Source organism: Taurulus bubalis, assembly GCF_910589615.1.
Source record: "Taurulus bubalis genome assembly, chromosome: 3".
Lineage (NCBI taxonomy): Eukaryota > Metazoa > Chordata > Actinopteri > Perciformes > Cottidae > Taurulus > Taurulus bubalis.
Window position 1 is genome coordinate 5,502,742 of NC_136591.1, and position 143,657 is coordinate 5,646,398.

The following is a 143,657-nucleotide window of genomic DNA, read 5'->3' on the forward strand; positions in this document are numbered from 1 at the left end:
GGTTGTCAGGCTCATCACATGAGCAGTTTTAACACACTTTAACATTAATGATTCATCAAAGCCTGTGTAATTCAGATCAGCTCCAGTGAGCTTGAGTTACGAGGGCCAATGTTCATTGAGTGTGCGCTGGTTTAAACACATGGCTGAGAGATATTAATGTGTAATCACCATGAAGAAGTAGAATGCATCAGGGAACATGGTGTATTGGAGAAGCTCCGCCGTGTGTGTGTGTGTGTGTGTGTGTGTGTGTGTGTGTGTGTGTGTGTGTGTGTGTGTGTGTGTGTGTGTGTGTGTGTCATCACACAGTAATATGAAGTTACTGTATAATCCAGTAGAACAGTGGTTTATTGTCTGTCACTTTATATTACTGCAGGAAGAGACGGAGGAAGAGACACACGTTTTGTCTTAACTTTATGTGTAGTTAATGTGTAATATTTGTTCCCTGCTGTGATTATCTCCTTTTTGGCACTGATCGTATCTTAGATTGTATTTGCAGAGCAGAGTAGCTGTAGACTACAATGTCGAAACTCCAATAGCGGGAAAGGAAAACCACTTCTGTGGCAAAAAAGATCACTGAAAGTGTTGTTATGCTTTAACAGGGTCCACAATATGTCAGAGACATGCTAGCACTCAGCGCTGACTCCTAAAAAGGACGTTCCCATACAAAGACAATGCATTGTGAATTACTTTTTGAGAGCAACATATTTTGTCGTGGATTACGTGTTTGCTTTTATTGTAAAGCAAATACATCTAAACGTAAACGAGGGTGCAGTTTGGTTGTATAGTAATGTACATGTGTAGGAGACGGGGTTGCTAAACCTATGTGGCTCTATGGATGGTCATACCAGTCTGTTGGTAGGTTGATCACCAGTCGGTCTGCCCACCACTTTGGTCCAGATTGAAACATCTCTGCAATTATTAGGTGCATTCACAAAAAACTTTGATAAGTAATACTTTTTATGACCAAAACTAATGACATCCCCATCGTCCTCACATTGTGTTTAGTGCTAATTAGCAAATGTTAGCACAATAAAGTATGGTGAACATGGCAAACGTAGTTTTGTTCTGTATTTTTTATCAAGAGTTTAACACTCATAAACTCTAATTCGATAACTAAATAAAACAACCCACCAACTGACATCCCCTTTTTTTTCTTCCTAATTGAGGTCTGCCCACTTTAAACCAGTGAGAGGAACACAGAAATCTCTCATAGAAAACAACTGAAACTGTTTAATCTGGCAGAAAATGTTATGTTTTGGTTGGACCTCAATACCCTTAGTAATAAGCCTATTTCTGAAAGGTGTTTTAAGGCCTTTCAGCATCTTTTAACATGTGTATGTTGAAACATTCTGTTTTCCCAAACTGTCCACACCGTGCATTTCATAAAATGTATCACTACAGCTGTAACGTAATAAAATCAACCTATCTGCGCCAAGACTGAGTGAGTTTTTGATATATGCCTGGACCGGAAGAAGGTTTGTAAATAAACCGGCAGACACAGACACATTTTTTAAACTATGTGTGTGTATTCTGTCCATGCTGCTATATGACAAGTTATGCCTAGAAAGCACACAATAAAAGGATGGCCTTCAGGAAACATATAAACTTTGTTTTCACATACTAAACCACTCTGACATATACATTTAATAACACAAACTCATCAGCAACCGATCCAAGCCAAGTGAGCTATAAAAATTGGCTTTGTAAACAGCTCGGCCATAAAATGAGACGTTTATGGCGGAGCAGGATGCTGTTTTCATGGGTTAGGAGGAGATGACGTAGATTAAATGGTCATAGAATTTAGGTTTACCTGTGGTTGAAAATTTCTGCCTTGGTTTTTCATAAACCGAAACTCTGAAGTGAGACATCCATCCTGCAGGACCAACAAATTACCTCACATATCACGGTACAACCACGGTTGTAAATACAAACATTCACTGATGGCTGAATTCCATTTAGTTTCTTCCGTTTCAGGTTCCTGGTATTGTGTATTGAAAATATTAAATATGGATTTTGGTTACATTTTACAACCATTTCTGTGGCACTGTGATTGATTTACAAAATGTTCCTTTGTAAACACTTCACCTCCCTTTTCCTTCCAGAGAACATGATGGGCATCTGAGGTCAGGTTTATGGCTGGTGCACTCACTGTGCGTCTATTTCTGTAGCCTCATTCTTGACCTTTATACAAACGAGTTCGCTGTTTTACAAATCTCCTCACCTCTATACACTTGAGGGCTTTTTCTGAAACGCAGGATAAGATTTATCTTAATATTATCAGTTTGCCCTGGATTTGGCAACACTGACCCATAAGCTATCAGGAGGATAATTAATGAAGACACAAACACAGAAACTACAGTGTGAACTTGGTAACTTTAGACCCTTGTCATTTGCTTTTACCTGTGACTTTTGGTCTCAGGTTAGACCAATTTCATGTTGATACCTTTCCAAATTGTTTCAAATTGGTGTGGCGTTCAGTGAGCTGGACCTTTGGTCTCAGGGCCTTGAGATTTCTTAATCACTCAATTACTTTATAATCCTATATTTAGAGTAATGTTACTCTCTGGAATGTTCCTATATTTTATTAGGGCCATTGGCTCCATGACATTAATTGCCATGCGGTTTCCAATTACTTTATGAGCTAACATTATGGAGCAACCAACGGCAGATCCATGCAGTGTCGCTAAATTACATCTAGCTTGCTAGCTAACCTTATAGCTTAGCATGCACTTAGCAAGAGTGATGCACTTAGCAAAAAACAATAGAAAACAATAGTTACACCTTTGTTTCGCGTGACATTGTTTACTGTTCGCTAAAATCCACACAGTTTGGATCACGTTAGCTGGTGGAGTTGACGTTAAAATAAAGATAGCCAGCTAGCTGTAATCTAGCTACGCTACATGGTTGCTTTAGCGTTGGTTACTTTGTGATGTTAGCTGATAAAGTAATTTGTAAACAAGAAGCTTGACACTGTTGGCGCTGCAACTAGAGGCAAGGCACCTCGGGACAGCACAATAACGTCAAATCCTTTTGGATTTTCCCGGGAAAACGTCCCAAGTCCTTGAAATAGAAATCTGTCCACAGGCTGTTATTAGGAACTGAGAAAATAGGCATCAGCGTTTGAGTTATGTTACAATCTGCTCACAGATTGGCAAGACAATGTGTTTAATACTGTTGATGTGGAAACAGGGTGACTCTTTACTTAGATGGATAAAAGAATAACTTGGTGAGCCCCAGCTGTCCTTTCTTGAATAGATATGTTTGTTACGACGCATTTCTGTTCTTGGTACAACATGCATGTAGAGACAGTCATTCCAAAAACTTAAAGTAACAGGACATTCAATCCATTCCATACACGTCATTCAGGATCACTTATTATCACACTATTTTTGCGGAAGCAAAACAATGTGTGTGTAATTCCTGATTTGGACTGTTCAAGTCAGGAATATCTACAAAGTCCTAATCTTATCTTAACCGCCAGACACCCAGAGCCTCCTCACACAAGGCACACCGAGTGTGAAGGACTCTGAGGACTTTCATGATACTAAACAGATGACAAAGAACAATTAATGCATGCATGATGCATTTAGGTGTCTACACATACAGTACCTTTAAAAAGTAGCATGTTTAATGGCGTTTCGGTATGAAACTTGGGGTAAAATGATGCAACATTTGACCAAAAATAAAAGTTTAGTAAATTGCTTATAATGTTCGGTAGTTCATCAAGGAAAACAACGAGGTGAAACACGTCAAATAAACATAAAACAGTGCAGCGTCATTAACAGTGACTGATGACCATTGGACCCTGAGAGTGAGCAGATAAACACCTGTTCAGTTTCAGGGGTGTAAAATATGAAAGAAAGAAGAGAGAGAGAGAAAGAGAGAGAGAGAGAGAGAGAGAGAGAGAGAGGGTGAAGGGAGGGGAGAAGAGGAGGGGGGAGGAGAGAAAGTCATATAAATCATTATACATATCTGTAGAGCTGGACACATCTCACAGTGGCCGAAAGACACAACACGCTCTTGCACCAAAATCAGATGTGTTGTTTTTTGTGACAATTTTTTTATTGATTTCAAAAACTGAGATCTGGATATACTTTTGTTTGACTGCTGGGCCGAGGTGGGGTCATGGATCCGATTGTGGAAGCAGTGGCTTTGGTACTGGCGTTCATTTCTTGGGTGATGGTGGGGATCACCCTGCCGAACCGTTACTGGAGGACCTCCACCGTCGACGGGAACGTCATCACCACCTCCACCATCTATGAAAACCTGTGGATGTCATGTGCGACGGACTCAACCGGGGTGCATAACTGCAGGGAGTTTCCTTCGCTGCTTGCTTTGAGTGGTACGGCGGCATAAAACATATCATGTAATCGCAATAAATCATTATAATGATAGAATTTAGAACTTTTTTTTTGTATTCTTTTGTAGAAAAAGAAGATAAATAGTGGAAAAGGTTATATTACATGATGTTGCTTTTTCAGAAACACAAATGTTAAGAACAACCCTTGAACACCCTGAACTTTTTTCAAAACAATTCTTTTGCTAATACAAACTTGTCATAATCTCATGACCCCTTTTCAAGGCAGATGATATGGAAAAAGTTGTGAAATTAACGGATGTTTTTGTCTTATTTCCAGGTTACATCCAAGCGTCTCGTGCCCTGATGATCACATCGATAGTGTTGGGCACGTGTGGACTGATTGCGGCCCTGATAGGAGTGCAGTGTTCAAAGGCAGGAGGGGAAAACTATGTTCTCAAAGGGAGGATTGCTGGCACGGCTGGAGTCCTTTTCATACTTCAAGGTAAAAAAAGATAAGAATAAATATCTGACCAGTCTGACCTCCTAATACACTATAGATAAGGGAACTTCTCCACAATGCTATACATGACAGTCATGCTTTATTGCACATCCAAATCAATCCTCCATAAATTTCCTTCATTGTTACCTGAAGACTTTGGACATTTTATGTAACTATCTGGAAGCTTCCCCCGCTGCTGTCCCAATTATTAAAGGATATTTATGTTTTCTGTCAAAAGGTGTGTGCACAATGGTCGCAATTTCCTGGTACGCCTTCAACATCACTCAGGAATTCTTTGACCCCTTCTATCCCGGGATAAGGTAAGATGATAGAAAGGCCTGACATGGCGCTCACATGGGCTGACTGACAATCTTCTGACAATCTTCTGACAATCTGCTGACAATCTGCTGACAATCTGCTATGCGTTGCAGATATGAAATAGGAGAAGGACTTTACATGGGCTGGTGCTCTGCTGTGCTCGCCATCGCTGGAGGAGCCTGTCTCACCTGCTCCTGCAAAATGGGCACAGAGGAAAAATAGTGAGTTTCAATTATACGGTTGGATCCCTCCCAGTCAGCCAAAATATGTTAATCATTAATGTGTTGATGGTGTTAATAATCGGTTGTGACATTGCTTTACAATCATTTGCAATCCTCTGTAGTTCCTCTATACACTAGATGTGAATGTGATAAAGTTACTTTTAAATGTTAGGTCGTGATATGAAAAAAAATATCTTTATTGTGATTAATTAGATTAATTACAACTAATGCATCTAAAATAACTAACACCTTGATAGACAGTTTACTTTAATTATTAATTATTATTATTATTATTATTAATTATTATTAATAATTTCATAAATATATATATCCATAGTTTAGGAAACTAAATTGATATTTATGTGTATGTCAGCTGACCAATTATTTTGACATTTGCCACATCTGTTTTAACATAAACACATTGAACACATGTGATGTTGTGGAACCTTGAAAATTGTTTAGAAAGAAATTCATGGCACTCTGGTGCCTTGTTGTTCATTCACCTGTGGGATGTTTATCACCTGAAGTAAGGACACTTTTATTTGAGCTTCATTTTTATGACCATTAACTATCATTATGCAAGATGAATGATGTTGTGACAAAGTACACCAGTGGTAATTGATTAGTTATGATCCGAAAAGGCACATCATATAAATATGCATGGGTGGAAATGAAACGGGATTGGGTGGTGGCAGTGTTTGGAGTGAGAAAAGCCTGATTATGACATGTGTAGGATTTTAAAATCGACCTCTGAAGCCCCCCAGTGGCTGGATAAATAACTACACTGGTGCAAGTGGGGAGACAAATGGGCAGAAAACATGATAACTGCATCACCCTCATGATTTTATTGTATAATAGGCTTTTTTAAATTACCACATTTCTGACATGTCACAAATAGAAAAAGCCTAAACTCCATTGAGCTACTTTAGTTTCAGGGTCATGCTACCTCATCATCAGTGACTCGTGTTTTTGTTGAACCCTCTTGTTTTGCAGCCCGTTGCCTCTTCAAAGCAGAGGAACTGTGTACTCTGGAGCAGCACCGACCAGAAGCCAGGCTGCCAGCACTTATGGACGAAATGCTTACGTTTGAACCAGATATGAAAACAGAACTTTGTCACCAGAAAAAAACAGAAGAAAGAAATCTCATCTCTTGCAAAATCCTAGAGTAAAATCTTTTCATCGCCTCAGTTTTTTTTTGCATCTAACATGTTCTGGTGTTCAGCTTTTCCAATCTTTTGCCATGTGGAAAAGCTAAAGGTCCATCATGAACATAGCACCATTGAACTGTATATAATCACATTATATAAAGTGTGTATTCTGTAAAAAGCAAAGCTTCTTATCGCCACACATGCGTGCAACGATTCTATTTATGTTTTGCACAAATACATTTACGTAGTCACTTAGTTTCAAAGGAATCTAACCATTTGATGATTCTTATACACACTTCTAGACATTTATTAAGGGGAAGGTCAAAACTGTGATAATCCAGATATTTTTGTGTTGTTTTGTACAGTTTTATAGATAGTACCTGTGAAAGAGTGTGAGGGCAAGTTATCTTTATTTTGTTTTGTTTTTTTGTACGATGGCGCACAATAAAATGTGTAATGCTAAACATTTCAGTTTGACTTTGTATTCCCGGTTAATGAAGTAATGATTGCATTCTTATTATAACAAACAGTAATAAACTTAAAGATTATATTATATCATTAATTATTGAACTAAAATATTGAACATTAAACACACATACATTTTAAAACAATACGCTATTAAACACAAATTATGGAGAAATTAAAAATTATGTCGGCCCCAGCATATATAGACATTTTGAGATCACATCATGTGCCTTAAATGTTATATTTTCATGTTTTTTTGGTTTTTACAATTACAATTGGCTATAAAAGTAAAGTTTAGTCTCTATGTATACATACAATATGTATTACATTGTGTTCTTCTTTACAATTAAGCTATATATGAGAACATGTCCCATAGCTATAAGAGTCATAATGAGCTATTTAGCAATATTGTATTGAGACCATGTCCCTTTGGGAAGTTGGTCAAATCAATATGGGATTATATTGTACACTCACAGGCATGTTAGACTAATTGTTTTTTAAAGCAGATTAGTATGCATTCATTCTTAAATTATAATATCTTAAAAATTAATACATTAAATGGAATGCAGGATTATGCTCCAGTTACACAACGATCTGATACAAATCAGGACAGTTTATCTCACAATTATGACACAATCACATCTATCAAAAACACACAACTTTAATTGGCAGTTTCTTTTCGCAGATATTCAGCAATAAGCCTCCATACCAGAGCCACAATGAGAGAGTTCACTTTCGATTTCTCGCCTCTAGGTGATCCCTGATTATTCGCACTAACCCGACGCTATTATAGCGCGTGCCGCCTGCCTGGCCCATGCAGGGATCGGCGTTAAAATAGTCTCTCCAATGAGAGCAGCCCACGTTTCCAGACAAACACGGATGTGCGACATGTGGACCAACCACGGCAGCGCTGGGCAGAGAGGGAGGAGACGACGACGACCAAGGGAGAAGGTTTCTTGTACAAAGCGTCCTGGCTGTCAGCTGTTCGTCGGCATGTTACGCGAACTAGGTTTAAGTTAAAGTAAAGTCAAGGCGGAGGGGCTGCTTGTTAAATCGTTAATTTATTTTAAAGTGGGAACCTTTCAGCGGCGTGCCTCATTTCTACACGGACTTCTGTCACACCGGGACCGTAAATACACCGTCGTAGCTTGTTCCTGTGGCCCCGGCAGAGACGGCGGTTGGGGAGGAAACGATGAAGATTTAACGGAGAACATCGCCGTGTCAATGACACGAACCGGTATTTTCCCTCGACGTGAAAGCAGAGCCGTTAAATTCGCGGGTTCCGGTGTGAAGGTGTGACTCAAACCGAGGGATGGAGTCGTGTCGGCGGACGGGACTCAGCGGGGTCCTGTGCTCCCTGTCGCTGCTGGGTGTCATCCTGGACATCCAGCTGGACGGTAAGGGCCGGCTTTACGTTCACAAAACAAGTGCTTTTTAAGAAGAAAAAAAGCCTCCGCGGACACAACTACGGGCGCTTCTATGTTTAGGCTACGTCACGTCACGTCCCGCCCCTTCGAGACCGGCTCACAATAGTCACTGGTTCATTATTTATTTAATAAGAACATTGTTTCAGGGCGTAAATTCAACATCTAACAGATGGTTAAGAGCATGTAAGACGTTGCCAGGAATTAACAGGCTTTTTCTCGGGGTCCTTTTTTTCCCTCCACCGTCACCAGGACTAAGTTACCTGTGGAAATAAAACCACACACCTTGTTCACACCCTGAGTAAAACATATTAAATATTAGGACTCCATGGTGACGTCTTCAAATAATTTATTGTGTCCAATCATCTGCCCCAGATATATTAAAATATGTCACTGTCATAAAATAATGCGTGGTATTTTCCTTGTTAAATTACTTGAATGATTAAGGTATTGTCTAAATGTAGCTGAAGATTTTTATTGTCAATTAGCAGATCATACCAGCTCTAAAAATGTTTACAAAACTATTGTATCAAGCTGTGCATTACGCCATGTTATGTCCTCTTTCCATGAGCGTGAAAACTTGTCCTGACTTGCTTTAATATTTATTTTAGACTTGGCAAATAAACTGTTATTAGGAATATAACTCGTAATGTAATCAGGTGATTATAAGCGTGGATTAATGTTTTCTTTTTTTTTGTGACTTAAGCGAAAGGAAAAGTATTTTGAGTGGTTGACTATTTGTGTGTTCTCAACACTCAAGATGTTGTACTTCCCATGGCCGTTACGTGACGTGTCAATCTTAACGTTGCCACCGTCTCTCTGTCACTGATGTATTTCTCGCGAGGCTCAAGCGCTGTTTTACGTTTCAGGTGTCTTCGGGGCGACTCATGTCGAAATCGAGCACCACTTGGAGATGGGCCGCAAACTTTTGGCTGCTGGTCAACTGGCTGAAGCGTTGTCCCATTATCACTCTGCTGTTGGTAAGGTCACTCACAAACTGACACACTTTTCTACTGGCTGACATGTTCCGCCTGTGTCGCTGCTCCAACAATTCCTGCCCCTCTTCTGTCCACTACTTACGAGAACAGTTTGATTCTGTGCGGAAAGAATGAGTACTTTGACAAACTTGTGTTTGTTGACATTTGACAGAGGGAGACTCTAAGAACTACCTCACCTACTACAAGCGCGCTGCAGTGTTTCTGGCTATGGGGAAATCCAAATCTGCCCTGCCAGACCTGGCCAAAGCCATCCAACTCAAGCCGGACTTCCTGGCTGTAAGTTCACCTGACCACGACCAGAAAAACCTGCAGCCTTAAGTCTGTCCATGGGCTCATTACCATATTTATTTCCATCTCTTGGGTCTCTCTTTTGCTCTCCTGCGTCTCCTCCTCTTATCATCCCGTTTCTTTATTTTCCTGCATTTTCAGGCTAGGTTGCAGAGAGGGAATATCCTGTTAAAGCAGGGCAGCACACAGGAGGCCAGGGAGGACTTTGAAGCAGTGGTAAGTTTAAAGTCCCAAACCGCTGTCTCTATCCTAGTGTTGCACATGAGACAGCAGTTTGACAGAACAATGCATCTGTTTGTTTTTAGCTGCAGCGCTCACCAGAGCACGAAGAAGCTCAGGACCAGCTGATGCGAGCGAACGAGCTGGAGGAGATGCAGGAGGAGGCCCATGCTGCGTACCACCAAGGGGACTATAGCGCGACCATCAACGTGCTAGAGAGAGTCATTGAGGTGTGTGTCAGCTCTGGAGGTCTTTTGACTTCTTTGAATTTTTTTTTTTTTTTAAGCCCTTTGCATGCAGTTTGTCTGTTTTCTCATGTTCATAGTTTCATTATTTACCAATATATGTCAACAATTTATTAAAAGGGTATTTTAATGCAAGTCTTCTCCACCTGTAAAGTGTCAAAAATCTTTTTGCTGACACATCTGTTACTCCAATGTTCTGGAATTTATCTGTAATAATATGCTTATGGATTAAGAGTGATCGTCATTGCCTTTACTGTTGAGGTGAATCAGTCTGCACATGTCTCTTCACTCTTTATAAAAGCTGCCATCTTTCCTCAGATCTCTCCTTGGGATCCTGAGTCTCGGGAGCTTCGTGCAGAATGTTACATCCGAATGGGAGATCCACAGAAAGCCATCCAGGATCTGACGCCAACCACGAGGCTGCGCAACGACAACCGCGCCGCCTTCCTGAAGCTCAGCACGCTGCACTACAGCCTCGGAGATCACCACGAGTCGCTCAAGTGCGTTTTCTTGTTGCTGGAATAAACAAACTACGTTGATTTAGCCGGCAGAGTCATGCAAATCGAGCTGATTTTCATCTCGGGAGCATCCTGTTCGCCGTGTTTCCCTGAGGTCAAAATGTCAATCTCGCTCGTCTGTTTCTGTGCAGTCACATCCGAGAGTGTCTGAAGCTGGACCAGGACGACAAAGAGTGTTTCAGCCACTACAAGCAGGTGAAAAAGCTCAGCAAGCAGCTGGACTCGGCAGAAGAGCTAATTGAGCAGGAGAGGTTTGTACCTTAACCCTGATCTTCTAAAGAACATGTATTTACAGGATGTGTGCTTTAAAAATGTGTGTCTGTCTGAAACAGAAAGTTATTTGAAAAAATGTTGAGGTAAAAGTTAGCAGGTGCATGTGCATCCGATGAGGCATACACCTGCAACCTAACCAACTTCAATAATGACCCCGATCTTCTTTGTACACACAATTAGGCATCAGCAAGCCATTGATAAGTATCAATCAGTGATGAAGACCGAGCCGAATGTCCCGTTCTATACCAACCTGGCCAAGGAGAGGATCTGCTTCTGCCTTGTCAAGGTAAGAGAGAGGGAGAGAGAGCACTTGCCTGTACATTTAAAGCTCTGGAGTTCTGTAGGCCTGTAATGTTTCTGTGATGAATGCTAACACATTGTCCCTGTCTCGCCATTTCTAGCTCACCTTGGCTCTGGAGGCCATAGACAAGTGTTCAGAGGCTCACCAGAGAGACCCCCGCAACGCCAACGTCCTCCGAGACCGAGCCGAGGCGTACATTCTCAACCAGGAGTACGAGAAAGGTGACTGGACTCCCTACACCCTTCAATTAATGCCTTTGACTTATAACTATACACACTTGTAAAAGACAGCTCTTGCATTTGCACGCACGGGAAAAAATAGATGTGTTTTAGCAGGTTCTTCGTGGTTTTAAGATGTCAATAATACTGTGAACCATTGGGGCAAAACACAGATTCAGAAGATTAATTAATAGTCTAATTAATAATTGTGTTGCGCAGATGCGATCGCAGCATATTTTTGGTCGACGAACGTGTTTTTTAACGTCTTTTTATCGTTTGTTTTGGTTCAGCTGTGGAGGACTACGCCGAGGCGAGAGAGTTTGACAGCGAAGGCGAACGCGTGGATCTGAAAGAAGGACTGGATCGAGCGCAGAAACTGCTCAAAATCTCTCGTAAGAGGGATTACTACAAGATCCTCGGCGTCGGCAGGTAACCAGCCCAACCAGTTTGATTAAAAAAAAAAAAAAAAAAAAAAAAAAAAACACGAGTAGATCCGTCCGTTGTCGATGACTCTCACAAACATATTTGTTTTTCTTCTCAGGAGTGCAAACAAGCAGGAGGTCATCAAGGCGTACAGGAAGCTGGCGCAGCAGTGGCATCCCGATAACTTCCAGTCCGAGTCGGAGAAGAAAGAGGCGGAAAAGAAGTTTATCGACATTGCGTCAGCTAAAGAGGTCCTCATTGACCCAGGTCAGGAGCTCAGATGGCTGTTACATCCATTTCAGGCATTTAGCAGACACTTATGTAGAGTGACTCTCAACAAATGAGCTGGTTGACATCAAGAATATTGATTCACACTACTAATAGCTAATCTAAAAAAGAATGTGCTCATTTGCTTTCTCGCTGAGATTTGGAAGAGAAGGTTGATGTGCCTCCTGTCTAATCGTCCTGAAGCTGATTAGCTTAGCATAAAGTTGAAAACGGCGAGCCCGTCTCTGTCCTAAAATCCACTTATCGGCATCTCTGAAGCTCACCAATTAAACATTAATATCTCACTTGGTTCATTTGTGCAGAAGCCCGAGTGTAAAAACGACACTTTGTGTTTTTGATCTGGGTTTAAGTACCAGACTTTTGCTTGGCTAATTGGCTGCTGGCTGGCGCTTCATATTGAACAGACATGCAAGTAGTGGAGCCTCTCATCAAACTCTCAGCAAGAAAGAGAACAAGCCCATTTCCTAAAAAGGGCAAACTATTCCTTTTAATTCACACCGTTATCGGGCGCCGAGATCGCCAATGTTTGACCGAATCCAATAGTGTGCATCATGTTAAACAATGATTTAGCTTCCCATTGTCTTAAATTTGTCCTTCCGTACTTCACGATCTTTCCAGAAATGAGGCAGAAGTTTGACGCAGGCGAGGATCCCCTGGACCCTGAAAACCAGCAGGGTGGCGGCGGAGGACAGGGCTGGCCTCACCACTTCAACCCGTTTGAGTCCGGCAGCAGCTTCCACTTCAAGTTCCACCACAACTAGAGAGGAGGACTTGACGGACACCGCGGGGGGGAGAAGAACAACATTCGGCTGATTAATGGAGAAGTCTTCCTCAGAACTTTGTCGGTTACTTGAACATTTGATTTGTACTGCAGCAGAGGCTGGAGCTGTACAGTGACTAAAACGAAGGGTCTGACTGGCTCCTGTTGAGTTAACTTGTCGCTGTGGTTGAAGGAAACAAAGTCCTTTGTCAACACTTGAGATCCTTAGGAATGGAAAGGTGTTGGGGTTGACATTGGGGGTTGTCCGCTCTTATTGTTTCTTTCTTTTGTGCCATTCTTCAAACCTTTTATCAAGGGACTTTTTCTTTTTTAATGCAGTAGCTGCTGGGACATGACATAAGAGGACTGTCGGTGTGTTGATTTCTGCTCGCAGTATTCTTTAAAGGAAGTACATGTTCGCTGATCTCGGTCTACATTTTTGACCATGTCGAACCGTCTCTGTACGAGAGAACCAAGATTTTTATACATCATGGCAGCAGGGGGTTTATGTTGTGGAGCTTCTACATTTATGGGAAATAGGTGAGTCTTCCGCACTAGTAAAGGAAACTTGTGGGTGTTAAAGCTTTGAAATCCTATGGATCTTAAATCTCCGTGATTGTTTTTGATTTTCTTTTAAATTCCCTTTTTGTTTTTCACTAGCTATCTAATTGGAATAATGTGTGAATTCTGTATTTTATTGCATCTTCAACAGGCTGAATATCCAGATCCAAACATTATGGATGTAACTTATAATTAACACTTGGCAAAAACTCACACAAACAAAAAACTAATCTGGACAAAAGTGTTGCAATTGATGACTGAGTCAAGACCGTCAGTTGTAGTATTTAGCTTCTTTCCTTTTCACTCCATTTCAAAGCAAATCTTTGAAAACTTGCACTTTTACCCTTTTGTTTGACAAACTCCACTCCTGAAATGTTACTGCAGGTTTTTGAAAAGCCTTTCGAAGACTCTTTACAAACTAAGTGTGTCTTCGATGGTTATCTGAGAGCCTCACTCATAAAAGTCACAAAGAAAAGGGCACATTGTAAAGGTTATACTGAGCTGGTACATCAGTTCCAGGTATACACATTGTGTGTAATTCATAAACAGTATATTTGTAACAGGATGCTTAACCTTTAAGTTCCAGATAAAAATCACACTTTGTGAATGAGGCTCCCGTTTTAAAACCTGGAAAGACACACAAGTTTAACCTTAAACTAAGATGGCATTCTTTTAAATATTTTACTTTTAAGTTATTTTGTCCAAAATGGCTCAAGGATACAGTGAGTCTTAACTGCTTTGAATCCTGACAACTGTCCAACTGTGTGAACCAAATGCGACCGGCTCTTTGTATTTAAATCGACTGAATGTGCAGGTTTGTTTCTGGGTTTTCTTTTTAGGGTTTTCTGCTGTTAGTGGCAGCGATTTTACTGTTGCCAAACTGAATCAGCCGACATGCTCCAGCGTATTAAAATATTGAAGCAATCTAATTTTGTCTTAATTTCATGATGCATGGCATGCAAGGTGCCGCTACAGAACAGCTCCAAGTATTTAGTTTGAGACGCTAAAGCCGGATAGATGATCGTCCTCATATTTGACCTAGAGGCCAATAAATCTTAATTTTTCCTAACTTCCATTATTGGCCTCCCATAACACCATCGGACTCACTAAGAGTTTAAAAACCAGAAATCAGATATTGTCTTTAGTTTTTTTTATTCCACACATTTCTTGTCAAAATCTGGTGCCTGGATTACCCACAATGCTGGTATCTTTACTTCTTTCTAACTCCAAACCCTGTGATTTATTTTTCATCTTGAAACTTCTAGTCTTCAGTTGTACTATTGTGTACGCAGTAGTACTCAAACACCATCAAGCCGACTTTGACGAGTAAAATCAGTGGAGTTCCCCTTTCGAAAGCATGTAGCTCCTGACACAAACTTTAAACAACTGAACACAAGCTCTCAAATGCAATGTATTTTAAAACACCATGAAACTAAGACGTTCTCTGAACACTGAAACACTGTTTCCACACACATCCATGGATCTGCTGTTTGCGTCACCATCTCACACACACATGCTGTTTAGTAAAGCTGTCGCTGCAAATGGAAGCATCTTCAAGCTTAGAGGAAATGGCTAAAATCCAGGTGTTCTGCATCTGTAGAGGTGAAGTGTCTGATAAAATCCTCCGACAAAGATGTCCACTCTCCTTTGAGCGCAGCCATACGTCTGCCTCCCTGAGAGACAGTCGCACCGAGTGTCGTCCAAACAGGAAGTGCCTTCATCAATGATTGGCCCCAAATCCTTGTGTGTCTTCAAGACTGTCTGCCTCCACCTCGATGGATACCACGTGGTGACCGGGGATCATGGCCAGGCCCAGGACTCTGGGTTCGCCCTGGGAGAATGTATCTGAGGACAAAATAAATAAATAATAAATAAAGACATCCCCCAGTTAGTTACACAAAACTTGAGTTTGCCCTGAATTTTAAATTCCCACAGTTCATTATCAAAGGTGTTGCTTGTTGTGAATCCATCTTCAGCCCTTTTAGATTTCTATTTTTCAAAGACTGGGAAAATAATATGTACTAAAAGTGCTTCATGAAAATATTCCAGGATTCAGAAAATGTGATTGTTCCACTTGAGATAAGTGTGTAGAAATGCCAATTTCATTTGTGTAAAGTTACGTTAATATCAATAATAGGTATAATGCCTTTCACTAGATCTGATTTTTGCTTCTGTTCTTTAGCAATATGTGTTTCTCATCCATGTGGATATTTAGCTTTAAAAGAGCACTGGTTGCTGGTGAAGCATCCAACAAATCATCCGGGAAAAAATACCTTTTAATATATTTCCTGCAGCTGGTAAGACATAAAAAAAAAATGTTTCACAGCTGGAAAGGAAAGGTGAACTGCTTTTCACATCCACTTTAACTGACATTTTAAGTTGTTTGACTGTCGGGTTGATAATGACAGACCGATGTCTGTGTTCTTGGCGTGATGGAATAGGCTCGTTACTGCTCGGCCAACTTCAGTCTTCACCCGTAGAATTACCTGTGGATTTGAGGAACTCCTGAGCGGATCCGAGGATGACGTTGCAGTCTCGGTCCGTGCAGAGGAAAAGCCCCACCAGAGTCCGGCCGTCCGTCATGCGGATCTTCATGTTTTTGTTCAGGAGCCCCTCTAGGTTCTGCCGGGCCTGGGAATACGGGGACACTCTAGACTGCTCCTGGACGTGAGCAGAAAGAAGACACTGAATATACTGCTGGATCAAACTGTCAATTTCTTTATTAGCTTGAAAAAAATACAGTTAATGTCTCTCTCTCTCTCTCTCTCTCACACTCTCTCTCTCTCTCTCTCTCTCTCTCTCTCTCTCTCTCTCTCTCTCTCTCTCTCACTCTCTCTCTCTCTCTCTCTCTCTCTCACTCTCACTCTCTCACTCTCTCTCTCTCTCTCTCTCTCACACTCTCTCTCTCTCTCTCTCACACTCTCTCTCTCTCTCTCTCACACTCTCTCTCTCTCTCTCTCTCTCTCTCACACTCACACTCTCTCTCACTCTCTCTCTCTCTCTTACACTCTCTCTCTCTCTCACACACTCTCTCTCACACTCTCTCTCTCTCTCACACACTCACTCACTCACTCACACACTCTCACACACACACACACACACACACACACACACACACACACACACACACACACACACACACACACACACACACACACACGTATGAAGAGTGACAGTGGCAGTTGTCAATACAGATAGATGCTAAGGTTAAAAAGCATTTTGCATCCACATATTATCTGGTAAATAATATGGCTTGACGTCACACAGTTTAACCTCACGGGTGACAGTTGTTTTAGCTAATTCGTTAGCTGCCGGCTAACGTTACCTCCAACCTGATATTAAGTGGAAATGTTTCATGTGGACTGTTTTTCTCTCCGTAATAACCCGTCAAACAACGTGAACAATAATGTAAAATATTTAAGTTAAAGTAAATACATAAAGCAAGATATACATACATGGGTCGAAGGACCATTTTCCTCAATCATTGTTGCCATAACCCTTCTTGTTGCCTGACATTTGTTTTACGGAGCAATTTGTCTGACGGACCAGCAGCTTAACCGGAAACGTCATATCCGGTGTTTTTTTAAAGGGAACGACACCCGATACTGAAGGAGCATTATGTAATCTAGCATTGAGGTTTAGGATGACAGAAATAAGTGAACCATTAATTTATGACAAAAGAGGAAGCGCAAACAAGGGAAAGAATCCACTGCTAAAGTTTCACACCTGACCTTTGAATGAACTTTTGAAAGATATTTCAAATCTGCAGAAATACAGAATATGATATTTTAAAGCAAAACTGTGTAAATGTTCAAGGATAATGGCACATTGAATTCCCCTTCTCCCAGGACTCTCCTGAGCTAGTTACTTTAAAGACATCAGCTTACATCTTGTTTTATTTGTCCTGATAATTATAATAATTAGCTTAACTCCATATATTAACTCTGTCTGTATGAACAGTTACAGGTGTCAAGCGATACAGGTGTCAACTGATAGCTATCAAGCTATCTAGCTAACAAAATCACTGGTAATACCAGACTAGTTAGGCCATAGCTACAAACTCCTTCAGTGTATAAAACCAACTATGCTAAAAATGCATTTTATGGCTCATCAATACAACTTGTCATTTGTAAGAGAGAAAGATTGTTGCTATTTCTTCTTTTAAAAAAGTTCCATAGTCTCACTGGGACACAATGAGGGCCCAGACGTCACCAATTGTTGTATACCTGGTACATTTGTAATATGTGAAGACTTTATTATGGTTGTACGACTACAAAAGGTGAGTCTCGATTACAAAAATAATTAATTCTGTTACTTTCTTTCTCCAACTTCCCTTTAAACTCGAAAACAGGTGTATACTACTATTACTACTATACTATATACTATATCCTAAAATATGTATAATTTAATTTATGGGAGTATTGATGGGTCAAATGGAGCAATCAATTCATATCTCCTCGCTATTTTCCTGATATACCCATGCATTTTTAACACTTTGTTTTATGGGGACTCCGAACCACTGACGTTTTCTGCACATGTCCCCCTCCCTGCCCTCACGCTGACTGGGCCAATGGTGTTGGAGAGGCCGTGGTGAAGGGATTAATGGTATGAGGTGGGACTGTGTTAGAGGGAAATCAACTCCTTGACATCACGATGATACAGCTGGAGGTGAGTATCATTTTTTTCCTCTGTTTTCTGTTTCTATTAATCATTTCACAACCCCTCAGAGTTATCTTGGGGCATTTAGTGGGAACTCACTGCATTAAAGCATTCACACTTTTTGAATGGTTTAATTTGTGAGTAAAATGCCTTTAATATAGCTCCAGTTCTGAGGGCAGATCAGGTGGCTCGTCCAGGTTTATATGTTTGTAGATAAACTGTGTGTGATGATTTAGCATCCCGCCATGCAGCTATTACCTTTACCTACTAAATATTGAATTTAGTATGATGGTCTTAAATAATTCCAGAATTTGACGGCTTTTACAGCTTTTATTCCCTACTAAAAGAAAATAATTTCAACAGACATAATAAATATATTTAAAATACATTGGCCACTTGGTTTCAGAAGAAACAGTTCACAAAATGGTAAAATATTCTGACCATACTAGTGCCAAAATTATATTTTGATCATACAGAAAAATTGATTTTTAAACATCTTTGGAAGCTTGCAAAGCATGATACATGTTTTAAGTTCCTCACCAGAAGAGTTCCATAAATACACTCCACATAATGTGTTTCAGTGTGTTTTTGTGGAATTTAGATGTCAGATTTTGCACTAAAAACTAACTAAAGCTTGAGTCAACACGGCTCTGATAGATGGTCGCAGTCTCTCTGTGACATGGCCAGCTTGGACTGTAAACTCTAGACTGTTTATTGATAGACCTTTTTAAGCAATCAAAAAGATTTGCAGAGATGGGGGTTGAGGCAAAGCTAGAACCAAAATAATGTAAAGCAAATTAAACATGATGAAGTCCCACCGGGCAGAACGAGCCACATTTGGAATTTCACATGTAAGTCCTATGTAAGTCTTAACACAAAGAGAATATATCATCACTTTCACTGAAAACACTTTGCTTAGCTAACTTTTTCCCTCCCACTGCTTGATGTTATTTCAGCCTTATCTGCTCTTCAGGTCGCCTCGGTTCAGACGGCTCGGCTCTGAATAGAGCACAGGGGCCGGTGTCTTCCTCTGTGTCACACTGCATAAAATCTGGGTTAGCTACAGCGCAGCACCCAGGGGAGGCGCTTTTCCTGCTCATCCTCGTTGCCATGTCTCACTGCCAAATGGACACAGGGAGGAGGGGGCCCTCAGCACAGTAGTGCAGTGTGTCAGGGCCTGCAGCATAAGAGAGAGTCCTGGCTAGTTTCACCCTTTTTTTATTGACACATGCACAGTCATAGCTACAAATACCTCCAGATACATAGATGCTGTGGATGACGGTGTATGAAGTACAAGTGCACATAACACACACACGTCTTGTCAGTCACCCAATCTTTCAACAGCAGGCACCTCTTGCATTGCGTCTCTTGGCATATGTAGCCGTTGGATCAGACACTAACAAATTCCCCTCTTGTTGTCGGAAGCTGAGCTGGAGCGCCGGTACAGACACCTGTTGCAGCAGAGCGAGGAGCACGCACAGCAGGCGAGGCGTGATAGAAATGCTTGTTTATACGATAGAAAGTTATTGGTGTAACAACAAAAAGCTGAAGGTGACAGAGTAACGAACACTCGACAGAATGCCAAGTGGATGACAAAGAAAATGGGATGCTTCACACTGTTGTGGCTGCTCTCTTCCCTGTTTTCTCAACAAAAAAGATGCAGAAATGCATTGAAAATCCTGAAGGTCCTTTAGATTATTCACACAAATATCCCATGAAAGTGAGGACACTGTCACTCATAACATAGGTATACATTTGCATTTGAGTTATGTAGCTATATATTAGCTTGAAAAGTGGTTTTGTTATTTTGTGGGTTGTATTATTTCGTTTAAGGGTACAATATGGTTTCATAGAATACCATTGCAAGCGCGCAGCAGCATTTGAATTGCATGCATATCTTTAAAAGTGAGTTCAGGCTCTTAAGCCCCTTGTTAAGTGTTGCTTCATGACCAGCTGTGTCCAATTAACTGAATGTGCCATTGTTTGATGCAGTGACTGACACAACATGATTATGTTGTGAAAAGTAGTTTAGGCCTACACATGTGTACATATTTAAGAAAAATATACTTACATGTTCATATGTACATCTTATTATTGGGAAATGAGAAATATGAGTAAATCCATAGTATTCAGCAGCAATATTTCTTAATGTGGCGCTTCGTCTTGGTGAACACAGGTAACCCTCTGACTGACTATTTATTTTAGATACAAGGATTTAGATCAAACATACCGAGAGTTAACTTTTTGGAGAAACAGCGAATATCTCCCTTTGTGTTTTTACATTTTTTACATGTAGAAAGAAAAGCACAGCTGTTCTTATTATCATTGACGGTTGTCTCAGTAAACCACGACAGTGTGACAACGTGCACAACACCATTAGCCTGAAACTGAAGCAGCTAAATGGAATTGGCCCATAATTTAATAAATTTAGTTATTTACAAATGTGGTGCATCATACCGTCTTCAGCGAAAAGGACCTATTCCATCAAATTCTTCACAAAAGGTCCACATACTAGCTTTTTTCAACCACATCTCACAGTCTTCTAGTGTTGGGTGTGGTAAAAAGCTCCAGAAACGCCTCCCAAGTGGACGTTATGTCAAGATTTCTTTTGATTATGAACCTCTGACATACAGTAGGTTCATACATATCATTATTCATAGGATGTAAGGCCTCTTACTGCTAATAAATCAACCGTTGCTGCCTTGAGGAGATACATCTAGTCATTATGAGAAATATAATTATTGCATTGTTATTGCTCATTCACATGCTTTGCTTGTTGCAATAAAACTAGTCAATTGCGATGAAACCAAGACCAAATCAATTGTTAAACTACTTGCTTCTTTTTTGTGCAAGACGCCCATCGTGGATGCAGACGTCTCAAATCAGATCATTTTTCACATTTCATCTGCCACACGTTCTCATGTCTGACCCCGATTTGGTCATGAGGTTTGAACGTGAGAGGCAAAGCAACATTTCTTTTGTCAAAACCATAGTGCCCCGAGCAGCCACCGAGGGCTTCCCATGGCCTTACTGCCATCCAGTCCGCTGCTGATGAGACTATACAGTGAGAGTAAAAAAAAAAAAAAAAAGATTAAAAAAATAATCTCTTGTGTTTGTTTTCAACCTCTGTATCAGAGGCGGATAAGGTGCTGTGAGCTGTTTATTATGGTGGTTTATAAAAGGGGGGATATAGTTGGCATACTGTGAATTGTTTCCATCCCCACCACAAGTAGTTAATTTTTAAGCAATACAATCTGATGTAAGTCTGGGCATGGCTGCGGCAGATTTTCCCAACCCCCCTCTCTCAATCCCTCCCCAACACTCACACATGTACACACACGCACGCACGCACGCACGCACGCACACTGCCGCTCCACCAAAATATTTTTTATACAACGGTGGGGGCTCCGGAGAATATAAGGTGGCCATATTTGATAGATTTGTGTCGGGCTCTGCAATGCAGAGAGAGAGAGAGTTGTTGCGTGTGATGTTGCAAGTGACACTGACACCAGGCAAGTCTGTCTGATCCGGACTTTGAGAGAGGAGAGAGAGGAAAGGGGGGGGGGGGGGGGGGGGGGGGGGGGAGACAGAAAAGTAACAAACAAGTAACAATGTAACTTACATGCAGTCACACACCCCTTTCTCTTGTAACAATGTGTACGTTTTTAAGGAGGGAGGGGGCGCGCAGAGGGAGAAGGAGAGAGAGAGAGAGAGAGAGATAGAGAAAAGAGGAGGGGGGTGCGTTCTGAAATAATATAGTCAGCCATTTTTTATGTAAGGGGATTTTTTTTCTTATTGGGGGGGTTGTTAAAAAATAAATATAAGAGGGCGGCCATCTTTGTTGCTCTGCCTAGTGTAAAATATTTCAAAACGCCCCCCACTTTTTTCTGTGCCGATTTGAATATTAAATAAATATCACACATTCGGGGCAAGAATACGCTTCTTTGAATACGAGGACGGATCCAATGACAGGAATATAATGTCCTCTCCTCTCCGGTCCTGTGAGGAAGACGAGGGCATGGTGGTTAATTCCGAGGGAGGAGATTTTGATGAAGAAGACGACGACGGAGACCGAGACGAGAACGCAAGCGACATAAACTCGCCGGCGGCGCCTCGGGAAACTGCAACACCAGCCGCGCCAGGTACGGTAAAGAAAACTGGCGGACGGGTCGGGAGCGCGCGCACACGAAATAAAAACACACTTACTAGCGGTAATATTTCGGAGAACGGTCATGTTAGAAGTGGCCGGGACCCGCAGTTTGTGCCCCCATATCGGTGCAGGTCCAGTACGGTACAGTAGAGACAAGCGAGGACTCGGGTGCGCGCATAAAAAAATAGAAACATACTTACTAGACCAGATTTTTTTTTCTTCCCCCCCAAAAAAGAGGCACGTTTCACCATCTTAAACGGCGTGACATCCCCTCTCCCAGTTATTGCACCTATATGTGGATTTAGGTGCCATGTTTGCAGCTTTAAGTGAGGCAGGGAAGAAAACAAAAGAGAAGACGAGAGCGCGCTTTGAAAACAGAAACATAAACTCCTCTCCAGTTTGCAACAAAATGCAAAAGACGTGTGCTGTCGCTGTCGTTGAGGACACACACGCTCATTTTCTCCCACTCCACTTCCTCGTCTCCTACAGCACATCCCGACAAAAGTTTAAACTAAACTTGCCACGGCGGATTTTTTGTGTGCAAAACTCACTTCTCCAACGTCACAAAAGTCGCCCGCATGTTTGTCCCTTAAATCCCGTTTTGACAGCTCCTTTAGACTCGGGCTGACATGGAAATGAGCAGGGAAATAAGGTCGCCCTGAAGGGTTAAAAAGGAAAGCTCACGGCAAGAAAGGCTGGCGAAAACATGGACTCCCCTGGCCGGAGGCTACATATATATGACACCTATCTGGAGAGGGCGCGTTCCGCTTTGCAGACATGAAAGCTGGGTGATAATGTGAACAGAAACTTGCCCCCATTGTCGCTATGACAGGTCAAAATAGGACACTGCTGCTGCACAGAGAGGTGTGACTGTTCGGCTCCCTCTGGTAGCTTAGCACACAAGCCCACTAATTAGCTCGATGCCATGTTTATTACATGCATTTATAACCATTAGCACACGGTGTTTTGTTTGTTTTGCTCCTCTCGGCAGCAGCAATAATGTAGAAAAGATGATTGAATGCCTACATGACATTCTGGAAGTTTTTGTGACAGTGGAGCTGCACGGGGTTGCAGTGAAAGTGAAGGGTGCAGAAAGTAGCGGTTGGTTAACCACACTGCAACAGTCAAAAAATAGCAGTGCAGCAGCCTTAAGGTCGCAGTTTATTCATGAAAACAAACAATAACTAGAGCGATATGTTGGGTTTGGGTGCGGGTGTGACAGAAGGAGCTTTAAAGTGCAGATGTCACGCGGGAGAAATATGATTTAACTCAAGATAAACGGGTACACGCGTGCAATTTCCTCTCTGGATATTACAAGAATCATCCATTGCTTTGTCTGTTAATTGGCTCCACTCCGGACCCCGCCGCCATGCCGGGCCAGACAGACAAATTAGTGTCGAGCTTCCCGTCGAGGACCTTAACCCCCTCGCGACCTCTACGCGGCGGTGGTCGCGGGGGAATAGCGGAGTCGTTCCAGTTCACCGCACCGCACCGCCTGTCCCGCCGGCGGCCTCCGGATCACCGAGCCATGCGTGCGTGCTGCCGCCGCCCACAGTGCGTCTTCGGCGGCTGAGCGCGGCACGGACAGGCGTGGTTGGTTGTTGGACGGGGCGGGAGTGAGGAGGGGGGGGGGCGCTCACCAACAAAGGCAGACAGACAATAAAAACCCGACAAAAATAACTGTAGCCTATCAAACAGGCTGGTTGCACGGTCCAGACCGCAGCCTATATTTTGGCTATGCTTTAATGCTTTGCTGCATTTTCTCTTTTGAAGCAGAGGCTGCTATTTCCTCCATCTCTCTCTCTCTCTCTCTCTCACTTCCCCCCCACTCCAAGCCAGGTCAGGTTGCAGGTTAAATTGCTTTCCCCGTGGTCGTGATATTACACGTGCACCATGGGGAACAACTGGCCTGATATTTTCATTTGAAATGAATGCAGAGATTCAGCGATGCATTTTTGATGCACTGTGGCTGAGAGTCTTCAATTATATAAGAAGGGGCCTGTATTACTCTTTGTACTCCCCTAAAAAAAAAGTTGATTTATGGAAGCTTATCTGCTTTGTTTACAAGAAAAGGGTGCTGGTCACACATTTGCATGCCAATAAACCAATTATCCCCATGCTATGGAGCCCCCAACACCAGCTGTCAAATCTACTTACATCGCTCAGACAAACTGTATCTAATTTAGCATGTGTCACAATTCACACAGGGTCAGAGGTCGCCGAAGCCACTGCGACTATCATGCAGCTTTTGTTGTGTGTAGTTATGTTCAGTGGGGATTAGCTGAGTGTGAGGAAGCGTTTGAGAAGTTCACTGCTCATCTGATTCTAATAGCTGTCTCTCTTTCACGCTTTCTTTAACGTCTCCGCTGCTTTTTTTGTGCCAGACGAAGAGCCCGAGATATCAGACAGAGAGGTCCCGTGCAAGAAGAAAGGACGACCGAAGAAAAAGAAGGACACAAAGAAGAAAGACAAAGAGGGGAAACCGGTCAAAGCAAAAAAACGCAAGAAGATTGTAAGATTGTCACACTTTGTCTCTTTTTTCCCCCTTGCGGACTACACTTAAAAAAGAAAAAGTTAGATTCCTCTCTTGTCTTCTTTTCAGGGCAGCGATGTAGAGAGAGACTCGGACAGAGAAAGAGACTACGGCGAGAACTCGGACAGCGTAGTCAGCGACTATGGATCCGGAGAGAAAAAGAAAAAGAAGAAACATAAAGAAAGGAAGGAGAAGAAAACCAAGAAGAAGAAAAAAGTCGATGGGGACAGCAGCCAAGAGGAAACCACCAAGGTGAAGAATATGAAATAAGTAAAAGAACTTAATACTTGACAAGTCCATTATCTTTCTCTTCTGATTGGTGTTTTTTTTTCGCCAGCAGCCAATAGAGCAGAAGACTTCAGCGCAGCTGGCGAAGGAGTGGGGTCTGGAGGATGTTGATCATACCTTCACAGAGGAAGACTACAGGGAACTCACCAACTACAAAGCCTTCAGCCAGTTCACGAGGTGCAGTATCTCCCTCTCTTGTTTTCACATGGCGTGGATTTGCAAGGATGGCTGTCGTTGTTGTTAAATCAAGACACGCTGACATCACATATGCATACACAGGTGTTACATTGAGATCTATTATGTGGTGGAGCTCTGTGACTTCAGAAGGGGGAAACTTTTGCTCTATTTCGATGCTTTTTATGCACTCTGGCACCTTAATTACATCCAAAGTACGTGTTTTAATCATTCCATTAAAAAAAAGTATATTTATGAGATTGAGATGTAAAAAGTTGATTAAAAGTGAGATGTTAGTAATTAGTAGTATTGAGTAGAATCAGAATATGTCGCAAATTTATAGCCAATAGTTGGAAAAAAAGTTAATAAATGTGTTTAAGTTAACAACAAGTACTTTTACTCAAGTGCTTAAGAAGGCTACACATCTTAAGTACTTGAGTATATCTATTTTATGCTACTTTATACTTCTACTCCACTGCATCTCAGAGATAAATAGTGTACTTTATACTCCGTTATTTTTATCAAACAGCTTTAGGTTTGTGAAATAAAATAAAGTGGAACCTACAATCATGATGAAGACAAATGCATTTCATCTTATAAATCACTTAACTTGCTCTTCTCTTTTAGAAAAATAAAATACAAAAAGAATAATTTCCCCCGCAGTTGGACCTGTAGGCTCACAGCATTTAAAATTGTATTTGGGGACTCAATTAGTGGCATTAGTCCGTGCAAAATAACCTGGCGACGCTAACATAGAAGAGTCTATGCGCCTCGGTCCAATTTAACCCCGGCGAGTTTTTCTATTTGCTGCGACTACTGTTGGCACAGTGATTGAGTTCTAGTAATGTTTTGTTCTATCTCACACACCACAATCCACAGCATTTATATTTTCAAAAGAGGTCGTGTGTGTTGAAGTATCGTTTTTAACATTTAAAAATAAATTAAAGCTTGAAGGAAGGATTTCAGAAATTAAAGGAACGTTTTTCTGCTATTTGGATGTTGGATGTCTCTGTTTTCCTACAGAACTGTATCATTGTCTGCGCTATTCATAATGGCAGAGACAATTGGTGCTCTCCTGCTGACCTCCACAGATCTCACATGCACTACTATGTTTTAAGGTTCTACCTCTAAGATCTACCTTTTGAAATCATGTATTCCTGCTTGCAAACGTGTGCACATGTACTGTTGCAGTGCACAAAAGCTCGTCGCTGTCACGCGGTTAAACCTGGCTCTACGCTGGCAGCACCGTTCAGCAGACGCTGTCCGTGGTGAAACTACCGGCAGCATATCAACACAAATACACAGGTGGTGTGGGTGGACAACAACTTGCCTCTGTCTCCTCCTGGAAGCCGTGTCTTTATTATCCCTGTTAGTTGTGCCGGGGGCCTTCGGCCTCTGTGGCTGACTCATGCTTTCACTGTGATAACATGAAGTAATCCAGAATGTCCTCTGCTTGTTTATGTCGGGATGTTATTTGGCCGCCTCAACTCAACTGGCTACCCTAAGCTGTAGTGGAAAAATAAAATAAAATATGAATACGTGTAAATACGATTTACATTCAGCAAACAATAGAACACCATTAGTTAATATAATATACAGAAAATGAGGTATGCCACAGCTCTTAGAATTGAAAACTTTCTGCGTTTTGCTTGTGAGGTTTTTCTTTCCAAAGCATTTTAATGGTCCTCAAACTCTCCCCCACCCCCAGGCCGATGATCGCCAAGAAGAATCCGAAGATCCCCATGTCAAAGATGATGACCATCCTGGGGGCCAAGTGGAGGGAGTTCAGCTCGAACAACCCCTTCAAGGGCAACGCTGCTGCTGTCGCGGCGACCGCTGCAGCTGCAGCGATCGCCGTCGCCGAGCAGGTCTCTGCAGCGAACGCCTCGCCCGAGCCTCCGCCGCCGCCACCGCCAATCAGAAAGGCCAAGACGAAAGAGGGCAAAGGTCAGTGCAGTATTCATTTCCCTTTGTTTCTTTAGTGTAAGTTTGGACTGTTTGTAATCCAGCATATATAGTAATATAATGAAGCCCACGGACACACTGTTCACTTGTCAAGTGAGTTTAATTGTTGTAGTGTGGGAAAAGTGTTAAAACTGACCCCAGACCATCAGGACAGTGTGCAGTTTCAGAGGCACATGACACAACAGTAACATTCTTTAACACATGCTGATGTCATGTGTACAGCTGCCTGTATGGTGGTCTGACTTATTTATTTATTTGATATGGACATCACAGTGGCACTAGGATTGTAACATACATTTATGTACAAGAACTAGATGCACTGTGTTGAGTGTTTGTAGAGAAATGCTAATTTACAACACCTGTCCACAGCAGGCTTTAAAAAAAAAGATTAACAGAATTACAAAAAAAGAATTTAAAAGAATAATTAAAAAAGGAAAATACATCCCCAAATACATACATAAATACATACACAAAGTAAAAGTGTGTTTACAAGGGTGTAAACAATGTTATTTCTCTTTTAGCCATGATTTAATACCTTTATTAAAAACATTAGAATATGTTGCATCTTCAATTGTGTTGGTAGACAGTTCCATAGCGTTGCTCCTTGAACAGAGAAGACTGACGGACAAATTGAGGTCTTGCTCATAGCAACGCGGCAGTTCCCGTTCACTGAGGCCCGTGTGTTAACTGTACTGGGGTGCTGGTGTCTTTTAACAAACTCATTGAGCAGGGAAGGAGCATAACCATGTAGGCATTTAAAAATAAGCTTTAAGCTGGAATAGCTTATAAAGTTTTCAAAGCTGAACATATTATGTTTTTGCAAGATCTGACAGTGGTGCCACCTCATTGTTTTTTAATGTCTGATTATACAGTGATAGGATTGGTTGTATAGTTGTTTGTGAGGCTAGTGACCAGGTAGTGATGCAGTATGACAGGTGTGAGAATATCATGGCATGCATGTACAACTGGGCTGTACTGAAGGGCAGATACTTTCTGATGAATCTGAAGCAGTTGAGATTTGATGTAACTTTTTTGCAGATATTACGCACCTGTTTATCAAATGTTAGATGTGCGTCTAAGATGATTCCTAAGTACTTCACATTTTCAACCTCACTGTTGACCTCATTCTTTATTTTGACCATGCATCTTGTATTTTCATGTCGTTTACGTATTGAAAAACATTTCAGTGTTAAATGAGAGGACTCAAGCCATTGCACTACAGAATGTAAGGAGTCAGTAAGCTGATCAGCGGCCTTGCTACATGTTTTGGCTGATGTATAAATAACTGTATCATCGGCGTACATTTGGCAGCCAACCCCCCCGACAACTCTCAGGTAGGTCGTTAATATACATGCTAAATAGCAATGGACCTAGAACCGCCATGCTATTGGTACGGATGCTGGACTTTTCCCCATTGACTGTCACACATTGTATTCTTCCCTTGATGTACGAGTCAAACCATTGTGAGGCAAGATCAGACAATTGGAATTTGGGAAGTTTGAATATGTTTAGTCTAAGAAAACAGCTCACACAGCATTGCCCTTAATTCAATTAGAATGGTTTGCATTCTCAGTAGAATGTTTGGGTCTGACTCTAAATTGTTGTTGATACAGTAACTAATTTGTCTGTAGGTGTATTATGAGTTGCTCTGCTACAATTTTTTTTCCAGTATCTTGGAGACAACTGGAAGGATGGCAATGGGTCTGTAATTGCATGTCAAGTCTTGCTCACCAGATTTAAAGATTGGATGGATAACAGCTGTTTTCCAGGTCTCAGGGAAACGTCTTGTTTTAATTGACAGGTTCACAAGGTATGTTTTAGTTATTCTTTCTGTCCTGTTCGTGAAAGCAAGGTCAATCACAGTTTTACTTTTCCTTGTTATTCTTTGTGGGTTTTTCAATCAGTTGCTGGTAATTGAATTTTGTTGTTATTGTTTTTAATTTCCGTTTAGCACCTTTATCCATCTAGTTGATATTGTAATCCCCAAACAAAATACTTCCAGAAGAATGATTACATATTGCGAGAGGTTTTTTCAGTTCATCATAAAAGTTGATGTCGTGTGAAGGTGGGTTGTACAAAACAACAACATTGAAATTCATCTCAGTTGAAAGGACAATATTCAGTCCCAGGCATTCAAGATTACAATCCAGTTGTATTTCTCTACACCTAAAATTCTCTCTAATATCCATCATAACTCCTCCTCCTCTCCCTACTGGTCTGTCTTTTCGAAAGCAAGTGTATCCTAGAATATTTATTAAGTTTGATGGTATGTCACGGTTTAGCAAGCTCTCAGTAAGACATGGTATCCATCAGCACGCCAAAATGAGCCGTCTGGCCACGCCCCCGACACCGGCAGGGAGGCATTGTATACATAACAATATGAGACAACAAACTGACCTTATTTATTCTTACTCCCTTGTTAAAACAGTATACACACGTCTTTGTCTTTCTTTTATTGCAAATGTTGCATGTGATCTTTTCTGTCCAGGCCCTGGCTTTAAAAAGCGCAGTAAAAGTCCTCGAGTCCCAGACAAGAAAAAGGCTGCGGCGAAGGCTAAAAAGATGGCACCCATTCGTATCAAACTATCGCCGATAGGTGCCAAGAGGAAGAAGAGTTGCTCAGTGAGTACAAAGCATCCTCGTGAACTCCGCCGGGTCTTCAATCCAACTTCTGTTTCATGTTCACCCCTCTTTCTTCCCATGACTCCGTCTTTGTCCTCTGTCAGAGCGAGGACGTGGACGAGGACGAGTCCGAGCCCGAGCAGGAGGACTCCAGCGTTCACAGCTCCTCCGTTCGCTCTGACAGCTCCGGCCGCGTCAAGAAGAACAAGCGAGGGCGTCCCGCCAAAAAGAAGAAGAAAAATACAAGTACAAGCACAATGCCCGTTATATGTACAGTAAATAGTCGTAAATGATATACACGTCCGTGTTGCCTGTGGGACACGAGTCTCAAATTTACTTTAAAATCATGTTTTCAATCATTTATTTAAATTAGAAGCACATTTTCAGATGTATTTTTCTGTCTTTCTTTGCTCATCCTTCCAGTCCCAGGCGAAGAGGAGGGCGTCGACGGCTACGAGACGGATCATCAGGACTACTGCGAGGTGTGTCAGCAGGGCGGAGAGATCATCCTGTGCGACACTTGTCCTCGAGCTCACCACCTCGTCTGCCTTGAGCCTGAGCTGGAGAAGGCCCCCGAGGGCAAGTGGAGCTGCCCGCACTGCGTGAGTACAGCAAGAACACAGCTGTTCCTGCTCTCTATTTATGATTTGGCTTCGCGTCCTAATTCACACATTTATCTTCAAAAGTGGTTTGTTTTTACTTTCCCCCGAACACCAGATGAATCGAGGCTTTGTAGCTGCATCATAAATCTCAGTGGAAAGCTGACGGCATTTAGACGAACACAATTTGCTGATTCATTTAACGAATCTAATTCATTTAATTAATCACCAGGCCCTAGACATCACAGCTTTATATGCTATTTGCGTGCAACAAGCATTCGTGAAACACGGCGCTGCCACCATTTGCCCTCTTTGTGTATGTGAAAAAAAGCAGGATGTGAGTCGTTTATTGAGCCTCTCGTACCTACAAGAAGCTCAATAAACGACTGCTTTTTTTCTGCAAAACATCCATCAGCTGCCACAGTTTAATATTTAATTTACCTTTTAGATTTCTATCTTTCAACGAGCCAATGTTATTATTCTAGCTGGCAATGTTGTCATACCCAGATGAACAATGTTGCTATACCTAAACATGCTCTCTACTGGAACAGTTCTGTGCAAATCTTGTAGTTTTCACAAATGAATCCCGCCAGACTGGAGATTGATCAGCTTCTGGGTTCTCCTCCTTGTTCTTTTCTGTCCGATATTCAGAGCCAATAAAGCCACCTCGACTGTAAATTCTGTAAAAAAAAAAAGGCATTCTCAAAGTGTTCTGTCCTTCCTTCCTTCCTTCCCAGGAAAAAGAGGGAATCCAGTGGGAAGCAAAGGACGAGGACTTTGAGGATTTCGAGGAGGACAGCGAGGACAGAGTGATTTCGGAGGTCAGCATCCCTGTCGAGGCGGAGGATGAGGATGACGACCACATGGAGTTCTGTCGGGTGTGTAAAGACGGTGGGGAACTGTTGTGCTGCGACAAATGCACCTCTTCCTACCACATCCACTGTCTGAACCCGCCGCTGCCAGAGATCCCCAACGGAGAGTGGCTGTGTCCGCGATGCACGGTGAGTTGCTCCTGTTTTACTTCCTGTTACTCCGAGTACTCTCTCCATCTAGTTATGCATCACTTACTGGGATATGATGGACGTACATTGTTTACACCAACTTATAATCAACTCTGTTGGCAAAGAGGCATTACATCTGGTGTAGAGTGTTTGGGACCATTGATCTGACTTGGTCAGTCCTGATACTCGGCTGATTCCTGGGCTTTAAGATAAGATAAGATAAGATAATCCTTTATTAGTCCCTCAGTGGGGAAATTACAGGATTACAGCAGCATTGCTCACAAGTGAATAAAGAATAATAAAATAGAAACAAGTAATATAAATAAATAGATATAAGCAGTAAAACAGTAGGATATTAATATACAGACTGAATAGAAAAGTATATATAAAAAAGTACTTAAACGTATTGCACGTAATATTGCACCAGGTGAATGCTAAAGTGACCAAGTTCAGTTTGGGTACCAGCTGATGCCGAGTGCCGGTCCGATAGCAGTATTTGATTAATAAGCTGCCTCACTGTGTGGAAGTGACTGAGATCATTCATATATGTGCAAGGCAACATCACACATGACTTAAACATTGCTTTCCCAACTTTGTGCTGTAATATATGCTTTCACTATAATACACAAACAAACAAAACAAGAGGCCTTCTATCCATAATAAACTTAGAATGAAGATATTGTTCAGATATTGTAACAGTGACGCTGACTGTGTTGTACGATTGGTTTCTTGTGTGCATGTACTGATCATTAATGCTCCTCAATGTTGTCTGTTGTTTGACAGCACTTTGAGGATTTTTTTGTTTCAAACAAAGTCAAAATATCTATAATTGTGATTTGTGTTTCCCAGTGGGTCCTTTAAAAGTCTCTCTTTTATTACATTAGAGAAAGTCTATTTTTTGACTGCCCAAACTGACTTTTTATAAGGGAAAGGAGATAATAAACAACAACAACCTGCAACCTCAGCATCAGCACACATTCCTTATATCCCTTGTATTCTCCCTCCAGTGTCTGCCAATCGAAGGGCGAGTCCAGAAGATCCTCCACTGGCGATGGGGCGATCCTCCGTCTCCCGTCCCCGCTCTCCCCGACCCTGACGCCCCACCCGACGCCTCCCCGCCGCCACCCATGAAAGGCAGAGCTGAGAGGGAGTTCTTTGTCAAGTTGACGGGGCAGTCCTACTGGCACTGTACCTGGATCACGGAGCTGCAGGTGAGAGAGAAACGATTGATGGGGGTACGGATGTAAAGTGATCGTCAAATCGAGTCGATTAAAAAATGACCGTCTTTCTCTCACTCTTCCTCCTTACAGCTTGAGATCTTCCACTCTGTGATGCACAGAAACTACCAGAGGAAGACGGACATGGACGAGCCTCCATGCCTGGATTACGGGTCGGGTGGAGAGGATGAGAACGGAGGGGGAAAGAGCGAGAAGAGAAGGGCCAAGGACCCCCAGTACGCCAAAATGGACGACAAGTACTACAAATATGGCATCAAGCCTGAGTGGATGATGATCCAACGCATCATCAACTACAGGTGAGGTTTGTGTGTGAGCACTAGCTGGCAGTGCCTGGTCTGCTGTGTGTGTGTGTGTGTCAAAAGTTATTTCATTACTTATGTTAAGTTCTTTAAAAGTAATAGGTTAGAGAACCTAAAGGGGAACTTTGGTGCGTTTCCACTTCTTGTCTCAGGGACTAATGGGGACAAAACATTCTGAAACTGGTCCAGTATTGAGGGAGAACGCTGCAGCTGCCAAACGGGCTGTTATGTAATCACTTAATGTCCACTAAAAGTGCTTGTTTTTGCCGCTGTCCGGCTCAGATCGTTAATATGGAAAGGACTATAGACCATATATAAGCAGTGGACGTATTCATCGTGACGCCACCCATTGGTTTGTGGACTGCCGTTTTTGCACTCATATTTACAAAGGTAATACAAATCAAGTGAGAAGCAGGGTCATTTTCTCATAGAACTTTATACAATCTGGCTTCTTTTTGCAACCAGAGGAGTCGCCCTCTGCTGGCCAGTAGAGAGAGTGCAAGTTAAATGACACTTCGGCGTTGGCTTCACTCGTCAGAACCAGAGGTTGCCGCCCGGAAAAGAATGCTACCGAGAAATAAAAGTTTTTCTTTAACTTCCCCTTGATCCGGTCTGTTTGTTATTGTGTCATTTGACTTGTTGCCCGAAGACAACAGGGGAAACGAGAGTGAGAGTTGGAGAGGAGCGTCGGCATTGTCAATTTGTTGTGTTGGAGATCAGAGACTGTAGCTTAGAGAATCCAAGAGATTTCCAATGTGATGACTATTTAGCTGATTTCCCAATGTGGGTGAGGTCTAACCCTCTGGTGGGATTTTTAAAACGAGGCTTCTCGTTGAGCGAGACTTGGTGAGACACAATAACAAGTCGACTGGAGGTAAAGAAGAACGTTTTATTTATAATAACAATCTGATCCTGTCGGTGGCACAAAAAACAAGAACAGCTCATATGTTTCTATTGCTTTTTATAGCTTTTTCTTTTTAATGTATGTCTCGTATTGATTTATTTTTTATTGCTTTGTACGGTTTGATCTATGTTTCAAATTTTGTCTCGCTTCTGTTTGGCCTCACTGTTTGTTTTGTAGTTGAATTGCCTTCTGTTCTTGCTTCTGCTTTGCTTTGACTGTCACAGCACTTTATAAACTCTGTTTTTAAAGGTGCTGTATAAATTACGTCTTTAATATTATTATTGTTTTTAGTGGACGAACATTCCCGGGGATGAGTTACTGATCACATAGCAGCCCGTCTACCGACAGCGGCGTTCTCCCTCGATACTGGACCAGTTTTAAAAAAAACGTTGTCGCCATCAATCTCTTAGACATGAAGACGTGAAAATACTGTCCAGATTGAAAAATACTGAAGTCAGCCTTTTATTACCTCAAAGAATGCCAAGCAATACGTCTTCAGTTCCTGACTGTATTGCTATTGATTTATAAAGCGGTCCGGGCTCCGCCAATGTGATTGATTTATATCTAGAGACATAACGCATTTCAGGTGGCAGGATTTAGTTTTTGGAGTACAAACATTCAAACTCTGGGATGTACGTGTCTCCCTAGCAGCGTGGATAAGAAGGGGACGTACCACTACCTGGTCAAATGGAGAGACCTGACCTATGACCAGTGTACCTGGGAGAGAGAGGACCTGGACATCCCCGACTTTGCAATTTACAAAGGCAACTACTGGAAACACAGGTAGGACCTGGAGAACACTCTGCCCACATCCACATCCATCACTCGTATTCACGTATCTCTTGTTTTTACTTCCTGCTTGACTCATCGATGACTTCCTTTCCAACAGAGATGCAATAATGAAGGAGGACCCAGACAAACCCAGGAGGATGAGGAGCAAGAACCAGGAGGGTGAAGAGGAGGAGGAGGAGGAGGAGGCTCCTGCCTCCCTGGTCACTGATGTGAGTCGTCTGTAGTTTCGGTGTCATGACTTGCAGCTGCTTTCTGCATTTCACAGCAAATCTCAGTTCCAGAAGAATGTTTGACTTTAGTTTCTGACTCTCTGGAGCTTCATCCAGGTTTTAAAAGACAACCATATTGTTTGAAAATGAGGGATTTGCTTTTATTTTCAATGTTTAAAATGTGCATATTCTTCTGCATACTGCTTTATTACCTGCTCCATATAAACTGAACACATATTCTCTTTATGTGGAATTGAATCTACTCAATAAAATGTAAAATGCATTTTCAAAAATGTTAATACAGGTAGTTAACTTGACTCATATAATACTGTAATATTGATACTTGTAGTACTTCTCATACTGTTAAAATACAGGCTTTTTGTCCCTACCAGGCTTTCAAATCTCCCCTCTTTCTTCTCTCCGTCCAGCCGACGATAAAATACGATGAGCAGCCCGACTTTGTCACATCGACGGGTGGGACGTTGCACCTATACCAGCTGGAGGGTCTCAACTGGCTCCGGTTTTCCTGGGCTCAGGGCACAGACACCATCCTGGCAGACGAGATGGGCCTCGGCAAGACCATCCAGACCATCGTCTTCCTCTACTCGCTCTTCAATGAGGTACTGGAGCCCCACGGTCCTATTATTCTTTCCGTTCACTGAAAGACGTGTGTGAATCGTTCCTCCTCTTCCGTCCCTCAGGGCCACACTAAAGGTCCGTTCCTGGTTACCGCTCCGCTCTCCACCATCATCAACTGGGAGAGGGAGTTTGAGTTCTGGGCGCCCGACTTTTATGTGGTGACGTACACGGGAGACAAGGACAGCCGAGCCATCATCAGAGAGAACGAGTTCTCCTTCGACGAGACGGCCGTCAAAGCAGGGAAGAGGGCCTTCAAACTGAGGGTGAGGAGGGAAGGAAGGAGGAAGGAAGGGAAGGAGAGATGGGGTGAACAAGAGAACGATAATCCTATACTAATTATTTAGATTTTTTTGTGAAATCGTGTTGTAATTGTAGGATTATGTTTTTAAGATTCCAGGCAAAATGTAACTCAAAACTAACAGAATTAGTTTCACACGTGAAGATGTATTAACATTTGCATTGTATTGATAGTGGAAACATATTCTAATACATATTGATGATGTGTATTGTATGCAAGCCATCAGACATGGGGAACAAACAAGATTATTTTGACCTCTTTTTCAATGAATTTTCCAAACTTAAACCTGCATGGAAGAGTTACACATCATAATCATAATATAAAGAAACAAATAATGAAATAGTCTTAACATATATGACATCCTGTCCTCCTTCCTCTTCTGTTTCCCCTCTCGTCCTCTTGCAGAGAGACGCTCCTATCAAATTCCATGTGCTGCTGACCTCCTACGAGTTGGTGACCATCGACCAGACGGCGCTCAAGTCCATCGACTGGGCGTGTCTGGTGGTGGACGAGGCTCACCGCCTCAAGAACAACCAGTCCAAGGTGCTGTAGCCAGTGTGTGTATGTGTAAATGTAAATATCATTCCTATTATATGATTTATCATATAATATCTTTGATAAAGAGCCCTTAAATTGGTGTTTTAATGAATTGTGTGAAGTGTCACAGTTGAAAAATAAACTTGTCAGCGCTCTCTGGTGGACAAACTATGTCATGGCAACACTTTGGAAATTAACGGCATCTTAAACGGTCTTGTTACTTAAATTACATTTACTGTATGATGCTTGAACAATACATCTATAAGTCTATTAAAACATTGAACACAGTAGTCGACCTGTTGAATAAATAATTTCATAAATGCATTATATGACAAAGACATAGTGCTGCCTCTATATGCAAAGGGAAAAGAACAATATTGTTAAACATGCATGAAATAATTTCAGATGTTTGATGGGGAGTTTTCTTGTCGTTGCAGTTCTTCAGGCGTCTGAACGACTATAAGATCGACCACAAGCTGCTGCTGACTGGAACTCCTCTCCAGAACAACCTGGAGGAGCTGTTTCACCTGCTCAACTTCCTCACACCAAACCGCTTCAAGTAGGACTTATCACACACACACACACACACATAAGATACTTAAAACAATTACACACCACGGATGTTTGCTGCTGAACTGAATGATAAATAAGCATTCTTCTAGACTACCGGATATCATTCTTTCAGATAATAATACTCATGATTTGAACCAATAACCCAGTGTCACCGGTACTACCAGTCCTTCACCCAGTGCATCTCTCTGTACAGTAACCTTGAAGGCTTCCTGGAAGAGTTTGCCGACATCTCCAAGGAGGACCAGATCAAGAAGCTCCACGACCTGCTGGGGCCTCACATGCTGCGGAGGCTGAAGGCCGACGTCTTCAAGAACATGCCGTCTAAGACCGAGCTGATCGTCAGAGTGGAGCTGAGCCCGATGCAGAAGTACGACACACACACGGCTCCTTTCCCGCCATTTAGCTTACGTTTTCTACAAGAAGGCACCGTGAAGATGGTTAACAGCAGAGGACTTTTAGCTCTTTTTAAATTCCGAGTTTGGTTGAGAATTTGGTTGATAAGAGTTGTTTTTTGACTTTGAGGTACAACATTACCATTGTTTCAACAACATTGTTTCTTTAATCACTATATTTCAATGTATATTTGATTACCTATAGGGTTTGCTTTGCGTCAAAATAGTGACTGAAATATTCAACATTTAAAATAACGTTTTCCCCCAAAAATGTAGCCCAGATTTAAACTAGAAGTCCTGACTAATGGTTTTTCTGTTATTGTTTTCATTTTGAAACACGCCTATTAGAAATGGGCAATATTATGAATTGAATAGACATTACCAAGCCCCACACTGAAAATGGCATAGATACATAAAATGTAATTTATTTCATCAATCAAAAATCCTCTCTTTGCCACTGATTTATGTGGTTGAAAGTGATTCATAGCTATTTTTATATTTATATTTTGCAGCCAAAATCAATCATCTTAAAATAGAACATGTGACAATCCTCCGCAACTCTTCAGGACATTTTCATTAAAAAAGTAACAATTGATGGTGGAGAAAAGAAAAAGGAAGGACATGTATCTTATACATCTTGTTATATATGATTTTATGTTGAATATGTACGTCACTGAGGTCATAATGTCATCATTTGTCTCTATGTTTGTAAATACAGGAAATACTACAAGCTGATTCTGACCAAGAACTTTGAGGCTCTGAACTCGAAAGGTGGAGGAAACCAGGTGTCCCTGCTCAACATCATGATGGACCTAAAGAAGTGCTGCAACCACCCCTACCTCTTCCCCGTCGCCTCCATTGTGAGAACAGACAAACACACACACACACATGCTCTTGCCCGTGACAATATTATAAGCCCTCTGTGACGCTGCAGTAGAAATATATAATAGAATAAAATGACAGTCCTCCATTATTTGCTGGTGTTTCACTTCTTTTTCAAACCATTTGCTTTGATTTACTCCTGAATTGCAGAACAGGGACACCTTGTGGTGATGTTCAGTAGTGCGTTTCTAGTCGTGTGTACTTTCAAGATGTAGCATCTGGTTACAAATCAAAGATGAGATGCAGACAGTAATTTCTTCTTTGTGTGTGTGTGTGTGTGTTTGTGTGTGTATAGGAAGCTCAAAAAACCCCAATCGGTGCTTATGAGGGGTCGGCCCTCACTAAGGCCTCTGGGAAACTGACGCTGATGCAGAAGATGCTGAGTAAACTGAAAGATCAGGGGCACCGAGTACTGGTCTTCTCACAGGTACACACTCACATGGATACACATATATAGTATACACAGGCAAGCACAAACACACACACACACACACACACACACACACACACACACACACACACACACACACACACACACACACACACACACATGCCAGATGGCCACCTCCCTTCACAGATGTTAAATTAGTCCCATGACACCTCCAGAAGGTTCAGCAGCAGACTGCTTGCAGCTGTGCGTGATTAAAGATGAAAGAACACGCACACACATGACTGGTCATCCCCTTTCTTTCTCTCCTCTATTTATAGATGACTAAAATGCTGGATTTACTAGAAGATTTCCTGGACCATGAAGGTTACAAGTATGAAAGGATCGATGGAAGCGTCACGGGGGCGCTGAGACAAGAGGCCATTGACCGCTTCAACGGTGAGATACCGGATGATGTGCACTCATTAAAGGTGCAGTAAGATGCCTCTGCTACAAACTGCACTCTTCCCTTTCGTAGTTCCCTAAAACTGAAATATTATATTTTACTTTCCAAGAAGATGTTTAAAGTCAGCAGACTACTGCATTCACTAAATAAGCTTCATCTAAACAGCAGAACTTCCTGTTTCTTCAAAATAAGAGTTCCTTCCCTATCATAATAAAAAATACTATACCTCATCATAGATTGAAACTCAAGTAGATAGTAGAAGGAGATGGAGTCGGGCAGTAGGACGGGAACTGTGACTCCGTTGCTAGAACGGATGCCAAACTGACATTAGTTAAAGGATGAAAAGCACTGGATCGTATGCTGAGTTTGTTTTTATGTGGAACTCGTCCATATCACTGAGCAGATGTTGGCAACAAATGGCATTAAGTTGTATTGTATGAATAATAAGCATAATGCCTTAGGACGATGTAAGACATTTGGTCGAATCACAATACTGGATAACCTTTCAAACAAACCAAAAACCTTCCTGAGTGAAAGAAATAACAAAATGTATCGGTTTACAAAAAGGGTTGATGTCGAAATCCTCACTTTCTACTGAAGTGAAGTCTGTATGACCGCTGTAAAGATAACGTATGTCACTGGCATCAATGGAATCCTGTCATGAAAGAGAAATGACTAATGTTTGACTCTCTGTGTCTCCGCCTGCAGCTCCTGGTGCTTGTCAGTTTTGTTTCTTGCTCTCCACTAGAGCGGGAGGTTTAGGCATCAACTTGGCCACGGCAGACACGGTCGTCATCTTCGACTCTGACTGGAACCCTCACAATGACATCCAGGTACGATAGACAGGCAGCGTGTGAGGGGGGAAACAAGTTAATCCAACATTAACTTCACGCTGGCGCTTGTTCCCTCTCTGTGCAGGCGTTCAGCCGAGCCCACCGAATCGGACAGGCCAACAAGGTGATGATCTACCGCTTTGTGACGCGAGGCAGCGTGGAGGAGCGCATCACCCAGGTGGCCAAGCGGAAGATGATGCTGACCCACCTGGTGGTCCGGCCCGGCCTGGGATCCAAAGCCGGCTCCATGAGCAAACAGGAGCTGGACGACATCCTCAAGTTTGGAACAGAAGAGCTCTTCAAAGATGAAATAGAACGTGAGTCGTTGTTTTTTTATCAACTCAACTTAAATATAATAATGTTGGAATTTTGGCGCTTTAATGTTTGGGTCAAAGCTGCAGTGGGATTGGTTCACTGCAGAGTCAAACACACTCTGATGTCCTTTCATCTTGGCACATTTGGTCTTTGCTTATTCTGTTTTTTTTTTGACGAACCTATATTTGTGAAATTTATCCAATAGAATAGGACAAATTCAACTTTTTAACTCCGCGTGTGGCAGGTATGAAAAACAACTTGGGGGATAAAGGTGAGGACGAGGGCAGCGTGATCCACTACGACAACGTTGCCATCGAGAGGCTGCTGGACCGGAGCCAAGACGCCACAGACGACTCGGAGGTCCAGAACATGAACGAGTACCTGAGCTCCTTCAAAGTGGCCCAGTACATGGTCCGAGAGGAGGATAAGGTGACCAGGATGTTGTAATTAATATGAATTCATATTAATATAAAAAATGTCTTTTTTATTCATATCTGTGCACCTGACAGGTTTACTCAAATTGTATAATAGTTACTCTCGATAGCAACTCTGTCCTCACTCAGATTTCATCGGGATTATTTGACTAATCAACTCACAAAAAATTACTAAAAGAAATCTATTTTGTTAATCGATTATTTGCGTAAGACATTTCTGAAACAAAAAGGCAATATTCACTGGTGGTGATTTGCTGTTTCTTGTATGTCTTATGTGATACTGAACAGAATATTTTTGAGTGTTTCTTGGACAGAACAGGCAATTTTAAGATGTCAGCTTGGGCTTTGGGAAATTGTGATGGTAATTCATTTAGCCACATATAAAAGTTCAGAAAAATAATCAAAGGTTGTAAAGTCAACCACTGTCGGTGCTTTTGAGCAACTCGCACCGTTTCTTTCGGTGCGCCGCGTCCTCTGTAGAATCTGCGCGAGTCGGTGACTACACATCCGTCTGAGAAAACTGGCGTTTACCTTTTCTGACGCTCCAGATCGAGGAGGTCGAGCGGGAGATCATCAAGCAGGAGGAGAACGTGGATCCGGATTATTGGGAGAAGCTGTTGCGGCATCACTACGAGCAGCAGCAAGAGGACCTGGCAAGCAAACTGGGCAAAGGAAAGAGGAACCGCAAACCTGTCAACTACAACGATGCTGCACAGGAAGACCAAGGTAGGACACCGGGTTTGGACCCGGTGCTGTATGGACCTGTAGAAAAAGATCAAGTAAGAAGGGTAATCTCCTGCAAATTGCTTTCTGTCAAACCCTGAATTAAAAAATGTATCACGAGAATGAGCATGCAATTATCTGTTTGAGTTATGACTTGCACAGTGGAGGTGAATGGGCCTGGCCTATTGACAGACCACCATGTGCTGTTTCAGACTGGCATGCTGACATTTCAGATAACCAGTCCGAGTATTCAGTGGGCTCCGAGGAGGAGGACGAGGACTTTGACGATCGGCCAGAAGGTAAGGAGAGATCGAATTAAAGAACTCATGAACAATGACAGCTGCCTGTTTGAACACACACACACACACACACACACACACACACACACACGGAATCAGGTCTGTGTTGAATTATTACAAATTGAAATTGATTTAGTTGTAATAGTTGCCTGGCAGGGTCGGACGCGTCATATTGCCAAAAATGCAAACCGCCAACCCCTTTCCTCCCCCTAAACTTCAAACAGTGAGAGGAAATCGCTCAAAGCCATTTTAGAAGTTTCCGATTTCTGGTTGATGTGCCGACAAAATACTCACTTTAAATTTGAAGAAAATTCGACATAATCCTCCCTCCCCTCCCAGCTTGTATTACCCGTTGTATGTTTTCACCATCGTGTCTGTTTTCCCCCCGTTACCTGCAGGTCGAAGGCATTCCCGTCGACAGTTGAGGAATGAGAAGGATAAACCTCTGCCTCCACTTCTGGCCAGAGTGGGAGGCAACCTTGAGGTTTGTACAACTCTCTGGAACCAATTCGGCTTTCATTTTGTGTGTTTTATATTGTGATATTACTGGAATCTGTCAGCTTTGGTTTAAACTGAACTCGTGCTCGTAGATATTTTTCTAACAGTCCTAACAATCTCAAATTGGAGATGGCAGCAAGGCAATTACATCTCCAGCAACTCTGTACCTTCCAAGCTCATTCATCATCCTGATAATAAGGGACGTGCTTTATAATGGCCTGCATTGTTCAAGCGAGGACTCAAAGTTTATTTGAGCATTATTAGGTAGTCACGGCATTATTAGGCAGTCATCCTTGGGAAGTTTTGAGAAATACACGGGTGTCTGCAGGCAGAATAATAATCAATACATTTTAAAAAGGCCGACACAATTTGTACTGCCCAGGAAATATATACTGTAATTTCGTTAGGTGCTGGGCTTCAACACACGCCAGCGGAAGGCTTTCCTGAACGCGGTGATGCGCTGGGGGATGCCGTCCCAGGACGCGTTCTCCTCTCAGTGGCTGGTCAGAGACCTCAGGGGCAAGTCAGAGAAAGAGTTCAAGTAAGGAAAAAGAAAACGTATTGCTTGAATTCAGATGTCGTCTTTATCCATTTCCATCTGTCCTTTAACCACACATTCTGCCTCTTCTCCTTCATCTTCTTTGCCAGAGCGTACGTGTCTCTCTTCATGCGCCACTTATGCGAGCCGGTGGCCGATGGAGCGGAGGCGTTCGCAGACGGCGTGCCGAGGGAAGGCCTGTGCCGCCAGCCGGTGCTCACGCGCATCGGCGTCATGTCCCTCGTCAAGAAGAAGGTCAGAGATTGGTGAAAGGAGCAAGCTATGACACTTAATAAAGTTGTCATCTTCAAGATTTCAGTCCTGGTTGATGTGTGTGACACCTGTTGTTACAGTAATAACATAAGTACAGTTTAGAAAAACAGCTAAAAAAGGTCTTTCCTGTGATTACTTCACAATAAAACCTTGCCTGTAAGTAGTAACTTCTGATGTGATGTTCAGAGAGAGGAAATCAACATAAAAAAGAATCTAACACATTACATGCAGAATTTCCTATGAATCCCTCATGTGTAGGTAGGCAAGTAGAATCCAGTGCAGTATTGCTATATTGAAGGATAATTACTGAATGTAAAAGTAGTACCAAAAACTGGGTTTGCTTTTAAATTGTTCCAAAGGGTTATAACTTTAACACGGCGCCTCCAAATCAGCAGGGTATCTACAGCCCCATATGAAGTTAATAAGATGGCTTTAATTCAACAAACTGCACCACAATATAGTCTTTGGGTATTAAGGTAAATAAAACAAGGTATTTTTCCAGTGAAGAATCCAGCATTACATCTTGAAAGGTGTTCTGATTACCTTGCTACTTTTCAGTTTGCCAGACATGAATTTATCCAAACATCTTCAATCCAGTTTTCCGTCTAACATGTTTAAACGTGCTGACATCCTGATCTGCTATCTATGCCAGGGGTATGATACGCTGCCAGGCGAGCAGGGCATGTGGGTGGTGAGTTCAAATAAGGTGGTATTAGGTAAAGTGAGCGTGTGCCAAGCGTTTTATTTTGCCGAGCGTTTCTTCTCCAGATCCAGGAGTTTGAGCACATTAACGGGCGGTGGAGTCTTCCCGAGCTCAAGCCCGAGGTCATCATAGACAAGTCCTCTTCCAGGGCCTCGTCTCCTGTCTTGAAGACCACCACGCCCACCTCCGATGCCAGCTATAACAACACACCTTGCACCTCCAAGCCAGGTAACCGAACACACACGGTCACATTCACCAGTTCCAGCAGGGGGCGCTCCGTGTAAGGGGCAGCAGACACAGTTGGAGTTGTGTTATGTGTTTGTGTGCAGCGACCCCTGCTCCATCAGACAAGCTGGAGAAGAACGGAAAGGAGGGAGAGAAGGAGGAGGAGAACAAAGAGGGAAGTGAGGCCCAGGCTGATAAAGAAAGAGTGAAGGAGAAAGAGAAGGATGAGGGGAAAGAGGTGGACAGCAACAGGACTGCAGACCCTGAAGAGGTGGGACACTGCCAGCGAACACATGTACATTCTGTGGTTGCAGTGCGGTCTTCATCAGCCAAATCGTTTCTCGACATTTTCATAGAGATTTCTGTTTTTGCTTTTTATGTCAGACATGCAGTATCCTTTCAAAAAGATGCTTTTCGCCTCTTTTAAGTCATATTCCGGTGTTACCAATACTTTGCATGGGTTTTTATACAAATCCCGTAGACTTTATATTGCTTTCAACGTTTTTCCAGTGCGTGCTTTGATTTTTTTTCTGTTTTTTTTTCTTCCTTCCACTCAGCCACCGGTTTCTGTTCAATTTCATACAGCTTGAAAATCAAAACGTCCATTTTTATTGGGCGCAGACATCAAGTAATTTATGCTTTCAGTGGAATCATAGCGGCATTTTCATATCATTAAGAAACCGCAGCATGCTCTGGAAAATGTTAAGTATATGAAATGATTAGCAAAAAGGGGCCTGTTTAATAAACTATTATACTGATGTTATATATACTAGTATACACTTTATAATCAGAATACATTTTCTAAGTAATGATTACATCCAGTTAAGTTCTGTAAAAGCTGATTAAAAGCTAATATTTTAATATTTTTCCACACAACAAAAAAAGACTAACTCAATGAGTGACTGTCTATTGTGCTTCTTTCCATAGCTTTCCTCTTTGACAAAAGACACAGCACAAAATGTGTCCCTTAGTCAAAGAAACAAAGGCAAAGAGGACAGCGACCTGAAAGAGGAGGAGAAGAAGGAAACTGACCCTCTGGCCGCCACGACAGAGGAGAAAAAAGCACCGGAGGAGAGTAAAGAAGAGACGAAACAAGACACAGAGGTCAAAGAAGAGAAAGCGGGTAAAAGACAAAACACAGAAAAGAAACTTGATGAGTCAGTTTGATGAAATCCGACATGCACAAACGGATGAAACGGGTTGGTGTGGAGAGATGTTACAAGTCCTTGCTTATGCAATGTTTGTTTTCCTGCCAAAGGAGAAAAGATGGGGGAGGGGGAGGAGAAGGAAAAATTAAAGCGGGAAGAGACACCGACAGCAACTGACGCGACGGATGCCAAGGATAAGGCCAAGATGTCTGACGTGAAGAAAGGTACGCTTTACTGTCTAATAGTATGCCGCCATAAATACACAAGCACAATGCATTTTCTAAATGATAACTTTGTCGTCTTTCTCGATAACAGAGGAGGTTAAAGGTGAAAAGAATGCTGGGAGAGAAGTCCGAGCAGCCAAAGAGGAAGCGCCCAAGCCTAACCTGAGGCCCCCCATCGAGCGACCTCGCTTTATGTTCAACATCGCAGATGGCGGCTTCACCGGTCAGTACCGCTTCCCAGAGTCCACTGATGATCCATGTGGTAGCTTACACACAGTAATGCATTTTAGGTTTCTATGTCAGGCACTCAATGGCACTGGACTTCATTAATCTCTACTTTAACTATCTCATTTACTTCTTCAACATTCATTAAAGGCATTTTATTTGGTAGTTATCAGCAGGATAACTCTTCAAAAAGATCATTCTCTTGCACAAACTTCTTCAGGAACAGGTTCTTTTGAAACGACCCAAAAAATGATGGATCCCTCAAAATCCTCTTTTTCCCTTTTGCTATATTGTTTTAGAGTTTTCAGAAAAAAATATTTTTTACTTGGATGTTGACAAGAATGCTATTTACAAGTAAGAAACTGGTAGTGTTGGTAACTCGGATACGGCATTAACGTGACAATAGCCCGTTGCTCAGGTGCAAGTGATCCCATCTGTGAAGGGCGTTTGGTTTTTAGGCCTGGATGCTTCATTTGAGATACCATTGAATCCCTGAAAGACGAGGGGCGTAAAGGTGAAAATAACTTTATTAACATGTATAAACGAGTGACTAAGCAGTCTAAATAGCATAAAACTCACAACTAAAACAAACAAAAGAAACATTCCCCATGCTTTCCAGAGCTTCTGCATGAAAGCCAAAATGATGTCCGCCTTTATCAGAAAAGCTCCTTGTGCCGTGGAAACACCTCCAGCCAGGTTTCGACTAGCCGAGCACTTTTTTTGAGACCGGCCTCGTGTTTATATTGTGTTTGCAGAGCTGCACACTCTCTGGCAGAATGAGGAGCGGGCTGCCATCTCTTCGGGGAAGATGAACGAGATCTGGCACCGCCGACACGACTTCTGGCTGCTGGCGGGAATCGTGATGTATCCTTGACGGCGGTTGCCCGGCCGATGACCCCGATGTGTTTATTTTTCTATAAGCCGACAGAAGCCCTGCGTAATAAGTCAACAAGCCAGCCAGAGCTCAGTAAACAGCAAACTGTGTCTGCTGGAAGGCAATGTAGTGGGTCATTTAGTTCATGTTGTTCCCACTATTATGGTAATCAAGGCCATGCATTATTCTGTAATGAGAGCCGCAGTTAGACTGAAATAAAAGGAGTCAAATGCTTTGTTTCAGACTCTGCCTGAAACCTTTTTTCTTTTTTTGTGCTAAAACTGTCATTTTGTATTTTAAGAAGATTAAAAAAATCAAGTTAATCACCCTCAAATATCAATGTTCAGCTTTCAGGAATAGCTCAAACTTTTGGGTCAACATTTGCTTTCTTTCTAAGGGTCAGATTGATCCCAGTCTCATGTTTTTTGCTTCACTTGGCATAAAGACTGAGTCAGGGGCAAACAGCGAGCCTGGCTGGTTCAAAATAGCCTACCAAGGATTATTTTCGTTTTTATATTTCTATTTGTGAACACATTAAAGAAATGAGTTCTCATGAGTGATCTTTAGTATGAAGCTGGAGCCTAAAGCTCATGAATGAATCCATAGAAAAACAAGAGACAAAGAGCTGTTTCCCATTGTTCTTTATGCCTCTCATCTCCTGGCTACAGTCATTAGAGCAGTGACGATCTTCTCAACTAACTCTCTGTAAGAAAGCAAGTAAACTCATTTCCCAAAATGTTGAACTGCTTTAATTCTGGTGTGCATCGTAACTTTTCCATTGCAGAAGTAGTTTGAAAACCTTCCCTGTTTAGCGGCACGGTTACTTTGCCAACACAGCGCTGCTTCACGCCGTCTCTTGCCCAAAGTGTTACGTGACCCTTGACCCCTGTGCTAGTCACGGCTACGCCCGGTGGCAGGACATCCAGAACGACCCCCAGTTCGCCATCGTCAATGAGCCTTTCAAATCGCAGGCGAATAAAGGCAACTTCCTGGAGATGAAGAACAAGTTCCTGGCTCGACGCTTCAAGGTAAGACGAGACATTGCTTCCCTTTGACTGTGGATACACACTAGACAAGGCAAAGCAGGGCAAGTTTACTTATATACCACATTTCAGCAAAAGGTAATTCAACGTGCTTTACAATAAACATAAAAAAACAAGGGAAACGCACCAAAAAAGGACATTCAAATACAATTTAAAAACAGTCATTAAAGAGCCAAGTAGTAGACAATTAAAACAAGCTAAAATAGAATAAGAAAGTTACAGTGTAGTGTAAGAAATTAAGAATTATTTGATTTAATAAAAGGCAGCTACTGAAAAAAAAATATTCAGCTTTGATTATAAAAGAAAGGAGAAGTCAGAGTACTGGGGACAGAATGCTGATCCGTCCTAAATAGCTGGTTCATTATGTAGAAGATCAGAAATGTGTTTTAGTTTTTTTTTGCCGGAAACCAGTCAGTACTTCATAAACCAACAGCAGTATTTTTTTTTAAGTAAATTCTTTGGCAGACAAAGCCAGTGAAAAGACTTCAGCACGGGTGTGATGTGATCCACTTTCCTGGACCCGTGAAGCAGCGTTCTGAATCAGCTGCAGCTGGCTTATCACTTTTTTTGTGAGACCTATAAAGACGCTGTTGCAGTAGTCCAGTCTCCTGGAGATAAATGCATGGACAGTTTTTCCAAATCCTGCTGAGACATAAGTGCTTTAATGATATATTCTTAAGGTGATAGTAGACTGACGTAGTAATCCTCTTAATGTGGCTGTTGAAATGCAGGTCTGAGTCCATGGCTGTGTCTGAGATTATTCACTCATTCACAACTCTTTACTCACTATCCAGGGAGCTCTGATTTTCTCTGCGCTTATTATTGCTGACCTGTAATTAAGATTTGGCAGATCAACGTTGTCTGGGAGATAATCCATAATAAATACAGACATACATATTTGGGATTAAAAACAAAAAATCAAGCTTTTTTGTTGAGTTGTGAAATGCTCTGAGTTACTGTAAAGCAGTGATGCAGCGTATATGTCTTGGGCTTTTATTATAGGTAAGAATAAGGTAAGAATGGAAGTAACAGTATGCTCTGCAGTTGTCAGTGTAGGAGAAATAAGGGTATTTTCCCAGATAAATATATACAAAGTACTTTGTGGCCGTTGGTGTTGTAGTTATTTTCATGCCACAACTCATCGATTTCTCTCTTTCCTCTTGTCCGTCTGCTATTTTTTTCTTTAGCGCAATGCATGATGTTATATGTTGTTTAGTGACCATCAGTTGTAGACTACTTTTAGCGATGCATTGTGGGTTATTTTGAGGTCCACTATATGGTGAGTTGTAAGTGATTTCAGACATTCCTCCTTGGCTCCAAAAACAACTTCTTTAGTTTTGTCTTTGTTTTATTGAAGAGCATTTTGGAGCATCCAATCGTTGATTTGTTCAATGCACTATGTAAATGTGTGTGTCGTCTACATAATTATGCTAATCAATTGTGTTGTTTTCTATAATCTGAACCAGTAGAATCATGTAGATGTTAAACAGAAGAGGCCCCAGAATTGAGCCTTGGGGAACTCCCCATGTCAAATGCGTCCACTCGGATGTGTAGTTACCTATAGGCACAAAGTAGACCCTGTTCTTCAAGTATGATTCAAACCAGCTTGGTACTGTTCCAGGAGGCCCCACACAGTTTTCCAGTCAGTCTAGTAATGTGTTGTGGTTGACCGTGTCAAATGCAGCACTGAGGTCCGGTAAGGCTAAGACTGCAATTCTACCATTGTCTGTATTTAAGTGGATGTTACTTAGGATCTTAACAAGAGCAGTCTCAGTGCTGTGGTGTGGTCAAAACCCTGACTGGAAGACATCAAAACAGTTGTTCAGTGCCAAGAAGTAAACATCCTTTTCAATGATTTTACTTAAAAACGCGACATTTTATACGGGCCTTTAATTGTTCTTTTTTTTAAAGTGGCTAGCTGACTGCTGTTTTCAGGGCCTGTGGGAAGACACCTGAGAGAAGATACATGTTTACAATTTGTAGAAGATCTAAGGCCATGCAATTTAAAACATTTTTAAAAAGCCTGTTGGCAGAATATGAAGGCAGGAGGACGAGGATTTCAGATGTTGTATAATGCCCTCCAGGTTTTTATGGTTGACCGGATAAAGCTTTGTCATGGATGGTATTTTAATTGACTTTAAGTGGACACAGGGAAAACACATATCTTCCACTGAGGCGACTGTGGTGAGCAGGGTTGTACTTCAATCAGAAGAACGGCGGTTCGATCCCCGGCTGCGCTAGCCCATGTCGATGTGTACTTGAGCAAGACACTTAACCCTAAAACTGCTCCCGTAGCTGCACCTATACGGTGTATGCATGGTTGATAATCCTGATGTGGCACCTTGCATGGTAGCTCCTCTCATCAGTGTGTGAATGGGTGAATGATGTCATTGTTAAAAGCGTTAGTGTTAAAGCGCTTTGAGTGGTCGGAAGACTAGAAAAGCTCTATACAAGTATGGGTCCATTTGTACCGGATATGGAGGCACTGGCTGCTTGTCCGAATTTCAGAATGTTGTCAGTGAAGAAGGAGACAAATTCATGACAGTCCCTTGTGGATAGAAGGGTTTTCGGTGCCAGCCCTACTTCCACGCACACAAACTATTTTCGTAACATTTCACAGTGTCTTCAATCACCTGACTCGTTTGATGGTTGGATGACAGATGCCCCTAGACCCACATATTGGCTCGACGGTACTGCTGACCGCTGCATTTCTGGAAGAGCTCTCATCCTGTTTTTAAGCAGCTCACATGTTTCAGATCCTGCCCTCAACATCCTCATTTGCTGTATCTCTTGACTTTTTTTTACTTTTTTCGTTATCTCTCTTGCTAAATTCTTTGAGTTTAAAATGTTTTTGCCATCAAGACAGCACAAAATACAACTCTCACCGTAATGCCCTCTTTGAAATTTTTAGCTGTTACTGGTTGTGTAACAAACTTTAACAAATCATATTCTACCAAACTCCCACGACTGAATCACTGTCTGAAGCTTGATTTCCTTTGAAATGCTTGCATTAGTGTTGCTACTGAATGTCAACCAAGAGAGAGAAAGAAACCTATTGTTGAAATTATTGAGAAAGAGACTGAATATAATAGGAAAACATTCTTCTTTGGACAATGTCAGAACATGTTGAGTATTCATTATATGCCTGAACGTGTACTTTAGTAAAGTCTTGAAGGAAAACATGAAACAAGGGTTTTCTTTGAGTAAATCAACATTTATGAGTTAAAAACTCACCCTGCAGTTGCAAAACCTTTACATTGAAAATAATCTCTCTGGAAATACATTAATACATCTCGTAACAGACAAGCGGACCACGTCTAGAACGTAAATGTATCAGACGTGTTTCTCTCACACAGCTCACACAACAGAGATTTGTAATCTATGCCGATGTCTTGTGAAGTTGATGTCCAATAAAAAGGCACAGAATAAATGTGTTTCTGGCCGCAGAGCTGCGCCTGAGTGACTCAGCTTTGTGATCACTAGCGGCCCTGTACAACCAGCCTCCGATCTTCCAGGGGGCACCCAAAATATTATGCAGTTTGCTGCAGCAGTATGCAAGATTAGCCGTGGACAGACACGCACACACACACTCAAGAAAAGATACGTTAAATCTGACCAAACAATGAAAAGGCAGTACAACTGAAAAAGGCAAGGGAAGACTGATACTGGTTAATTTCTACAAAGAAAACAATTGACCTGAGTATTTGACCTCTTGTCCTCCAGCTGTTGGAGCAGGCGCTGGTGATAGAGGAGCAGCTGCGACGGGCCGCCTACCTGAACATGACCCAGGACCCCAGCCACCCGGCCATGGCGCTCAACGCACGCTTTACAGAGGTGGAGTGCCTCGCGGAGTCACACCAGCACCTCAGCAAGGAGTCTCTGGCGGGCAACAAGCCAGCCAACGCTGTCCTGCACAAAGGTTAGGGATGATGGCATGATGCCAATCATTTGAGTTAAAAAGCGCTCTTTTTTTTGTCTATCTAATACAATTCATTAAAAACAAACACATTTTGGCTGGCAAGATCCCAAGAATTCAGAAAAGAAATTTAGAAAGACCCAAAGTAGCAGGGGGTTTGCCTTACCCAATATGCTGTTGTATTACTGGGCCGCTCACATTCAAATGCTGAAAAAATGGTGCCATCGTCCAAATATTGTCTGGTGTGTCTTGGAAGCTAACTCTTGTACTTCCACCTCACTCTCTGCACTACTCTTTGCACCCCTTCCTCTGCGGCCCTCCCAATACACTAATAATCCTGTTGTTCTCTCCTCACTAAAAATTTGGAAACAGTTCAGGTACCATTATGGGCTAAAATCCCCCTCTGCCCTTACTCCCATATGCAATAATCACCTGTTTCTACCGTCAAGCATAGACAAAACCTTTGCACACTGGAAAAATATGGGCCTTGTCTCTTTTAATGACCTTTATGTAGTTGGGACCTTCGGAAACTTCACTGACCTAACCACAACATTTGGTATTTCTAATTTGGGTCTTTTCAGATATTTTCAGTTGCGCAATTTTGCCAAAACACAATTCACTTCATTCCCTGTTTTGCCTGAAAAAACCTTGTTAGAAGACATCATGTCCTCCCAAGATTCACAAAACAGTATCTCTTCAATCCATGGTCTTCTCTCATCTCAAATTCCTCCTCTTGTAGGGCTGATGAATATTTGGGAGAAGGAACTAGGTGTTACACTAGATGAATTCTGGTGGAGTGATGTTTTGCTCAGAATTAATACCACTTGTATTTGTGCACGTATGCGTCTCATCCAATTCAAGGTTGTCTTCAGAATTCACTACACAAGGGCCAGGCTGAAAAAGCTGTTTCCTGAAACAGATGAACTCTGTGTTAGGTGCTCTCAATCTCCAGCAGATCACACACACACTTTTTTCTCCTGCCCTAAACTTTGGTGTCTCCTGTTGTGGGAAGGTTTACTAGTCGTCAGGCTGATGTTATTGCATTTGCTGCTCTGATAGCCAAGCGTCAGATACTGCTACATTGGAAGAACCCAAAGCCGCCTAGCACATACTCCTGGTATGAAGAGGTAATGTCATTTTTACACCTTGAAAAAATCAAACATACTGTCAGAGGATCTCTGAAGAGATTTCATAAAACCTGGGACCCTTTCCTTTCTTATGTAAATAGCCAGCCCTCTGCCAACAGCCTCCCCCCCCCCCCTCCCCTTTTAATTTGTTTGCTTGTTGTTTTTGTTTTGTTCATTCTATTATTTTGTATAATTTGTTTTATTTTACTATGTAGTTTTATTTTCCTCTGTCTGCCATTTCCTTTGAATTTGTGGGTTTAAAAAAAAAAAAAGCCTGTCAAACCCTGTTAACTACAATCACAAGTTGTATCACTTTTTTCTGAGGTTTGATCAATAAACATATTAAAAAAAACAAACAAAAAAAACACATTTTGGCAGAGACAGGCAGGCAGATAACCGATAATTGCAGCCGTAGAATAAAAGAGATACACATCTCACAGCGCTGTTGTGCAATCAGTCTTCCTTCCTGCACAGACCATATCACTCTGCCTGAAGCGGACTTCAGCAAAGCCGAGCAGATAAGCTTACACGCTGTTAAGTGATAGCTCCAAACATTTCCTCACTGGCAAGTCTGTCCATGTTTATATTGTTCTGTCGAAAGGAGAACATGCTCAGCGCACTGCTGTTGTAGTTTGTCTTTCTGCACGTAACGAAAATGTATTTATCATATTGCAAAGCGACTCTGCTGGTCTCTAATCAGTGATTAATTATATGCAGGGATGTGATGACAGAGTGAAACCTCTTGATAAAATAGAAGGAGAAATGGGCTATTTTGGAAATGGAAATCCACCAAACTCTGTGACGATGAGACCTTTATAGAAATTGGGAGAAATAATAAAAATGTAAAATCTGTGCAGCGGTAGGCAATCTCCTCAACTGCTTCTTGAGTTAGTTGTGAGCCTGGACACTTTCCAATGTTGATACTGAAGTAACTGAAAACCAAGACATTTTTCTGCATTAATCAACAACGTATCCTAATATATTAAAGCATGATAAATAGGAGGTTTAAAAGAAGCAGGAAGTAGAAGCATAAGTGTGAATTTATGGATTGGAAGTAGAGCCGTGGTCGTTGATGTTTTTGGCTGTCGTTGCAGTGTTGAACCAGCTGGAGGAGCTGCTGTGTGACATGAAGGCTGACGTGACCCGTCTACCGGCCACGCTGTGCAGGGTCACGCCCATCGCCGCCCGCCTGCAAATGTCCGAGAGGAGCATCCTCAGCCGACTGGCGAGCAAGGGCACCGAGACGCACGCCCCCCCGGTCAGAAGCCTGCTTTTAAACACACTCTCATAAACACTCACAGAAAACCCTCACAACCTCAGTCACAAGATGAAACCTGCTCGAGCTGCCTGCATTCAGTCGAAAAATAATAGATGGATGACGGCCAATGAAAACACAGAGCCCATTATCTTGGCATCCACCTGTGGATTTTCCACAACCGTTTAGTCTGCAGATTTTTTTTTTGTTAGCTTGCATAACTTAAACATGGTTTGTCTTACTCATCTTGTTGTTATATCCTTTAATTTCATAATTAATATCTTATTCACAAAAAAAAACTTCACTTCCTCTATGCAGCCCATACCTTCAGGACCCTACGCCACTCCTCACAACTACGGAGCCCCATTCACCCCCGCACCCCCTAGCGCCCTGCTCATGGGAGGTGCCAACTACGGTCACATGTCGCCCGGATCCTTCATATCAGGTCAGTGTTTGAAGTTCCATTCACATCCTTCGCTGCTATCAATAATGGCTTTGTCAGAAGTTGGATCATTATAAATGCAACATGTGCAGACAAGCATTGCTGACACCCAGAGAGGATCTCAAGATTTAAAAATAAATGGCAGGATTACAGGTACAATATGTTTTTAATGATGATTGAGTATTTTTCTGCTTTTGAGATCTCAATCAATGTGCGGGAAAAATGTTGAATCTTACTTTGCAACTGCTTAACGGGTCAGTTAAGAGCTCACCTCCCTGTGCAGCTGCTCTGTGTGTGAATATGTGGGTGAGAAAGAGAGAGAGAGATGGATGTGTTGTAGTTGGTGATTTAAAAAAAACATCAGAAGGTATTAAGGCATCTAGAATTATAGTATCCAAGGTAATTTAATCAAGCATACCAGTTTGTTTGATCTGTTTGACAGTTGGCAAACAAGCTGTTTAAGTCTGATTCATGCTTCATTGCATGGGTGAAGGATTCTTTTGAATATTCTGTCGTCTTTTTTTGTGATGGAAGATAATTATGGCGAGATTTTGGACAGAAAATGACTTTGCGAGCTCAAGCAGGAAATCCTAATGTTAAAAGTAAATGTGTTTAAGGTGGCACGCTCACTCAGTTTTACACAGGGAGTTACGTTTACTTGTCAGCCTGTGAAAACTGTGATGTCTTCTGTGGCTCTGGAGGGGAAAATAACCTAGATGACGTCGTTGTGATGTCATCAGGGTACTCTCTGCTCGGGCTTGAAGGTTACTAGTTTATAACAGAAGGCCTGCATTAGAAACTGGAGGCATATATAGACAGACGCAGGTGAGGAGTGTCTAACGAAAGACTGTGTTGCATTATGTTAAGTGTAGGATCCAGTGTTTTGGAGACGGGAATATCTCAGCCTGTGCTGCTTTGATTTTTTTAAATGCATTTCTTGCAAGTCTCACAATTTGTGGAAGGGAAAAACTAAATCTCTGTCATGCTCCTTTAAGTTCACTTTATTACAGAGATGATTGATTTCAGCTTCCTTGCTGAAACCTCCTTGTTTGTACATATTTCTTGTTTAACATCACTGAAAGGATGTTTTTATTTGTTTTTTTTATTTCACCATCAACAATCTCTTGCAGCATCATAAATCTGTATGAGAAAGCACGAGCAGCCCAAGTTCACTAATCACAGTTGTTTCTGTAGCCTCCGTGTGCTCGTCAGCTCCACGACAGACACCCTGACAGAGGAGCACTCTGAGAGATCTGGACTTGATTACTTGGCAACTTGCACTGATGATGGGCAAAACCAGTCCAAAATGTTGCTTCTATTTAAAGATATCATCTGAGGAATTTCATCTTTATATGGTTATGTTGTAGTGGAAAAACATTCAGTGAGGAGAATAAAAAATGACTGACTCTGGGAATGTGGTTTGTGAGGAAAACTTCTGTGCGCAATAGTTCTGTGATCAAGTACAATGTTATTCAACTCTTGAATTTCAATGTAATCCTTTAATATGTGGGGAAAATAACTACCTGATGGCTTCTAAAGCAGCTCTGTTTAAAGCACTTTGAGAAGACACTTTATCTCCCTGAGCAGCTTAAGTTGTGAAATCTGCAAAGATCCAGAAAGGAGTCTATGTTGGAAAAACACGTCTGTAGCAGAGTTTCTGATGTGGCTGCCAGACAGACACCTGAAATAGACATTACCAAAATCAAACACGAGCGTGCTGCACTGCTATATTATGGCATTTTCATCTTTTAACATGTCCAAACCTCAAAACTCAGCAGTAACGACACATTGTGCAACAAGAAAGCACAATGAGTGCTGTCTAACCTGTCTGGGGAGTGTTTTCTTTTTCCAACATGTTTATTTTTCTTTTGTCAAGTCGTATTGTGTCTCTCATTAGTTATTGATTTAAAAAAGCTTCAGAATTCAAATCATAAAAAGCAAGAATCTGTTGTGGCCGCTCGTCCAATTCTCCTCGCCTCTGGTATTTTGTGGATTTATTTTCTTTTTCTAATTGGTTTTGGTAACAGCATGTGCTCACCAGACGCAGTCTTCCCCTCTGCATGTGTGTTCGTGTTCGGAGATGTTTAGATAGCAGCGATGTGGCAGAGATAACTGGTCAAACTTGATATTCCCCAATAGCTTTGACCTAAAAAAAAAATCCACAACACCCAGCTCTCTCCATGCTGCGCCTGCCGCTCACTCAGTGCATCTTGATTTATGTAATTGTAGACCGAGACATCTGTCAAAGGCATTGCATTTTAGCGAGCCAGGGCCTATCTCTGAAAATGTCATTATGCTCTGTGCCTGGCCATGCCAAGAAAACATTCGGACTTTGTACCAAGGTATTTTGAGAGGGACAGAAACCGCAGAAGGAGTTTGGTTGTGTAAACGCCGTGTTGTGACTTGTGAACCGGCGGAGGGCGGAGCCCAGCGCCGGCTGTTCAGAAATAGTCGCGCGTGAGTTGTGTTGTTTCGTGGGTTTCTGCTTGCGGGGAGCGAGCTGCTGAGCCGAGCCCAGTGCCGTCGGAACAATCTGGACTCTGGCAGGACACAAGCATGCAGCAAATGAGGCCACATTTATGGTCTTGATTGGGGTCGCGCTGGTTGCTGACCTTTTTAGACTCAGGAAAGAAAGTGAGCCGCAGAAATGGACGTTAAAACAACAAAATTCTCTGATTTCGTGACCTTCTAGCTTCCCTCCATTAATAGCCCTCTCCTGAGAGAAGCTCCCTCACTTGAGTACACAAAACATATCCAGAAATATGCATGTCTGCCGTGGCACTTTTTAACTCCACATCTACTACTTTAGCTGCACTCTGTAAACTGACAAATGTAATGATACACCAAATGCTCCAATGAAGGATTGTTATGTGCTGTCTCACGCATGGCAATATCTCAGCATTTGCACAATATCTTGAATTGCATTTTTGGAAAACCTGTTTCAGCCATCAGTACTGCCATGAGGAAGCGACTCATCTGCACTAAAAGGAGTCCCACATTCTAGACACGGGCGTAGAAATTAGGCAGATTGCCCTGCAAGTGGAGCCCGCTGGTTCAAGCCCCCATGTCTGCAAGCACCCGTCCAGCTGAAGTGTCCTTGAGCGGGACACTGACACTCCGCCGGCTCCAGTAGCGCCCCCCCCACCCCCCCCTCCTGAACTCTGACCTCCCTGCATGGAAGGGAGGCAGGCAAACTAAAAGAGAATTCCCTTCGGGGACCAGTAAAGTGTGACATTATCCTGCTCCCCTCTCCGAGTCTCCACTACAGTCTGCCGCTTGTCTGCCCCCACAGAAGCCGCCGCCGCTGCTGGGGCCACCGGGGGAGCTGCTTGGGGAGCTGCCGGAGGGCCAAACGCTGCTTGCCAGAAGACCAAGGAGCACGATGTGGTGCAGCGGCAGCGAGTGGTGGACCTTTGGAAGGACGGCAAGTCCGAGGGGGCCATCGGGCAGGAGCTGAGAATGCCCAAGTCCACGGTTCACAGCATCATAGTCAAGTACCGTCTCAGCAACACGGTGGAGAACCTGCCGCGCAACGGCCGACCAAAGAAACCATGAAGGGAGGATGAAAGGACATTTGGATAAAGAAAACGTCCAGGAATGTAACAAAAATGGAGACTGAAGAAGGGACAGTGAAAGCTGAAAAGGAGAGATGAATGCCTGGGGAAGAAGTTCAAAAAAAGGACCCAAGGACAGAGCACTTTGACACTGCTGGAATGTGAGGAATAGAAAGGGAGAAGTAAAGCTCACTGGTTAGAGATTGAATAAAGACGGGAGGCAAAAAGGAGAGGACATGAAAAGTGAAAAGACATGGCGGCACTTGAAAGGAAACAAGCAATCAACTGCAGAACGCGAGGGAGAGAGAGGGCCAAAATGAGAAGGGAGAGGTGAAAAGCTGGCTCTGACATCAAGGACTAATGATGTATGGGGGGGTGAAGCAGAGAGGCAGAAAAAGGAGAGATGACCTGTCTGGAACAAACAAATGCTCGAGTAAAGGGAAAATGGCGCTGCTGAAAAGAAAGCTCAACAATCTGACTTTGAGTGGAAAGATGTCTGGACTTTAGGGTGGAAAGAAGAAAAAAAGACAGTATGTTAATGCAATCACAGGTTTTCAGGAATGCAGATATGAAGGCTGAAATGGAGAAAAATGCAGAACAAATAAGGAATTTCTTTTCTTTTTCTAAAACTCCTCAGACAGATTTCTCGAGACCTTTTCTTTTTCTGTTTCTCCCTCCGCGCCGAAAAAGATTTCCCCCCGGATCAATTCTTCATCCGCTGGCTGACTGAACAAGCCCGTCTCCTCGCTCTGACCCTGTACTCCCTCATTCCTCCACAGCCCTCGATTCCTCCGTCTCTCTTTCTCAGTATCACGCATACACACATAAATATATATGTATATATTTACATATATATATATATATATATATATATATATATATATATATATATATATATATACAGCTAAATACACTGTGGACCTCACACACAACCTGAAAACCTGCAAAGAACTTAATTTATCTGCCGAGTGCCGGCAGGTGAAATTCTAACTCAAAATAGAAAGGGATGAACTCTCATTTTAGATTAGATACATTATCTATCAGAATAAAAAGGAAAGAAATAAAAAAGAAGGGAGTAAGAGAGTTTTCTAAGTACAAAACACTTCCCACGGACTCTTTTGCTCTCGCATTCCTGAGTCCAACCAAGCGTAGAAGCAAGAACCGTCGATATAAAAAACTTAGACGTTGCCTTTGTCCAACAGTCAGTAGCAACGTTGCTCTGAGAAATGTACTGTATTAAAAAGCATATTTACTATTGCACCTTTTTTTGTTGGAGGGTCACTTAAAGGGGAATATCACTCCACTTATCACAATATAACAAGCCTCATTGCTGCTGCTGCTGCTGCAAAAAAAATACAAAATATGTATTTACGAGCTGCTCTTCCCGAAGCTGAAGACTGTAATCTGTCATCGGTAGAAAAAGGGAGACTCACTTTGAAGCGCGAGGAGACATTTTGGTTCCTCAAGCTTCTTTATTGTGACAGTGTGATGGATTCCACGCTGGAAAATGTCCCCTGATCCCCGAGAAAATAAAACACTCTGGACTGTGTCATCGTTATTCCAGCTCCGTGTGACATCCCAGACTATAAAGAGCAGGGAAAACTCCTCGGCCTCGCTTCTGGAAGGACGAGAGGCAAACGATACGCTTCGCAGTCCAAATATTTCTACGGCGTATGAGTATGTTTAAGCTAAAATTGAGTGGTATTTCCCTTTATGCTGAAAGGACATAAAGACCAGAGAGGTGTTGCAGTGGTGCGGCCTGCAATGAAAGCTGTACTGTTTGTGTGAAGGTTGAGGAATGCTGTGCATGTGTGAATGGGCTTTTTGTGTTTGTGTGCATGGTAGCTTCTTTTTAATCATAACTAGGTATCGTTTGAACATATAACAATGTTTTTCACAAAATATTATACTTTTATCCGAACACAAATGCAACCATACAACATTACATGACTTTTCATTTAGCTAACACTTTTATCCAAAGCGACGTACAATGGAAAAAAAAAAAAAGTGCATTTAACCATGAGTACAAACTCAGAACAACAAGAATCAAGAAAGTACAATTTCTTCAAGAAAGTGAAACTACAAAGTGCTATAAGTAAGTGTCATTTAAGTGCTACTAAAGTGCATTTGGACATACAAGAATTTGAAGATGTCTAAGGACCCGTTCACACCGAGACACGTCACCAGCTAAACCAATTTTTTTCCAATGGGATGCTGTGCCTGGCTCGCACTCCTGTCTTTTTTTTAAAAGAAGTTTTAGATTAAAAAAGTGGAAATATTCTCCACTTTTCATTGCTCGTCAATGTCACACTTGGCCCAGTCCGGAATCAAATCAAGCGAGAGGAAGGCTGCACTACTTTACCCCTGACTTCCTGTTTTGATGTCGGTAGATGTATTTGGAACATTTGGACGATGACAAATGTAGACGACAGCTTAATATCAGGAGTTTTAATTGTGAAGAGCTATATAATTCAAAGTAACTGTAACTATATAATTTGTCGGCTTGAATACATTTTTTTTTTGTCAAATTAGGTTGCGCTCTATGCCACGTCGTGTTTGAAGAAGCTGCATCTGTAGTGACGTGTCTTGTGTGATCGGGGCCTAAATTAGAAGAATTATAACTGAATTAATATTAATTAATTAATTGAATTAATATAATAATATGTGTACAAGGGATCCAAATTCCATATGTTGTGTGAAAATGAGCGTGTTGTGGGTGAAACCCACCGAGAATTATCACTCCAACGCGCTTTACAGCCCGTTTCATCATCTTTCAGCTCATTGTTTCGGTTTTGACACGCTGTAATTTTACTGTTTCGGGTTCAGTCTCACCGGTCTCATCCACATCGTTAACCAGCTGCAGGCAGCTGTTTTTGTTTTATTTGTGTGAAAAAACTCTATAAATGCACTGTATCCTACCTGTCCATCCTCAAAGACACAGACGGACAAAGTTAGCGACTAGCTGGTGAACATAGTGGAGCATTTAGCAGCTAAAGGAGTTGGTGGAGACCAAAACAGAGCTAAAAGGAGAGAATGTGCACTCAGCGTCAGAAACACAATGCTAAAATAATGACAATGTTGCTCCTTGTCTGCTGAATATCAACCCCACAAGGTAATATGTCAATGGTGCGCTGCCCTCAAGTGCTTAAGAAATAATACATTCATTAATCAATAAATACCTGATCAGTGAACAAGTTACCAAGACTAAGAATCTGACCAAGATTCAATACTTGATGGTTTTCAATTTCTTGATGGTTTTCAATTTCATAGACATGCATGCAAAGTATTTATTTATTTTTTGCAGTAAAATCCTTGTTTGACCACTTCTTGCAACACATGGATTTATGCTAATCTTTTTTCAAGTTTCCGTTTTTTGGTTCATGACCACTTGACAGGTTGTCCCTGATGAAAAGGCTCCTGGCAAAGATACACTCGCACAAAGCTTTTCGGCGAGCAGGAACTCTGCGTCTCCTGCCAAGATGGCAGCGTTCACGTCTAGCAGATCGTAGCAGGACCTACAGGAAGAGACATGACGGCCAGGAATGTTTTTATTGTCTTTCTGGACTTGAGATGCTCCATCCAGTGAAGTCCCCGAGTTTCAGGGGTAGTAGAAGAATACGTTTTAGGAATTCCTTAATAATGTCCAGGTGTGGGGCTGTTGGATTCATCATATTTTTTACTGTAACTGCAAATATCACTGCCAACCTAATTCATTCTTGTGTTAAACAATGTGTGCTGCTACTGTGAAGCGGCGGGGTTTGTGTGAAGGAAGAGATGGAGGAGTCTGGCTGGATGCATGTGAAGTTTTGTGAATTTGGCTCCGCAGAGGGATTCTGTTATCTGGTGTCATCGTGTCTCGTTATTAGTGAACAGTGGCTTCCGGTTTAACTTCACGGCTTCTTTACCTTGTATGCCTTTTATGTCGAGCCCAAATCATTCAGGATTTTTGTTAAGGCTATTACCGCTATTGATATTTAAAGTTGTAATCTAATCGAAAAGACAACTGCGGTGGCGGTGTATATAGTTTTTTTTACATCATATATTTTTTTTATTCGTTTTTCCGAACATTTAGGATCTAAATGTATATGAGCGGGGAATTTTAGGCTAATACCGCTATTGATATTCAAAATTATAATCTGAAGAGGACGCTGCCCCCCCGGTTACTGGTGGGGATTAAATACTACATCCAACACTTCTTGAGCCGCTACGAACCCGTTTACAGAGCAAACAAACTAATTTGCTTCAATGAAGAAATCTGCCAATAATCTAAATTTGTGCGCTCTCAAAAATTGAAGAGAAAGATTTGAATCTGTGGTGGACTTCGCCATTAACAATGGAAACTACACGGTAACTGGAAAGTGAAAACAGTGGATGGCTATTACAAAAAAAATAACTAGTATCAAACGGCGGGTTTGATTTCATTAAACATCTGAAAAATCGTAGAAAAATATATTGACTTATTGATTTTTTTCTTTTTTGTTTGTCGTCCGTCCGTTTCGTGAACTCGTTATCTCAGGAATGTCTGGAGGGAGTTTCTTCAAGTTTCCCACCAACTCTCCACCTGGACTCAAATTGATTGTAATTTGGTGGTTAAAGGTCACCGTGACCCTCAGAAAACACATTTATGGCCATAACTCCAGAATGCATAAGCTAATTATGACACACATATGACGAATAGAATAAAACGATGAAACGACGACATTTCGGAAAGACAACTTGAGTTTTTTTTTATTAAATGTACATCTTTTTTAAAGGATCCTTTTCATTCGTTTTTTGGAACATTTGTGATCTAAATGTATACGAGCGGGACATGTTGCAGTTGAAAAATGTACCTATAAGCGCTCTCTAGTGGACAAAGTATGTCATCACATCTTTTGCCTTTCTGCACTGCACCTTGCTGTTTTATTGACCATGGCGACGCATCGGACGGACTCTCATCTCATATTTTCTCATCCTTTCCCCTTCCTGAGCACTCAGCCATTTATTTGTTTCCATCTCATCATCCCTCTCTCTTCCACGTCTATGTCTTCTGCCTCTGATTTGTATTCTCTCTCTCTCTCTACTCCTGTAATTCCTCGTGCTCTTTCACCCAGTCTTCACCTCGATTTGTTTTGCTTCTTATCAGATTTTGTCCGCACACACACACACACACACACACACACACACACACACACACACACACCCACACACACACACACACACACACACACACACACGCTCACTGACTCCGTCTCTCTTCTTTCTCTTCCCCTTCATTGGCCTCCACTGGCAAAATGCCACAAGTTTCCCCACAAGTGGTCCCCACCTCTGGCTCTAGAGACACACACATAGTTAGACCCCTTTCCCCCTCAAGCCCCCCCCTCCCAAACGTCCTCAGCTCAATGCACTCCTTATCGCAGCTTTGATCTGCACGGGGGTGTCATGACAATTTATCTTTCCCCGTGGCGCGAATGAGAGAAGTGCGCTGTTGGTCTATTCCTGGCTTTGTTTTGAAAGGAGCGCTAAACTCGCCGTTCCACTCCCCGAGCAGATTCATGATAGCGCACAAATGTGGGAGCCACAGATCCCTTTGCTGGCCAGCTGTGCAGTCGTGTAGAGAGAAATGAATTTCCATGCTTGTGCGTTTGTGTGTCTGTGACCTCATGTGCCTGTCTGTGTGTGTGTGTGTGTGTGTGTGTGTGTGTGTGTGTGTGTGTGTGTGTGTGTGTCACTCATTGCAGGCCTCACTTTCTGCAGGTTAACAGTTATGCATTCTGGGTTTTATCATTATTGTAAACATGATACTGTATATGTAATGAGACATATTGATTAACTGTATTATGCAAGTTTGCTCATTATAAAGATGATCAAAGTATTATAAGCGAGGCTGGATGCAGTTTCATTACGACATCTTGGTTGAATTATTATAGATACACAAGACTGATATGATTGGCAGGTTCCCATTTCAGCACCAGAGATATATTTCTTCTTCTTGGCTTTATGTCACAAAAGAGGACATCATTTTTTTCTCGTCCCTCTTGTCAGCTCCCTGGCAAAAAAGTTTTGATGACCTCAAGTACAATAAAATCAATTGTCAGTGGAAAACCGAATATATATATATATATATATATATATATATATATATATATATATATACATATATATATATGTATATATATATATATACATATATATATATATATACATATATATGTATATATATATATATATATATATATATATATATATATATATATATATACAGATTTTTAAAAGAAGTTAATTTTCTCCTTTATCCTTTTCCGTGACAGAGAGAATGCAGTAAGAATACATTGTTGTGTTTGTGCTACAAGTTGTAGTTTAATCTTTTTCTTTTCATTTTCAGTCCCATTTTTCTTAATATATAAAGTAAACGCATGAATACCCAAAGTTGACCAAAAAATAAGAATCAGAAGGATGAGCACTTTTAACCTCTCGGTCATGGTCTGATTTACTGTAATCACGCTATTGTCTGGTATTGGTGTTAGAAATACTTAATGTACTGCAGCAACTTTACAACTGTGCATAACATGTGAAACAATGACTCTTTGGATTATTTGGAAACATGCTCCTAAGAAACATCCACAAAACATAAGCTAGTAGTAGTAGTAGTAGTAGTAGTACATCCAGATGTCAAATCTATTGGACTCTTACAATAATGCAAAAGAGTCCTCTTCATATTGAATCTACTGTATACATAAATCCGTAGATCTATCCATAGATATCCAAAAGATGTCCCACATACTGAATCGGGTCTGATGTTACATGTCATTTTTGTTCAGAAGGCTGAGCCCAAAGGATGTTCAAAAGCAGTTCCGTGTATTTGCATTTGTGTGAGCAAGAGTTCTTCCGTTTCCAGTGTGCGAGAGAAAACAGCGAGGACGAAGACACGTTGCATGTTGAACTGACTGAACTGAACTCAGACTCCCTCTCTCTCCCCCTGCAGTGTTGAACGGGCCTCCCATGTCTGTGAAGAAGGAGCGGGAAGCAGAGCTGTTCGTCAACCGGCGGGAGCAGCGCAGCGGAGAGGTCATCTGTATCGACGACTAGACTACACACACACACACACACACACACACTGAAAACCATCTGTTGCAAAGATATCGTGGTAAACGCTGTTCAGAACATTGAACTACACATCCAGTATTAAAACTAGTTCATTAATTGACTAAGGGTGCACTCATTGACCCGCTTGTGATTGTACTTAATACACACACACACACACACATACACACACACACACACACACACAAGTCTTCTGAAACTTTGCAGACTGGTACACCTCTAAAAACTACAATCACACACACACATACAGTGCATAAACACACTCATGCACACACACCTACAGTGCATACGGTCCATATTGTTTCATAACTTCTTGTGACCTTTTCTTGTCTGCCTCAAACCATTATACTCCTCATAAGTGAGCCTCTCACACAGGCCTCCTCCTCTTGGGATGCTTCTAACCTCACCCGCACACACACACACATACATACACACACACACACACACACACGCACACACAACGCTCAACCCACCTCAATCCTAGAATCCTTTTAGATCTCACAATAAACCATGTAACCCTCCTCCTCCTCTCGACAGGAAGCTGCATGTAAAAGTAAAATAATTTCTTCCGCCGCACTCCATCCCCTGAAGCATGCGCTAATCACAATAATGCTGTCTCGTGGTAAAAAAACTAATGGCGTAAAGCTGTGCCTACAGTCGTTTTAATACTGTTTCTAATTCTCCCAGAAGAGGCTGAACCTTCTCAGTCTGAGCAGCTCCAGGTTGTTTTTTTTCCAATGGTACATGTTCAGATAAAAACAAGCGCAGATATGATAATTCAATTCAGGACTTGTTCGACCACATTACTTATTTGCCGCCATCCCACCCCGCTTCCCAGGTTCTAGTTTATGTAAAGAGCTTTGAGGTATTTTGGAGGTTATGATGCTATTTTTCAGAAACCTCATATGAATGTTTATTACCTTTTTCATAAGAAAGTCAGTGTTATTAAAACCCATCCATCACCTTGAACACTCCTCTTGATGACCCCTTCCTTCCTTCCCTCTCCTCCCTTCCTCTCTCTCGATCCATTTTTTTCCCGCCCCAAGTTTCTATTTCTTTCTACAAAACCCTGTGATATACTTTGCATATTTAAACAGCTCATTCGTGTTCTCTTGTGTTTTTACTCTCGCGATTATGAGCATTGTCGTCGTCGATGTTGCCGTTGTTCTCGCTGTTGCTATTTGAGAAAGAGCTTCTACCAAATGAGACATTTTTTTGTAACGAAAACTGAAAAACCATACAGTAAGTGTGACACACAAACGCACCACTCTGCCATGTTTGTCCTATAATTACAAGAGAACACAAACGAAGAAGTTGAGCTAACTTCAGAGGTAGATATATTACAAGAAAACGTGTTTTTCTTGCTTACGTTTTAGATTTGGGGCTTGCAAATGACATATACATATATAGAAAATAGGCCATATGTAACCCTAAATGCTTCTATAGGCAGAAAGAAAATGTATACTATCTTACCCCAGTAAAAATACAGTTATTATCTGGAAAATCGAAGGCTGGAAATCCATTTTATATACCGCATCATTGAAAAACGCCTTAAACATAGCTGAACAAATGTAAAATCATCAAACTGAATTAAGAACCTGATGTCAACCTGTAAATCCTAGTCAGAGTCTGCTTTACGTTAACAATAAAATAAAAATGATAGTTACTGTAGGAGTTAATTTATCTCATGGACATTTTACGCTGATCTTCCCAGGAAATAGTCCATTTTACAAATTATGTTTCATACAATCGTTTTTGCAACCCCTGAACTAAAATGTTAAAAGCACTTAGTTCTTTTTTTCCACTTTTACTTTGTCTCCTCTCCAGATTTTGTGTTGATTTCTAGGTATCTTGTGTCACTGTATGTGGTGGTGTCGATGAAACGATGAGTGCCAGTGAAACATGTCGATGATGATGCATCTTTTTTTTCTTTCTTTCTTTTTTTGTTTGTAATAAAACTGAATGAAATGATAAAAAGCACTGTGTGTGTGTGGGTCATATTTTGAGATGGTGTATTTCACATTTGTATTTCACACACATTGTCATACATGTTACCAGTAGTAGTGGTGGTGCTAGCTTTTGGCTCAAGGGATGGTAAAGCTAGTTCAATCAGGAGAGACTAGTTACGGAGAAACATAATTTATTACAGGATCTAATACAATTGCCTACAAATGAATTGTGCAAAGTCTTTGGTGATTGGACTCCATCCTGAATTAGGTTAAGCAATGGGGTAGTGATGCTGACATCTGCGCCAGCAGAATCCCCCCTAGAGTCCAGACGGTGGTGGTGGCGGTGGTGGAGGAGGAGGAGGAGGAGCCCTGCGGAGAAACCATTTAAAGTTAGACAACATTTATTTACACAGACAATTAGTGAGCCAGGATGTTGCCAGATCTCGCGAGAGTGTTGCTCAAACAGAAAGGTCTCACACAAAGTTAATTTACAGAAGTAAGTGACAGAATTCATCATAATCTGTGTTCATGTTCACTCCACCCATTGGAGTTTATAGTCTCTGCAAGTCTCTTAAAGGGGCGGTGGCAAAACCCAAGTGACGGATACAAGAAGATGAAGCTGCGTTCCAGAACGCATACTTTTTCTTTTTACTTTTACTACTTACTGCAGCTGCAATGTACGTACCGTTGCATGCAGTATGCATTGGGACATGGGACACCCTAATTATTACTGTGCGTTCCTACACCCATACTACCATACTATTTAGCATGCCAGGAAATGATTTAGTATGTCCCAATATATAGGATGTCAAATGCAGAATGCCAAAATTAGCAGGATGTGGGCAAGAAGGTCAAAGTTCAAGAAGCCATGTTATGAGGAAGTAGATTGAAATTATACTGCATGCAACAGTGAGTGATGAACAGTTGTATCCACAGCTGCAAATGCCCAGCAATGTTTTAAGTTACATCATTTAGTCAGTAACTTTTACTAAAGTAAAATGTCTTCAAAGTAAGAGTACTTGTATTTGTGTAATTGTAGTACTCTTCTCCGCTGAATATAGTCGCACAGTAGCATATCTTTTCTTAGATAATTGACTTGGCATGTACAGCAATATCTAATCTCTGTGCTGCTTGATTCCATGACAGTTTAGTGTAGACTTTACTCGTGTAAATGCAGATTGGAAAGGCCTCAACAACACTTAAGGCTCCACTTTGGTCCAGAAATGATAAATTAAAATGTTCTCTGTCCCATTTCCTGGGAATATTTCAACTTAATGTGAAAGGTTTGTCAGGTTATTAACTTAACATCGAGCTAATTCACATCCCCGAGTGTGAATACACAGACTGAAAAATGGAACATTCATAAAGAAAAAAAGAAAAGTACTCTCATTTATCTTTTGGTTGATAAATCAAGGCAAAACAAACTTCACCTCTAATTTAGCAAACGGTCGTCTTCAGGGACCAATACTCGCCGTCAGTTGGTGTGTGCGTAGATGCTGCTGCAAGAAGATGTCGGTGTGGGCGGCTGTGAGAGTGATGTGGTGGTTCAGTGTCTCCTCACAGGCCTTATCACACTTTCTTCTGTCTCCCACACACACACACACACACACACACACACACACACACACACACACACACACACACACACACACACACACACACACACACACACACATAACAACAACATTGAGTAGCAAATGGTTCGTGATTCATGATAACTAAAAGTAAAGAGTCACCCTGCTCAGTTCACGGCTCACTATTTACTGTTATCTCAGCTTCATGGTTCCCAGAGGCGCCTTTTTGGGGCGGCTGTGGCTCAGGAAGTAGAGCAAGTCGTCCACTAATCAGTGGAGCGGTGGTTTGAACCCCGGCCAAGTGTGTTTTGGGGCAAGATACTGAGACCCAAATTGCTCCCAAAGGCCGTGTCGTCGGGGTGAGTGTGTGTGAATGAGCGTTTAGATTAAGATCCTGACGGGCAGGTTGACACCTTGCATGAACGCCTCTGTCATCAGAGCATGTATGTTCTTCATGTAAAGCGCTTGGAAGGCGCCGTATGAACGCAAGTCCATTGACCATCGTGGGATAGTCTGGAGATCAGTACAACTCCCATTCAGCGCACACTGACAGGTTCATTAGAGATAATATATTGGCCGTCTCCTGTGAATGCTCTCTGGACTGTACATTCAGACATTTATGGTTCAGGGATGACGTTTTTATGTTGAGGAACTTATAGTCAGTGCTTCACTTTCAGAAGGTACTTAAATGATATCGTTGAAAATATAATTAAACCAAACTATGTTATATTTATGATTTACGTTTGTTATGATTCCTAAACTGGGAGTCCAACCACCCCCAGATAAGTCTGAGGGGTCACTATATCTTTTTATTACTTTTCTCTATAAGAGTTGCTTCTCTATTGGTTACCTTCAGCTCTTTAGAGCCTCTAAAAGTCCTTGCAAATGCAACGATCTGTGATGGAAAAATACATTTTATTGTTGAACTGCTCACAACTCACACCCAGACAAACAGCATGGCCTGTGATGAGGGGGTCACAAGCTAAAAAGGTTACCCCACCCAGGAATTACACTGTTTTACACTGTGTACTCTGTTTTGACGTAACTGATAACAAGTTGGCCGTCTGATCAATTTGATGAAGTTTTGCAGTATGTCTGGTACTATTTTTAACGTATTTTTCCAAAGATAGTTGCTAAACCTAGTTGCTAAACTTCTTTCCCATTACACGTTGACCATTTGTTAATACAACATATCAATACGCTTCAAATCAGCTTTACATTTATTGTAAATCCCATCCAATTTATTCCATTTTATAACATTTTGACAACTCATTGCTCACATTTTTGGAGGCTGTTTTTCTCGACTTTTTCACGAAACAAATTTGAAAGAACTTTTTCAAAACAACAACAAAAAAGTTTATTCAACATGAAGAAAAAAAATCGCCCAGGCATTGCATAAATCATAATTTTACAGAAAACTTCTTCACAAGACTTCACAAGATTTTCCGTGATAATAAACTTTGACATTTCGAAAAAAATAGGAATGGGGCAGTGAAGTGTGTAAGACTGTGTCTCTGTGTGTTTGCGTGTGTGTGTGTGTGTGTGTGTGTGTGTGCATGTTTTTTCTCAAAGACCTTCAGCAATGTGGTTCAGGTTCAGATTCAGGAAGTGAAAATTTAGATGGCTGCTGGGGTGTGTGTTTGTGCGTGTGTGTATGTGTCTGATCGTTGCTGACAGGGAAATGTGAGGTGCACGGGGGTGTGGTGGTGGTGAGAGAGACACAAAATGGAAGAAGAGTAAAACAATGAGGAAATCACACAGGATATAACATCTACATTTCAAAATCTGACATTCTTCCATTTGAAAACGTGAATGTTTGGCTCCAATTAAAAACACTACGTACGTTCGCAGCAGTAAAGTGCTGAGGAGGAACCAATGCGGTCCGTCCACAAAAACTACTTATAAACAAGAGTGGGAGAGCTGAACCCACTGCTAGAAATACACACTGTTTGTATTGTAGCGGCGAATATTACAGAAAGCAGCGGCATATGAGAGAATGGAAGGAATTTCATTTCAAAAATAAAGAAGTGACAGTCCTACAACGTGTCCGAGAAAGCTCTCAGAGCAAACATCAGACGCTTTATTTGATGAATATTGGATTTAATTTGGTCCATCTTCCTAAATGAATTGTCTGCAAGGTCATCAAGATGCTTATAACCCAGATAAATAGTCATTTCCCAAACCTATGGGTGCATGTTTGATCTTCTCTGTGTTATTTCAGAGCTATGCATTGGTCAAGACAATGTTTTTACTAAAAACTTTAAGAAATGTATTCAATTTGAGTCTTCGAAGGGCAAAAAACATGAGAAATATATATTTTTTATTTGGCCAATAATTTGGATTTCGGTCTAATACCTGAACAACCAGTAACATTCCCAGCAGCCTCAGCTGTACTTTGTGTTTCATGCTAATAAGCTAAAGCATGTATGAGCATGAAGAGGACAGCCTCCATGCTCATAAGACGGGACATTATTGGTCTATATTAACATTATTCTTAACACCCAGTCTTTTTCTGACAGAATATACCAAACAATGTTTATTTTTCAATACAAAATCTGTGTAGTATTTAATATCAACTTTTATTTACACTATAGATTTGGACTCATGAGAACTTTTCCAATGCCATTGAATGACTTATAGTAACTTAACTATGTCTTGGAGGTGATGTTTATTGTGCCATCGAACAGATAAAGGCAGAAAGGAGACACCGCTATATTTAAACCTGCATGCTTTGCTTACTGAAACGTGCAGGTACTCTCCAAAAGTCAAGCCAATAATACTACACGTAAAAATACCTTACAATCAAATTTGACCTTTAGAAAGGAGCACAAATTCACATTCATGTTATTTCAAATGTCAAAAAGTCAAATGAGTGTGAAGCACATAGAAAGTGTTGAAAGAAAAGACTTCACACTCAGACACACATTGCATTGTAAAGATGATAATATCAGTATAAACAAGAACTGCTCGATTCATCCGATTTCACACACACACATTGTGTAAAATAATCATTGACGACTCACGTCGGCTGTTTATAGTGTCGAGATCTGACGCTTGCAGACGTGCTCTCAGCTTCTTGAGGCACCGATGATATAAAAGTGGAAGGTGCATGCACAGCTTTACTGTCAGTCTTATAAAGAGAGTGTAAGCACATTTTACTACATGATGCGAAACGCTAAGATGAACATATGAAGCCCTTTATCTGCAGCACAGCTTCCACCACATCTGTTCTCTAGGCAGACATTCATCCAGGCATTTTTTTCCCCACTTTGGGTTCTTGGCTTTAATCCAAAAGTCTGTGCCTTTGCTTTCCAAAAACGGCACCGCGAGAAAAAATGAAATTCCACAACAACTTCCACGAATGTCAGGGTCGTCTGTCAAATCAACGTTTCTTTTTTTTTAGGAAGAGGCTGTGTGACGTGCTGTCATGCCCACGAAGAATCTCCTCCGTACAACAAAAATACAAAATAAACAAAAAAGCAGTTCATTTTGTTGTTCTCGGATGTTCGTCAGTTGACTTTAAAGATGCTGAAGATGTGAGGCGAGGCTGAGGGATTGCCCAGAGTGTGGAGTCTGAAGGACGAGCCCGTGATGGCCTGCAGCTCCGTGCCTTTGTCCAGTCGCAGGAGACCGGACACCTGGCAGGGCTTCAGGAAGTGGAACGGGTGCGGCCCGGCGGAGGGGGTCGTCCCGTAGCCCTCCATGCACTGCAGCTTCTGAGGCCTCTGGCCACTCGTCACCACGTCCAGCTTCACATACTGAGACTGCTGCTCGTTGAACAACACCTGAGGAGACGGAGAGGGTGATCATCCCATCGAGGGAGGTTAGCAGACACCACGAGGAGAACTTTGTTTTCTTCTCAGCTATTCGGATGAAAACTAACCAGACCGCCTCAGGGTATCCAAGGCCTCGCTATCGTAATTCTTTCTTTCTTTCTTCTTTTGTTGAGATTTTCTCCAGACCTCTGTCAACTTGACAAGACCGAGGCCTGGCTACACGAGATTAAACCGAAACCTGATATCCGACTCTCCAAAATACATGAAGTGTACCAGTACACGATGACTGATGTTTGTCCAAAAATAAAGGCTCTTTTTTTTTTTCACGAGGTCAGAAAAGGTAGAAGTGTTGTTGCATCCCAAGACTCTGCTCAACCACTTCACCTCAGGAAGTAAGGAAGACAAATTCAATAGCAAACTAAATTTTTTTCCATTTAGAAATGATTTAAAAGAAAAATGTAAACCGCATGTTACTTTTAAAAGACATTTCAGCGACACTTGTTTGAACTGTTCAATACTGTTTTGCTACCGATCACATAAGGATGAATAAATAAATGTCTTTACATTTGAGAAAATAGTCTCATCTCAGCCAAACTAGAGCAATGTTGGCACAGGGATTGTTGATAAACTACAACTCCCAGCGCAACCTCACCTGGCAAAACAGGAAGTAGACGCCCGCTTTCTCCACGGTGAAGGTGCCTTGTTCCTTGTTGTACCTCACCGCTTTACTCATATTCAACGTCCTCTCCTCCCAACCCTTAATCACGCCACCCTCTCCCACTGACACACACACACACACACACACACACACACACACACACACGGTTAATCATCTCACAGACAGAAATATCACAGATTAGCTTCCATCCCTCATTTTTATGACTTACCTTGCTGAGAGGAGACTTTGGTTACTGGTGGAAAGTAAAAGAGACATTGAAAGAGAGAGAAAAGGGAAAGTCAATTAAGATTTTATGAGTGCAATCGTATAGGGGTATATGATTGAAACCACTTCAGCAGATGCTACACGAGACGGCTATAAGGGATCTGCCAAGCCACTTACTCTCAAAATGAGACGCCGCTTTCTTTCCATTTCCATTCCTCCCTCGCAGCGCCCCCCCTTTCGGAAGGCAAGGAGAGACAGAAAATGAATGGCAGAGAAAATACTTCTGTGGGTTTTTTGATAAAACAACCATTACCATCTGTATCTGTCTAATAACACGGTATGTTAATTTGCAGCCATTTAGATTCAACATGGCGCTTTTTTTTTTTTAAACGCGGTTAGCAGATGGGCAAAGGATTTCCTGTCACATGCCTCAATATATTTCCTCAAACTGTTATTTTCGGTCAAAAGCGTGTGCCTCTTTTTTATTTTTTTTTGCCTGTGGGGGCTAATCTTAGTGCCAGCTGGTTGCAGTCATCTAGAAAATAAAGAGAAAGAAGAGAGATGGGGTGAAGGAGGATGTGGAGCTTTGTGTTTGGGGGGTGCGGGGGGAGGCGAGGACAAGATAGACAGCGGAAAAGTGAAAGCACTAAATGTAGCCTGAGAGACAAAGCTTAGAACACTAAATAAGAGAAATGAAGTGCCGGAAAAACAGAGTCAAAAAGGTCTTTGGCTGCTCTGTGACCCAATAGAGTTGATTAAGAACAGAGTGAAGCAACAGCTCCGGCCCCTGCTCGGATAAATACAATAAATAAAACACAACACTAAAAAGGCAAGAGCTGCAGAATGCCTGCTCTTGTTACTCACTAAAGGTTTATTTTAGCTTTGCAGTCCGGCCTACGGGGAGCGATTTCAGACACAGATACAATTCACATACTGTACATATGCACTGAGAAATACATACTTTATGTTTGGAGACGGAGCAGCCAAACACCGGGGCCCCCCGTCATCACACAGGAATATTAAGTCCCTGCTAAAATAACTCACAGGTGGGTGACCCTGTAGATTTAGGATTTGCTATGGGCGAGCGTAAAGCCCTCCGGCTGGCCCACGTTTCCTGACTCGGGCTGTCAATCATCAGGAGAGAACATTACAGCAGTGTCTTGCTGAAACGCTGCTCTGCGGTGGTCAACTTTCCACAAACTGGAAAAAGCTGTTTGGGCTTTTTTTTATTCCCATCAATGAGCCATGAATTTCTGAACACCATTTAATGCGTTTTGGAAGACAATGTTAGATATCATTCGCTTAAGAAAAAAAGGCAAATATCAGCACAGGTATCGATAATATAGATATTTTGGCGAAGCACGCCGCTCTCTAAACGAATCTTTTTGTCAAATTTGGACAATGATCCCTCGACTGAAATCCACACACAAAAAGCAAGCGTCTTGAAGGTTCACTCTCGAACAGAATGTGAACAATCGAGCGATCCCGTGATGGTGACGCAAGCGGAGGCTATAAATACTGCAATGATAGGTCATCAAATATCACCGCTTTCACAACAAATCATAGCTGTGTCTGTCGTGTGCACGGGGGAGGGAAAAGAAAAGAAAAAAAAATCTATTTCATTGCCCAAAAGCGTGCAACAAGGCCCCGCTCTCGCGCCAGCTGGTTTTCTGGGCTTCGAGGCCGTTCTGGTCAGACCTGTAATTTCTGAAACAGGCATCCAGCTGCCTACTTTTTCCTGTGTCAACTTTTAGCAGCGGGCTGTGCCTGTGGCCCACGAGACCTGACCAAAGTGGCATGTGGGCCAAGACTGGCCAGCGTTTGTGTTAAATGTTCTACCCCCCAACAAAAACAACAGAGCGCAGTTGGTAGGTATTGTGTCTGTGGTGATTTGAGGCGCCTAAAAAGCCCAAAACTTCTTATATGTTGGTGATGTTGAAGTTTTAAAAAAAAAACAGAAAAATGCTGCTGTGGAGGACTTTAGATGTGCAATACCGTCTCTCTTCACTCTTTGTCCCACCAGCAGCTCTCTCTTCTCCAGAATGAGCTGAACAATGGCCTTCCTCTGTGTATTGACCTGTTGAAAGAGAGAGAAAAAGTGCACTATTAACAAACGTCCAATAAGTTTATTATGACTTTTGTCTGGCACAGATCCCACGCAGCCACAGACGGCCTCCTCCAGCCAGCCACATAAACAGGCTCGTCTTTTCCAGTATCCCTGCTGCCACGCTCGCTTTAGAATAGGTCTACCACTTCCTCAGAGACCGGTTGCGACACCTAATGCATGTTTTTAGTGCTTTGCATTCCTCACATCTTTACTCCCGTTTCTGAGAAAGAAATTAGCTTCTTTTTTTTTGTCAAGCCAGCAAGGTTTTCAAGCCTTGGCTCGGGGCCCACTGAATGACCGATGAAGGCATATATGAAGAAAGAGAAACGGCGGCTCAGAGAAAGTCTAAATTTACTGCTACTGTGGAAATGGAGGCAGTGAGTTGCTCTTCGCTCTCCAGACGTTCACTCACTGGCTCTCATCAGTGAGTTGGCTCATGGTCAAATGGACAGAATGGGGCCCCTTGGGAAAGGCTCCAGCATCAACACTCCACGTGTCCAATTTTGGGGTCTATGTGTGTGTGTGTGTGTGTGTGTGTGTGTGTGTGTGTGTGTGTGTGCAGGTCTGTCAACATGATACACGGCCAACCTGTCCTCCTGATCTCAAATCCAGTGCAACCTGGTTTTGTAAATACTGTGAACTTGAAACCAGAAGAGTTTCCATCGGCTCCTTTTAGAGGAATTCATTTGCCTTGTGATGCAACGTCCTGCTGGAGTCTAACACTTGCTGCAAGTGCAAAAAGTATGAAAACTGCACTATGCATTGAGATTGCACTGCAATTTGGGACTGATTTGTGCTCTGGTTAATCCTGCCCTGTGCACGAGGAGTGGCCATGCACGTTGCAAACGCTTTACACTTGCCACACTTTGTCATCGGCTTCTTTCATGCCTCAAGCCTCTGCGCAGGCAGTTGGGTATGAAGTGCTCTCGTGCCAAATAGTTGAGGCTTTCCAGTAAATTGAGATAAAAGTGGAACACAACTGGCACCAGAGTAATTAAACATGGCGGACGGGTTAGCCACTAAAAATAAGCTGCAACTCCACACAACCTGCCTGCACTTATTGGTAAGCAATAAAAGTACCAAGCAGAGAAATGGTGCAGCAGAACAGAGTACGTGCAAAGGGGGGGAGGAAGAGGAGGGGATGAAGTGTGGAATTGGATTTTTTTGCCATATGCCCCACGCGAAGATTCCCGTAACCGCAGCCGCACAAAAAAAAAAAAAAAAGTTACATAACAAACATTTGAAGGTCTGCAATAATTGCAAGCCGTGTAAATATTAGTGTTGGGACAAATATGCATGCAATTTGTGGGGTGTTTGAGTATAGGATACAGACCTGCTCCATACGGTCCTGCAGGATCTTAAAGGACTGGGACAGGTCCCGCGTCTGTCGCCAAGTCCACGCCGTAAACAGCGCGCTGCACGCGGCCAAAGACAGAGCCACCAGGGCCAGAGAAGCCCAGACGACCCGCAGCTTGCGCACTCGCCTCCTCTGCAGAATCCGATGCATGTTGGTGCAGACTGCACTGCTACTCACCGCCGCAGAACATCCGATATCCCCACTTAAACTTCATTCCAGCCGAGCATGAAGTCCATCCAAATGCGTTTGTGTCCAAATGTCCATTTCGGTGAAAAAGACGCGCGCGTGGGACAGCCTGCAACTAACAGCCACTGCGGTGTGAACGGGCAGACCTTTGTTTAATTCTCGGGTTTATCTGACAGATGAGGTTTAAAGCGACAAAACATCCGATCTTTGCTCCACACAGATCAAAGCCACCATCCTCCGCGTGCCTCCAAATACAAGAAAGCTGCTCCTCGCGCACATCAACTGTTGCATCCTTCGCCTTGTGATTCGTTGACTCAGCTCTCTTGTCTTCCCTTTAAACAGCGCGCTGGGGGGTCACTCTATTAGACAGAACGACGGAGCACACATGAGCGGGAATACACACACACACGCGCGCGCGCGTAATGACTTGGAGGTGAACTTTCCGCGCGCCTCCTGGCGAAGCTCTGATGATGTGATGCCAGCGTGCATCCGCTGTAAAAAGCCAACGAGGTGAGCGTAAGAAAAGAGGCGCAGCGGGGCTTCCTCCGCTGCTCGAGTCACTATCATCAACTTGCATGCCTTGGAAATATGTGCCAGTCACGCGTGTAACAGTTCCGTTTGTAACCACACGGGGGCGGTAGTGTATAGGTGGTGGTGGTGGTGGCGATGAGGCTGGACATCCAGTGCACCTACATGTCCGAGCCAACGACTGATATTGATCCCAATAGACAATGTATTCATCTAAAATATAGAAGAAATTCTATCAAACATTTTTATGTTGCACTTTTCTTCCATCTGGGCTTCGCACAATTTTAATTTCTTCATGTCTAAGCTCATTTTGTTGAGGTATGTGCGCAGATGCATATGTTTTATTATATTTCACTGTGTGTGTGTGTGTATTTTATTTTACAATGTATGTGTGTACACTGAGTGTCTTTGAGATTACTTTTAATTTCATTTCTCATTTGGACATTTTATTGGGATTAAAGATCAGGAGGTGTTAGTAGGCGCCCTATAGGCCAAGTGCCATTACACACTGGTTTCACCTTTTTACAAGCCTTTTTTTTAAAGCTCAAACTATACATTTAAATATTATAATTGAAGTCGTTATTTTTCCAAATGTGAATCATTTTGAATTTACATTTAAATAACGTTAATAATAAAATAAATAAAAAAATAAAAAATAAATAAAAGAGAAGCGACACTGTTATTTAACTTGCAGTCTGCAGTTTTATTCTTTAGTGTCAACTGGACAGAGCAGTCAAACAAGCTTACAGTAGAACACTTGGTTTGCAAGAATGGGTGACAACAGGAAGGGTGAAATACATTTGTCATGCAGGTTCTCGGCTAAATATAATATGGCTTTAGCCATTTTTTTAAGTATCAGGATTTCTGGAACAGCAAGTTACTTTTTTGTGGCCACTTTTTGTTGGTCACGTGAAAACACCTAGAGAATCCAATAATGGAATCCACCCAACTATGACCATCTTTATTTTCAACCCTTTCAGAGACAAAAGCAGACACTTTTGACACATTAACATGTATGCCTCGGCAGAAAACCTCAATGACAGCACGTAGCATTTGAAAACACAGTAGGCTATTAAGAAATGATTTCACATATGAATACAGGGTTACACACCTAGGCTTCCTGACAACTTGACCACACCAACGTTTAGTTAAACTGACTGTTACACTGTTTAGTACTCACATACACAATCAGCAGACTAAATATGAATCTTTTCTTGTCTTTTGTATTCTAAAATGCTCGTCAAAGGCTGATGTATTTCAAATGTCCGACAGGAATCAGGGTTTAATCTTGGACTGTTTTAGGAATCCATGCTGGGAACAAAGCCCTGAGCTAATTTATAGCTGGAAATCTGAGGGGAAGTTGCAGACAAGAAAGGTTATAAATACCTCTTAATGTTGCCTTGGCTCTGTATTGATTATTTGAGCATGCACTCTCTAGTAGCACAATGACAGCACAGTTAATGTATCAGGAGAAACTTTAGCTTCATACCGTGGGCTGCTATTCATCTGGGTTTTTTGAACCGCTCTTAGTCTGGGCTCTCCCCCGAGACCTGTTTGCCTTGGGAGACCCTACCAGGGGCTGATGCCCCGGACAACATAGCTCCCAGGATCACTGAGCCACTCAAACTCCTCCACCACGTTAAGGTATGAAGCTACCTCGCCCGGACAAGGGAAACCGGGGCACCTTCCCGGAGCCAGACCCAGGAGGGGAGCTCGTCAGCGAGCGTCTGGTGGCCGGGCTTTCGCCCATGGGGCCCGGTCGGGCTCAGCCCGAAGAAACAGCATGGAGCAGCAGTCACCCTGTGGACCCACCACCCACGGGGAGAATTATCGGGGTCGGGTGCTATGCAGACCGGGCAGCGGGCCAGGCAGGAGACCTGGGCGAGCCGATCGCCGGCGGCATAGACTAGCTCTAGGGACGTGGAACGTCACCTCGCTAGCGGGGAAAGAGCCGGTGCTGGTGCAGGAGGTGGAGCGGTACCAGCTAGATATAGTTGGGCTCACCTCCACGCACAGCATGGGCTCTGGAACCAAGCTCCTGGAGAAGGGTTGGACTTTGTCCTTTTCTGGAGTTTCCCAGGGTGAAAGGCGCCGGGCGGGAGTGGGGATACTCACAAGCCCCCGGCTGAGCGCCGCTATGTTGAAGTTTTCCCCGGAGAACGAGAGGGTCGCCTCCCTGCGCCTACGGGTTGCGGGGAGTAAGGCTCTGACTGTTGTTTGTGCTTATGCACCGAACAGCAGTTCGGAGTATCCGGCCTTCTTGGAGTCGGTGGGAGGGGTCCTGGAAAGGGCGCCGCCTGCCGACTCCATAGTTCTCCTGGGAGACTTCAACGCTCACGTGGGCAATGACAGAGAAACCTGGCGGGGCGTAATTGGGAGGAACGGCTTGCCCGATCTGAACCCGAATGGTATTTTGTTGTTGGACTTCTGTGCTAGCCACAGTTTGTCCATAACAAACACCATGTTCGAACATAAGGTGGCTCATAAGTGTACCTGGTACCAGAACACCTTAGGCTGTAGATCAATGATCGACTTTGTAATCGTATCAGCTGGTCTGCGGCCGTATGTCTTGGACACTCGGGTGAAGAGAGGAGCAGAGCTGTCAACTGATCACCACTTGGTGGTGAGTTGGATCAGATGGCGGGGGAGTCGGCTAGAAAGACCAGGCAAGCCCAAACGTGTAGTGAGGGTGAACTGGGAACGTCTGGCGGAGGATCCTGTCCAGGAGGTCTTCAACTCCCACCTCCGGAAGAATTTCTCACAAATCCCGAGGGAGGCTGGGGACATGGAACCCGAGTGGACCATGTTCAAAGCCTCTATTGTGGACGCGGCTGCTCGGAGCTGTGGCCGGAAGGTCATCGGTGCCTGTCGTGGCGGCAACCCGAGAACCCGGTGGTGGACACCGGGGGTGAGGGAAGCCGTCAAACTGAAGAAGGAGGCCTTTCGGGCCTGGCTGGCCCAGGGGTCTCCTGAAGCAGCTGACGGGTACCGGCAGGCCAGAAGGGCTGCAGCTGCGATGGTCGCGGATGCTAAAACTCGGGCATGGGAGGAGTTCGGGGAGGCCATGGAGAAGGACTTTTGGTTGGCCTCAAGGAAGTTCTGGCAAACCATCCGACGGCTCAGGAAGCGGCCGAAATGAGCTTCCTCCGTAGGGTGGCCGGGCTCAGCCTTAGAGATAGGGTAAGGAGCTCGGACATCAGGAGGGAGCTTGGAGTCGAGTCGCTGCTCCTTCGTGTCGAAAGGAGTCAGCTGAGGTGGTTCGGGCATCTAGTCAGGATGCCTCCTGGACGCCTCCCATTAGAGGTTTTCCAGGCACGTCCAACTGGTAGGAGACCCCGGGGAAGACCGAGGACACGCTGGAGGGATTATATCTCCCGGCTGGCCTTGGAACGCCTCGGGGTCCCCCAGAATGAGCTGGAAAGTGTTGCGGGTGAGAGGGAAGCCTGGGTCGGCCTGCTGAACCTGCTGCCACCGCGACCCGACCCCGGATAAGCGGCTGATAATGGATGGATAATGAATGGAGAAACTTTAGACCTTGGGTCCAAACTTGCAAAAGCTACAAAGGAGCGTCAGTGGTTCTTATTTGTTTAGAAAGAAAAGAAAGAAAGTATCCTTTATTAATCACCTTGGGGAAATTCTTCTCTGCATTTGGCCCATCCCTGGATAGGGAGCAGTGGGCAGCCCTGAGAGGCGCCCGGGGAGCAGTTGGGGGTTGGGTGTCTTGCTAAGGGACGCTTCGACATGTGAGCTATGGGGGGACTGGGGATCGAGCCGGCTACCTTGTGGTTGCGGGATGACCACTCATCCCCCTGAGCTACAGCCGCCCCCAATTTAGAGTGATGGGAAGAAAACCTAAATATATATAACCCACAACTCACTGTTTTCATTACATTGTTGGAAATTATACAGAAAGCCTTCTATTTTCTTTTTTAAAATTAGACTGGATATAAAACAGAAGTGCAGACCAGAATTATTCCCCTTTTCGTTTTAGCAGGACTGGTTCAAAGACACGGACTGAGCCCAGTGCCAGACTTTTATTTTTCTTAAATTCCACCAGATGGATCCTTTATAGGTCTGATTTTAGACTCATTTCTTTGAAACCAGTCCAACAAGTTTTTTGTATCTTTCTGCATTCCTTTACCAACCCAATTTCATAATTTAGTACATACAGTATCCTCCAGCTTTAAAGGAAGAAAACAGCGCAAATACCTGTACATTGTGCTACATAACAGCTTTACAGCACTCCTTATCTAGACGAGGGAAGAGGTGACTCTTCGGTTACTGTTGTCATACTTTATACATTTAAAGGGATAAGATGCCAAAAACTCACTATTTTGCATCAGTCATACAAAAGAACGTACAGTACATCTTGGCTTTGTGATACATAAGGTTTTTGTGGAATTTTGTGCAAAATAAAAAACAATATTCTAGATGATTATTGTGTTAAGACTTCTTCTAAAACCCACAACCCCACACCATATACACACTCCTGTCAGACCTTTCTCGTGCCCATTTGTTCAACATTTTTTCACAAAGAGAAGTTATGTTATCTGATCCATTTAACACCAAAATCAAAAAGGTGCTCTGAGTTAAAACATATCACAAGGGAAAAACACCAAACACAGATTTCAGTGCCTCAGATGTACTATTAGTATTGCGTAGGCCCCGTTACAATACTTAAAACTGCATCCTTGACTTACTAAGTAATACGCCAACTGACTGTTTGTTAAACCCCATTTAAAACCTGAACAAGGCACAGCAGGTACACTGTGAAGCAGGCTGTAGTAAGACCGATACAGCAAATATGAGTGTAGTGTTTTTGTTTTTAGCTGTACCAAAACCAATAAACGGAAACGGAAGCTGCACATGTTAGCATACCTGGCTAGCTATCAGTTGCAAGAGCATACCTGCATTATGTTGTGGGATTACATGTTAAATTGGGAGGAAAAGTCAAACATGTGGGAGCCAAAATGTGCTATATCAGAGTTTAGGCTAATTCTGTCCTTCTCATTTTGAAGATTTGAAGTTTTCACTCTAGCAAATCTAGTAAACTAACAACTAGCCTCAGCCTCGGTCTTTTAACTGTAAGTAATGTAGGTAGCAACCACGTGTATATTAACAGAGTCAGCTGAAGCATCAAAAAGGTTGACCAGTTAGCTAAAGCTAGCCAACTTTCAGCCATGTGACCTTTGGTCCCGCACCTTAAACACAGACTGGCTGATCATAGCGGAGCATTGGTTAGCTCAAACAACTATCCAGCTGTGCTCCACAGACCCTCACGCAATATTCAGGTTTTAGGCATTTCCAGAATGATTTTTGTGGATTTCAAGCTCGTCATGGTGCCTGGGGTACAAGTAAGAGTAGTACTTGTTACTGTTAGAGGTTGATTGTTACACCGTGTAATAATTTACACGTCATTTACACACCATGCACACTTGTTCTTGTCTTTTGTATACAACGTTGCTCCTCAAAGTCCAATTTATTGAAATTGACAGAAATCAGGGTTGAATTTGGTCTTTAACATTTTTAGGAATCAATGCTGTGAAGTACCAATTTATAAAGGAGGGACTGGCATTCTGCACTGTAAAAAGAGTATTTCAGTAGTAGTTGAAGTAACGTAATGTTTTGAATGAGTCTCAATCAGATTTCTGCTTTAGTGAAGTCAATCTACTTTTGTGGATTCAATCACTGAAATTACAGGTTGTTCCCTTAACCTGCTATTCTCATTTCAGTAAAAGCACGTCAATTAGGTTTCTCTTCATATTGTGCGTCTGACGTCATGACGTCAACATCTTTTCCAGATTTTTCTTAGCAGTCGAGCCGCCATTTTCTCATCTGAAGGTGACTTGGATAAAAGGTAAGTCTAATGCTAAATGTGGTTTTGGATGCACACATGTAATATGTCATATATAAAAATCGTCCACTTGAATTGTTTTTTTTTTTTTAGCGATAATTATTAAGTTACTAGCTTAAGTATTTGGTTAACTGATTGAACCTAACCAGCTATCGTCATGCTAGCGTTAGCCATTTTTACATTAACATCTATAAAGCATTTTACTCGTTTTGGGGAAAACAATTGTAAAACCTATCATAACATTAATAGCTTTGAGATATTTTCGCCAGCAAATACCTAGCTATTCAAATTGCTATATTTCCCTGCTGCAATGGCAGTTATACTGCTAACGAGCCTGTCACATGAACTAGGTAGCGGTTAGCTAACTAGCAGGTGGTAGCTCGCTAGCAGACCATGGCCGTTTCTCAAGTACACAAGTACAGACTTGTGAACTTTTGGAGTCTGGACTTGGAGTCTGGACTTGGGAGTCCAGACTCTCAAAGACAGGAGAACCAGGACGGTCTTTCTGCAATTGGAACAGCAGCTGACTTGATGACGTCACCACCTCAGCTGTTGTTGTCATGAGTAACTCTGATTCTTCACTGTAAAGTATTTTTACAGTCAAACAAAATATGACAACACTGCTTTTTTTGTACTGGTTTCACAGACATACACATATCATTGTATATATATATATATATATATATATATATATATATATATATATATATATATATATATATATATATATAGTGTATATATATATTATTGTGTTATAAATATATAATATATATATATATATATATATATATATATATATATATACACACACAGATACACATCTCATTGTATATATATATTGTGTTTATAAATATGTATTTTATATAAATACTTATATAGATACACATATAAATGTAGATATAATATGTTTATAAATGTGCTTTATATATACTTATATAGATACACATATAATTTTATATATTATATGTTTATAAATATGTATTATATATATATATATATATATATATATATATGTATATATACTGAAGAGAATTTAATGATTTATATGTTGTACTGCCTTACTTTGACTAAAGTTTCATGTCCCACTTATACTAAAAAATGTGTCTCGCTTGTACTAAAGAATGTGTCTCGAAAGCTGAGCGAAGCTGAGGAACCGCAACTGGTCGAGTTCTCAGTCGCTCTTGACCTTGGCTGAACAGGTTAGATAGAGGCCGCTGTGGCCATATATGCCCTTGCAACCGCATATTAACACATAAAGCTTGCTTTTGGCTGTTCATCGGTCTGGCACAGGGACGGGTGTGTGGTTCCTGTCGTGTGTGGGAGGTTCCGCCTTTGTGCTCTCGGGAGGGTGTCAGACAGTGTGGCTCGCTCTTGTGACCTTTAGATGTCTGAATTGCTGACGGACTCAGCTCCCTTTTTTCGCTACTAAGACTGCAACAAATATGGAAGTCAGATAAGAGGAAGTCTGACAGAAATGGGATAAATATCCATTGCTCTTAGAGAACGGGGCCCACTCTCATTCTGGGGGTGTGCTGACTCGTGGTTCAAGTTGCATAGTCGTGTACTGGTGTAGCTGCTTCTCGGCACATTAGCGCAGCAATACTGAGCTGGGTAAGGCTTAGATTAGCTTGCCACCAAGCTAATTACAGGGACCGCGCTCGCAGACTACTTCGGCGTGTGTTGCAAACAGTTATCGACGCGCGCGGTCACACTTTTTGGCCTAAACCAGAACCTCACGGTAATGTGGAAGCTTGTTGTGTTTTAAGCCGCTTCAGAAAGCATGCATGTACCGCCATCACCTGCGTTGTTTCCAATGTAAGTTAGCTAAATAAGCTAAGCTTCGGTTACAGGGCTTCGTATTTACGTTGGAAATGAGGTAGGCGACCGTAATAAATACTCGCTGTGTGAAAGGGACATATCGCGGTGGCTAACGTTAAGGTGCGCGATACCCAGCTAATTATTGCTGTGCGCTAATTAGCTGCTGTATTGCTGGGGTTAGCTGCTGTTTTGTCTTCTCACTGGGTCCTAATTAAACTAGTACGGTGGGGATAAGGAGCAATACAATGTAACTGTACACAAGAGAAATGTCCTCCCTTTAATATTAATGCTTTGAATTTCTTTTCTTTCTTTCTTTTTTGTTATAAAAGCAATTGGTGATAAAGGTCCACTTTCCAGTGCTTGGAGGCGAAAGGTTTACTATAAGAGCCACTTTAATGAAGTGGAACCCGTAGAATATATACTTGACCGAAAGAATAGCAAGTCATTCCAATTTATTTCAATTGTAAAGTCTTTGCAGCAAATTAATTAATTAACGAGCTTGTTATTTTGGAACAGAGTGGCATATTTTTGACAAAGTTGGGCAGACAAGTTAAAGGCACGGTTCAGTGTGTGGTTGCTGACAACCTTGGTGCACACAGTATAGCTGGATTTGTTGAAAGTTTCTCAGGGACATACGTATGTAGATTTTGCACTGCAGAGAGATCAGAGTTCCAGACTAAAGAAGTTAGAAGTGGAGTCTTTACCTTGAGAACCAAAGACATTCATCAAGATCATTTAAGAATTCTTGAGCAAAACGAATTGGCCAATTATTATGGTGTGAAATCTAATTGTATTTTGTCAAAGCACCTCTCATATTTTGACGTTACCACCGGGTTTCCTCCAGATATTGTGCATGATCTTTTTGAAGGAATTGTTCCTTTTGAAATTGCACTTTGCCTCAGTGTATTCATCAAAAAGAAATATTTTACATTATTTACATTGAATGAAGCAAAATCATCTTTCAACTTTAAGTGGGCTGACAAAACTAATCGACCCCATCCCGTGGCTCTCCGTTTTGCATCCAAAAAAACAGTTGGGGGAAACGCACATGAGAACTGGAGTCTAATCCGATTTTTCCCTTTGTTGGTTGGGCAAAAGGTTCCCTGTGAGGAACCAGCTTGGCAGATCTTAACAGACCTGAAGGATATTGTTGATCTTGTCAGTCCTGTTCATACTGAGGACTCTATTGCATATCTTGATTTTAAGATATCTAAGCACAGAATTCGATTTCAAGAGGTTTTCCCAGACTGTAACCTTAAACCAAAACACCATTTCTTGGAACATTATCCATACTTGATCCGTCAGTTTGGTCCACTAGTTGCCCTATGGACGATGCGTTTTGAAGCAAAGCATAGCTTTTTTAAAAGGGTGGCCAGGAATATAAGGTGCTTCAAAAATGTGCTGCTTTCCCTTTCTGAGAGACATCAGTTTCAGATTGCGCATCATTTACATGCATGTAGCTTTCCCAGACCTCCATTGGAAATGACAAATGTTTCCACTGTTCACATCGATGTTCTTAACAAGGACGTCTCAAATGCTCTCAGACAGAAGTCTTCAACTATGACCACAGTGTGCTTGACCAAAAGTGTGTCCTATAATAGAATAAACTACAAGTGTGGGATGATCTTGATCCATGGCTCACTGGGAGGACTGCCAGAGTTTAGTGAAATTATCCAAATGGTGATCCTGCAAGACGAGTTAATCTTCGTTGTGAAGAAGCTCAGTGGATGGTATATTGAACACTATAGAGCGTATGATCTCCAAACATCGCCAGCCAAGGAAGTGGAACTTATTGAGCCACAAGAACTACATGATGCATACCCACTGGCAGACTACAAAACTGCAGGGATGCGTCTTGTCACATTGAAAAGATGTATCCATGTTTAAAGGGTGAGGCTACATTCTAATACAACAGCCCATACCTACAACTCATTCTCCCTCATATTATCCTACAGAATTTACATTTTCAATTTTCATATTTGTAATACCTTTTTTGTGTATTGACATTTTGAACATTGTATAGCTATCCTTCAGTGGTTATTTGGTTAAAACTGGAATTGTATACAGGCCAAGGCCAGTTGCATTTCATTCAGGACACCATGTCCACTGACACTTTTTTGTTTTAGATCAATGCAGAGTTCCAGAGGCTCATGGCTGTTCCTCTTGAGGAGAAGTTCATGGCCCAGTTGGATGTAGACTCAAGTCAGCTAATCAGTGTCATCCGTGCCAAAGGAGGAGCGACTTGCAAAAAGACCACTAACATCATGGACACTTTGGACCAGGTAGATCTTATTTATCAAAGGAGTCCTAGAGTTTTTTGGTAGCTAAGAGGGGTGTTACAGTTTCATCATGGTTTATAGAAACATTAACATAGGCAGACCAATACTGACCATGTGTTTCATAAGCAGGGCATGTTTCAAGCTACTCCATTGAGCTTGCAATCCCTTCTGTTTTTTTTCTCTTCAAATATAGCGTAGTGTAGGAGTTTAGTGACAGTGAGGACGTCTGTCTTCAGAGATTCGTGAAAATATAATTAATCAAAGATTATGTTGTCCCAGACTGAGGACATTCATCTTCGCAGGGAGTGTGTCCTGAAAGCCCTCATCATCTTCCTGGGAGAAGATGCAGATGACCTGATCAAGGAATATCTTGTAAGTTTCCAAATAAATTTGCATGTCAGCACGCCTTGTCAAAGGGACACACAAAAACATCCTAGATTGTTGTAAAAAAAGAAAATTTGTAAAAGGGACATTTTCTGTAATAATAACTAACACCTCAAGCCTGGTTGGCTTGATTGCATGATTTTGTAATCTTGGCCATGTTGGACATAATGTAATACCTAGCAACAATACATAACATATTGGATCAAATTGTACACCTGTGCTGGTTGAGGTGTGTGGTGACACCCAGCCAAGAAATAGTCCAGCACATACCACACATTGGCACATCAACCAAAAAATTGCACAGTCTAGTTTCAGGGTGCTTTTATTTGTTTTTACAACACAGGGTTGTCCTAATACTAGACATGGCCAATCATGAGATGTGAGGCTTAACCTGTACCAAATACGTATAGTGTGTGATCCCTTTTGGCATTATTCAGTGAAATATAATAACTATGATTATGTAGCTATTGTCTTCAATAATTGTGTAGCCGTAGCTAACTTCTTTCATTAACAGCGGTGATGAATACAAATGTTGTGTTCTGATTAAAATGAGGAATTAACATAAGTAAGTTATCACAGTGTAGGACTCAGGCCAGTGACATTATTGTCCCATACCTGGTACATAGTTACTGCATAACAGTGCAAAGTGATGCATGCAAGTGATGTTTTTTGTTTGTCATTCTTCTGTAGGACTCAAGTGCCGATGTTCAGAGGGACTTGGAGCAGCTCACTATGGCAGTGTTTGTCATTCGGAAGGAGGGGGCAGGACTGCAGGAGCCACCTGAAGACATTGGCATTGTTATTGAGGGCGTGGCAGTGTTGAATGACTTGACTTCGGTTGCCTCAGCTTGTGCCTTGCTTCTCGGTTTGATTTATGTACTCAACCTGTCTTATCCCAAACGCCTTCATTTCACCTTTTGAAATGTTGCAGAAAATCATCATGCAGCTTGAGCAGCACAAGATGTCCCCCAAAGTCCAAAATCTCTTTGGCAGACTTCAAAACTTGTAGTAACACTACAATGAATTGCTCTTCTGGACCTGAAGACTGTCTAGCCGAGTGCCATATTGTGCAAGCACACGGGGCATGTCAAAGTTGAGCCTTTGGATGCACCAGGAGACAATCGAGATGGAAATATTCCTCAAACCACAATGTAAAGTGCGCTTAAACTTTTGTTTTGTTTTTGAAGGAGCAGGAGTTTATTGTTTCTTTCCATTTGAGGCAAAGGATTTCATTTTCAAAAAAATATGGTTATGTTTTGTTTTAACCTGTTTATGTTTTCCTTTCCAAAGTTGCGCAGTTTAGTTGCATCATTGGCAGCTATAGCTGCTTATAGGGAGTTCTGTTGAGGTATAAGACAGACTCCTCGCTAAAGTCTGTAATTATGCTGGTGTCATAACATTGTGTTGTGACTCATGCTTATTTGCATATGTTGTTGCATTACAATGCACCTTGTTGAAAATGTGGAATGTTGTTACATTGCACTTTGTTGAAAACTTGTGGTATATATTATACATATATATTTATATATCATATATTGTTGAAAATGTGGAATATGTTGTTACATTGCACTTTGTTGAAAACTTGCGGAATATGTTTTTGCATTACAATGTATTACAATTATTTGCAATGTAATGCAACAATATATTGCACAAGTTTTCAACAAAGTGCAATGTCATGATTACAATGCACTTTGTTGAAAACATATTTGTTTCTGAAAAAACAATGTAAAGTAAATAGTTTTTTTTTTACATTTATATAATAAAGTTTAAAAGACAGATTTGAGTATCATTTTTCGTTCAGCCAACTTAAAATTGTAATGGACAAACTAAAATTTCACACTAAGGTTACTATAAAAAGTACATTTCCTGAAACTATAATATTAAGTTGTGAAGGAGCAGTATTTTACTTTTGGTTCAAGCAAATAATTGAGTTGGAAAAATTAGAAACTTTAAGTTGACTTGCCTTCATTTTAAGTTGGAGTAATGCAAACTATTGATTTAAAAACAATAAAATTATGACACATCTGACTTAAAGCAATTGTGTTAATCCAACTTAGTTCATTTGTGTGTTACCAATTGAATTCAATTGAGTTGGACCAACTATTCTTTTTTTACAGTGTGGTGGGAAATTACAGACTATACTACTACCAGTAATAATAAATATATGTAGTATAGCACCTTATGTAGAACACGATTCACAAAGGGCTTTAAAGAATAAAGTAAAATGGTAACAATTAAAAGACATGTTAAAAACACCAACATTAAATTACAAACACTGGGAAGGACAAGGCCAGTTTAAATAAGTGATGTTATTTAAACTGGATATATTGATATTCTTGTGGCATGCACTGTGTAATAGCACGATGACACCACATTAAATGTACCTGTGTGTAGATTTTGCACATTGAAGCAAATGCGTAAACATGAATGTTTTACAATGCAATACCCCCAGAAGAAAAAAATATTAGTGTTGGCTAATAAGCAAATGCTCGCCAACAACAGCTAATAAAATCATACAGTCGTCATCATTTCAACCGCCAAAATTGACAATCATCTACAATAAATGAGGCCTGGTTTTGTTTACCTGAATGTAAAATATATGTTCATTGTAAGTCTGCCATTGTTAATATTGTGAACTGCATATGTGCTGTGCTAGCAATAGTAAAAGTAAATTAAGGATGGCGCAGCTTAACAGTCAAATATTTTTAATGATCTGCATTTAGAGAAATCTGCTTAATGATTGTCATGGTCAAGTTTTGGAACGGGGCCCACGGTGCTCTATCCCTGCATCGAGTGACATGATGGCTGCCAAGGTCTTGCCGTCGTGAGCCCAGTGTCGGGTTAAGGTTGGGCCAGACGCTGCAGCGCCTCTCCGTCGCAGCGCATGCAGTGGTAGCCCGTGCTCGCCGTGACGTCAACGCTGCCCTGACTGAAGTAAAAGTCCAGAGATTTTTTGTTCCAGTCCAGGACGGTGAAGTTGAGCTGGTTGCAGCCGGCAGCGAGGCCCAGCTGCGGGAGCGGGAAGACAGACATGAGTGCTGCTGTGCCGACGGAAATGTTTGAACGCTCCGACACATATTGGGAACTATTTTGCAAGACTTTCTTTGTGGTGAGAGAAAAGGGCCACGACTCAACATCTCCATGTCACTATTGTCACAGTCAAATTAGGGATGGATGTTTACTCACCTGAGCTACCTTGCTCATAAGTGCTTTACCAATGCCCTTCCCTGAAAGACAGATGTCATGAATTACTTTAGAATTTCCTGCACATACAGACATGTGTATATTTATGTTTTCTCCTGGCCATTAAAACAAATGTATATTTACTTTATTATTGCTATGTAGTAGCAGTAAGTAGATATAATACACATAATAGATAACAGTGCACTGTACCTCTGAAATCAGGCATCACGTATAAATCCTCCATATACACGGATCTGCCTAAAATTGAGCTGTAGGAATAGAAGTAAAGTGCATATCCAATCTTCGTGTGGCCTGAACATAAAAAAAAAATTATGTTAAGGAACTGGTGATTTTAATTACATTAATCAACTTTTAAAAGCAGCATACAACTTTATTTATTCATGCTATTAAACATATTCTAGTAAATTAGCGACATTGCACCGTCAGACTGAGTTGTTTATAGAAGTCACCAGCTTGCTTTTCTTAATATTATATTATTAAAGGATTTGTTTTCCAAAAATGCAGAGAATTACGTACATTCCCCTCTTGGATAGCGTCTTGATTTCAGGCTAACATCTTTTTAACCGGTAGAAATTATCACCGACTTTTGTCTTTCTTCCGTTTAGTGCGGTTATTATTAAGCTGATTATAAATTCCACAAGCTAATCTTTATCTTGTGGTGCAGTTATACATTGGTGGAGAAGCTGTTAGACTATAAATGTGCTTGATTATCAGAGTCATGGGTAAGTCAGTAAGTCAGGCGGCCATTCCTCCCTTTGGAGTCAGATATCTGTGGACAGTGGTGACTGGATGGAAAAAGGTCGGTGTAATGGAAGAAAAAGGCCAGCTGGGCAGCAGAGTGCATGTCAATGTTCTCATTACTGTATTCTGAGGAAAAGCAGTGCGTTAGCCTTGTTATTTTATCTTGTTAATTTGTAACGAGAGAGGCCACGTCAGCAGCGAGCCGTTATATTAGGTAATATAGATAATACATACAGACTGATGAGCCTGAGAACTGGCTGACAACAAGTGTTACATGTCCACTTATAAACTTTGGCAAGTTGAGAAAAACTGATTCAAAATATTTGATGAAATAATTCAACCAGCATTTCAATCAATAGCTTTATACATCTGTAGTGATGAAGTTATTGAAGGATCTAATTTACCGACTTTCTTTACTAATATATACTTTATGCTTTGTGCCATCGTTAATTAAACCATCAACTATTTTTTCACAGCAGATATTTTTACTTGAGCACAGGTGTAATCAATATATTTAACGAAGGCTCTAATCATGCCTTTAATTGAGTCAGTGCCAGGGCTCTCATTAACATTATTTGTTACACCTGTGCTTTTCCTGCGGATGATTTCTTTGCTGTGAGAGGCCTATTAAAAGATGTTGTAATTCAGGGCAGATTGACAACAGTACTCTTAAAGAGTAGCATATGCTGTGAATTAGCTTAAAGCAATCATTTATTAAATGACAACATGTAGTGTGAAATGGTGACAGACCCACTGAGAATTACCACCTGACGCAGTTCCTCTCGGCTCTACAGAGCGTTTTAGTGTCTTTCAGCTCATCGTTTCCATTTAACGACCCACAGCTTCACTGTTCTGCTTCACTCTCGCTGCTCATCGACTTGGTTTTCAGACGCAGGCAGCTGTTTTCAGCAAAGAAGACGAGGCTATGTATTAAATATTGAACGAAGTGGAGCGTTTAGCTGCTTAAGAGCCAGATATTTCCCTCAGGAGTTGGTAGAGACCAAAAACAGAGCTAAAAGAGAGGGAATAATGGATTTACATTCACTCGACTTGAAATAAATGATAATGTTGCTCCATATTCATTTGAAAAATCTTGTTGATTGATTAAGCAACTATGTACTGACAAGTTTGGCATATCAACTGTATAAGTTGACAATAAGTCAAGTACACTAAGTGTAGTGGGACTGAATTTCTGCATCAGGACGAAGGAAGGTTGAGAATAAATAAACAAAGCTAGAGAGCAGTAACAACCGCTTTATGAGTGTTGAAATCTCAGAGTGTGTATATAATGGACTATTGAACTCAGGACACAGGCTTCAAAACACTTAAGTTAAAAGCCGCCTAGAGAACCATCGAGACCGTTGTGCTGCCATACAGTCACTTTTAATTTCTTTAAGAAGTATCCTCATTTTACAAATTGCTCTCGTCTTGATTTCCGAATAATAAACTAAATCAGAAAGCAAACTACAACGGTGCACTTTCACCAGATGTGTCTGCAACAGCCACTGCTGTGTTGTGTAAATTGAATGAATACAACCCGCAATTGGCTAATGCACTTCATTCAAACTCAAAAACAATCGTCTCGAAGTGGTTGTGTAAGACACAACATACAATTCTAAGAATATTTTAATCAGCAAGATGTCTGCCCAGAGAGGAACGGCAGAGTGGTGCTCACTCAGCTGCAGCACTAGCATTGCAGCCATAACGGGGCACCCAAAATATGATGCAGCTTTCCTGCAGCAGAATGTGACACACAAAAGACCTTGTTTTTTTTCTTCCCTGCTGCAGTCTACATTTATCTTTGTGAGCTATGCCTCTTATTACACAATCTTAAGGGTAACGGACAAGACATGATAATAGTATTTACATCTGCAAAACGATTTGAAACAATCATTTTGGTTGGCTAGATGTATAGTTTAGAGTGTCTAAATGAGCCACTTTAAGCAGAGGGACAGGCTCAAACTCAAATTAAAGGATTAATTGGCGTTAAATTGCAGAGTATGGGGAAAAATGCTGCACGTCAGACTTCTGGCCGCAGTCCAAACAGTGAGGTCATGCACTAAACAGACGTTTGGAGAGGTGATCAAACTACCAGCTGTTACATCAGAGAGGCTGCACAGGAACACAGGTGTAGTTCTATAACGATGTTTCTCATGCACGAGAGGCATTGAAATTTAAGGTGTGTACAACACCGTCACTCACACACGGTTTGAGACGGTAAGTAAACATTGCTACTGTTCCTCCTCACCGTCTTTGGTTTTGTGCTGTTCTGGCACCTCAGCGACGATCCCATGAAAGAACGGGTTCTTGGAGAAGCCGTCCTGCTCCAAGTCTGCAAATAAAATACAAAGTCATTTCACCTGAAATTAGGGTAAACATCCCTACGCTTCTGCTTTATATACTGAATTTCTACCACACACACATAATATATATATATGTGTGTGTGTGTGTGTGTCTATGCTTAAGTAATGCACTTTGAATTGCCTGTGTGTCTGAAATGTGCTACATAAATGCATTTTACCTTACTGTGAAAGTAGTTATTTGTGTTGGCATAAAGGTTAACATTGAACTTTGTCTTTAGAGACAGCAGGCAAATATCTCGCCAGGAGGTTCATTTATTAGCTGTTCTGGAGCTTTTGATCATGTCACATAATCTTTATTTCCTCCTCACCAAGGATAAACAAACAAACTTAGGCAAAACATACTAAAAGTGCCAGGAAAGACGGAAATGTCAGTTTCTTAACTTTTAACTAAGCAAACTCCGTCTGCTGAGGAATATCATGTGGCATCACTGAAAGCTACAGAGCGGCTACTAAATGGACTTTGTAGTGGGAGTATACTTTCTCCAAAGTCAAGATGGAACTGTCCTACTACTAGGATACATTCTGACCCGGATTTCACCTCGTTTTTTGTGGAGGTAAAATAAATGTATCAAAAAGTCAAAGCAGAGAACATTAGATCAGATTATTGTTACCTCTCTGTGTGACTTTCACCTGGTCTGCTACTTTCTCATATTCAGACAACTCCTGTGAAACACATACACACATCACTCATTAGACCTACGACACGTGAAGTATCACAAAGCAGGGCTCTCAAGTGTCACGCATTTCGGTCTTACGTCATGCCCTCCCGCCACACTTCGTATTTCTCACGCTGAAAAAAAAACTATGCTATTTTATGTGCCGCAGCGCGCAAACATGACCTGGTCGCGCTGCCCTCACCATGGAGGAATCAAGCACGTCTCCCCCGAATCCCCTGCCAATCAATAAAAAGAAATGGGCTACACGAATAGCCAATCAGAAAAACGTATCTGTTGTATCTGGGTGAAATGTAATCCCGGCCGCGCCTCCGCCGCCCCCCCCGGCTGCGCCTAAATCCGCGGGGGGGAGAGAGAGAGAGATGTCACTCTTACCTGTCTTAAAAACTTGAGAGCCCTGAGAAAGTTTCCTGAAACATGTCAGTGAGCCATATGTCCTTATTTGCACTAAACCACTGAAATGATGCATACAACAGCAGTGCATCCAATAATGTGCCAGTTATTCTAGCTACGTCGTGTATTTGAGGTGACATGTGCGCGCGTGAGTCCTTTGGGCTCTACTAAAATGACGTCCGCGTGTCTAGCTCACCATGGTCATGCGCGCGATGTCCTTGCAGTCCTCCACGTTGGCGGCACGGATTGAGAAGTCCATGTTGTGAAGGTCTGGTGATGATGATGATGAGATGCGGACAAGTGTGCGGCGGTTCTCCGGTTGGTTCCTGTGGATCCGGACGGATGTGCGCAAATGACTGTGGAGGTCACCAGCTCCTCTTCAGCACACGCGGGCTGAGAGCGCCCTCCCACAGGAAGGAGGGGACTGTGCATTTCTTAAAGAATCCTCAGAAACCTCCTTTTGCATTCTTGGAAACCATCAGACCTCAATAATCTAAATTAGAGTAATTAGGGCCCGAGCACTGACGTGGTCAGAGCAGAGGGCTTATTGTTATTATATTAGATTGTGGTTCAGATGCTTTGCAGCATTTTCAAAGCTACCAAAAAGGGATTCTTTTTTTCACAATGGAGTTTTCCCCTCAAGTATGTTTTACTAAAGCATTAGTAATTTTGTGCCAAAATTATTTGTTTTTAGTTCAGTCAATTTTTCTTCTTCTTCTTCTTCTTCTTCTTCTTCTTCTTCTTCTTCTTCTTCTTCTTCTTCTTCTTTCACTTCTCTCAAAGTATCCTTTGTTATATACTTTATTGTGAGTATGCACAATATGACATAGGGATCAGAGAACAAGTATTTTCATTGTTTTGATCGCAGGAAAGTAAAGCAAACAAACAAACAAAAAATAATTAATCAAAACACACCCGCCCACAAACCCACCCACACACATAGCCTTTACATTTGTAAGTATTGTAAGACTATAGTTAAGTAGTTAGGTTTGGTTACAGTCAATCAGACAGATGATGAAGGACCCGACGTGTCTCTTTCAGTGGCAAACAGAAAAGTATGTCACTTGTGTTTTTGTTGACTTCCTGATCTTTTTCTAAAGTTTTTAATTTGTTGAAAATATTCATGCTGAAGGCAATAAACCCCTTTTGATTACCTCATGATGATCTTTACATTTTTGCAAAATCATTATTATTCTGTTTGCTCCTTCTTTTCCATCCAACGCTTCAATTGTGTGTGACGTAATACACACTGAAGCCTCTAGAGGGCCCCAAGAGAGGATTTAGACTTTTGGTCTTGTTATGTCTCTGCAGTTCAGATAAATGTATGCATGTTGGTGGGAGTTGTAGTAACAGATATAGTTCACCTCCTTCATTGCAAAAGCTTAAATACGTTGTGTTCAGTAGCCTAAATTAATCATTTTAATTAGATTTTCTGTGCATATAAAATACAACTATTGTATAGGATAACTCTGAAGAAAATCCTAACTCTATAGTGTAGCTGCTTCAGATCTAAAGAAAGCTAAGCACAGAGTTTGAGTTGCCATTTCTAAACATAAACTGTAGATTAATTGTATTTACATTGACCCTGATATACTTTAGATGTCTGTGTGTGATATTATGTGTGGATGAAGGACTGTTTCATATACCCTCACATGTGGGAAGTTTATACATATATCATACATGCGTTTTCTTTTTTGCATTTTATTCCAGAAACCATGAAAACTGAAAACAACTGAATTTCACAAAAGGTGTCACGTACTGGAGAGGTTATATTTAGTGCGATGACGCACAGTGTGGATATGTCATCAAACTGTGAACTGCGGGCGCCAGAAATAAAATGATCTCGTGAATCTACACTCACCTAAAGGATTATTAGGAACACCTGTTCAATTTCTCATTAATGCAATTATCTAATCAACCAATCACATGGCAGTTGCTTCAATGCATTTAGGGGTGTGGTCCTGGGGGGTATTCTTCGTACCTGGCTAAACAAAGTCAAGCAAATGTCCTAATCTCCATCTTAAATTAGCGAGATGATTGACATCAGGCTATCTGGGTTTCTTCACGGCTGATCCGCGCTGAAACGGTCTCGTTAATTCTAGCCAGACTTCAGTCATCTGGATAAATGCGCGCGCACGCTCCTCTTCAGAAGGGATAATAATAGAGCACTGACACCACGATGTTCTAACAGTATAATGGCAAATAAACTCAGAGGAACCTCTTTTTATTTTTCTGATGAGAAGCAGGAGATGATCATGAAGGCATATGAGGAAGTCAATACCGTAGTCACTCACAGCAAACGCGTTGCGAATATTCCAACGTTTTTGCAACATTGTTGCCGTGAACGCAACTTTAACACCTGCCCCGCTGCGAGACATAAGCGTCGCAAATATATCAGACAAGTTAAATGCGTCAGTGTTGGGAAAATGTATCGGCAAATTTGAAGTGCTTCATCACCCAAATCAATCAGATTATATTTACGAATACATATATACTTATGAGGATATATGTACTGTATGCACGTATGAATCATGTATTATATATGTGTATATGAGTTTGAATATGTGTATGGGCGGATCAGTATGTATGCATTATTCATAATCAGAAATTCAATCAATTGAAGCAGTGAAAATAAATTGTGTGTGATTCTCTGTATTCTCATCACGATCACCTTAATCATGTTCTACAATAATGATATGCATGGTGTACTAATAACACTGTCATATAGTTATGAGTGCTTTCAACACATCCATAAGTTTCTTAAGAGCTAAATAAACTTAAGAACAGCGGCATGCAGCGGCTAATAGTCTGTGTCTGAGACGGGCGATCAGCTGCGCCTTTGGTGATCAATGTCCGCGGCTCGAGAAGCTCTCTAAATAAATTATTTCTTGCCGGCAAAATCTATATCGCCGCGTACAGGAAGTCATGATAATGTACAGGATGGATCCTGGCGATCTGAAAGAACTCTCTCCCTATAAAACTAATATAACTAATATCGCTCCTTCATCAATGAGGAAGGGAGCTGCCTTTTTTGTCCGTGGGAGTGTCCAGCTTATCCAGTGAAGTTCAGTAAGCCTGCCCGGGAGCAGGTTTAAATTTTTGGATGTGTTGCTATGGTGATTAATCAAAGCTTGCTTCGAGAAACCGAGAACGCCTGACCTACGTCATCTTATCCTGACAATTAGCCCGCTAACTCAGTAAGCCAGGTATGAGAAATAGGGCCCAGGTCAAGACAATCTCCTGAACTCCAAACTGAATGTCAGAATGGGAAAGAAAGGTGATTTAAGCAATTTTGAGCGTGGCATGGTTGTTGGTGCCAGACGGGCCGGTCTGAGTATTTCACAATCTGCTCAGGAAAAATGTTGCTTGGTCTGATGAGTCTCGATTTCTGTTGAGACATTCAGATGGTAGAGTCAGAATTTGGCGTAAACAGAATGAGAACATGGATCCATCATGCCTTGTTACCACTGTGCAGGCTGGTGGTGGTGGAGTAATGGTATGGGGGATGTTTTCTTGGCACACTTTAGGCCCCTTAGTGCCAATTGGGCATCGTTTAAATGCCACGGCCTACCACCATGTCACAAAGCTCGAATCATTTCTAATTGGTTTCTTGAACATGACAATGAGTTCACTGTACTAAAATGGCCCCCACAGTCACCAGATCTCAACCCAATAGAGCATCTTTGGGATGTGGTGGAACGGGAGCTTCGTGCCCTGGATGTGCATCCCACAAATCTCCATCAACTGCAAGATGCTATCTTATCAATATGGGCCAACATTTCTAAAGAACGCTTTCAGCACCTTGTTGAATCAATGCCACGTAGAATTAAGGCAGTTCTGAAGGCGAAAGGGGGTCAAACACAGTATTAGTATGGTGTTCCTAATAATCTAATAATAAAGTGTATGTTTCTCACAGAAATAACGGCAAGTCCCCGCCAACCAGACTGCTACGTTTGAGGAACTGAGAACGCCTTATGGAGAGAGGTATGGAGAACAATGATCGCATGAATTAATGAGTCAGTCTCAATGAACTACGTATATCTGAATATAATTGATATGAAAAAGGGTTGGAATGACGTGGGTATCCTCGTGAAAGCCTGAGATAATGAGTTTCTCTGACTCAAGCATCCGGTTTGAGGTGATTTTCTTTGTATTTTCTGATAAAAAGAGAAGCAGTCCTATACAAATACCTCATTCATGACTTCATTCTCTGATATCAGCTGCTAAAGGATGAGTAAACTGGTATCTCATCCCATTTGTTTTTGGTATTCTTTGCCTATCTGGCTATTGAGAGCACATATAAAGAGGAAACGTGAAATTCCACACTGGTGTTGATTAATATTGATGTTGTGGATACATGCATCTTGTACCTGGAGGCCCGGAAAAAACCTTCAAACCATGTTGTGAGACCCTTGTTGTGACACCGAGGCAGTGAGATGTGGTCAAGCCAAACCTTTGTGTTGACACAAAAACAAAAACCTTTAGGAATTGTATTTCTATTCACATCTTTATCTTAGGATACAGCTAAACAAATAGGAATAGTCAAAGTAGATTAACTCGGACCAAGTTATTTATTTATTTTACAGTGCAGCACTGTTTGGGAACTACTGATGTAGTGTCATTGTTTTATCTCGTCACAAAGCCGAGTGATGATTCTCAGTGTAACCACAGCTGGTTTAGCCATTTGAAGTCTGGTTTGAACTAATAATTAATGAAGGATTCAGCCGTCAAATATCTCAGAGTTGATGTTTAACATCTAGAATTACAAATAACGAGCTTAGGTCTGACCTTTACCCGGTTCTATATGTGTTTATTCTAAACAAGTCACCGTATAAATAGGGGACTGTGGTGAGCTTGAGGCTAAAAATAGATTTATGAGAGATTTTACACAGTACAGGGCATTCTGCAGAGTGGATGGAGGGTGGGGAGGAAATGAACATGGAAAGGGGGATTTTGCCCTGTAGCAAGCTTTCTCCTGAAAAAACCTGGCTGTCTGTGTGGCTATTAATAGCAGGACGGTGTGGCTCTTTAAGACTGACTAATGCCCCTTTCATACGACGCAAGCAGAAAAGCCAGAGCTTTGCCACCGTTTTCATCAGCCGGCCTCTCCGGAGCTGCTGATGACGTGCGTAAAACACCCCTGACTGGTTTTACAGACGCACTTGAGGACTCACAGGCCGCTAGAAGCAGAAACAGTGTAGCCGATGTTAGTCAGTGAATTGTGAGTAAGAGAGAGTGGGGCCTATTACGGGTGTTCACATCTGACAAATGCTTTAAAAACCTTGAGAAAATTACGGTTGGTAATAAAAGTAAAGCGCCCTTTCAAAGTTTGTGGGAGTTCTGTGATGTTTGTGGGGAGTGTTATTTGGACAAAATCCACAACCCTGAGTGAGTGTGTAATGGGGAAAGACTGGAAACGCCTGGTGACCCCTGGTTACACCACTGATGATGCGCCATACGCATCTCAAATATCTGAATGTTTTTGTCACGTCTATGCTTTATAACAATAGTTCAACATTTGAACTCTACGCTCATTCACTTTCTTGCTGAGAGGGAGATGAGAAGATTGACTTCAGCGATTAGCTTTGTTAGCTTAGCAAAGCATAAAGACAGCAGACTTGGGGAAACAGCATGTCTTTCCAACAGAAACAACAGCTTCCGAAGCTCACAAATTATCACAATATATCTTGTTTGTTAAAATCCGTACAAAAATGAAAGTGTCTTTTATGGGAGAGTTTTGATTTTGATATCAAGACTCCACTTTGTTTTTTTTACGGAGCTGTAGATACATACACAGGAACAATTATAGAGTTACTCTAAAGGAGTAATATTTCATCATTTTAAAGTGTAATTACTAGCTGTAGCCAGTAGAGTAGGAGTAAATATTCAGAATAAAATCTATTGGAGTAAAACAATAGAAACTTAAATTCCGTTTCCGCCGCCATGAAACCTCTTGCTAAGCTGGAATGAGTGGATGCTTTATGGGACAGAAGAGAGCTGAAGGGACTTGAATCCAATTCTAGAATTCTATTTAGTAGAATCCAATTTGATATAGAATTCTATATAGAATTGGATCTAATTCTAGAATTCTAGAATTGAATCTAATTCTAGAATTAGATTAAATTCTATATAGAATTTAATCCAATTCTAGTAACTATATCATCATGTAGAGTTAAATATGAACACTAAATAATAGTAGTAAAAAATAGAGAGTAGATTTGACTGTATTTAGACTGGGACCAAATGTTGTACAGTGCAGTACATTTTTTTTCAATTTGAGTAAAATTTACTTTGACAAATTTACTGTGTATAGAAATGCATTCTGGGGCTGTTACAACGCTGCTATCATATAGAGTTTATACAAGGGGAGGTCTCTTTTTAACATTAATGAAGTCGTAGTTTTCTCCAATGTGAACATTATTTATTTGCTACAGAGACCTTTCAGGAACGGATTTAATGCAGTAACTTCAGAACAAAATATTGTTGTTAAAGACAGTATTATTTCTGTGATGCAGACTTGCACGCGTCAGTAAACCCATAAACCCAAAGTCGTGTCACGTCTATTCAGCACCAATGAATAGACTCCTTATTGCATAACTGACATTATTCACACCTCTGACTAGATTTTTTTAAAAGATGGCATTCTGTGTGCCAACGTTAGAGGGTCCATTTGGAAAACACTTCACAGCCAAGTTCTGTTAGCGTCATTGAAACAACCAAAATACTGAGGAAATCTAGTAAAACACGCCTGTATTCTGAGGACATTATAGGAGAAAAAGCTGCTTGTCTGATGAAGAGAAGAGTGTGACGTGTGACGTGCTTAACTACTAAGTATTTAATTCAATTTCTTTTTTTATCTGGCTACTTTCACTTTTTTTTCAAGCTATAGTTTCTCTATTGAGAAAGTTGTTCCAGTACACTGCTATATAGAGATTTTGTGCTGGATAAATTGGCCTCCTTCAGGGTTGGACAGGAAGCCACCTCCTCTTCCTGTTTAGTCTAGACTCTGATTGGTCCCTGGGCTTGAGAGCATTTCCACAACAAAGCAGTCAACAGCACATTTATCAATTTCTAAAAAGAGCTAAAAGTGGCACAAAAAAAGGGACTGAAACACAGTCAAAACAAAAGACGAATCGCTACTGACATCTCCCACCCTCAACTTCCATAAATACCATTTTTGGACATGTGTTGCTGTCAAAATAGGTTCCTTTCATAATTATCTACCGCACCAAATTAGTGTTTATGAATACAAAGCACAGCACATATGATAAGAGCTTTCAAATAGCTCAAGGCCTTCTATTCTACTTATCGTGAATAGCTCTCTCTGGGAACACAGCAGTACAATGGACACAAGAGAAAACAATAAAAACCACATGATTTTGATTAATTATAGGACAGGGGTTTTCAAACTCATTTAGCCCATAGGCTGTCTGCAGCCTCATTTGATCTCAAGTGAAAAAATATAATATAATATCAATAACAACACCTCCAAATTTAAAACATTTAAACAATTGAAGACAAAACTTTACATAGTCAACAAGTTGGCCTGATTGGACCCTGTGTTATGGGCCAGTTCTGTCCCTCGGGCCGTAGTATTTGACACCTCTGTTCCACAATGTTCCACAATTGGTTAGTCTCCCTTTGACACAAATAGTCTCCTGTGGCAAATAGCTTTATTCCGCTATTATCAGAATTACTTTAGAACTTGAAAGTAAGCCTTTTAAGGAATTCCCCCCAGACAAACACTTCCTCCTGTCTGGCCTGCTCCTGTTATTACAGTTAAACCCCAACCAGTTAGCCCAGCCTGCTAAAGGAAAAAAAAAAGGAAAGGAAATTAGCTCATCACTTGACTGACGCAACCCTCATGTAAAGATAACTAGCGGAGAAAAAAGCAGACGCGTTGTCATTCCCTCTGCTCCACATTGGCCCGTTAACATGCCTTATAGGGTCATCTGCAGCTGCTTGTCAGGCTGACAGAAGCTGCTTTTTGTTTTCTGTTTTTATTTTCTTTGGTTCAACCTGCCGTTTATAACTTCCCTCAGACATGTGATGTGATTCCTGTGAAGGCAGGTCACTTGGCCACTCATCATGGGACTTTGGTCAAGGGGGACATGCAGTAATAAATTAAACAATAACACTTCAGGTTTTCATGGTTCCACGTTTTCGGTAAATAGACCACTAGCTTTCCTGTAAGGAAAAGACAGAGGTGTTTGTACCCTGGCGCTGCTCCATGACAGTGTCCAGTTAAATGTTCTCGGAAGAGGCACACTTCACTTTCTGTAAATCTCTGGCAAAGATCCCATCTGAGCTATCAAACTGGGATAAATTACTCTCACAACTCAAATAAAAAAGCCCTCATATTTCTAAACCACTGACAACACCTCCAGCTTCCCTTTCTGATCCCAGGTCTGTGCATTGCATTTGATTCACTGTCCTGTTTTAGCCTTGAGGGCAGGTGGTGAAGACTGAGATCGACAGAGTTTACAGACAACACCGATTTACGTCGAAAGCTGTTGCTACCGCAAACATTTTAAACTTTTGCATGGTTTTGAATCTAGTAATTTTCCTACAAGCCTGAGTTCTGTACAAGTTAAACTGTCTTGCATAGTTGCACACAGGTAAGCACACAGATTAGCACTTCCTGATACAGAACCTTTTGTACATTGCAACATAAACGATCTAAATATGTCCCAGTTTGTTTGTTGTTGCTGATATCAGTAGCTGACGGGAGGTAGAATTGGAGCCAGGCAGTTCCCAAGCAATAAAGACTCAATAGAAATATGTATAAAATACACGTTAAAGCCTTGCTAGCAGCTCTGAGAGGCCTTAATATTCTAAAGTTTAGCATGTACAATATGGTCAACTTCTTAGTTTAACACACTAGCCAATTTGCACTAATGCAGCGTTCACGTCATGTGGGATGGATGGTTAAGAGGATAAAGTGGTGGACTGACCAACAGACAGATGGCTTAAGAGCCACGCTGTTAGCATGGTCAAAAATACCACAAAAAAAGCCAATCAGGAGCAATAGAAATAATTAACTGCATGATTTATTTATTGCTATTACAATATCGTCTCTGTGGCTTTTACCTCGACAGCTTATGCTTGCGGGCAGCAAACAATAAACAAAGAACTGCGCGTCAGATCCACAGATCCCTTCATTTCCCCCCAAAACCAGCAGCTTGTGGAATGCACGTAGCGTATCTAAACTCCAAACACATAGAAGCACATAAGCAACATCCTGAGGAAATCGCCTCCCTTTTAAAGCATAACTGTAACGAAACATCAAAGCTTGGACTGCAGGGGGAAAAGTTGGATGTGTGTGAGATTATGTAGGTTTTCAATGAAGCTTCTATAAAGACATTAAACCTCTCAAGCTATGACTAAGAATTCACACTTAATTTCAATCTTATCAAATATAGGAGCCACCCAGTTCTTCTCCTTCTTCAGTCATTTCCTCAGATTTGATTGCTTGGAATTAAACAAATAACAGGAAAACCTGATTATTGAGGCCAGCAGATACAATGAACCCCCACCGCCGACTTCTCGTCTGAGTAACCGAGCCGTTTCCTTGTGTGAAACCAGAGGCCCGTTGTACTTGTTCAGTAGGAGTAACCAGGGAGTGGGTAAAGACTTGAATTTACATGACTGATTATGGTCACTTTCAATGGAGGGGAAGCTAATGTCACTTGAGTGGGTCAAACACATGAACACATACGAGCTACTCGGGATTAACTATTCACACTCACTCTCTTACTGTTTCGCAAGAACATCAACATATTGTCCCGTATAATTTATATTCTTTATACCAGTTATAGCATTTTTTACACTTAAAAAAATCAGAACACATATCAGCTCACAGTCGACAGACACCTCGGCTGCCGTTACAAGACTTGAATTGAACTTTTAACACACTTGTCATAATGTATATGGACAAAAGAAAACAGCAAATCCTCCTTCTCTGTTGTAGTACATCATTGAGAAGAGAGCAAAGTTACAAATATTATGAAGTTACCATTCCTGTTTTCATATATCCACACCTCATCCAACTTCCTGTACAGACGCCCGGGTGGAACAGAGTGTCTGGCTGTGTTTGGCATTCAAGTAAATAACAACAAACGCTGGTGTGACTAGAAATGAGGTTGGAATGAAGTCATCTTGAGCATTAGCTCAAGAATGTTGAATGTTGGGATCAAAAATTAAATGAGGATAATAATGATAATATTGGTGTTTCTGTTGTCAGGTAAATATGTGTTTTATATGTTACATGGTTGACTATAGAAATGGACCTTAATCTGGCAACTTCTGACTTTGATTTTATTTCTTTATTCATTTTCTTTGGACTCAGTGAGAGTATATCATTCTGTTTCCACGGACACAATAAAAAATTAAATTGTTTGTAATTTTATATTTTAACAAGACTATAAGACCACAACATCCTTGCTAGCAGCTCTGTGAGGCTGTATTATTAGCACAGTGGCACTTAAGTAGCTAAATGCTAATGCCAACATGCTAACATACCCACAACAATGCTAACGTGTAATGGTTTAATGTTCACTATCTGAGTTTAGCGTGCTAACATGCTAACATTTGCTACTTAGCACTGAACCCAAAGTCCAGCAAAGTCCAGCTCCAGGTTTTGTTTTCACACTAGCAACGTAGCTAAAATGTGATTGACAGCTCTGGTAATAATCCCAGAGCTACCATCTCTCACGGTTTCGCCGTGTGACACACGCTTTTGCATGTTTTCACACGCACTCACGCCACACAACCAATTTCTCACGGCAAAAAAAATTCTGATTTTGGGCCGAGGCGCGTTCGTTCCTTTTCAAACTCCCCGACAATAGATGTGTAAACCTATTCGCTGCATAGACATCCTATTTACCCCAAAGAGTCCCGAAGTTAGCAACAGAAGAAGATTTTCAAACAGACACAACCGCGGGAGAAACTCAGGAGGAGCAGAGACTAAGGCAAACCTGGGCATCTTACGGCCCGCGGCTCTCCCAGTCTGGCCCTCGTGAGGTCAATCAAAAATGAAAAATAAATAAGGTGCACGCCATAAATGCAATACAAACGGCACTGCTTTTACTTTGAAGGCGATTTATTTATGTGTTATATGTATTATGCAGCCTCACTACGGGCAGTGTTGCCGACTTGGAGACTGAAGTAAAAGCGTATTGTTATGCAGTTTCTGTCGCGAGACCCCCGCCTCCCAAGGAGCCTCGCGCTGCAGTCTCCGCCTCCAGATTGAAAATTAATCGCGCAAAGCCGAGCACTTTAAATCAGCATCTTCACTCTTCTCTCAAAGAGGAGAACGTTCTTCACAAGAGGAAAGATGCTCAGAAGATGTTGGTTCTCTTTGGATCTACCTACATGAGAACAAACATTCTAGTGATGAAGTTCAACAGATCAGATCCTCTCTCTCTGATACCTGTCAGCTGTCCTTCATCTCCACCTCAGTCAACCAGACTTCATGCTCTAGTTCAAGACAACACAGACTGGACTTTTCTCACTGAGTAAAAACAACTGAACTGGTAAACATCAAAAGCACTTTGCTTTTGTTTAAAGTTAATACATTGCTGGTCTTTAACATACATATTTAAGGTACGGTTTACATTTTTTTAAACTTATTTTCATAGCCTTATTGTAACATGTATTCTTACCAGTAGCAGCTCAAAACAATATAATTTACAGTTTTTTAATAAAGTAATAACATTCATATTGAGTTAATTGAATTAGGGCTGCAACAACGAATCGATAAAATCGATAAAAATCGATTATCAAAAGTGTTGGCAACGAATTTCATGATCGATTCGTTGTGTCGCGCGATTATTACGCCGGGCAATAAGTCGCGGAGAAGAAAAAAAAGAGCGGAGAAGAGCAGCTGGCCGGCCAGCGTTTCTGAGATTGGAGTGAGACACGAGAAAAGCTGAGGTTATGATGTTCTCAAAAATAGAAGATCTTTGACAAGTCGAGTCTTGGCCAATCAGCGTCTTCATGTTCCTCAAACTTGTTTTTAATGGAAGCTAGTCAGCTTGCTATCACGTTAGCTAACGTGTTTGGGTTGTGTATTGTCGTTAAAGTTCCGTTATGTTCCGTTACAGTTCAGTCTTGCTTGTAAAAAACGTAACGTGATGAAACATGCCGTCACCCCCCGGTCTGGTTCAGTTCACGCTGTCACTCGTTAACGTTAAACCGGCACACCGGCGGATCTGGCTGCAGGTTTTTTTTTTTTTTTTACTCAAAGTAGAATGAAGCAAATCACGTAGTTAGGCTTAGCCAACAACGTGACGTCGTGGTCATAAGAGACCCAGAATGAAAGAGTTTAAGGAAGAGAACGTTCTACATGGAGCAGTACAGCTTCCCTCTGTCCCAGTATTTCATGCATATTGATAAAGCAGGCTATGCTAAATGCAGCCTCTGGAGGGATCAATTACAGTAAAAAGGGCTCACATTTGGCAGATGTAAAGTATACATGTGTATGTTTTTAGTGTTAGTCCATTTTGTTGTTTTGATTAACAGCTCAGGGATGTTCAAGGAGCAACCTGTTTGTGCACTTTCTGAAGATGTTTTGCACTGTCACTTCTGTTTTTGAATAAAGGGTTGGAAATGAACGTTTTTTTGATAAAAAAAAATTTTTATCCGATTAATCGAAACAATAATCAACCGATTAATCGATTATTAAAATAATCGTTAGTTGCAGCCCTAAATTGAATTAAGTTCAGACTATTGGTTCGGCCCTCCACCACGGTCCAAATTTCTCATGCGGCCCCTTGGGAAAATGAATTGCCCACCCCTGGACTAAGGTATGCTAATGACATGTGGTTCCCAAGCGCTCTTTGGTGACGTGGTTGATTACATTACTGTCATCTGTCCATCATCGTATAAAGCCCGCCCTGACAATTTGATTGGTCCGAACAATTTTCGATTTTGGATAATTTCTCCCCAACGGAGCAGTCCCAGACCGAACTTCCAGACCTCAAATGTTGTGGGCGGGGCTAAGTTCGGCTGGTACCAGGCTACATCTTTAGCATACCACCCAAAAATCCACTAGAATGCATGAAATAACATCTACTTAAACCAAAATGTCCTGGGGGTGGACCATCAGCGATGTCTTTGCTTCACAGAATGTAACCAATGTTGTCCATCTCCAGTAGGCCGCCCCTATCAACGACTTTGGGCCCCACAAACCACCAGGATGCAGGGTACAACATGGGGACAACGCCAATTTAATTCCAATTTCCTGATATTTGAGCCACCAACGTGTGTGGCTGCGTGCGCGGCAACATTTTGGTCACCCCCGACAAAATCTCACTCCAAGGTTTTTTGAAAAGTTGGCAGCTCTGTAATCCCAATATGTATGGCGTTCATGGCATTCAGAGCATTGGTTGTAATGGGGCCAGGGACAGATTATGATGTGTTTTTTGGGACAACGCTGCCTTCGCTGTTGACAGACACATTGATATTTGACTTACAGCAGTTTGAAAAAAGGGAACTGGTCATAAAACATTTTTACCCCAGATGGGTGGGACCTTATGGTGTCAATTTACTTCCTACATTTTTGTTTTTTTGTTTGCCCTGCTGCCAGCAATAGCATTGATCCCGGTTCCACTTCGCAAGATCCTGTGTGGCAACTAGAGCAGAGGTCACAACTCTGTGAAAAATGATGGTGCCCCTGGTCTGTACTTTGAATTGAAAGCTGATCTAATCACCACATGCTTAACTCTCTATCTCTCTCTGCGACTTGCTCTTTTCTTTTGAAGGTTCCTTGAAATATTCATGGCTCTGCCGTCATGAGGTGTTGCTTTCTTGCAGTCCATTTTCCTTTAGCCTGCCTCTTGCAGAGATTCTCTTTGTTTCCCTACAATGAGTCGTAATAACCTCCAGAGAGGATTGGATACTTGGCTGGTTTCAGTCACAAGGAGCAGTCAAGACATTTGAAAGTAATGGCTGACAATTACTTTCTGAATAGTTGGGTGTGTCTGTAATAGCAACTACACCCACTGATGATGCTAATTGTTGAATTAGCTCATCATGAAGTCTAAAAAAAGACTTAGGTGGCACACCATTTAAATGCTAGTATAATATGCACATGTTATTGGGTTTCATCTTGGCAGGATCATGATTTTTTTGTACTAAAGGTCATGGCATAGTTCTCGAGACATTTCCCTAAAAAACTAAAAGTTTCAACCGGGAAAAGTTATAGAATAACCAAAATCTTTGGGAACCATAAATATCTCTAGAAGATTTTGTGTAAATCCATAAAATGTTATGGCAACCCATCTAATACAGTCATTGTTAAGATATTTCACTCTGTACCATAATTATCAACCTCATTAGGAGCTGCAGAAAAGTCAGGGGGTCACCAGAGTTAGTCTGTACAACATTTAGTGTTGTACAGACAACATATAGTCTGTACAACATTTCCCATCAATCCATTCAAAAGTTCATAGAGCATCTTTAATTAATACAATTTTGCCAAACAACCAAATAAGTTCCATTAGTTCCAAAGTCTGCACGGCTCAAGAGCTGCACTCCCGTCTATGCTACGGTTCGGATGCTGACTGTGTGTGTTGCCCGTTGTGAGATGCGTAGGGAGGGAGGGTGCCTGTCTGAGATGGTCCATTATGTCACCGGTGCCCCAAGAATAGCTGCAGTGTGTCCTTACAGGCATTGAGGCGAGTGTGACGTTTAGCCCTTAACTGTTGTTGGGCCAAACCCAGAAGAAACAGGGGCCCTACTGTTTCCCTCCACCAGGCACACCCACCAACCCACACACACACTAACTCTCTCTCACACACACACACACACACATGCAGATGCACGGACGCATGCACACATGGAACCGTTTAAGGTTTTCCTTCTGCCACTGTTCAAAATGCCCCCGAATAAACAGTTGAAGCCGATCTGAACCAGTGAGGCCAGTGATCCCCATTAGAGACAGGCTGTGACGCAATGTGAAGGCAGTGAAAGGTATATTGGGTTTCAGATGTTTCCTCAGCCTTGGTTTGTACAGATACGCAAAGTAAGTAATGTAAAACTTTCAGTCGGTAAAGCATAGCGGGTTTGTCATCAAAAGCCTACATTTTAAACATCTCCTTTAATCATGTTAATGGCCAAATATGTGACATTTCTTAAAATTGATTTAGACCAAGCTTTTCAATTAGTGCTGAAATGATTTGTTGATTAATCCGTTGATTGATTGACGAAGACTTAAATCAAAATGTTGATAATCTGTTTTAAGACCATAATTACGACAAATATCAGTTTTTTTAAAATGTTGATTGGATGAAACAAGACGTTTGAAGATGTCATCTTGGGGAAATTCTGATGGGCATATTTCACTATTTTCAGATGTTTTATAGACTAAATAATGAAACGTTTATTGCAGCCCTACTCTCATTTAAAATGGTACTAATAGACTAATTGCCCTATATGAGCATTTCATTTTAACAGGTTAATTGGCGTTACAATGTCTTAGAAGTCACAAACAGGCTAACATTATTCAAACCTACAGAACGTTATGTTTAACTCGAAAACCCAGAGTTTCCAAAAAATACTAAATATGTCAGGCTGAATATGTTTTGAAGAAATTAGTGTGAAATGTTGCACAAGCAACCTAGAACATTTCCATTTAAAGAAACCGTTATGGAGTCGTGGGTGGGTTTGAATATTTGACTTAGTGTACATCCAACAGTACACAATACTGTCACGCAACGAGATATGTGTTGACTTTACCACGCTTAAACCTACTTCAGGTTCCACACACTGGACACACTGTGAAAAGGTGATATAATCATCCACGTGGTATGGTATCAATCTTCCTAAAAACACCAATGCCAGTAAAAGATAACATGTTTATCAATTGTTCTCTCTTCTATTGTAAATCACCCCCACACACACCCCGAGACCTCTCCCCCTGCTCACACACCAATCGGCCTCCTCTCTGCACCGATACCAGTGCTCGTGCACGTGTGTGTGACGGGCTCGCGCCTCCGCTGTTTTTAAAGCGGTCGTCCAGCGAGCGCTCTGATTCATTCAACTCACAGCAAGCGTCTGCGACCGGGAGAGAGGAGAGCATGATTCAGTCTGCACACAAGCTGTCTCCGTCTTCCAACGCCTCGCTGTCGTGTTTCCACCTCGGTGCTTCCAGATCCCGAGAGCGTCGTTAAATTTCATTTGTAATTCAAACGAGGTTTTTTTTGTTTGAACGTGCGGGACAGCAGACTTGTTTCTACCTGTGCAGCGTGTTTAAAAACACACCACGGAACCCTGCCGTTCACCTGAGACGCACGAGGACGTCGTTTGCATGAAACTGTTCCCAGGTAAGACACATTTCTGACGAGTAAAAAGGGTGATTTATGTAGCATATGTACAATATAACGACAGTTTATGGAATACTTGTGGTACTTTTAATCATTGTTTCATTCTTATTGTAAAATGCGCGGAAGATTGTCTCCGGTGCTCGCCGGACCACACGCTAAAATCTTACAAGTTATCTCGCTTATTACTGGTCTTATTGGTGACACTGCGTATTTATTTAGCCTTTTAAGCCAAGACTTCGTTGGTGATTTCGACAAATAAGGAAGGAGAAATAAAGTAAAGAAAACTTATTTATTGTCTTTTTAAATAGATTGTGTAAATCTCATCTTATGTCCACTTCAAAAGGCTCCTAACTACAGGGTGGACTGTTTGGACAGAGTTATTTATTCAGATTACAAGTTACTTTGATGCACATAATGAACCTGCATGTAAAGTTTGATTTAATTAGGAAATTCAAAGTTTTGTTAATTAATGTGCTTAGCCATGTGTCTGCTGACCTAGAAAAGCAGTGTTGTACAGTAGCCTTGGTTGAATGCAAATATGTAGCTGACTGTGTGTGTGTGTGTGTGTCTAAGTGAAAGTTGTGTACATGTGTAACACACACGTGTGGCTGTGCATGCCCTGGCTCTAGGTCAACTTGCATCTCTTTTTGTGTGCGGTGACACACTCGCAAAAGCATGCCATTGTTTGTAGGAGAAATATTTTTCGGGGGGATGCAAAGCTGTTTCCTGCACGGAGGGTTTGTCTAACAATGGCCGCCACCTTAGAACAGTCGGTGGTTCTCTCTGCAGCTCACTTCTAAAGGGTCTAGGACGTTGAAAGAACGGCCAAGAAAAGGGAGAAAGGGGAAAAAATAAAGTTTGACACAATGGAGAACAGGCAGTTCTGTGGGTTTGTTGGATGGGAGACAATGGGAGGACAGATGTGGTCATTGCATAACACTTGCGTTTGCAAGGTCACATAGACCTTCATATTAGTGCTTGTAAATGGGTCAAATTTAAAGAGTGCTATTTAACTGTAATTATCAGCGTGTGTGTCCTATATTTTAATATTGGCATCTTTTAATTGGTGTGTGTGTGTGTGTGTGTGTGTGTGTGTGTGTTATGTGTCACGGCTGTGAGGACAAAGCCAAGGCCTAACCTGATTATAAATATTTAATGGCTGCTGTCTGTGGTGAATGAATGTTTCTCCCTCATGTGTCACCTTCGTAACTGATCCTGTTTTGAGGCCTTTTGTGTTTCCATGCTGACGTACAAGTTGTGCTGACTGCATGTTTATTTTTAGTTTTTCCCTCTTCTCACATCAGAGTTGGAAGCACGAGTTTGTACAAAAATTGCAACACTCATTTGTGTTGCTTTATAAATCACACAATTCCTGTGTCGAAACAATTGGTTTCAAGGATTTACCCTCCCTTTCACTTCATTCACGTCTCAACAAAGCTTAAGCACCTGTCCCGCTTAATTATTCATTGCTAACGTCACTATCTTTATCTCCCTTATTTCAGATAAAAGCAGTGGATGCGACTCCGCTCCCTTTAAAGAAGAAAGGTGGAAGAGTGGGAGAGTGCCTGAAGAGGACCAGCTGACCGCCGGTGGAAGCGCCTCAGCAAAGATCCCCCCCAAACCCAGCCTGAAGCGCACCATGTCCCTGAGCACGCTTCACCTCATGCAGACTCTAAAGAACTCCCCCGCTGCGCTACGTCGCCGCTTTCGCCGCGACCGCACAGAGTCTTTATCCCACGGCGACCCTCTCTTCAAGGTCCACTACCTGGGCACGCAGAAAATCTTTTCTCTGGATCGAGAGCAGGCCCAGGACGCCATTGGCCACTTGCTGGATGGTGTCGCCAACGGGAAGAAGCTGAGCAAAGATCACGCCCTGGTGGTGCGGCCCAGATACGTCGAGGTCAAGGAACTGAGCACGGGTCGGCAGCTCAACAAGACGTACCTGCAGGACATTGCCTACTGTGCCGCGGATGCCAACCGGCCCAACGTCTTCCTGTACATCTGCAAGCATCAGGGGCAGCAGCTGCAGTGCCGGGTGTTCTGGTGCAGCCGGGCCGAGCGGGCGCGAGACATGACGGCTTGCCTGGCGCATTCTTTCCAGCGGGCGCTGAGCGACTGGCAGCAGCGCGGCTCGGCCACGCCGGGGGAGGCGAAGGGGAAGCGCGCAGAGGAGTCGGCAAACTCTCCCGCCGTCCCGAAGAACTCCACGCTGCCCGTCAGTCTGGGAAAAGGTGAGACTTACCATCCTGTCCGTTTGAACCAATGACTTTAAATGATGTTATTGCATAAGATTTTACACTGCAGCAAACGCATTTAGTGAACAGTCATGAAAACTATGTGGGTCACAGTAAATGAATGACCTCATTAAGACACTTCAGAATCTAGGTTGACAAACTAGTGTGACTGGTTAGATGTTCATAATGAGCGTTTTCACTTTTCGTTTCAATCTGCCCACTGACTCATCACCAAATGTGTCTCTTTCTTTTTCAGTTCGCTGGAAGAAGAGAGGCAGCTCTGCGACTCGCAGCCCCCTCAAAGCCATCACGAGAAGAGGATCTTCCTCCGACAGCTGGAGCTGAACCCCCCTCACACACACACACACACACACAACCGTTATCCCCTTGGAACATTGGACCACATTAACCTGACGACAACCTCAAGGATGGCAGCGCTGATGGGAGGGGGTGATTACAAGACTGAAGGAAGGACAAAGGGGATGAAACCGGGAAGTGGGAAAGTCCATATATGGACGTACGTGGACTGGATGTTGCCATAATCAGTGAGCATATGGACCTGAAGGTTTTCAGCGAAGTTGTCTGTTGTTGACTTTCGTAAGCGTGGCGTCTAATGTAGAACAAAATGCTGTTGACGGCTGCCTTTGTTCACATGTCAACAGCTATGTGAGGACTTGTGACTGGTTCCAAGCCTTTTGAGGACCCGACTGGTTAATTTCTGTGGCTCTTTTTGGTTTGCCGGTTTGTTTGAAGTAGTCTGCTTGATACTTTAGCCACGGAAGAGTTTTTTTTTCCAGTTGGAGAAAGACTATTAAAACAAGGACAGCAGCTGTTGGCCAAATGATCCACAGATGGACGACCAAAAACTGGAAAAAGATGACAAGAGCTTTTTTTTTTTTTTTTTTTAAAGCTGAGTTTTATTTAACTGACATTTGTGACAGGTCATGATGATCTCATTTTATTATTATTATTTTAACCCTTTTATTTTTAAACCGGATGGATAAACCACCCTTTTTTTAAATTATGTTGTGAGTTTTGGCCAAGATTAAATCCATGTCAAGATACAGACAGAAATTGCAGGCATGTCATTTAGAATGTTCAGTAAACTTCATTATAGTCTGCAATGCACATTATGCAGTTAGTCGTTGTCGAGCGCAAAATTTGACGTCTGAACTCATTCGTTTAATTCCTCGTCGAGAAATCCAGTTTGATCCTTTCTCATATTTTTAAGAAGTAGCACCTGCATCATCATAATAAATAAAAACAAACGTAGAGACTGCGGGGTCAACAAAAACCTCTCTTGCATCCTGCAAAAACAAACAGATCCTAACTGTCCACTGCGATGAATTAATTGCGTTTCTGTGGGGGAAAAGCACACTCAGCCATGACTTGTGGGTTTGTTGGCGTCAGAACACTGGGAACGCTGTGTTCCCATGTGGCGCCTCTGTGTGGAATGCTCGGCCATGCACCTGCATTCCACTTGGGGGGAGAAATTTTAAGAAATGTCCAACCATGACTTTGCATATTGAGCAGCCTCGTCAGTGGATGCTGCAATGTGCTTTTTAACGGCGAGGCGTCGCCTCGTTCACGTTACCAAAGCCATAAAAGAAGCCCTAACTACTCGCGTTACAGTGAGGGTTATGGGCGTTGGTGTGTGCGATGCTCTCATGATGGTGTTTTCTGTCTTATGGTTTACAAATGAGACTTTAAGATCAGCGGTACACCCTGAGGCTCCCATTCACTGTTTTCTGACCAAAACTAAGCTAGCGAAGTCGTCTTGTTTATTTTTTTAACAGGACGGCTGTTTTTGACTGATGTGCCACGAGGTTTTTATCCGTTAATTTTAACATTTTGTACTCGTGATGCATCTTTCCAGTTACAAATGGCACAGTCCCAATCTCAGAAAAGGGGTTAAAGTGTCTGCTTTAAGGTTGTATTTTATCAGTGCATACTGTTTTTATGTCATTGTACATATTTTATTAAATATGTATTTCATGAAATATTAAAACTTTTATACAACATTTTTGTCTACACTTGTTTGTTTTCATACTACTGTAGCTTTCAAGAAGAGACATGTTTGACCAGCTTTAACTTCTGCAGCTTTGACCCTGATAAATTATTCAGTTTAGCTCAACTTTAAAAAGGTTATATTTGGCTGTGTGTGTGTGGGGGGGGCAGGATTGAGGGTTTTGGGGGTGTCAGGTCAAGACATTCAGAGGTCCTGGGATGTTTAATCTCGGTCATGTGACTCATTTCTCAGGGTTATTTCTCTCAGCGTTTTCACATTTTCAACAACTCTCATACATGTGACTACCATAAGTAACTGATTTTAACATGGGAAATATCTAAAACAGCCAATAGGTGTCGCCATCTCACCACTAGGGGGTTGTCTGCGCATTGTCCTCACGCTTCTTTGTCAAGTTTTCTCAGAAGAAGAACTGAACCCTCAGTGAACAATAATAACTTGTGTAGCTTACTACATATCTGTTCTGTGAATAGTCAAAGTGTGCACCTCAAAGAATTGTTGAATAAAGTAAAGAAACTCAGGATCAGAACTATTGTCAGTACAATAATTGTAAATACATCTTTATCATGCAGATTGGCTCATTTCAAAGTTCTATATCATATTTTATAATAATGGATTATTAACACTGATTCATCAACGTGTAATCTGTATTTAAATGTAGCATGCAGTGCAGGTGAAAGCATTTATAAACTATTTATTGTTGGGTAACTTTGTTCACTCTTTAAAAATGCTGTCTAAAATGTAAAATGTTTCTCTGCAAAGCAAGTAGGAACTGTAGCTGTCCAATAAGTGTAGGGAGGTAAAGTGAACAGTATTTTCCTTTTGTACAGTAGAAGTAGAAAAAACAATTGCATTTTACAGTGGGAACTTTCCCTCCGGAAATAGTGATTTTATTATTCTGTCAGTAATAGATTGATATTGTGTAGCTGTGAGTTTACTTTTACTGATAGTTCTAATTCAGCTATTATTATCATACTTAAGAGTAATGATTCATTACTGTCATCTCAATATTTGTCACAGGATCCCAGTTTATTTCAGATGTATTATTCTGAAAGTGAGAGACTGGATAGAAAATGTCCTCCATGAATCAGTCAATGTCAACTATTGATCTGGACAATCAATGGCTCCTCAGAGTCAGGATGTTGGACGCATTCAGCCAGGCCCCCTTTACAGTCAGGCAGCTTATAGCCAGCTCTATAGCCAGGGACAGGTAAGACAGTAAGAAGAGGTTAAGGAGAGATATCATTCAGAGCTGAAAGGATTAGTCCATAAGTGATATGTCGATCTAAAACAATTTGGATAATCAATTCATTAAATGTTCTAAACAACAATGACCATAGTTCACCAGTTGCAGCTTTTCAAATGGGAATATTAGCTTTCTACATGTTTTATTTGAAGTGCACTTGGTTGAATGTAATGAGTTGTACAACAGCCATGTAAGACTCTGCTCATCTAGCGTCATAACTGCCTATTATTCATAATTGTGAAGTATTTATTCAATAGTTTAATTTATGGGAAATAACCCACTTCATCGCCATCTTGCTTATGACGATCTCATCTGATTTCAGAAGCATGACAAACCTTTTGGGATGTTGAACCTAATGTAAAGTTTTAGTGGTCTGAACACGTGACATTGTTGGCACACACACTGAGGTATTTATACATTTTTTTCAACCTTGGACCCAGACCTCTGATTCTGCCGAGTGAAGCCGCTGAGGAAGTGTGTTAAAAGGGTGCATTCTCTCTGCTGACCAGCAGGGGGCGACTCCTCCAGTTGCTAAAATAAGTCTGGTTGCATAGAAGTCTACGGGAAAGCGACTTTATGGCCGGCATTTTGAGCCCTTTATGAACCCTTTCCGTCAGTCAGCATTAGATGCCGACTTTGCCTAAGGGAATTACCATAGCAATGTGACGTTAAACACGCCATGAAAGAATGGCGACGTAAAAAAAAAAAAGGTAAACAAAGAAGCACGTGGGCTTTTAGCCCGATAAAATACATTTACACTAGAACATTACAGATTAAAGATGGAACATGAAAACACATGAAATCAGAGGAATGCAAGCAGAAATTATATTTATATTTATTTACATTCATCAAGCATTTCATTTTGACAAAACGAGTTAATATATCATTTAAAATGACTTCTCATCTCGTGAGGAAGACGTTATTTAGAGTCAAACAGACCATAATGCAGAGTATGCTTTAGGGCGGGGATTACTGTGATTGACAGGTCTCTATAATATTAATACTAATAACTTTATTTATGTAGCACGGAGTTTACAAAGTACTTTGACAGACAAAGTCGGCAATAAAACAACAGAAAGTCCAAAAGTCTCTGCTGGTCCAGCTTCATGTATCCAGTGATTCACATTCACAAAGAAAACATGTTCAATTAGTTTACAACTCTGTTAATGATTCAATTGTAAAACCGGTAAATAATGTGAATATAAAAATTATTCATGAACGCGTCAGTAATGAAGGTCCTATGCTTCTTACTGTCGAATATCATCGTTGATTACAGAACGAGCTCCTGTCGTTAACCTAAAATACTTATTTCATAACATTGATCATTTTATGAAAATCACAACTTAAACAGATTCCAGTACTTCTTCTTTGAAGTCACCATCATGTCATACAATTGTATTACTACTCTATATATTTAATAAGAGAGAAGGGAACATAGATTTGATTTGATTTTTTATTCATTCATTTGGGGGGGAACCTGGTCACCAGGAGTACACCCATCATGAATAGGACTAATTGGAAATTAGTGTTTTGGAGGTCATGTCATGCAATTGTATTAATACTCTATCTATTTAATAAGAGAGAAGGGAACATAGATTTAGTTTGAATTTGTTTTTTATTCATTCATTTGAGGGGGGAACCTGGAGGTTTGGTTTGATTGGCAAAACATTCTTCTATAGGAAAAACTATGCGAAAAAAACTACGCGAACACATTCAAACTCCACACAGAGACAAGGGTGGAGGTGTCTCTGTGAGGCTGTAGTGATCAATTCAATCACTGCTGACTCTGTCTTTGGGGAAAGAGGGGAGGGGAGGTTGGATGGATGGATGATGGGAGGGAGGGAGATGGAGGGAGGTGGGGATGGAGGTAGAGGTAGAAAGAGGTCACTGCTGATCTACATCAGCTGTAACCTCTTCCGCCTGTCCGCCACCATCACGCGTTGACTTTCGGCAAAATCGTCCGAAACACCCCGTCTTCACCTTTTCCTTCTCCTCTTTCTCCAACTGTAGTAAAAATACACATGCAGCTCCAGCTGGACTGTGCAGCCGTGAAAGAAACCGGTTTGTTCAGTGTACGAGAGAGAAAGAGCAGTCTCGCACCCCACACACAATAAATCGGCTAAATGTTTATTTTCACCAAGAAGTCAGTAAAAGTTCCCAGGTGACATCTCATCTGGATCACACATTAAATATTATAAGCGCTCCTCTCCAGAGGAGTCCTGCTCTGCGGGACTGCCGGCCGCCCAGGAGCTCTCCCTGTGGCGCTGTAACTCCAGCAGGGACTGGACGTGGAGCCGCCTCAGAGGCTTCACCTCCTCGACCACTGAAATGAGAAATCTATTGTCAAAAAAATCAAATAAAATCACTGGTACCATGCGTGCACTTTGCTATGTAGCTAAACAGCATCACCTGCTGGCTTCGATAATGGCATTTTTTTAAATCATAAGATCTACTGTACTCCGAGACTTTACAAGACGTCCTACCTTTGTCGTAGTGCAACTCGTCCCGGTTTCCGTACACCACGTACATCTCCAGGAAGTTCAGGAGAGCGCCCGTGACGAGGAAACGGTCGGGGAGGGGAAGGCTTTTGATGTAGCGCACGTCCAGGGCGAAGGGGTTGGAGGGAGAGGGGACGGTGCACAGGCACACCAGCTCGCTGATGATGTCCCACACGCGAATACCTCCAAATCACAACAGCGGAAAACAGAAATGCATTTTTTGTCTTGCAGAGTGCAGTCATCCTTCTAAGTAAAGCGCCTGGAACTTTTTCCACAAACCCAATCCACAGCAAACGGTAGTCTCTAAGAAGGTTAAACATCTGCGTCTGATTTAGCTCGTGGAAAATGTTGTAATTATCGAATCTGTGCAGTGAAACAATAGCTCTCTCATGTTTGGATTCCTCACATTGTTTCCATACCTCGCGTCTGCCAGTCTGCGATGGCCTTGAGTTTCATGGGCGTGTCCTTGACCATTGAGTCGGTGCCCCCGATGTTGACCAGGCGCTCGTGATTGGAGCGGATCCAGGCGTAGGGGCGCCCGTACTTGACGTAGCCGGCCAGTAAAAACAGAGTGCAGTTCACCTCCTGTTGGGGGACAAAGTGGAGGCCGTGAGACTGTGAGAGGGAGACAAGTTAGAAGTTGTAAAAAGTAAGACTGGCTGAAGCGCTCACAGGCACTGCTATCTCTCTTTCACTGGGAGAGGCTGGGAGGAGATGCTCCGCACTGCTGGGCTCCCTGAGGACAGAGAGAGGGAGAGAGAGGGAGAGAGAGAGAGAGAGAGAGAGAGAGAGCTCAATGGGGTCTAATGTCTGCATGTTTGCAAGCTGTGCAACGTGAGCTAATCCGAGGCTACATAATAACAAAGCAACGTCATATTGACTTGCTCATCATTTTCACTTTTCAGTCAGTGTACAAAACAGTACAGGACAAAACTGTTTTGTTTTGTCCTGTACTGTTTTGTACTGTTTTGTTTTACTAAACACACTGACACACACTATCACCTGACAGCCTGTGGCTGCATCTCGGTGTGTGCGTGAGACGGCGGCGGCGGCTCTCGGGGGTCCCGGGGCCTCCGGGGGCCCGGTGGCTCCCCGGGGAGGGGAGAGCTGCTCCGGCTGTCCAGGCTGGGGGAGCTGCTGCTGGGGGAGACGTTGCTGCTGTTACAGCTGCTGGAGGAGTAAGTGGAGGCTCTGGAGACCACAAAACCTGGGGAGCGCCAACCCTGCAGGACAGGACAGGACAGTGGGGTCAGGGTTATTCATGCAGTCACTGATGATGATGATATTATGATAAATACCAAATGCAAGTGAGATGTGTGTGTGTGTGTGTTTTTTTCCTCCTCCAGAAACTCACCAGATCTTCATTAACGACCGTCAGCAGCAACTCCTCTTTCCCTCTCAGCCAGGGCTGGAAGTATTTAAAGCCCTGCAACACAAACAAGCTCATACAAGTAGTTTGACCAAAGTTAACCGCGTTCATTAATCGCTGGTGAGCCTTCACTGACCTGCAAGGATCCGAGTAAAGCCAGGTCACTTAGAAAGTGCTGCAGTCTCCTCCTCTGCTCCCTCTCTCGTTTCTGTTTGCACACAGTCACCGAGGATGTATAGGGCGAGAAACACATTAGATACACATAAGCCCTGAAGCCCAATGCTCCCATCAGCCCCTTCCTTCCCAGTCTAGTATCCTAACAACGCCTCCTCCCAGCATCCAGCATCTATAAAGACTCGCGATAGGCCTATTGCATGATGCACAACAGCGACAATGCAGACATTGGGTTTACCAAAACGCGTTCGCTTATAATATAATATCTATCCTAAAAAATAAATACCCGGAGCTGATAAAATAGCACATTATGAAGGGAACCGCACTCACGCTGCCGCTGCTCATCTTGTACCAAACTGCAGGCGTCGTCTCCTCCGCAGGCGAGTTAGCATGGCGTGTTATATTGTCACAGTAACACCGGCCATGCTGTTTAACACGACTTATATCCAGATACCTTCTCATATATGTACAGTCTTTGTTTGATGCACAGACACACAGACGGGTGTTGCCTTTTCGACGCTCACTGTCGCAGCGTGAAGTTGGTTTGGTGATGGAGATGTGAGGCCCCTAGTGGCCATGTTGGAGGACTACAGGTTAAAAACAAATACACATGTCGGTGTTTATTCCACCCTATTCTCCTGTAGTGTCTTCCAAAATATATGTAATTGTACAGTAGATATCTATTTTCTTTAAATTGTGTTTTTCTCACTCCGAGCCAGAGATCTCCATTTGAGTCGCACTTAAGTTGTATTCCTATCTATATTCTGAATGTTTTCCATTTTGTTCATATATCATTCATAGCCTGATTTATATCATTTTGTAAGGATGTTGACAGTGTTTTCAGTTTTATGAAGTGATACAAAGGTATATCCGAAATCCCTTCAGTAAAGACCTTTGCCTCAAATGTCAAAACATTAAGTTTTTTCTCTCCAAATGTTCAGATTTCCGTTTCTAAAATGTATGCAAATTAGCACCGATTTTATTAAGACAATGCATCATTTGCATATCCAAACAATCACATTTCATAAAACTTGTTTTACAAAATGAATGGTCTTAATGTAAGTAATCAACTGGGGAAGTCTCATGGTGATATTTATTACTCAAACATTTTGACCTATTTGCCTGTTGTGTTAATAGTTTTTGTATAGTTGAGTTCAATACATGAGATCAATACATGAGATATTAGTCATATTTGTAATACTATTTAATATTTTATTATTATTTTTTATTATTTCTTCAGTAGAAAATGTGCCTGTTAATGCCCACAGTTAATTAAGTGTACTATTTATACAGTGCTAAATTTCTCATCTATAATTTAATGCAACTCTCCAATATCAGACACACTTTACAGTGTTGTTGGTGAAGTCAGACATTTGAACAAACATGGCAAAAATAATCACTTTATTCAGTGAGAGTCAACAGGTGACAACGTGCACACCTAATCAACGCATCAGTGCTCTTCAACAAATGTGCAAAATAAGTATTAATTAACAATGTAGCAAAAGATCAAATCTTTAAAAAAAATCTTCATATTCTGTTTAATGATTGTCTGTCTTCACAGAAGACGGTTCAGCCCAAACGTTCCTGGAGGCAAAGTGAACGAAGAAGGTCCTGATCTCTTTGGGTGAGATGGTCACAGTGAAAGCCTCATCTCTGCCTCTGGAGCAGCTGTTGTTGCCTGAGATGAAGAAAAACACAAAACAACAAGGCATGTAAAGGGATGAGGACATTTCAGGTATTTTATAAAATGTACACATTAAAGTCTTCCTCACTTGTTTTTAAGTTCTCTGCAGTCTTCCAGTTCCACCTCTGCAGTCGGGTGATATCCCAGGTTCCTGTAAGAGAACGCTCCTCCAGCTCTTTTACTTCCCCTATGCCCTGCAGAACATCCTGTTCACACAGAAAATAAAACATTTTAATCTTTAAATGGTGAAAATACCAGGCTATTCCTATGACATGCATACATGGAAAGTAGTTTGGTTGCACCTTCAAGTTTATGGTGACTGGCTTTGAAAGCTCAGGGTCTTCTCCCTCCTCAAAGAGATGCATGATTCTCAACAGGACCCGATTGAAGTCTGGCTCCGAGTGCAGATCCTTACCTAGATGTACAACAAAATAAATAAACTTTTCAGAATGTAATCCCCAGGGCAAACAGATGTTTATCAATTTGCCTGAGACGAATCAGAGAGGACTTTAACGCCTCACAATATAACCCCCAGTATTTGCCTGAGTTTATGTGGCTGAGGTGAACATCATGATCAGAGCTGTAGTTCCATCCAGGGATACTGAGGCTGAGCAGGTGGAGGTTGGGCGGCAGGACCACCGGACCCACAGGAGAACTTCCTCTGGGTTCCTTCTCCTGCCAGGATCTCTCTAAGTGTGCATGACGGCAATAAAAACATCCCAAAATCAAAATCGATTTTTGATGTCATGCAGCCCAAAAATGATAAGCACTCACGAGGTTGGTCGATGGGCATGATGACAGGTCTGTGCTGCAGCGCTATCGCCTCCTTCTGGTAGAGCTTGGAGGTGACGCTGATGGAGCCCAGCATCATCCACAGGGTGGGCCTCACGACCGAGCTGTCGTTGAGGGTCAGGTTGTAGCCAAGGTTCCACGGCACGTTGTTCCAAAGACGGCGATGGAGCATGACCTGAAAGGGGGTGTAAACAGATGTTTACGGATGTTTCTGTGTGAATAGACGCCAAACGAGACATATTTGTTGCATGCTTTTTGGTACCTCTAGTTGTCCGTTGGCTTGGCTGGAAACACCGTGAGCTCTGTCGCTGACGAGCACCAGTCTGCTGAGGTCATCCTCAATATAGGCTGCCCGAACCATGGGGAAGTAGTTCTGCAAGATGCACATTATATATAGATTATTCTATAATAAAGCCTGTATTTGTCTTCTAGAAGTCCAGGTACTTACTCTTGCTAAAGTGTTATTAGTGAACTGCCTGTATCTCCTCTCCATCATCTGATAGCCATTGTCATCCGTGTACAAGGTTCTGTTGTTTCTCAAGGAGGAGCTGGTTCTGAGGGCGACCTCAGTGTTGAGATGGAGGGGGCCCAGCGAATAGGTCTGCTCCAGCCTATGACATGGCGGCCTGCTCCCAAAGCATTCTGGGACTCGGGTTGTGATGGAGTAGGTGTAGTCTTTATCACTTTCCCTTCTGGAAGATGCAATATATCAAATCATAAGAAAGAGTGTCCCCATCAGGGTTCATTTTACTGCACGACGACCGGTTCCTTGTACCCACCTGTAGAAGCGCTGCCTGATCTCAGTCACAATCTTCCCGGGGATGATCTCCATCTCCACGGTCTCATAAGCCCGCACAGCTGAGCCGTTAGCACTGAAGACGTAGTTATCGGAGATGGGCCCTGCTTTCGTATCTCCATTTGCGTGGTACTCCCAGAAGTCCTGCGTCACCAATACTCTCCTTTGCTCTTGACTGCCAAGGACGAGGTGGAGGTAAAAGTTCAGAGAGTTACATTGTCATATGAGAAAACCATTTTTTAAGTGGGATGTACAATTGCCAGAAGCAATTGGAGGTCCAACAAAAAATGTCATTCTCAAAATATCTCTTATGCTGATAATCCATATGTATTCTATTTACTGTCTGAGAGACATTTGAGAAGCTCGCAACAGTGATTTTTGCTTGAATATTACTTAAATTACTTACTTAGTTTCTGTAAATGATTAACTACTCCCTATGTATAGTGAAAATTGACTTCAGTATATCTGCATGTGGTGCAACATAATCTGCAGACTCTTACAGGTAAGTGATGCTGTGCAGTAGATTTGTATCCTGGTCAAACATCAGCTTGTAACATTCATTTATAACAGGCAGGAGTCTCCTCCCTGTTTTCATCGAGTCCCAGATGCTGCGTCTCTCGAACAAAACCCCTTTGGCTTCATAAGTCCAGCCACACTTCCTCCCAGAGCATTTCTTCTCAGAGGACTTAATCAGGTATTTCCTGTGCTGAAGGCCTCCAAGTTCCACCATAATGAAAAGATCATAGGACACATTGGACTGTGCGGCCTTCTGGATCTGGAACATACAGAGGTGGAAGTTATTGCTGTATACGTTCATCTCATCTTTTCTCTCTCTAATGTGACTGCTACGCTATGATTTACAATTAATCCTTATCCTGTAACTGCCGCATGCAACCACAGTTCAGCAAAAGTTACATCGTAAACCAACCTGTGCAGCCACTGGTTGTCCATCATCATCAAAGATGGCTGCAGTGGGAAATGACACAGTGATATTGACGATGGTGGTGATGTTCCACGCCAATGGGTTGTAAATGATGATGTGTTGCTCCAAAGGCTGATGAACACCTGGGATGAGTAAATGAAGGAATTTATTTATTTAAATGACGGCCAAAATGTGTTGACTCCTCTTCATGCTAGTGTTCACATTCATTTCAAAGCACAGGTTATAGCACGCTAATGTAAGATGCATTGCACATGCAAAATGATTACACCTTTTCGGTGGTAGCGGCTGCCGAGGATGCTGGGTAATCCAAGGTTGTGGGGCAGCAGGATGAGTGCGGCCAGAAGCTCATCCACTCCCATCGTGGCCTGTAGGAGATGCTGCAGGTACATGTCGGCCACCTTGGGAGACTCGGTGCCAGTGATGCCATCATGGTGCTGGACCTAAAACACAAACACAACACACACACACACATATTTTCTGTTAAAATCAAACAATATTTCAATGAGGAATCCCAACCCACTTAACTTTTGTCATTTGTATCATGTATTCGACCACGAACGGACACAATTTGCTTTATTTTCTGTTAAACGAGTCAGATATTTTTGACTAATTACCTCAGAGACAGCCCAGCGAAGCGCCCTCAGTTTATCCAGGGCCCAGTCTTTAGTAACAGGTCCGTCAGGGAAGTGGACTCGGTACCGGGTGAAAAGAGTCTCTGCTGCGTGCAGCTGGGAGCTGGCCTGGCGCGCCACTCCTTTCAGAACATTTCTGGAGGCGTAAAAGCCCGTCCACGCCTGGTGCGGTTCTAAGAAATAAATACGATTTTATTTGTTCTTTCATGTGAAGCGGGCGGCGCTTAATATGATATTTTAGGGTTTAAATTCTTACCAGTTGAATATGGTAGAAAATCTTCATTCCCACGAGGCTCCCAGACAAGATTTGATTGGTGGATGGCTTGGAAGTATTCACTAAGAGTGGCATACTGGACTGTCACCCCAAACTCTTTGCTGTTCTGGTTGATGTACTTCATCAGAGGATCCATGTTGTGGAACTGGACAGATGCGTTGTAGAACTGTTTGTCACAGCCCTGAAACCCGAGGATAGTGTGAGATATTTTAGTTACATGGTCATCTACTAGTTAGAATAAAAAAGTCCAATATTTTTCAAAAAGGGCCCATAGTCACCCATGGCCAGAGCACATGGTTCGTCCTGAACCAAGCAGCCCTCTGCTTGATGTTCTCCACCATCGTCTTGGCATAGGCTTGTACCGTCTCCTTGTTGACAGGCAGGCTCATGTTGGGGTAAACTCCGTTTTTAGGAGGATCGGGAAACAAGGCAACTCCATTCCAGTAGAAACCAGAGCTGAGACGTAAGAGCATGTTTCTTTTTATCTCTATTATTACTATTCAATAATACTCATTTTCTAAATATGGATATAGAATTACGTTAAAACTAAACAGAGTACGTCAAGAGTTGAAGACACTTTTGTCTGACTAATAAAGAGTCAAAACATGGACTACCTGTTGGAGAATGGCAGGTGAGATGGGGTGCAATAGCTAAACTGGTCCATAGTGTGAGTGAAGATCTGCTGCTTCTCTTTTAAAGAGGGAGAACCTCTCCAAATGAATTGAAGTTTCTGTACAAAAAAAAAAACAGATAAACAACAGGCTGTGACTATTTAGTACCATTTTAAGGTTAGTTTGACAAGGTTAGTTTTTAGTTTCACAACGCCAATTTACTTTTCTGGCGATAGAACAGCTTTTAAACGGAATGTGTTCTTAGGTTGTAAATGTGCTGTGGGGAAGCGTGTACAGTTTGTGAATTTGTAATAGTATTGCCTTAACTGATGGCAGTAGTATCAACTCAAACCTTGTTTTTCTGCATGGTGTCTTTCAGGTCATAGTCAATGCGGGAGATGAGGTGGGCGTTGAACCCAGCCAGGGCAAAGAGGACCGGCGTGGTCGCAGAGGCTCCAAATGGATCCACGTGCCAGGAAAACTGAGGACGCACCCCGAACGTCTCGTAGAGGAAACCGTGTCCCTCTGAGACAGCACAGAAAAAAAAGGCTACTACATATCTTCTTCTCTCAAACAGACATTTACAGGCGCAGGAAACGTGGTGCACTACCGGTCATTTGTAGTATCTCGTCGTCTAGATCAGTTACAGCCTCGTCGTGCATCACTTGGCCCCCGATGATGAACTCAAGTCGACCCTCTTTAACAAGCTGTCGTACCTATAAAGCCAAGCAAGCCATAACATGTTGAGTACTGTATATGTAAAGGGTTGCTCCAACATTGTTTTACATGGGAAGAAGGACTCAACCTTTAAAAACAGCAACTAAAACAAGGATATCTCAACCTCTGACGCACTCGTTTCACATTTCTTGCAAGTCTCCAAACTTTATGAATTAATTACAAGTGCAATATGGGATAATTTAGTATGTTTAGTAGGTGATTTATCAAGACTATCTTGCATTATTTCATGTCAGTGCAGAATGTTGACACATCCTGTGTCCTTACTTGTTTTTTATGCGAGTCTGTGGCCACAGTATCCCACCACAGTCGAAAGAACTCCTGCTCCACAGCGATGAACCTGCGGTCTGCAGCCTTCGACAGCTCCTCAGTCACACTGGTGTACACATTGGCTGCATAGGCGTGCATACTCTCCTGTGGAAAAATACACACATATATATATATTATGTGACGTGAAAAATACACACATTCATCCGCAGTATGTGGATATTAGTGGTTTGGTTAACGGAAATAGCTAGACAGCAGGCTGTACACTATATGGTTGTCAAGTGTAACACCTAGTGAAGAATTTAGTGAAAGAAACTTACCTGTATAGTGTACACCCAGCCAACATCCATGTGGCTGTGAGGAATTACAAATGTTTGAATTGGCTCGTTTTCTCCTGCTGTGTAACAGCAACAAAGAAAAAACACAACAACGGCTAAATTTCCCATCTTTTTAGCCCGTGAAAGTAGAGAAAACAACTTCCAGAGTCTCAAATCTTCACCCAGACTTCCTTATTATTGTTGTACTGCAGCACGTGACTCCCTTTTCTACGGAAGCCCAGAAGAATCAATCCAGCTTGACGCCGCTTTTTGTCAACGCTTGGTTTTGGTGACCTTCAAACCGGAAATAAAATTAGTAAACACTGCGTACACTTGGAGGTGAAAGTGTATCACCCGATACACCAGTAAAATGTCCAAAAATCAGAGAATAGCGTTGATATTTGGAGGCTTTGTAACGGCTATTGCTGCGGCGTTTTACCCCATATTCTTCTACCCGCTCACGCACAATGAAGAGTACAGTAAGTGGCTTGCCTACACGTCCAGTTACACGACCAGTTACACAACCAGACAGTTTAGTAATGTCACGTGAATGCTGTTTCCTATATACATTTTAGTAGTGTGCAGCTAAGCTGAATTATGCTTTATTTAGCGAATAATAAAAGAAGCTAGTAGCTTTATCCAGCGAGGAGACTGCCTGTTTTAAGAGACGTTAGGTTAGCTAGGTTAACGTTAGGTTAGATTGTTAGCTAGCTGTAACCTGTTTTTGTCTTTTCTCATTCATTTATCATACTGATGAATGAACTGGGGGGTTTAAGTTCGCAAAACATACATAGAAAGCTCTCCAGAAGAGATAAAGTTGAAAAACTGTTTAGCTGAATGTGTGCAGAAGTTAAAAAGGAGTTGTGTAACTGGACAGACACCCAGAGGTTTCCTCTACACTTTCCCCAAAAACCATAAACAAGTAAACCAACTAGGACAAAGAGAGAGAGCGAGAGTGGTGCCAGGAAAATTCATTTGGCTAAATAGTTGTGGTTTCTCTGTCTGTTTTTGTGAATCCCCTCAAGCTACTGGACAGTCTTTTTTTAGTCTGAGCCAGTTCTGGCCAGCTGTGATGGAAAGCTGTAGTCAGGACACATGCAGAGGATTGAGGATGAACGTATTGCTGACAAAAGAGAACAATAAAGATGCTTAGTGAAAATGTTATTCATAACTTCATGACCTCCAACATCTTCTGACATTACTTCATACCGTTCTCTCTTTGCTAGGAGACGTCCAAAAGATGAACCGGACAGGAGTCAACCAGACAGATATCCAACCCGTAGGTAAGGAGGGCACATTGTGGATGAATGTGTTCAGTCGACACAACCAGTATAATATATACCTGATTATGGATGGTTATGGAGACTGAGATCTCATGCATGCATCTATCAGACACAGATTGACTGGCTTTAGATGAAGTTCTGTTTCCTTTTAGGGCTGCAACTAATGAGCATTTTCAAAATTGATCCATCCACGGATTAGAATCGTTCAATAAAATGTTAGAGAGTAGTGAAACATGTCCAAGCTGATGTCCTTAAATGTTTTGTTTTGTCAGTTCAAAGCCCAAAGATATTCAGTTTAATATGATACAAATAACCAAGAAAAGCAGGACATTTCCATATTTAAGAGGCTGAAGAATTTGCATGAAAAATGATTTCAAGTATTTTGCAATTATTTTTCTGTCGAGCAACTAATTTATTTAATTTATTTTTTTATTAGGCGACAAATCATTTCAGCTATTTCCTTTTTATTTTTGTCTAGTGCAGTACTTGCCAACTTATCTTGTTTGTCTTACTATTTGTGGGGTTTACAGTGTTTGGATAAGTTTGGTATTCAGCTAGTAATTTTTTATTTGATTCCACATTCTGTTGAAACAAACCTACTAGGAGGAGTTACCACCCTTTCATGTGTATTCAAGTGGTGTGACGTTGCAGATACATGCATGCTGCCACTGTTCATTTTGTTATGTTTTATTCTTTTATCTAAAGGTGTGAAGATATGGTCTGATCCATTCAAGCCTTCAGGCAAATGACAACCAGTGACGGCTCACCCTTCAATAATTCCTCTGACACTGATGCTGATGAAGACTTTGAACGGAGAGCGCCCATCTGATGAGTGCTTGGAGTGTGTGTGAGTGAATGCTTTCCAGAATGTGCTTTAGGTTGTAAGTGTTTCCTTAAATCCTGTGAATAAAGTTTAAAGCTCTTATAAAGAAAGCACCTTTGTGTTTATGGGTAATGTATTGTGATGGCAGACAGAAAAGAAAAAAAAAATCGATACAAATTGCAGTGGACGTGAGTCAAGAAGCACAAGTTTCACTTGCTGCTTGTCCTCTTTTGTCCACAAGGGGGAGCTCCGTGCCTATCTGTCACACACAAAAAGCACTGAGCTGTGTAATGTTTTGTTTGTGCATCTTGGATATTTTGGAAAAACTTCTCTATTTCCAAAAAGCCTTGCTCTGGTATGCAGCCTGTGGAAATTATAATAAAATACAGTGGTTTGCTTACCCATCCTATTCACCAGAATCTCTTCTGACATTTGATTTTGATATAGTTCATATAAAAACGGTTCAGCAGATGAGGGACAATGTCCAGTAATATGCAGTATCATTTTCCGAAGTGGAAATAGTAGAGACAGTCATTCCAGGACACATCACTCTGTATTATCATTTCTCAGACACAGGGTTTAACTGTTGCTCCGCTGTTTAAATGCCATGTGACTCCAGCTGCGTTTCGCCCATTGGCTGAAAGGAGCGGACAGAGCGCCGTGGTCGTCTTGTTTTAAAGTCCTACTCGACGTGATCCAGACTCCCTTTACGAGTCCATGGGTGCTGCAAAAGCAGAGAATACCAAAACTACAATTTTTTTTTTCCCCCTGTACTTTTGTGGTTTCCTGACATTGCCCAGCATCCCCTTTCAGAGTTTGGTTCATCAAAGTCCTCTTGGAGGAAAGATAGACGAAGAAAAGAGCGAAAGCATGTGTTTATGGTCCTTCGGAGACGGTGGATTTTTAAAGTTGCCCTTAAATCTTTCACAGTCCCCAATGCAGTCTGTACTTTCGGACATTTAGGGCCGTTTCTTCGGGCCTACTGCCAGCAAAACCGACTGCACGGGCCAGCGGCGGCCACTCTCCTTCTCTAACCCCCCAATCAACAAGCCCCATTGTTTATGAGAGGTTGTTATTGTTGGGCTGCATTCAGAAACAAGAGAAAACTCAAGAGCCCGGCTGTGCAGAGGCGTCCAAAGTAAAGAGAGCACGGGGTGAGGGGGTGGTGAAGGAAAAACGAAAAGCAGAAATTCCTCTCATTCCCCGCTGGTGTTTTCCAGATTCCTCAAGCGACAGCTTCTCGGCTGCGTGAGTGAAGTAAGCAACCAGAGGGGAAATTGAAGCTAACGGCGAGAGGAAGAGAACCACATTCTTGAGGGGACGCGTCACCTACACACAGAAGAGAGCGAGAGAGAGAGACACTCAATCTCTGTTACTTCGGCCTGGCAAAGTGTGTAACAGGTTGCGCGGCACGGCCTTCAGCTTTTTTCGTCTCGCTTGGCCGTGAATCCGTGTTTGAATCCCTGGTGTTTGACACCGTGACATTTCATTTCAAACGCAAACTCGATTCTTAGCTCCGTCTATTCAAGTCTGCACCCGGATTTTATGGCCCTGCATCGCCTATAGTCCTCTTTTTGTTGCCGTTGTCCCATTCAGCAGAATATGTAGATAGACACCCATCACTATAAAACATTCAATGGGGTCAGAGCGCACTATAAACCAACATGAACTCGACAATGTGGCCCCACAGCACTTTTACTATCCTGCTATTAACCCATCACACAAATCTGCCGCAGCTATTGAGACGGGTTTTCAGAGCGCGGTGGCACATAGTCGCTCTGAGCAGTTTGTTAGGCGTGTGTTCCAGAGTGGCAGATAATTGGCCATGGTTTTGAACTAATTGCCATGGGAACAAGGGTTGACAGACAGGCCACGGGGTTGGAGTAGCAGCCATAGAGCATTTCGGGAAGGGCTGGGATGTAAAATACGAGCAGTGTAAACGCCTCGATCGAGTCAAGTGTGGAAAATAGGAGCAGAAAATAACAAGTGAACAAAAACAAGAACTCTGGAGAGCTCTGAAGAGCCTCTTATGACACGGTGCCATTCATGTCCATTTGAAGTGTTACAGTTAGGGAGGACTTCTCGTTCTTTTTTTATGTTCTTATCTGCACGTACACACGTGCAGATAAGAACAATGAGGTCCATGCTCGCGTGTAATCATTAAAGTATCCTATAACTATGATGATTTATCTCTTCGTCTTATGAATCAACATTGTGTTTCACATTATTCTTTTAAAGATGAAAGCATCTTGGGTTTTTTTTGGAACCAGAAGTGACACGAGGAGTTACGCCAGATATTTTTAAATGAGCAAAATGTGACAGTTAACTTTCATGAACTGACAACACACCGTAAATAAGGTAGCCACTCCCTAAAGCATCGTTATGACTCTAAATTGGACCATAATTTATGGAATGAACGCCATGCTGTATTGAAGAAGACTTCGCTCAACCAATTGAGACCATAAACTAATGTTTACAATGTTTACTGACGTAATAAATCAAGTGAGAACTAGGGTCATTTTCTCATAGACTTCTATACAATCAGACTTTTTTTTGCAACCAGAGGAGTCGCCCCCTGATAGCCAGTAGAGAGAATGCAAGTGTAAGACACTTCCACATTGGCTTCGCTTTCCAGAGCTGGAGGTTGCCGCCTGGATAAAAGTTAGGTAAATGTAGCAATGAAAGTAAACATGAACATTAAAATCAGTCCACAGAGAGATAATTCATAGCAAAAAAGGACTCCAACATCATTATATCCATGTTATAATAACTAGCAAATACAAAGTGGAAATATATTTATGTTGACATGCAATTTATACAAAAAAAATGTAAGATGTGCATCTTATGAGCAAAGGTTGTATCTCTGCTATTTGTTAGTACACAAAAATGGTCCAAGCTTAATAATCCAATATTTGCAAAAAAAACTAAATAACAGGAGTGGAAGAGTAAAAAAAGAAGAAAGCCAAAAAAGCACACACTCCCTGTTGGTTTTCTCCCACGAAAGCAGGCAAGAGTCGACTCTTCTCCTCTCACATCTACGCTGCTTAGTCTTGTAAAACAACGCATGTACACATTCTTGGGTCAGCAGGCGCACGGCTGTGGAAACAGATAGCTCAAGTCTGAAGCAACGTCCAAGAAAAAAGAGGCTCGCAACAGGCGGGCAAGGAAAACTGCTCCAGTGTGGTTGGGAGTTACATTCAGTGTGTTCAGTGTGTATGTTCAGTGTGTGTGTGTGTGTGTGTGTGTCGTTCAGGAAAGGAGGCGAAGAAGAGGAACGCAGCATCCCCCGGAGACTAAACTGTGGTTAACTTACTGGAACTCCAAACATCGTGTGTGCTTTTGTATTCTGCTCATTTTTTTTGCCTGAAGCGGGACCACAAATAGATAATTATGGTGTGTTTTCGGCTGCGTCTCCGTTGCCCAGTCGTGAAGGCATCGCAGTTCACTGCTGCGTTGTGTGTCGGGCCGAGCCGTGAGTCCAACGAGTCAGTGGACGAGGGGCGGATGATGCAATGACGGTTTTGTCGGCTCTCTCCTCCTCATTATGAACAGTATCACTGTTTGGTCACCCAGAAATGTGTTATGAACATGCATCCAGTAATTAAGAGGGAACATGGTCATTTTCACAATATTTAGTTTATATTTATTTTGTATTTAAGTGACAAGTTACTGGTGCCGAGCGTTCTTTGGGGATTTCTCTTTTTTTTTAACTGAATAAACAGAACCCACATTTGTGGAAATCTGATATTTTCTCATCACAGAGGTTAACGTTTGTGGTTCTTTTTGTGAAATATCGGCAAAAAAATGTGTTGGATGGATTGCCATGAAGTGCTGTACTCATGTCCATGTTTCCCTCAGGATGAATTCTAATAACTGATGCCTCAATTTTTCTATCTCACACCATCAAATTGTCCAATATTTGTTTCATACCAAATACAATGACAATCCAGCTGTGGACAGTTAGCACTGGGAGGACTTTTTTGTGCCTTTTATACAAAAAGTCACTGATACACACACCTCTCTATCTGTTGCACAGCAGCAAACACAGGATTCTGTTTTTATTGTATTTGTTATCATATGTAGAAAATGTGTCCAGTAGAAAGAGATGCAACTATTCAAAGTAAGTAATTGCAAAACAGACCTTTCAGAGATGTACAAAAACTCAGGAAAGGAACACCAAGTGGTCTCTGCTGTGTTTATGGTTAAACTCAACTCTTCTTTCTTCACAGCTCTTCAGGCAGCCAGTGACTGTGATGAAGCAACACCTCAGAATGGGGAAGGAAATTCTCAAATGTGGCTTGAAGAGAGCCAGAAGCCCGTCGCTTGGCTAATGTCCTCGTATGGATCACTAGAGGAAATGTTTAAGCAATTAGTCGGAGTTTAAGGTTGGAAAAAAAAAGTTATTATTTCCCCCGTCCTGTTTTTTTCAATGTGGAGGAAAATCTTTGTTATGGACCGGCCTATAATCTGGCAGATCATCTTTTCCTTCTTTAACGTGTCGTCCCGTGTTCCACTGATTATGTGGAACCAAAATGTTGAAACCACAATTACATTTAACTCTGGACTCTTTGATTAACGGAGTCCTTCAAAAACCACACACACACACACACACACACACACACACAGATTGACATATTATTGCCACCCCTGCTGAACGCACGCCATCACAGCACACCGCCGCCTGAGCTCGTGCGAGCCTCGGCCGTCAATCACGTCATGCAGCGGGTTTCCGTTTCACAGTCCCATTATAATCTTAAACATTTCTTTTGCACTAAAACAGCAGGGCCCGGTTGTTGATTCAGGCGAGGTTACTGACAAAGAGGGCCAGAGCTGCAAGCAATCACGCTGCTCCTCCAAACCTCTCGGAAAGGCAAAGAAAAGAGGGGAGCCACGAGTGTGGAAGGGTGATTTATAAGGCACCTTAATACTTGACACGTTCATTCGGGAAAATAAGTCTGCGGCCTATCAAATCCATCGCTTATGTAAAGAAAACACAAAGACCTCCTTTAAACAGCTTTTGTTTTTCGACCCGGTGGGCCAGTTTTCATTCATATTTCCTGGCACGCCGCTTTAACTCCCTCCTCAATCTGAGGGACTGTATCAAAATAAACAGTTTAACCCTAAGGCGGCATTTAAAAAATTACATCGCAGTGAACAATACAGAAGGTATGCAATTTCACAGAGCTGTTAAACAGCAGGCTACGCAGTAAAGATTGATACAAAAATATATATCTGCAATGTTGTGATCTATATGACATACTGAGTCTGGTTTGAGTTGGACTCCATGCACCAGTGGGCCGGATGAATCACAGTGTTGAAAATACTCCGAATATCCTGCTATTTTCATGCAGCTCGATGAACTACATCCTGTTATTAGTGGTTAACGCACAGAGCCAATGAATTCAATAAGTCAAACCTGTATCCTATGGCACAGCAGCAGCTGCATAGAATGAAATGGCTTTGATGGATATTTAGCATACACAGCGATGCGTCATATTTGGTGTGTATTATTTTATTGTAAGTGGCGTGTGTGTGTGAGTGAAGACGGTGTGCCTCTGTGTTCCTCGTGGGTTTTCATCAGGGCCTTGTGGATGACAACAGAATATATGACTTGGCTCCGGACGGGTATTCAGGGGAAAGTCATGGAATTTTGGACGCCTTGACGGAACACAGGCTGTCCGCTTTTGGCCCGCTCCCCAGCGAGGAAAAGGAGGAGGAGGAGGAGGAGGAGGAGTGTGCGTTTGTGTGCGCGCCTTAAGGACATCTTCGGGGAGCTGACCCAGAACAATGGCAGGTTTACAGCACCAGGCAGGCGGGCTCACATGTGGCTAAAATCAAACCGGGACCACTCTGAGCGCTGTAGCAGATTTGACACAACCGGATCATCGTCCAAATGATTAGTAACTCTGGTAATCTGTATTTCTGCCTATCCAGGGAGTCTACTGTATCTGCTCGATGCATCTACCTTCCTCACGTAGTCCCCCCCAAAAAAAAGCTCTGAAGAGAAGAAATCCATGAGGAAACACAATACTGCCTTTTGTAGATTGTTTTGCTGATAAGCAACAGGCTTTCTGAGCTTCTCCAGCCCAAACCTGCTGATTCACATTATGGCTTTCAGGGCTGGAGACTTGAGGCCCATGTATGTCACAAAAATGAAGACTCGCCTTGGATCCCACTGCTGTCAGACTTGATTTACTTGAGGTGTGGCCTTATCTTTTAAACCTGGTAAAATTCCAGATTTTTCTTTTTAAAAGTGTCATTTTAATGGCCAGACATCAAAGGCTGACTTAGAAGTAGCCAATGAAGACTGAAGGACTGGAGACAACTTTGGACTCGTTATTACGAGACTTCAATCCTGAACTCAAATGACTTAGTTTCACTACAAGACACAGGAACGAGACTTATACTGTGTTTGCTCTGAATGGCTTGTGACTTGACTGAGACTTGTGAAGTAAGACCTGACTTGGGGGTGTCTCAAATGAATTGACTCAAAATTGCTTGAGACTGCTATAACAAAACATGACTTGATTCCAACTTGACCGTATATGTTAAGACTTACTATCACAAGACTTGATCTTGTCTCAAAGGATGTGAGACTTGTACTTAAGGACTTGTGATTTGGTATTGCAAGACTTAAATCCAGAATTGGACTAATAGTTGAGACTTTCGTGCTGTGAATTGGACTTGTCTTTAACTCCTTGGGCCTTGCCGTTACAAGACTTGAGACTTGACTTGAAGTAGTCCTAACTGACTTGTGATACCATGTGAACTTGTCTGATAGGACCTGACTTGAGACTTGCATTGAATGACTTGTGACTTGAAGTGAACTCACCCTCAAAAGGCTCAAAAACAGCTCTGTCTGCTTGTCAGATTTTCTCAACAACGGGCTGTTGAGGACAGTGTTATAGTGGAAATAGTATTCTTCTCAATAGAATGATTTAGAGCCTTGGAAAGGATTTTCTTTCCACAACTGCTCAAGAACCTCATTATTTCCTACATTTGTTCGCCTCGGCCGTACGTGCGATGGCGGGTCAAAAAATAAACCATGGTCATGTCGTGAGCATAACCCGAAACCTAACCACAGGATTAAATAGCGCCCGTATGCACTGATCTCAGTAGGAAATTTGCAAAAACGATTGAATTGCGTGCATAAACCTCATCCTCATATTCTGTCCGAAGGGTATACTTCTGCTATTTAATGCCATCCGCACAAGAAAGCCACCCTGACATGAAAGCAGAATCATATCCCACCTGAGCTACCAATGATCTCTCCCTTTGGGCTATGAGCTTACTTTGTGGTCTCCCCTTTTTCCTGCTCCCTGCTCTCCTCATCCATCTATCCCTCCGGTGCTGCTCCATTCAGAGAGAGAGAGAGACAGAGAGAGAGAGAGAACAAACCACATGTTTCAGGGAGGAATCCTGACCGGGCAGCGTCCCAGACCAAAGTACCTCCAGCTCTCCTGCCCCATGGCATCACTTAGCTCTACCCTGTCATTAAGGACAGGGTTGGATGATTTGTGTTGGAACGCAGCCCTTTGTTCAAGTAGGATCGGTGCAGAAGGAGAAAGACAAGGAGCAAAAGGAGGGGGGGGGTTAGTGGGATGATGTCACCTCAGGTCGGTGCTGGATTTGAGCCGGGATGTATGGTGGCATTAATGTCGTTGCCTTTAGGGCTTTTGGGGTGCGGAAAAAAAACAGGATGGAGATGGAATGATGTGGAAGGTGGTGAAGAAAAGTGTATATCTTTTTGAGGAGATCTCATTTGTGCTGTCCATGCGGGTGCATGGAGCTTGTAGTGTGTGAAGGCATGTGGTCGGGAAAGTATTGGCTGTTTCATGTTGCGTTGGCTCTTTGTTTTCAGTGTTTCTTTAGTGGGTGGATGCTTGAATGAATCACTGGGACAGAGGCTGAGGTATCAGAAAGAGTGGTTTGGCTCTGGGATGGGGAGAGACAAGAGAGAAGGAAAACCAACTTGTACTTGTGGCTTCTGGATTCCTAATGCACACTACGGCACAGTAATGTCTGCTTCCCTCCCGCTACCTACAGCACGCCGTGCGGAACATATCAGATCCACCACAGACGGCGAGGACTGAAAGCCATTATCCAAAGCATTTATGTGCATGTATAGTGCCGAGCTTTGTGGGTATTCCTTTACTTTGTCTTGAAGGATTGTTTTGGTGGCTTATTACCATACCTTAGGCCGGTATCCTGTCCGTGGTAATAAGTAAATTGCTAATATCTGATCCAAAATCTTTGTTTTGGGGTGACCTATGACTCATAACAGTTATTATTCACAAGCATAAAAGGTTGAGAATCACCTTATATTCACCATAAAGCAGCATAGACCAGTAGAAGGAGGTATGGGATGATGAAGTTGCTATACTGAGTAATAATTCATAATAAACCACTGCTTCTTTCTATTATTTACAATGGTGAACTTCTAGGAATTTTGCACTTTATCTTATATTTCCCCTGCGGTACATCTGTGTGTCTGTGATTTCTATGCCTGCAGCTCCAAGTCCTAACCCGGCGGGACTTCCGCATCAGGATGATGCATCTTTTGACTCTCTGCCATCTTTTAGAGCAAGCCATCAGATCAACCATAAATGGGCCGCAGACAATTTAACGCGACGGGACGACTCCGCAGATCTTTAATGGCTTCGAGGATGAAACACCTCCTTACTCTGAAGCACAAGAGCTTTTACATTGACCTTCTGCTTTTCAATGTCAGTCACATCAAACCGCACCACTGAATTCTGAATGGAGAGCTTTTGGCTTTTATTCATACATTAGTTCGGCAATTCCACTGAGCCCATAGTTACATATGCACACTTCACATATTAACACGTTCACTTCGACGTAAAGTGCAGAGGAAACGGACTTGCTGTGCACTCCTGATGCTATTTCACATATTTATTGCAACTTTTATTATCTCTGCCTCCAATAATATTGAGATGGAAGGGGACTGATAGGGGCAGAGTTCCAATAACAGAGATTAAGTGCTCTAGGGGGGGGGGATTGTGCAGCGTTTTTGAGGAGAGAGGCATCTGCCTAAGTAAACTCAGCCCAGCACTGAGGAATTGCGCTCTGGAACGTGGTGGTGTAACCGGAGCGAGGGGTTGGGAATAGCCCAAGGGAACTGGGCTCAGTTTTCCAAAAGCCTCTATCTCCTGCGATATGTAGTGTGATTTGAGGAGAGACGAGGAGTGAGTGTGTGTGTGTGTGTGTGTGTGTAACAGGGGAAGTGGATGGAGGGCTTACAGAACGGCTAAGTCAGGAAAACAAGGCTCAGGAAACCCTATACCTCGTTCTGGCACCAGCACAGACGTTCTTTCTTTCTTTCTCTTCCTCTTCCTCTGTCTCACTCACTTTCTTTTCTTTTCTGTCTCTCTCTTAGCAACTCCTGTCTTGCTGTATCTCTCTCTCTCTCTCTCTTCCCTCTCCGCTTGTCTGTACTGCAGAAAAGAGGAGTGAAAGCAACAGCAGTCGGAGCAACAACTATACAAAAGCCACCTTTGACACTCGGTGCTGTTAAGAAAACACTGATGACCTTGTTGGGAGACTTTTTCAAAACCTTGTTTTTGCTTGATTTTGGTGCTTCTTTAAAATATTTATATATTTAAATTTTCAAGAGAAAACTGTATTATCAGGTAATAAGAATGCTATATGACATTAGAGATAAATGCATATTGTTTTTTTTAAACACGTATTAACAGGCCCACAGACAATCGTCACACTAATAATGAAACTAACTAACTTTTTTGTCACTGTACGTTTCTGAAAGTTGAATGTTCACATTCCTGAATCATGAATATGTTTCTTAAATAAGTTTCATGTGAGCCTCTTATCACGCTTACAGTGCCACATGGTTAACGTTGTGGAGCGTTTGGTTGGGTTTAGGCAACAAAACCACTTGGTTAAGGTTACTTTTTTTTAACGTAACTTATAGTTTGGGCTCCACACAGGACATGGACAGTGGCCTCCTGAGTGAAAGTCCTGTGTTTGTTTGATCCATTCTCACTGGTTTAGCTCATTATTATACTACTTCAATTTCATGCCCACTAAAGTAATATGTAATATATTACGTCACTTGCTAATGCAAAACAGTCGACAACGTACAATGCCAACGTTTCTCCCCAGAGACCCGTACCCTCTGGATGTGTAAATAGACAAGTGTTTGCTCACAGCTTTTTTGACTAAAGATAGTATCTCAGTGTCGTGTTTACAGCTCGTCTGCACTGATCCAAAGTGGCCAAACAAATCAGTTGTTTCAGGTTTAACAACACACAATGCACAGGGGTATTCCGTGTCTGGGTTTCAGCCACTGAACAGGATTCAAAGCCCGTCGGTTCAATCTTTTTCCCCCACTCTTTCTCACATCCCCCTTTTCTCTAATTTCCTGCCTCATCTCTTCCTCTCTCTTCCACACAAGTGCTCTCATCTCCCTTATCAGTTCAATTAAAAGATGCTTTGTAGGTCCTCAGACCACTAAAGTGTATCACATTAGCTATCTTTGTCTTTGCCTCTCAAGCACTCACACACTTCCCCTGCCTACACTCTTTTATCTTATCCCTTTTCCACTCTCCCTAAAGCCCTTGTCCGTCCCTGTCACCCTTCTTCAAAAACATTTTCCACTCTTTTCTCTGTCTGTCTCCCCCCTCTTTCCAAGTCTCTGGACCCCTCACTGCACCTTCCACAACAAACACACCTACTCATAACACAGCCCAGTCATCTTTCTTCCCCTCTTTCCATTTGTTTGCTGCCATCTGTTTTTCCCTTTACACCTCATTTTCCCTGTCTTTCTCTCTCTGTTTTTCTCCATCTATCATTATCAGCCTCTGTTTCCGTGTCTCTCTCAGCCTCCACCTTATCAGCCTGTCCTCTCTCTGCTCTCCCCCCTGTCTCCCTCTCCTCTCCCGATCCCTCCCTTTTCAGCTCTCTCTGTGTCCTCGGTGTCTGTGGGGGCAGCGAGTGGTCAGTTCCGCCTGCAGGCATTAACAGCACAGGGCCACTGCCTCGGGCAGTGTGTGTGTGTGTGTGTGTGTGTGTGTGTGTGTGCTAGCTAGGCTGATTGGCACAGTGCCCAGACCCACCTCCTGTGGTGAAACCCACTCCTTTCCTTCTTAGCAGTCTGGAGTGGTGCCCAGACTGACCCTCTCACACACACACACACTTACAGATAACCTGACTGGCACACAGATGTGATGCATAAATACACACACAGATAAGTCTCATGAATATCCGGAGAGCAGAAAGCCGCCTCTTCTATCTCTTTCAACTGGCCTCTATGAACCATGCATGCATGTCTCCATTGTGCCTACTGTGTGTGTGTGTGTCTTGGCAGCCAGTGTGTGTATGCATGTCACACACAATGGGTCTGACTTCCCCTTGCTCCCGTTCTACAAATTGATGTGTATATCATTCAATTTGGCATGTTTGCGTTGGATTCAATTGTATCGACAAAAAGCTGCTCTCCATCACAATAGGGGACAGATGTCACCCTTAGAGCATTACTTTCTAAGTGCTTTTTATTTACCTGCTTTTCTGTTCTGACCTTGGAAACAGCAGTTGGGGAAAAAGCAATCTCAACACATGGTCCATTTAGTAGCGGTTTGCCCAACTGTTGTAGATTTGTATATTTCCATTTATTTTGGCTAAAAAGTTCAGAATCAAAGCTTATTCTTTTGTTTTGAAACCCAGAAAACGTTAAGCGTGACTTTATGATGTCCTACATTTCTCAGAGTGCTTTTGACAACCCACAGGGAACAGGCATAGGTGTTAAGGAACTGGAACCACGGTGAAAGCAAAGTATTTACTCAGGGTTCGGTACACAGATAATCAGAGGTATCCAAATCGGCAAGCAAACTCACGAGAGAACAAAAAAGGGTCAAACACGGGAAAAGCACACAGAGAAAAACACTGGTATTTAGAGACAAACTGGCACAGAACACGGGGTTGACACAGACTAAATGCACGGGGGAACGAGGCACAGGTGGAAACAATGAGGGCGGGGCTTGCAATCACACAGGAGGGCGGAGTCTGGAACGAGAGCCAAGGTGAGTGGCAGTGATCACAGAACTACCCAGAAGGTCTGGCTGTAACAATACGAAGTGCACGTGTCTTCTTAAGTCTGCTGCATCATATTAAAAAAGAAATCAAACATAAACTGAAAATAAAATGGTGGTAAGAATGAGAGGTTGCAACTTTGGGTTCCAAGGGACTCCCGGGGGCCCATGTGCACAACATTCATTAACATATAGTTGTTATAGTAGGTTCAATATGGATGATGATTTATGTTCGAGTTTTCTGTCCTTGTCTGATTGTTCGTATAGTTGGTTGTTATGCTGTTATGTATTATTTTGTATTTATTTTGTTGTCTAGTTTGAGGTAATGTGCAACTTGTATAAAAGAAAAAGAAAAGAAAAAAGAAATCACAAAAAAACAACATGAAACCATGCATCTTAAAACACAAAGAGACATTTGACAGCGACTGCACGGCAGCTTCATAAAGAACCTGCAAGAATTACAGTGCTGGTGTATTTATTGCACATTACAAACTAAGAGTGTGCAGCTCGATGGAGGCTGGAACAAACGGAAGCACTTTGGCCCACGCGGTCTTCTTCCTGACGGCAGAGGTTTACACTGAGGGAAGAGGGGATGCTGAGAGTCTGCATTGATTTGTGTTGCTTGTTTCGTGATGACTTCCTGCCCGTAGAGGCTGTAACTCTTTATTACCATCATAGCTCTTTTGTGCTGGTAGCCAAACTATGCTGTAATTCAGAATCTAATCTCTTAGGATTGCTCGGTGGAACATCGGCATGATAAAAGTCATAAAGGTGCCATATGCAGAGGACAACAAAACGCTCACCGTGACAGAATTTTATTGTTCTCATCAAACAGCCAGAAGTTAATAGGACCATTATGGCAGGTTTGGGAAACAGAAGAGACGTGAATCTTCATGGTTATTAGATTTCATAACACAAAGTGAAACTATGAATAAGTTAAATTTGTCATTTAGAATGAATAGACAATACAATGAGAATTCATCATCGCATTTATTAAGCTTCTCTTTGAACAACAAAGGGCTGGAATAGTAACCATTCGATTATGTTTTCCATTATTCTAAGATATTAGTACGGTGATAATGTTTTAGTTTTTTTTCTAAATTAAGGGGTGTCTCTTAATCATATTAATATTGGGGAGGGCCTCTGATTTTTTCAGACCTCCATTCCACCCTGAATAATTGTCATATTTACTATTCGACTGAAAAACGTCCTTCTACCAAACTTTATTTGACATATTGCATCTGTTGAAATGTAAAATGTACTTCACCAAACTAATAAAAAAAGGTCCCTTAACATAAATGTTGTTGGCAGCTTTAAAACGTCTGTATAGGAAGTCAACAGGGAACTGGAACAGCAATGAGTTGAAACTGGAATCATAGGAGGAGCGGTTGTTTTATCAGTCCTCTGGCACATCTTGCACAGCTGTGTCACTCTTTCCATGTCATGGTCAGCTGGCGTGTGGCTGCTGGCCTCCGCGCTCTCATATCTGCTCCTTGAGGCCTTCGAGCCAGACTCCTAAACGTGAAAAGCTGTGTTATTCATTCTCGCTGTCTGTTGCGGTCTTGGTGTCGCTTTCCGTCTTCTTTTTTTTCTTCTTTTCTTTTTCCTCGTGTCCCCGTCTTCTTAATGACTCCATTCTCTCTTAATGACACGCTACTCATTTATAACTCCGTAGAGTAAGACATAGAAGTGTAATAGCTAGAACGA

General features: G+C 42.0%; 9 protein-coding genes and 1 long non-coding RNA gene across 10 annotated transcripts; 5 read left to right on the top strand and 5 right to left on the bottom strand.

Annotated features, from left to right (window-relative positions):
- Nucleotides 1–4,125: 4,125 nt before the first annotated feature.
- cldn15a (claudin 15a) lies at nt 4,126–6,428 on the top strand (the record flags this gene model as incomplete). The annotated part of the gene is made up of 5 exons (XM_079215054.1): nt 4,126–4,342; nt 4,638–4,802; nt 5,038–5,119; nt 5,231–5,338; nt 6,332–6,428. 5 exons carry the CDS (start codon nt 4,126–4,128, stop codon nt 6,426–6,428), a joined length of 669 nt encoding a protein of 222 aa, XP_079071180.1.
- Nucleotides 6,429–8,051: 1,623 nt separating this feature from the next.
- On the top strand, nt 8,052–14,385 carry dnajc3b (DnaJ (Hsp40) homolog, subfamily C, member 3b). Its single transcript, XM_079215061.1, has 12 exons — nt 8,052–8,348; nt 9,245–9,355; nt 9,525–9,649; nt 9,803–9,877; nt 9,967–10,110; nt 10,444–10,625; nt 10,775–10,894; nt 11,097–11,202; nt 11,318–11,438; nt 11,726–11,864; nt 11,977–12,125; nt 12,765–14,385. Exons 1-12 carry the CDS (start codon nt 8,264–8,266, stop codon nt 12,905–12,907), a joined length of 1,500 nt encoding a protein of 499 aa, XP_079071187.1. The 5' UTR covers nt 8,052–8,263; the 3' UTR covers nt 12,908–14,385.
- Nucleotides 14,386–14,612: 227 nt separating this feature from the next.
- Nucleotides 14,613–16,972, bottom strand: naa38 (N-alpha-acetyltransferase 38, NatC auxiliary subunit). The gene is made up of 3 exons (XM_079215264.1): nt 16,923–16,972; nt 15,954–16,128; nt 14,613–15,312 (listed from the first exon to the last, which is right to left on the bottom strand). Exons 1-3 carry the CDS (start codon nt 16,959–16,961, stop codon nt 15,188–15,190), a joined length of 339 nt encoding a protein of 112 aa, XP_079071390.1. The 5' UTR covers nt 16,962–16,972; the 3' UTR covers nt 14,613–15,187.
- Nucleotides 16,973–21,872: 4,900 nt separating this feature from the next.
- On the top strand, nt 21,873–66,763 carry chd3 (chromodomain helicase DNA binding protein 3). Its single transcript, XM_079215265.1, has 40 exons — nt 21,873–22,268; nt 24,661–24,788; nt 24,879–25,061; nt 25,150–25,274; nt 26,980–27,218; nt 29,725–29,858; nt 29,963–30,104; nt 30,282–30,460; nt 31,195–31,458; nt 32,466–32,669; nt 32,769–32,992; nt 34,548–34,682; nt 34,789–34,900; nt 35,329–35,520; nt 35,602–35,802; nt 36,243–36,380; nt 36,812–36,933; nt 37,141–37,314; nt 38,058–38,199; nt 38,517–38,648; nt 38,930–39,047; nt 39,763–39,887; nt 39,973–40,204; nt 40,447–40,631; nt 41,185–41,362; nt 41,572–41,658; nt 42,057–42,142; nt 42,564–42,697; nt 42,805–42,949; nt 43,736–43,898; nt 44,000–44,166; nt 44,823–45,018; nt 45,154–45,267; nt 45,359–45,490; nt 46,248–46,356; nt 47,262–47,394; nt 51,133–51,328; nt 53,547–53,710; nt 54,026–54,152; nt 64,668–66,763. The coding sequence occupies exons 1-40, from the start codon at nt 22,106–22,108 to the stop codon at nt 64,769–64,771; spliced, it is 6,228 nt and encodes a 2,075-aa protein (XP_079071391.1). The 5' UTR covers nt 21,873–22,105; the 3' UTR covers nt 64,772–66,763.
- A 5,055-nt stretch (nt 66,764–71,818) lies between these two features.
- tnfsf12 (TNF superfamily member 12) lies at nt 71,819–76,659 on the bottom strand (the record flags this gene model as incomplete). Its single annotated transcript, XM_079214664.1, is given in 7 exon segments — nt 71,819–72,094; nt 72,738–72,865; nt 72,973–72,996; nt 73,146–73,202; nt 74,964–75,045; nt 76,409–76,638; nt 76,641–76,659. Coding segments are annotated over 7 exon segments (816 nt in total).
- A 13,576-nt stretch (nt 76,660–90,235) lies between these two features.
- Nucleotides 90,236–95,177, bottom strand: LOC306734161 (thialysine N-epsilon-acetyltransferase-like). The gene is made up of 6 exons (XM_079215498.1): nt 95,053–95,177; nt 94,401–94,452; nt 93,675–93,758; nt 90,875–90,976; nt 90,668–90,708; nt 90,236–90,490 (listed from the first exon to the last, which is right to left on the bottom strand). Exons 1-6 carry the CDS (start codon nt 95,113–95,115, stop codon nt 90,323–90,325), a joined length of 510 nt encoding a protein of 169 aa, XP_079071624.1. The 5' UTR covers nt 95,116–95,177; the 3' UTR covers nt 90,236–90,322.
- A 16,870-nt stretch (nt 95,178–112,047) lies between these two features.
- LOC306733898 (uncharacterized protein) lies at nt 112,048–113,760 on the top strand (the record flags this gene model as incomplete). The annotated part of the gene is made up of 3 exons (XM_079215209.1): nt 112,048–112,066; nt 112,684–113,412; nt 113,672–113,760. The coding sequence occupies 3 exons, from the start codon at nt 112,048–112,050 to the stop codon at nt 113,758–113,760; spliced, it is 837 nt and encodes a 278-aa protein (XP_079071335.1).
- A 6,534-nt stretch (nt 113,761–120,294) lies between these two features.
- On the bottom strand, nt 120,295–120,759 carry LOC306734590. The gene is made up of 3 exons (XR_013770967.1): nt 120,691–120,759; nt 120,540–120,611; nt 120,295–120,408 (listed from the first exon to the last, which is right to left on the bottom strand). It is a non-coding gene; the product is annotated as an uncharacterized lncRNA (long non-coding RNA).
- Nucleotides 120,760–122,114: 1,355 nt separating this feature from the next.
- On the bottom strand, nt 122,115–127,908 carry man2b2 (mannosidase, alpha, class 2B, member 2; the record flags this gene model as incomplete). The annotated part of the gene is made up of 19 exons (XM_079215349.1): nt 122,115–122,406; nt 122,501–122,618; nt 122,715–122,827; nt 122,955–123,101; nt 123,187–123,379; nt 123,467–123,577; nt 123,653–123,896; nt 123,984–124,175; nt 124,501–124,775; nt 124,929–125,065; nt 125,212–125,383; nt 125,558–125,748; nt 125,832–126,030; nt 126,128–126,305; nt 126,464–126,579; nt 126,813–126,985; nt 127,071–127,176; nt 127,463–127,609; nt 127,783–127,908. 19 exons carry the CDS (start codon nt 127,906–127,908, stop codon nt 122,267–122,269), a joined length of 3,078 nt encoding a protein of 1,025 aa, XP_079071475.1. The 3' UTR covers nt 122,115–122,266.
- A 218-nt stretch (nt 127,909–128,126) lies between these two features.
- On the top strand, nt 128,127–130,233 carry smim20 (small integral membrane protein 20). The gene is made up of 3 exons (XM_079214665.1): nt 128,127–128,258; nt 129,006–129,062; nt 129,768–130,233. Exons 1-3 carry the CDS (start codon nt 128,150–128,152, stop codon nt 129,809–129,811), a joined length of 210 nt encoding a protein of 69 aa, XP_079070791.1. The 5' UTR covers nt 128,127–128,149; the 3' UTR covers nt 129,812–130,233.
- Nucleotides 130,234–143,657: the final 13,424 nt, after the last annotated feature.

Excerpts from the sequence above, each read along its gene's own strand:
- dnajc3b (XM_079215061.1), top strand. The coding sequence starts at position 8,264 with ATGGAGTCGTGTCGGCGGACGGGACTCAGCGGGGTCCTGTGCTCCCTG. Across the intron at positions 9,356-9,524 it reads CCATTATCACTCTGCTGTTG|AGGGAGACTCTAAGAACTAC; the intron begins GTAAGGTCACTC and ends GACATTTGACAG. Across the intron at positions 9,878-9,966 it reads GGGAGGACTTTGAAGCAGTG|CTGCAGCGCTCACCAGAGCA; the intron begins GTAAGTTTAAAG and ends GTTTGTTTTTAG.
- naa38 (XM_079215264.1), bottom strand. The coding sequence starts at position 16,961 with ATGGCAACAATGATTGAGGAAAATGGTCCTTCGACCCAT. Across the intron at positions 16,129-16,922 it reads AAAATGGTCCTTCGACCCAT|GAGCAGTCTAGAGTGTCCCC; the intron begins GTATGTATATCT and ends GCTCACGTCCAG. Across the intron at positions 15,313-15,953 it reads GGAGTTCCTCAAATCCACAG|ATACATTCTCCCAGGGCGAA; the intron begins GTAATTCTACGG and ends TTTTGTCCTCAG.
- chd3 (XM_079215265.1), top strand. The coding sequence starts at position 22,106 with ATGTCCTCTCCTCTCCGGTCCTGTGAGGAAGACGAGGGCATGGTGGTT. Across the intron at positions 32,670-32,768 it reads CCTGGATCACGGAGCTGCAG|CTTGAGATCTTCCACTCTGT; the intron begins GTGAGAGAGAAA and ends TCCTCCTTACAG. Across the intron at positions 54,153-64,667 it reads GCCCGGATCCTTCATATCAG|TGTTGAACGGGCCTCCCATG; the intron begins GTCAGTGTTTGA and ends CTCCCCCTGCAG.
- LOC306734161 (XM_079215498.1), bottom strand. The coding sequence starts at position 95,115 with ATGGACTTCTCAATCCGTGCCGCCAACGTGGAGGACTGCAAGGACATC. Across the intron at positions 90,977-93,674 it reads ACAGCACAAAACCAAAGACG|GCCACACGAAGATTGGATAT; the intron begins GTGAGGAGGAAC and ends TTTTATGTTCAG. Across the intron at positions 90,491-90,667 it reads TTATGAGCAAGGTAGCTCAG|CTGGGCCTCGCTGCCGGCTG; the intron begins GTGAGTAAACAT and ends CCGCTCCCGCAG.
- smim20 (XM_079214665.1), top strand. The coding sequence starts at position 128,150 with ATGTCCAAAAATCAGAGAATAGCGTTGATATTTGGAGGCTTTGTAACG. Across the intron at positions 128,259-129,005 it reads CACGCACAATGAAGAGTACA|GAGACGTCCAAAAGATGAAC; the intron begins GTAAGTGGCTTG and ends TCTCTTTGCTAG. Across the intron at positions 129,063-129,767 it reads GACAGATATCCAACCCGTAG|GTGTGAAGATATGGTCTGAT; the intron begins GTAAGGAGGGCA and ends TTTTATCTAAAG.